We start from the raw sequence: 121,896 nt of genomic DNA, 5'->3' as shown, positions 1-121,896 counted from the left end.
CCTCCGTCAGGCCCTCTCTGCCTGGTGTTTTCCTCCTGCGATTTTCTCTCTCAAGCACCTTTCCACCTGCCAGTGCTGCTGGGCTGGTCTGACCCTATCTGAATCCCAGGTTCAGACACCTGGACATGTGTCAGTTCTTTTCCATGAAGCCCGTGGATCCCATGCAGACTGGGGGGGGGCATATTCCTGGCCATATTCCAGGAGGTGTCATGCCCACCCCCTCCCACCTCATGTTCCATACCTATTTGGGAACCAGTCTATTTCTAGCCCATGGGGCCCCTCTGAAGGGTACTGTGGCCTGATTGCTCTGCCCTGGCTCAGCCAAAACATCCCTACCCAGGAACCCAGCCACCGAGAAGCTGGGGGAAGAGAAGGCACATTTCCTGAGCACCCACTATAAGCCAAGCCGTCTGCTGGGCCCTTTCGAACATAAGATCTCAGAATCCGCTAACTCTTCCATAAACTTTTCATGAACACCTACTCTGTGTCATGTTTGATCAGCCTCATCTTTTTTACACTGTTGTGCACAATTTCTGTTTCAGAGTTGAGGAGACTGAGGGTCCGAGAGGTGAAGGGACCTTTCCAGGGTTACACAGCTAGTAACTGATGCTGGAGTCCGGGCTCATCTCAGCCTGCCACGTCGTATCCCCAGTTGTGGCCTCAAGAGGCATGCTCAAGGAAAACAAGGCACGAGCCACAACATTCTACTCACCTAAACAAGGGGTGCAAACTCAAGTGCCTCCTGGACCCAATAGATCATTTACAAGAGTGAAGCGGTCCAGGCGTAAGACGACAGGGAGGGGTGGGGACTGTGGGTAACTGGAGAAGTCACACCCCATCTAAAGCCAGTAGGTGCTACTCATCTCCAACAAAATGTGACCGTGTGGGACTATGGGTCAGTGTGGCCAGGTCTGATTTTTCAAAGAAAATCTGGAAATCTGAAACTTTTATGTGAAATTTACAAACAAAACATTTCTACTTGCTGGCTGTATCCGGATGACAATTTGGTCCTCTGAACTAGAAGATGCTCCACAATCTTGGAAAAGATCCCATGTCTACAGACCAGCTGTTCTGAGTTTTGCACTGTTTGGTCCTCCAGATGCCCCGCTATCTGGGGAGAGAAGACAGAAGATACAAACATCCAAAAGGTATGCCACACTTGAAGAAAGACACATAGTTAAAAAAAAGACACAGGACCACTTGAAGGTCTGAGCTCCTCAGCTGCCAACAACAGAACCCAATTCTAGGTAACTTAGGCAGATAGGAATTTGCTGGAAGGACATGTGGAAGCTTAGAGAAGCAGTGAGAGAAATAGAAGCAGAAAATTGGCAGACACCCAGACCGCTGGAGGCCGGATGAAGTCCAGATCATCTCTCCTCGTGTCCTTCCAGAGGTTCCAGCCAAATGATCCAGCTTGGTGAGAAGGAATATTTGATACTTTCGTTCCATACAAAATCTGATATTTGATCCAGAAGGTGGAGCCGCCCCCAAACACAGGTGGGAGGTTCAGATGCTGGGAAGCTACACACACACACTCCTGCCGTCCAGCTCACAGTGTAAGCTGGAAGGGCTCTTGAAGAGCCTCCTGTCTTTCATTTTCAGAATGGAGAAACTGAGGCACTGAGCAGGCCAATGATTTGCTCAAGCCACACATAGAGGGGTGCGCCTGGGCAGCTCAGTTGGTTAAGCATCTGCCTTCGGCTCAGGTCGTGATCCCAGGACCCCAGGATCGAGCCCCATGTTGGACTCCCTGCTCAGCAGGGAGTCTGCTTCTCCCTCTCCCTCCCTGCCTGCTGCTCCCCTGCTTCTGCTCGCGCTCTCTCTCTCTAATAAAATCTTTGAAAAGAAAAAAAAAGCCACACATAGAGCTCGTGGTCAAGCCACATATTGACCTCCTGATTAAGGGTTTTCTAACTGAGCTGCAAAGGGCTTCAGAAGTCATGAGAGGGGCACCTGGGTGGCTCAGTCGGTTAAGCATCTGCTTTCGACTCAGGTCATGATCCCAGGGTCCCGGGATGGAGCCGTACATCAGGGTTCCCTGCTCAGCAGGGAGCCTGCTTCTCCCTGTCCCTCTGCCTCTCCCCCTGCTTGTGCTCTCTCTCTCTGTCAAATAAATAAATAAAATCTTAAAAAACAATAACAATGATAAAACAAAAAAACATAGCTTCAGGAATGGTCATATTCTAGCTCACAGGGAGTGGGTTCACAGACAATGTGTATTTTGTGATTAAGTTTTATAACATATTTCAGGGTTTTGCTCAGAAGTTACCTTCTCAATGAAGCTTTTATAGTTGCACTGTTCAAAATTATACCCACTCTGTGCTCCCTTACCTCTTTCCTGCTTATTTTCCAGAATGCGTATTACCATCCGAGAGATGAAAAGAGTCAGCTTTTTTGTGTGTCAGGTCTCTCTCTATATATATATAAGGTACAAAAGCAGCACCTGGGTCTGTTTTAGTCCCCACCATACCCCCAGCATCCACAACAGGGCCTAGTACCCAGTAGGGTATATGGTATATATATTACATAACAAAATGGCTTTGGAAATTTAAAGACCATACTTAACAATTATTGGGCATTACTATGCGTCAGGTCCTGGGTTGAACACTTTATGCGCCATAAGATCTCACTGAATCTTCATTATACAGATGAAGACACTGAGGCTCAGGGAGCCTGTCGCTTGCCCAAGGTCAGAGCTAGGATGTGGCAGGAGCAGATTTTGAACTTAGTGGAGACGAGAGGCTGGAATGATCTGGGAGGTGAACTGGGGACAAGGTTGGGCTCGAGAAGCAGAGGCTCGGAGGTGAGGTCTCAGAGGAGAATGCTCTTCTAAGGCAGGGCCCTGTTGTTTAAGAGCTGGGCTTGGCCGGGTGGGGCTGGGAGTTTACCTGGGGACTCGAAGCCACGCGGAGAGGGCGGCTGGTGGACTCTGGCGGTTGTCAGTGGAGCGTGGAACTTGTGACCATACACTCAGATTACAATGAGCTGAGAAACTCTGGGAAGGCAGCTCAGAGCCTTATAGACTCACCTCCCCAGTCCATCCAGGGGCCCAGGAGGGCAAGCTAATTGCAGAAGGACAGGCAGCCAAGAAGCCATGGAGTGGAGGCTTCACCATCAGACTTTCTGAATCCCTGTACTGCATGGTCTCCTCTCTCGGAGCAGCTCAGCCTGGGGAGCCGGCCAGTCCCTGCTGGCGGCTTCTTTCCTCCCAGGACTACGTTTGAGGGAAGCAGGGACTCCTACAGAGCCACTCTCTGCCCCAATCTGTCCCCTGAAGTGACCCATCTTCAAAATACATCCCAGGACTGCCTGGGTGGCTTGGTCGGTTAAGCATCTGCCTTTCGCTCAGGTCATGATCCCAGGGTCCTGGGATCGAGCCCCGCATTAGGCTCCCTGCTCAGTGGGGAATCTGCTTCTCCCTCTCCCTCTCCCTCTGCCTCTGCTGTTACCACTGCTTGTGCTTTCTTTTTCTCAAATAAATGAAGTCTTTTTAAAAAATTCACCTTTTTAAAGTGTAAAATTCAGTGGATTTCAGTATAGTCATCAACTTGTGCCATATTACCACACTTCAATTTTCAAATTATTTTCATCACCCCCAAAAAGAACCCCTTATCCATTAGCAGTCACCCCCCCACACCATTTCCTACTCCCAGCCCTGGTTAACCTCTCATCTAAATTCTGCCTCTAGGATTTGCCTATTCTGGATATTTCATATAAATGGAGTCACGCCATACATGGTCTTTTCATGTCTTGCTTCTCTCAGTATAATGTTTTCAAGGTTCATTCACGTCTTACCATGTATCAGTACCTCATTGTTTTCTTTTTTTTAAGATTTTATTTATTTGTTTGAGAGAGAGAGCACGTGCTCGTGTGCTTGAGTGCGGGGAGGGGCAGAGGCAGGGGGAGAAGCAGACTCCCCACTGAGCAGGGAGACCCACACGGGACTCGATCCCAGGACCCTGAGATCATGACCTGAACCGAAGGCAGATGCTTAACCAACTGAGCTGCCCAGGCGCCCCAGTACTTCATTGTTTTCAATGGCCAAATATTCCATCGTATGGTTAGAACACATTTCCTTTATCCATTCACCAATGGATGGACATGTGTGTTATTTCCAGTTTGGGACCATTATGAACAATGCTACAATGAACATTTGTGTGGTTTTTGTGTGGACACCATTACATTTCTAAATTAATTAATTTATTTATTAGAGAGTGAGGGCTAGGGCAGAGGGAGAGGGAGAGAGAGAATCTTAAGCAGACTCCAGGCCCAGTGCAGAGTCCAATCTCACAACCCTGAGATCATGATCTGAACTGAAATCAAGGGTCGGACGCTTAACCGACTGCGCTCCCCAGGTGCCCCCCGACACCAATACTTCTTGCCTGAACCAGACCACTGACCTCCTCACTAGGGTCCACACTTCTGCCCTTGGCCCCCAGGGGTCTGTTCTCACTGCAGCCAGACGGGTCCTTCGAAAATGGAAGTCAGGTCCTGTCATTCCTTTGTTCTAAACCCCCAGTGGCTCCCCCTTACCCTGAGCATAAAGTTGAAGAGCCAGCACTCTCCCTGCCCCGCCTCCAGCCCCACGGCTACCCTGGTCAACCGCAGTGATGCGCACTTCCGCTTCACCGCTGTGTCTCAGTTCCTCAAATGAGCTACACTCCTTCCCAGCTCCAAGCCTTTGCAAGTGCTGGCCCTTTGCTGGGAGCCTTCTTCCCTCTCCTTCCACCCTCTGGTCTGCAAACTCCTCACCATCCCTCAGGTCTCCAGGGAAGATCATTCATACTTGCAGAGAAGCCTTCTGTAACCTTCCCACTAGCCGGTGGGGCGATTGGGTTTAGAAGGGCAAGGCTGGGGGGGTTTGTCTTGAAGCTGCATTTTGGCAGCTGTAGGAGATGCTCCTGGTACTCTGGCCAGATCCTCTTTCCCAGCATCCACTGTCGAGCCCCCAGGAGTGGCGCTGCTTCTTTCTCCAGAGAATTGCCTTCCTCTAAGGGGTCCTGCCTCACCTAGGAGGTTCTGACACCCCCTAGTGTTCCCCCACCCAGCAGCCTGCAGGCAATGGCTGATATAGAGACACAGAAGACTGGTCCTCTTGCCTCGGTGGGGGACAGATCTGTGGTGCCATTTGGACTCCAAAGCCCCTTGCTCTTTGCCCCCGCTACGGTAGACCCCAGGCCGAGGCTAGACTTGATCTAGCCCCTCGCCTGCCCTAGCCTGCTTTGCTCACTTCTTCACTGGATGCCACGCACCCGAGCCAGACTCAGCCTCAGATAATCGCATTTCACACGAGATTAAGAAATTATCCATGTCAATATCAGATACAACCCCTCCCTGCTTCTGCTGGTGGAAACGATGGGGAAGAAGGCGATGCCCTTGGCACTGACCCTGTGACTAGGCACCCCATCTGTACCCCCGAGGCCTCACGCACTTCCCTTTGTGGCCTTACATCCTTCGCTTGTTCGTTGACTGTCAACTGTCTCTTCCTCACTTGATCTTAAGTTCTCCAAGGGCACAAACCACATCTGTCTCATTTCTACCTTATCCTCATTACCCACCGGGCACCCCAGGAGAGTTTAACAAAGATTTGGTAAAACCCTTTCCTTGCTGCAGTGTTTGCGATACCAGACGATGGGAAACAACCCAAATGTCCAGGAAAGGGGAACACCTGTTCATTGGTACCTGTAGCAGAAACCCTGGTCGGCTGGGCTTGCTTACCTAGCAGGCTTCTTCCTTGCTCGGTTTGACAGACTCATATGCAGCCAGCAGCTCTGGACCTGGCTGGCTGGCTTGCTTTCTTTCTTTAAAAGATTTTATTTATTTATTTGACAGAGAGAGTGAGAAAGCACGAGGAGGGGGAGCAGCAAAGGGAGAGGGAGAAGCAGGCTCCCCATTGAGCAGAGAGCCTGACGTGGGGCTCGATCCCAGGACCCTGGGATCATGACCCAAGCCGAAGGCAGATGCTTAACCGACTGAGCCACCCAGGCGCCCCTGGACCCGGCTTTCTTGATGCCTTACATTGAGGTCACAGAACCCAGAGAAATCTCAAGGCACCATCCAATCATCAGCCACCCACTTGGGAGCCAGCAGAGGGCAGAATAAAGGGCGTGGCCCTTATCTGGCTACCAAATTCGGCTTTCCAAAATGTGTACACAGACACACACACACACACACACACACTATGACCTAGAAATTCCATCACTAATAATTTATCCTAAAGGAGCAATCAAGGACTATGCTAAAGGTTTAGCTGGAAGCATATTCACTGAAGGCTTACCTAGGACAGGTGGGGGGGATGGCAACACCCCTCACTCATGGAGACCTCATAAGTGAATTAGGCTGCAATCGCACAAAACACTGCGTGCATTCTTCATGCAGTTTCTAAGCAGTTGTTTGAAAAGAGAAAGGAACAAGTAAATGAGAGCAAGGTCAAGTGTCAGGCAGAGCTTGATTCAAATTCTTGCTGTACTCTTTCCGAGGAGCGTGACCTGAATTCACTTAATTCGCTTCCCTGGACCTCTGTTTCCTCATCCACGCAACGAGAACACAATCAGACACCTCATAGCAATCAGGAGCGCCTCGCTGCCAGAACAAGCCACTGCGGGAGCTCCCTGGCCGAACCCACAAAGGCTTATTTCTCTCTCGTGCTAAGTCTGATACGGATGTGCCTGGGTAGGTGGACAGCCTTCTGCCAACCGTAGACTCTGGGATCAGGTTCCTTTCCATCCTAAGGCTCCCCTTCTTAAACTCCCCTGTTCCCTTCCAGGTGGACCGGAGGGAGAACTGAAAGACTGGACGGGAAGCTTCGTGACCAGGCGTGGGGGAGGGTACGACCCTCCTGCCCACACTCCATTGGCTGCACAAGGCACGTGGCCCTCCCTCGATGCAAGGGCGCTTGGGAATGTGGTCTAGTCGGTGCCTGGGAAGGGGAAATGGACTCGGTGAACTCTTGGCTTTGTTTCTGATCCACGCCTCATGGGGGCTCCTCTGAATGAATGAGGTGGCACATAGTAGGCACTCAAATATGCCAGGCTTTTCCTCATTCCCTTTATGTGACTGTCCTGACTTTTTAAAAACTGATGTCCCCCCCAAAAAAAATAAATAAATAAATAAATAAAATAAAATAAAAACTGATGTCCTCCTGAAAAGTTCTGTGTAAATTGAGGCAAGATGTTTATGTCCGGGGGTGGGGAGCAGAAGAGAGAGGGGTAAACTGGGGGGAAGGGTGTCCATCTAAAGGAGCCCTAGAGGGCACCTCGGTGGCTCAGTTGGTCAGGCATCTGCCTTCGGCTCAGGTTGTGATCCCAGGGCCTTGGGATCGAGTTCCCCGCCGGGCTCCCTGCTCCATGGGGAGCCTGCCTCTCCCGCCCCCTCTGCCTCTCTCTCTCTGTCTCTCGTGAATAAATAAAATCTTTAAAAATAAATAAAGGAGCCTAGAGAAGAGGTCATCCCATCCACCACTTCACCCTCATCCCACTCAGATTATTCTCCAAAAAAAATGAGTCCCACGATGTTTCTCTTTCTCCTAAAGCCGTCAGTGGCTCCCCATTGGTTTAAGGACCGAGTCTAAACCCCCTCCCCTCCTCGTGGAGTCTAGCCCCAGCTCATCTCTCCAGCCTCTGCACCTTTTGTGGCTTTCTTCATCCTGTCCACACTTCTTTAATTTCTAGAATGTGCCTTGTTTCACACCGCTTTCCATGCCACAAAGAGGCCCACCCAGCACTTCCTCAGGAAAGTCCAACTCCTCGGTCTAGACAAGGTGCCACTGCTGTACCCTCATGTAACTCTCTCTGCTTTTCCTCCATAGTGATGAGCTCATTTTGTAATTTAATACTGGTCTCTCCCACCGGACTGTAAGCTCAGGAGAGTAGGAGTAGCATTCATTTACATATACTGTATGTACCTAGCCCTTTATTATCCTCATCTGTAAAATGGGGATGATAACTGCTAAGGACTGGATGTAGCCCCTCCTCGCCCCTCATTGAAATCCACAAATTCACATGTTGAAGACCTAATCCCCAATGAACGGTATTTGCAGACAGGGAACCTTTACAGAAGTAAAGAAGTTTAAATGACGTCATAAGGGTGGGGCTCTGATCCAATAGGATTAGTGTCCTCATGGAAGAGACACCAGAGGGGTGCCTGGGTGGCGCAGTCATTAAGCATCTGCCTTCGGCTCAGGGCGTGATCCCGGCGTTATGGGATCGAGCCCCGCGTCAGGCTCTTCTGCTGTGAGCCTGCTTCTTCCTCTCCCACTCCCCTTGCTTGTGTTCCCTCTCTCGCTGGCTGTCTCTCTCTGTCAAATAAATAAAATTAAAAAAAAAAAAAAAAGACACCAGAGAGCTCACTCTCTCTCTCCAAAAAGGACATGTGAACACTTGGTGAGAAAGTAGCCACCTGGGACTCCTGGGTGGCTCAGCCGGTTAAGCATCTGCCTTTGAGTAGGTCATGATCCCAGCGTCCTGGGATCGAGCTCTGCGTCGGGCTCCCTGTTCCGCGGAGAACCTACTTCTCCTCCCTCTGCCGCTCTCCCCCTCCCCACCTGTTGTGTTCTCTCACTCTCACTCTCAAATAAATAAATAAAAATTTAAAAAAAGAAACCTACCTTCCTGGCCCCTTGATCATGGACTTCCAGCCTTCAAAACTGTGAGAAGTAACATTTTTGTTGCTTAAGTCACTCAGTTACGGCAGCTCAGATGGACCAAGATGTAACAGAACCCACCTATGTTGTTGTTTGTTCAGGACTAATTGTTAATACCTGTAAAGCACTTAAAACTGCTTGGCATCTAGTTAGTCCTATTAACTGTTAAGGGGTCACATACCAGATGAAAGTATTTGTGGAATGAATAAACAAATCCATTTTGCAAGTTTAAGTTCTTATGCAATGGTTTCCTTGAAGTGACCTTAATTGCATTATTACCCCAAGATATTCAGACACAGACGAACTCCTTAAGAAGAGAATTTATAAACAAAAATATGGAGTTGTAAGAAGCTGTTTGTGTCTCCAACTCTTTTTTCCCTAGAATGCCCACCAGAGAGCCCCCTGACGTCTTTCTCCTTCCAAATCTGGGCTGGCCCCGGGAAGTGACCGACGCAGGAAAGAAGAGAAAGCTGAATCTTCTTGGGTTTAATCCACCGGGGTAAACAAAGCTAATACAATCGTAGGTGTAGCCAGGTGGGGAAAAAACCCAGGTGGGTTTGAAAAGAAGCAAGGTGGAGTCTTGGTTTCACTGGCCCTGGGCTAGTCTTAGGGACACCTCTGAACCTCAGTCTCCTCTTTTAGAAAACCGTGATAATCTTATCTAGTGCACAGAATTGTAGGGAGGACCAAATAAAAAGCCTCTTGTAAAAATGTCAGCTGTTGCTATTGAATCACTACGTTGCAAGGACCTCTTTAAGACGCAGTTATCCAGTCAGGGTGAGAGAGCAGTGGTCCCTGCTCCCCACGCCTGGAGATGTGCCCAACACAGTCAACCAATGTCTGCTGTTCAGCACTCAGAATTTGAATTCAGCCCGGAAGTAAATTCTTTTTGCCATAGTCTCTGCCATTACCTATCATAGATGCTTGTCTTATTTTGTTTTATTTTACCGACCTGGCCCATAACGGCCTCTTTGTGGAGTATGCAACGTCTGATCTAGATAGAAAGTTCTGTGCCAGTCAGGTGATATCTGGAATGCAGCATTATTAATCCCAATCACTGCTGTATATTGAGGCGGCCCGAGCTGTATACGTAATGTATGTAAGCCAAACATAGCCGAGCTTCTGCGCGCCCAGTCTCTGCATGGGGACTGACTTGGCAGGAAAAATGTGATTGGAAGTAATTCCAATCTTCTCCCGATCCCTTGAAAAAATGCAAAGGGGTGAATAGACTTGGAAAAAGAGCTTTCTTGCGGTATAATTGACTTACAATAAACTGCACATGTTTCGGGTGTGTAATTTGCTAAGTGTGGGCGGTGAGTATCCACCTGTGAAACCAGAACCGCAATCAAGATAATGGATACACCTAGAACCCGGGCAAGTTTCCTCGTGCTCGTTGTAATCCCCGCCCCTCCTCCCCGGCCTGCCCTCCCTCCAGACCCGAGGAACCACCAGTCAGCTTTCCATCGCTGGAGATGACTTCGCATTTTCTAGACTTTCCTATAAGCGAAATCGGACAGTATGTTCCGAGGTTCGCCGGGCTTCCATCGCTCAGCATAACTACTCCGAGATCCAGTCGTGTAGTCGCGTGGGCGCGAATCACTCGCTCTGTTGTCGCCGAGCTCACATCCGATTGCACGGAGAGGACAAGCTTTGTTTGTGCGTTGACTGGCTGATGGTCATCTGGTTTGCGTCCAGTTTTCGGCGACTACGGACAGAGCTGCTGTCCCTGTGTGTGACGCACGGTTACTTGTGGGCAGCTGTTTTCACTGGTCATCAGTAAATACCGAGAAGTGGAATGGCTGGATCATATGTTAGTTGTATATTTAACTTTTTAAGAACTACTAGCTATTTTCCAAAGCGGTTGTACCACTTTACATTTCTAACAGCAGGGCGTGAGGCGGCCAGTGCTGGTTACGGGCGGTCTTTTCCATTTCAGCCGTTCAGATAGGTGCGGTTTGGGGGCACCTGGGTGGCTCACTCCATTAAGCGTCTGCCTTCAGCTCAGGTCATGATCCCAGGGTCCTAGGATCAAGCCCCACATCGGGCTCCTTGCTTGGTAGGGGAACCTGCTTCTCCCTCTCCCTCTGCCTCTCCCTTCCGGCCACCCCCCACCCCTGCACTCATGCTCTCTCTCTCAAATAAATAAATAAAATCTTTTAAAAATAATAATAAATTAGCTCATCTAATCCTAACATAAACCACAAAAGATTAAAAAGATCTTTAACCAAATTGTAGTGATATGGAAACAGGCTCAGAAAGAAAATGACTTGCCCCAGATCACACAGCCAGATGGAGGATTTGAATCCAGGCCCACCTGGTTCAAAATCTTGTGCTGCCCTTCTGTTCTGCAGACCCTGCAGTTCCGGAAGCCACGATCGTAAAAGATTCCCACCAGGCTCTAGTAGGAAGAGAAGTAAGAAAAAAAATTTTTTAGGGCCATTTAGCCAGAAAGAGAGAACTAGCAGTGGTGACGTGCAAATAGTCTTCAGACACTTGAAGGACTGTATTTGACCCAGAACACATCATTTCTTAACCCTCCCTTCCCCTAGAGGATAAAAATGTTTTTCAGTGTTAATCATGTGATAACCAATACAGATCATTATTTTCTCCATTCATTGTTTCATTTTATTTTTTAAATATTTTTATTTATTTGAGAGAGAGAAAGAGCGAGCACCAGAGGGTGAGGGGCAGGAGAGGGAGAAGCAGACTCCCCGCTGAGCTGGGAGCGGTTGGGGGGGGAGGTAGGGCTCAATCCCATGACCCCCAAGATCATGACCGGAGCCAAAGTCAGACGCTTAATCGACTGAGCCACCCGGGCTCCCCCATTCTTTCATTTTAAAACAATTACCAGGAAGTAGGAATGCATTTCAATTTTAAACGTATTAGTGAATTCAGTAAAAATATCATGTGTGAACTAAAATTAGCAGTAACCAAACAAAAGTATTACATCTTGCCGTTCACACTGTGTTTCACAGTTTTCAATTTTAAACACAAATAAAAATTCCAAGTGGCCTTATAAAATGACCGAGTTAGAGGTAGGCTAAGTTCTATTTCTTCATCGTTATAATCGCTGTAGTATCGTTGTTGTTGTTGTTCTTGTTGTTGTTTAATCTACTGTTTAAAAGAGGACTATACAGTGCCATAGGGGCTGGAGTCATGACCATCCCCAGTGATTTTATACCGTTAAAAACTTACTCTTGAAACCAGATGGCTGAGACCAGCTGTGCCAGGGACCAGCCGTATCACTGGGAATTCTCCGAATTAACTTCCCTACAAGTAGATGACAATGTTTATTAAAACATAAACAAAACCAAAACCAAAAACCCAAAGGTAAGTTATTAAAAAGTGCTAGTTTTACATTTATATTATTGTGTTCTATTTTAATTTATATTATATGCCTATTATATAATCATTTATATTACTAAAACCCAACAGTACAGCAATTCTTTTAGAATTTAAATCAACTGGGGAGTGTAGGGGGGAGATTATGTTATACCTGACATTGGTGAGAACTGCTATTGCATTTTGAAAAAACTAACTTTTAGCTCGATTTATCATTACATTAAAATTCTCTACATGAAATGTTCCCCCTTCAGAGCTGGCTGGACTAATGGGTGTAAGCAGTTCCTCCCTTTGCTTCTTCCTCCAGGAGGGCAAGATGTCTCAGTGAGTGGTGGCAGCCACTTTGTGACCATGAGGGGAGTCACGACTCAGTGAAGCTGATGCTATGGACTGCTGAGAAGGAAGATGGAGAGAATCTGGGCTCCTAATGATGCCACAGAGTTGTCCTTAGCTGCCCTGGGGAAGGCTGTGGGTGAATAAGGTTTCTGGGGAGAAGATGGGAGAATTTTAATCAAGGTTAAAAAATTACCCCTTCTTTATAGCTTTCACTTTGTTTCCCTTATTTCAAGAACTACACTTTTGATGGGTCTTGACCTGTTCTTTTTTTCCATTCCCCTACTTGTTCCCAAAATATAAAAAGGGCAAAGTGAGGGTGGCCTGGGGACCACCCTTAAACTTGCAACTGGTGTCTGAGGTGAGGGTAGTCTTGTGAAAGGTTATGTCTCTCTCCTTGAGTTTCGCCGACTCATTGCAGAAGTGTCTGGCCATCTGCCTAAAATAACACCCCCATTTCCTTGCAGTTTGGGGGGTATGAATTTCCACCACAGCTGCTAGGGAACTGCACTTTATTGATCTGAAATCCAATTATTCCTGAGCCAAGGCTTCCGCGTGTTCAGGCAAGGTGGAATTCACGCTCGGTCATAACTCGGCTTCCTATTTTTAGTCTTGTACAAAGGTCATGGGACTCCTCTACAGGCAAACATGTTTGAGGGGGGCCTTCTGGCCTTTCGTCTACACTGGTTACGCTGATATGCCCTGGGTCCAAGCCTGTGGACCCCCCACCAAGGCTGGTAAGACCACTATTTCTGTGCCAAGCTTTGGTGCAGGCGTCTTGGTTCAGACCAGCTGCTCCAGACCCAGGATCCAGCCTCTGCGAGTTTTGCCTGCATCGCTGATCCTCGGGAACCCCAAACCATGTCTCCAGTCTTGGGATAGCTTCCACTTCCCAGAGGATAGGGGCTGCTGCAAGCCTCTCCAAGCTCCTTCCTCCACCAGCTCCCCCAGACGGTCCAGGGTTATCTCCTTGCTACCGGCCTTTAGAAACTGGGCTGGCCTCTCTTCTCTGTAGGTGGGCGTGACCCTGGAGTTGTGCAAAATGGCAGCCCTCTGATCTTCCCTTCCTCTCCGCACCGCCTACTTCTCTCTCCTACCTTTGCACCACTCACGCCCTCCCTTCCTCCTGCCGCTCCAGCCATCACCCATCTCTGTAAAAATGTCAGAGTCCCTACCGAAGCCCCTTTTTGTAAATTGCTAAGTACACAGTTCCCGGAGTCTGCTGACTATCAAAAGCCTTTCTTCTCCGGAGTTTCTGCTGACTCGCAGAGGGGAACAGAGGGACTTTGGTCTCACCATTTGTTGACTCCTCTGGGGGCAGGAGCGGGGAGGACGGGGTTGGCTGGAACAGTGGGGGTTTCCATGCCAGACAGTGGCTGGTCTCGTCTCAGTGTATGTAAAATCAAACATATCTCCAACCACCAAGATTAATTTCCTTCTGAAAACATTCCCTCCTATCTGCATGGAAAATTAATATTTCTCCAAGTCACCGCGTTTTGATTGAATTTCGTGAGAACCAGTAACCCTGACCTTATTATGCTAAGGGAACATTACCCCTCCCTGCTTGGGGTCACATTACAAAGACTTCTCATAGGAGCAGCTCACAGTGAAAGGGCCATGCCCAAATGGCTCAAGTGTGTGTGTGTGTGTGTGTGTCTCTCCCCAGCTACAGAAGGGGCAGATGTCAATCTTGTTTGACCAGGGCCACACTTACTAAGCGCTTCCACTGTGTCTGGCATACAGTAAGTGCTGAATGACTGGACGGCTATTATCATTTCTAGCTAGTTATACATCTAATAGACATTCTTCCCATTTTTCCTTAGTAACAGAATCCCGATCCTCGAATAAAGATATTTCCCTGCTTCTCTTGCAACTAGGCATGGCCATGTGACTGGCCATGGCCATTTTGGTCCATGAACGGTAGGTAGAAATACCCTATAAACCTCTAGGAGTCTGGGGTGCCTGGATCAGGTAAGCATCCCACTCTTGATTTCGGATCAGGTCCTCATCTCAGAGTCCCAGGACCAAGCCACGCGTTGGGGAGTTTGGTCATCTCTCACACTCTCTTGCTCGCTCTCTCTCAAATAAATAAATAAATCTTAAAAAAAAAAAAAAAGACTCTAAGAGCCTCAGCTTTTAATTCAGTTCTGACACTCACTACCCAGGCTTAGTGCAGACCCCACAGGTTAAGGGCTTAGTCCCTCAAGACTGCCTCCATCTCAGATGCTGGTCACAGGTATTGGGCTCCCAGGGTACCCACACTTTTGTCCGACTTGGCATCACATCAGAAGCTCCCATGCATGACCCCATCCTCAGTTTCGATCATCTGTTATAATGGCTCACAGGACTCAGGGACACACTTGACTATTATTGGCTTATTAGAAAGGACATGATAAAGGGTACAAATACCAGCCAGAGGAAGAGGTACCTAGGGCGGGATTTGAAAGGGTCCGCAGCACAGGAGCTTCTGTCCCGGTGGAGTTGGGGAGGGGGTGCGCCACCTTCCCAGCACAGGACATGCTCACCGACCTGCAAGCTTTCCCAACTCTCTCATTGAGGATTTTGACGGAGGCTTCGTTATACCGCTATGGTTGATCAAATCACTGGCCATTGACGATTAACTCCGTCGGCAGCCCCTCCCCCGTCCTTAGAGGTCAGGGGTGGGTGGGAGGGGCTGAAATTTCTAATCCTCTATTAGGGTTCTGGTCTCTCCGGTTTTGAGCCCCCACAGCGCCCCCGCCCACCAGCCGTCAGTCATCTCATTAACATACAAAAAGACAGTTTTATCCTCTTGAGATTCCCAGGATCTTGGAAGGTCTTAAATCTAGAACGGGGACTAAGGTCAAATAGTGTAACAAAACGTGCTCCTACCGCCCCTGTCACTCCAGTTTACACGGGTTTAGGGGCTCGGTGCCAAGATCCAGGGACGAAGTCCAAATACATCTTTCTTAGCTCATCAGTATCACGGTAACCTCCGTTGTGTGGTGGTCTGGTCTGCACCCTGCCCGGTGCCCCGGGAGTCTCTCTGTGTCCGATGGTTACCTTTGGCAAGTGGAAAGACCAGCCGGAAATTGCGGGGCAGGTCAGTGCGCTGGAGATGGAGGTAATTACTCCCTCCCACCTCCTGGCTTGGAGTCACGTGGTTCTGGCCCCTCAGGACAGCCCTTTTCCAAAGCCCTGGAGGCCATTCCCACCCTCACCTGTGCGGGCCCCAGCCCCCATCCCGGATACTCCAGCCCTTGGGTTTTCCTACACCTGCTCCCACTTTGCTACAGAGCCCCTTTACGGAAAGCCTCCCCACATCATCTCATCTGAGCGTGCCGGCTGTATCCTGCCAGGACCCTGTAAAAATGAAGCAGCACAAAAGACAAGCCTTCATCCCACTCCGTCCGTCCTCCGGTCTTTGGGTTTCCCTCCCTTGAAACAACCAACGTTCCCAGGCTCCTTTGTATCTATCCATCCATCCAGAAACACGATCACCTGGTTCTTGTTTGCCGGTTTGTTTTGGATTGTCAATTACCTGTGAATCTCGAGGCCCACGGAGGCATGTGAATGGATGTGACTCCGTGCCAGGTCCTGAGGACCCCCGCCCGGTTCAGCTCGATATCCCTCTTGTCCCTTCGTATCCTCGCAAGGGCCCTGTTTTCGGGGGGAGGGGGGGTGAAGTCCAGAGGCTGGGCGTGTAGTATGTGCTCAAAACAGTAGCTATTTTTATCAGGCTGAAAACTAACATTCCATCGATGCCCGCTGGCTGCAGAGACTCAACCGCGGTTTCTCTCGTTGCATTATCACAACCACCCCGTGAGGCCCACATTACCCGACTTTGCAGATGAGGGAAGGGAGGCTCGATATGCTTCTGGGACTCGGTTAGCCACGGGGCTAGTACGCAGCAGAGCTGGCAAGTTTGGTGTCTGGGCAGCAGCACTGCCTAGCTCTGGGGCTGACGCGTGGACTCCGGCTAACTCACTGCTTCACTTCGATTCCTGGTCCGTGCATTATAGGAAGTCTCTCTGGGAAGTCTCTCTTTTGCTTCTAAACGCACGGAGGGCAGAAGCCACAACGGAGACACCCACGGAGCTGTGTGAGACAGAGTTTCTGCAACTTGCCTTATCCTGAGAAAATTGCCCACGGTCTTGGTCAAAGAAGAGATTCTCTGTCAATTTCTGCCAGAGTCTGATTCAGGAACAATGAGGGCGGGGCCTTGGAATAGGAAACTTTTTCACGCTGCGGCGGGGAGTTTTTAAGGCGGCAGTGACGGAAACTTTTGCTGCGTGGAAGTAGAGCGCCCTCTGCTGTCAACGCGGAGGATGACATCAAGGCGGAGGAAGGCACTGCGGGGGCGCAGGTCCCTCTCTTCCACCTGTGTTTTTCTGTCTCTTGTCTTTGTTCTACCCTTGAGGGTCACTATGTGCCCATATCAGAACTGGGCAGGGGTTAGGGAAATAAAAAGGCAGGGTTCTCCTGCTCTCACGGAGTTTACAGTCTAATTGTACTGACAGGACACCTTCAGAAGAAACAGGTTCAGAAAGCGTGGATTGGCTCCATCCCACAAGTATTTCCTGGGCATGTGCTGTGTGTATAGACTCCAGGAGTGTAGGATCAGCATTTATGAACTCTGTGTGCCCAGGAATAGACATACCGTGGGTTTCACCACCAGGTAGGGGTCCAGAGAGGAACACCTGAGATGGGGAACAGAGTTGTGAGCGCCAACATAGCCTGGAGGAGCCTGGTTCTTGGGGGGGGGGGGGGGGGCGGGGCAGAGAGCAGTCACCACTCAAATAAAAATAACTTTATCTTAGGGCGCCTGGCTGGCTCAGTCTGCAGAGCATGCGGCTCTGGACCTGGGGTGTCATGGTTCGAGCCCCATGTTGGGTGTAGAGGTTACTTTAAAAAAAAAACTTTTTTTGACATAAAAATTTAAGTATTCATGTTAAAGTAGTCAAATTATTTAGAAAATAATAAGCATGAACATGAAAATTACCTGAAATCCCACTATTTCGAGATAACTACAGATTATTTCTCTGGAGACCATCTTTCCATACGGCTCACTGTGGTTTATCCTGACACACACACACCAAATCCTTTCACTAACATGCAGTGTCTTTCGGACACTCCTTTTCTTTCTTTTTAAAATTTTTAAAAAGACTTATTGGGGCACCTGAGTGGCTGAGTCGGTTAAGTATCTGCCTTCAGCTCAGGGCATGGTCCCAGGGTCCTGGGATGGAGCCCCACATCGGGCTCTCTGCTCAGCGGGGAGTCTCCTTCTCCCTCTGATTCTTTCCCCCTCTGGTGTTGTCAAATAAATAAATAAAATTATTATTAAATATTTGAGAGAGAGCGTGCAGAAGTGAGAGAGCACAAGCAGGGCAAGTGGCAGACGGAGAGGGAGAAGCAGGCTTCCCACTGAGCAGGGAGTCTGATGTGGGCTTGATCCCAGGACCCCGGGATCATGACCTGAGCTGGAGGCAGACACTTAACTGACTCAGCCACTCAGGGGTCCCACTTTCTTTCTCCTTTCCTTTCCTTTTCCTTCCTCCCTCCTTCCCTCCCTTCCTTCCTTCACCATATAACTCACCCATTTAAAGTATCAGTTTAATGGTCTTAGGATATTGCAACAAAGTTGTGCAACTATCACTACAATCTAATCCCCACCCCCAGTTTTGTAGCACTGTAACTGATATAAAACATTGTATTCGTTGAAGGCGCACAACATGATTTGGTGTATGTATATGTTGCAAAATGATCACCACAATATTTTAGCTAACATCCATCACCTCACATAGTTATTTTTGAGGTTTCTTTTCTTTCTTTCCCCAACCCTGCTGTTGTTTTGTTTGTACGTACCTTCCCACCCCAGGTAACTGATGTTGACAGCTTAGAGCACGTCCTTCCACATCTTTCGCAAACACTCGTATACAGAGAACAATACGCAGTTCTTTGCCCCTTGATGCAAAGAGCTTGTATATTTGGGGCTTACTCGGGATCTACAAAATCAAACCCTCTGAGTGCGGAGCCACGAATCTGTATTTTTAACCCTCAGTCTGGGGCTTCCTGGTGCTGCGGTCCTGCTCCAGGGAGGTAGGGAATGCTGGCTCGTGAAGGCTCCGGTGGCCGTTGGCAATAGAAGGGGTCAGAAGGAGACCCAGGAGGACCTTCAGGACAGGTTAACAGGGGTAGGCGTCCAAGGAGAAAAGAACTTGTGCAAAAGCATAGATGTGGGAGAGAGTTCCAGGTGTGCCCTGGAGACGGCAGATAGTGTGGCTGGGGAGAGGTTGGAGCTTGAGGTGTCCATGGCCTTGAATGCCAGAATCAGGGCATATGAGTCAAATGGGATGAGGGCAAGGACTCTTATGGGAAAAACTTTTGCAAAAGAAGAGAACTCAGCCTGGCCAAGAGGAGTGGGGCACTCACATTAATAGCCGCGTAATGACAATCACTCCGTATTGGGGTGTGGTTACAGTAAGCCAGGCACAGCGTTTCGTGTATGTTACCTCATTAATCCTCCTAACAACTCACGGGGCAGATAGTATTTTCAGGCCCGGTCCAGTGAAGAGGAAACCGAGGCACAGAGATGTTAAGCTAGTTGCCCAAGGTCACACAGCTGGTAAGTGGCAGAGCCAGGCTCAAATTCAGGCAGTCATGGCCAGAGTCTGTGCTCTTGACCATTGTTTTTTGTTCCTTGGCACCTTAATCTCTTAATCTGCAAAACCAGCTCGAAAGTGACAAGGCCGATAGGCAGAATTACCCAGAACCACCACCGCCACCAAAGTGATAGTAACAACTATTTAGTGAGAGCAAGCTGCCTCAAAAAAAAAAAAAAAAAAAAAAAAAAAAAAAAAGGTAGCATGGAATAGTGGTCAGGGCTTGGATTCTGCCATCAGAGGGATTTGGGTTCAAATCCTAGCGTTGCTATGCATCAGCTGGACAGGTTATATATCCTCTTAGAGCCTCAGTTTTCTCAGCTGTAAAATGGGATAAAAGTACCTACCTCGGGGCGCCTGGGTAGCTTCTTCGGTTATGCCTCTGCCTTCGGCTTGGTCATGATCCCAGGGTCCTGGGATTGAGCCCCGAGTCGGGCTCCCTGCTCAGCGGTGAGTCTGCTTCTCCCTCTCCCCCTGCCACTCCCCCTGCTTGTGCTCTCTGTCTCTCAAATGAATAAATAAAATCTTAAAAAAGGATAAAATACCTGCCTCATGGGACTGTTGAGTTAAATGAGAAAACGAGTTAACAGTGCGTATACCAGCCACTGTTTGGTAAGGCTGAAAGGGTAGTGGGGCTGGGAGGAAGAGTGGCCCGAGTTGGAATACAGGTGGGCCCTGAGTTGGGATCAGGGTTGGTAGGTGAATTCCAAGAGAACTCTGAGACTGGCTGGAAGGGCACCCCTCTTGTGCTACCTCCTACAGCCAAGGGGGAAGGCTTTTGCCTTACCTGAACTCGGCCTTTGCAAATCGCTGCTCGCCCAGGAGGAGAGAATGGCGATGAAGCTCACAGCTTCCACTTACTGAGTATCTACCGTGTCCCTGTTGCTCCATTATTAGGTCTGTAGCTCTCAGACCGTGGGCAGGTGCCTCAGGGTACTGCCGACTATTTAGAGGATTTTTGAGAGGTCCACAGCGACACCTGCTGGACACCGTGCAAACTGCTAGCTCAAGGTCCTTTGCAGTTTCAATGTTGGAGCTTTGTTCCTTTGGAGGATGTGGTAACTTGGTAAAGCTGCGTTTACGGCAGTTCCGATAAAAAGCAAGTATCACACAAAAATTACTGTGGATCAGGAAATGAGGGTGGAAATGCCCAATCTAATTCCAAGGGTTGAGTTGCGTAGAGCCCAACAAGCTCTCATTCCATTAGTATGTACTTAGGATTATTCAAGAAGGAACTAAAATATTTTTTCTTTCAATTTATGTGAATTTTTCAAGTGGCTTCTAAGTTGTTAGGACATAAATATTTAAGAGTTGTTTTGACCTAAATACTTACTAACCCTGTTAGTTTTTACTGTGGGGTGTTGTTTGTTGAGCGGGTGGGAGTAGGAGGTAACCTGAAAAAATTTCGGAGACACTGGGTGCCTTGAACCCATAAAGTTTGGGATCTCTGCAGCATGCTCTTTACAAAAAGTTATCTTGAGCAACCCTACCTCTGTTTTACAGATGAGTCAAGAAAGGCTAACTCACGTGCCTGAGGCCCCCCAGGGGTGGGGCTGGTATGTGGGGACAGCGACATTCAAACTAGGTCTGTGTCGTTCTCCAGAAGGCAAACAGCTTCTCAATTTAGATTTGTCTCAACTGTGGTGAAGGGCAGCCCTTGTTTGCGGAGAAGCAGGGTCACGTTCCTGACGCGTCCCTTCTTATTCACCCCAGGAAGCCCTACTCAGGGGACCCAGGACAGCAGCCTCTGTTGTAGTGGGAGCAGAAGCCTCCGGGAGGCTCTGCCACTCCCATCTCCCCCGCCAAGCAAATCCACCTTCAGTCTGGAGTCACAGGCCAGCCACCAGGCTGCAGGAGGATGGGAGGACAGGAGGACTCAGCCGTTAGAATTCAAACACCCAGGCGGGCGAAGAATCGAGGCCCCGCCCTTGTCCCTCCCTTCGGTCCCTTTTCTAGGTGAAAAGTCACCACGGGGCAGCTGTGGCGAGCAGGCAGCCTCCTGGCAGGTAGGAGAAAAAGGAGACCGTGAAGGGACAGCACACAGCATCCTCCCTGTCCTTCAGCTTGGATTTGAGAATCCTGCCCCCAGCAGTGAGCTGTCTGCTCCCCAGAGCAACCTGCATGGGAGGAAAAGCACTGGGGAAGAGGTGGGGTTCCCCCCTTCCCAAGGGCAACTGTCAGCAGCACCCTGAGCAAGTCATCGAAACCCTCAGAGCCTGTTCCCTCCCCTCTGCAGATGGGAATAGCAGTACCTACTAGGTGGCGTTGTTCTGAGAATTTAATACACGACTAAAGCTTATACTTAGTGCACGGCAAGTACACAGGGTCTGTTTGCAGTGACATTTAGCTATTCATTGTCAACAAGTAATTACTGAGTACCTACCTGTACATACGAGGCAATATTCTAACCACTGGGAATACAGCAATGAATGAGACGCATGAAAAAGCCCTGCCCTCAAGGGGCTTACATTGTAGCAGAGGGAGACAGACCGTAAATAACAAACCTAGAGCATAAGTCAATTACAGAGCAGCCGCTGTCCATAGAAATAGAAAAATACAAGGAGCTACATATGTAATTTACAATTTTCCAGTAGTGCTGATACAAAAAAAAAAACAAACCGGAGGGGGGCGTATTAACTTTTCTAATTTTTAATTTAGAAATTTTTTTTTAAAGATTTTATTTATTTATTTAACACGGATAGAGACAGCCAGCGAGAGAGGGAACACAAGCAGGGGGAGTGGGAGAGGAAGAAGCAGGCTCATAGCGGAGGAGCCTGATGCGGGGCTCGATCCCATAACGCTGGGATCACGCCCTGAGCCGAAGGCAGACGCTTAACCGCTGTGCCACCCAGGCGCCCCTAATTTAGAAAATTTTAAATTCTGTTTTAAAAACATGTTAACTCTCTTGCAATACATCCAAAATATTATCATTTCAACCAGAGGCATTAGCCACATTTCAAGCATTGACTAGCCACATGTCGCGGACTGTGTTAGGAGGTGAAGGGAAGGGGCCCCTGGGTGGCTCAGTCGGTTGAGCAACTGACTCTGGGTTTTAGCTGAGGTCATGATCTTGGGGTCCTGGGATCCGGCCCCATGTAGGGCTCCGCGCTCAGCAGGGAGTTGGCTTGAGATTCTCTCCCTCTGCCCCCACCCCTAAAATAAATAATCTTTAAAAAAAAAAAAAAAGGTCAGTGGAACAATAAAGACATAATACAGGGAAAGGGGGACAGGAGCCCCTGATAAGGGGGGAGGACAAGACAGGGAAAGTGAATTTGTGCTGACAGAGAGCTTAGTACACCAGTGAACCAGCTTCCCTTGCTCTGTGCTGGCCTGGCCCCGCGGGGACGGTTTTCTGGCCAAGGGTGCGTTTTCATCTCTTCTGCTGTGGAGCTTGACCTGAGTTCTGCAGAGCCCTGAGATGCAGGCCTTCTGGAAATGCCCGCCTGGGGGGAAGCCCCTCACCACCACCCTGCTCACTCCAGGACAGGGCACTGCGTATTCCTTCTCCTGGGAGCTGAGGGCCACCCCAGGGGACACACTTCAGGAATTTTGTCAAGGATCTGACTGTAACAGGGAAAGAGGGAAAGAGGGAGGGAGGGAGGGAGGGAGGGAGGGAGGGAGGGAGGGAGGTGTGTGTGTGTGTGTGTGTGTGTGTGTGTGTGTGTGTGTGTGTCTGGCGGTGGGGGGTGTGTGAGGGAGGAGTTCTTGCCCAGGGCTGGGATTAGGGGGAGGCAAGTGAGGGTTGCAGCCTGTCTTTATTTAAAATTGTGGTATTTTAGGGGCGCCTGGCTGACTCAGTCAGTGGAGCATGGGACTCCTGATCTCAGGGAGTCAGGAGTTCAAGCCCTGTGTCAGGCGTAGAGCTTACTTAAAAAAATAAATAAAATAAAATTGTAGTTTTTTCTTCCTCACAGATATTTTTGCCTGGACTTAAAAAACATATTACATTGACTATTATATCATAAAATTCACCCTTTCTGAAGTGCTCAACTCAGCAGTTTTTAGTATTTTCAGAGTTGTGTGACATCACCTAGCTATTTTAGAACGCTTTCATCATCCTGGAAGAAATCCCTAGACCCATTAAGTAGTCCCCCCCTCCCCCGCAACGCTCCAGCCTCCCCCCCCCCGCCCCCCATCTACTTTCTGTCTGTATGGATTCGCCTCTTCTGGACATTTCCTAGAAACGGAATTACGTGTGGCCTTCTGTGACTGGTTTCCTTCACTTCGCACAGTACCTTCAAGGGTCACTGCATTTCCTTCCTTTTTAGGCCCAATAACATACCACTGCACGGGTATACTACTTTTTACTTGTCCCTTTGTCCACTGATGGATATTTACGTTTTCTCCCCTTTTTGGTTATTGTGAATAATGCTATTTACATTCACATGCAAGCTTTTGTGTGGACATGTTTTCAATTCCTTTAGGGTTTGCATTAATTCGGGTTTTTAATATATTGTATAAAAATATAGTTTTTCTCGATTACTGAGTTTTTTGATGCCCCCTTTAAAATTTATACGTGAGTTAAGTGCCTGCTTGGCCTCACCTTGTTCCCACCTTACAAGTTTGGTCCCTTGCTACCTGTGTGGCTTTGGGCAAGTTGTTTCACCTCTCGGAGCCTTTGGTTTTCTGGTCTGTAAAATGGGGATAATCCCTGTACCTACCCACAGCTCTTAGGTGGGTACAATGAGGCAATGCCACAGTTTACAGACCAGCACACAGCAGACTTAAGTCAAGGCTTCTTTCCTACGGGGAGGCCTGGTGTTGGGTCACACACCCAACATGGATGTGACCTAGCCCCGGCCTTAAGGACAGCTGGCCCACCTGCCTAGAACCCCTTCCTGCTTCAGTTCCCAAGGGAAACCTGCTCTTTTCGGTCTCCTGTCTCAGCCTGAGCCCCCTACAAAGTCCTCAGGGGCGAGATCCAAAGCTGTTCACCAAAAGCCCTCCGTGGCCCCCCAGCCTCTTCCATTCTGGCTGCCCTCAACCCCCCTGCCTCCCCCACCCTCCCCTCTGCCCATTCCCATTGAAGGCCTCGGCTCCCCAGTCCCTGTGCGCTGCCATGAGGCCTGCACTTTGCAGGGCTAAGTCCAAAGTTCAGTCCCTTCGCTAAGCACACGGATAAATATGAACCTTGGAGAATTTCCCCAGCTCCAATGTAAACAGAGCGGGCAGGGGCCCTGATTCACTGGCCGCTGGGGCCAGGGTTGGGGGTTGGGGGTGCCCACAGGGCTCGGTTCGTGGGGTTTGGGGGGGCAATAGGTGCAAGGAGCCTGGTTTGTGGCTGCCTGCTGGTCGCCCAGCAAGTAGACAGCCCGCTCGGTGGGGGGAGGTAGCCGGTTTGGTGGCCCCAGGCCTCGTGGCCCAGTGGTAGCAGAGCCATGGTTTCTAAACTGAGCCAGCTGCAGACGGAGCTCCTGGCGGCCCTGCTCGAGTCGGGCCTGAGCAAAGAGGCACTGATCCAGGCACTGGGTGAGCCGGGGCCCTACCTGCTGGCTGGAGATGGCCCCCTGGACAAGGGGGAGTCCTGCGGCGGCGGTCGAGGGGAGCTGGCCGAGCTGCCCAATGGGCTGGGGGAGGCGAGGGGCTCCGAGGACGAGACGGACGACGATGGGGAAGACTTCACACCGCCCATCCTCAAAGAGCTGGAGAACCTCAGCCCCGAGGAGGCGGCCCACCAGAAAGCCGTGGTGGAGACCTTGCTGCAGTAAGGACCCCTCCCCTGTCCCCAGCATCCAAGGAGCCCAGGGAGGCCCACCCTCAGCCCCTGACTAGCCCTAGTCCAGAGTTCCCTGAGCTGTAACTTTTAGCCTGGCTGTCGGGAAGGGGGACTGGGCCCACGAGAGCTCCGGGGCGTCCTTGCTGGAGGCTCCCAGGCTCTCACCTGGCCCTCTGCAAAGTCCTGACTCCCCATGAGCCAAGGCTTTCAGCCCAGGGCTTGGGAAGTAAGGGTATGACCCAGGGGAGATCTGAGTTGGGGAAAAAGCAGGCATGTCCATAATTCATGTGCCTGGAGAAACGGGGGCGTGGGATGGGGTGGTGGGAATTGTTAGCCACCGCCGCCCTTTGTACTCCCCAAACCCTAACCTCCCTGCTAAGCATTCAGATTGAGGCTCTGGGTCCAGGAAGCACTGTTAGTGAAAGGGGGGCTGGGGTTTTAGGGGCTCCCTCAGCCACCCAGGGACTCAAGCATTAAGCCAGGAAAGCCCGGGTTTTACCTGAGGGAGATGGAGCCTTGGGGCAGGACCTGTTCCCCTTTCCTGCACAGCCTTAGGCCCCCCCGCCCCCACCTCACCCGCAGGCACCTTGAGAGGTCTCCCCGCTGTGCACCCCCATCCACTGGCTGGCTCCCCAACTCCGGGAGAACTGGGTGGGTCTGAGTCCGATGCCTCCCCTCTCCTCAGCAGAGCTGACCTGGTTACTAATTACCCATGAGCTTTATTATTTCTTTTGTTTTATAAATTTATAAATGGTAAAAGGCTCTGATAAGGCCTGTGATCATTAACTTGTAAAGATGGTGGCCTGGGGAGGCCTGGGCCAACCAACCTCCTACCCAGCAGGGGCGGGGGAAAGGGGTCTTGGGGCTGCAGGGACCGCCCTCCCCAAAGGCTCCTAAGCTCCAATCCTAACAGCCAGGCCCTGTGCTGAGGCTTCAGGGGCATACGGTCCAATAATATTGAGATGAACACTGGAAGGAAGCTAGGAATAACTCTGCTTCACAGATGAGGAAACTGAGGCCCCGGGAGGGGAAGTAGCTTGACTAAGGCCACCCGGCTGGGACTCCACAGCCACTCTGTTTGGTGCTCTCAATTGCCATGACCGGGCAGTGGGAGGAAGAGACCCAAAGAGGCTCTCTATGGGACCATCTCTTTTCTGTCCAAGGTCCTGATCCCAGCTTGGGGTGGGGGGAGCCCTCAGGGTCTGCCCAGCCTTGTGAGGGCCGGGGCAGGGGGCAGGGGAGCAGCCAGGGCCCCCTGACTTGGCAGGAAGGAGAGGGCAAAGGGCCCTGCTGTGCTGCAGGGGAGGGGCAAAGAGTCAGGCCTTGCCAGACCCAGGGCGAGGGTGACCGGGACAGGGTGGGGCTGGGCTAGACCTGCTCCTCGCCCCAGATGGGACTGGGGGCTTTCCGGTGGGAGTGGGGGCTGGGGGTACCAAGGGCCTTTCTTACCTGGCTGGGTGGGGCCTCTGGATCAGCAGCCCCTTTGGTGGAATGGTAGGTGGGGGGGAGGCTTCATCCACAGCACTTGAGGGGGGAGCAGAGGTCAAAGTGCTCCCTGGGGACCAGCAGAGAGACCTGGAAGCTGAGGGAGAGCGAGGAGCCGTGGAGGAAGAGAGAGAGGGCGTGGGGGGAGATGGAGAGCCCTGCAGAAGCACAGGAGAGCAGGAGAGCCCCGACGGCAGAGGGGCTCCCTCCCAGCTGGGAGAAGGGGCTGCGGAGAGAGTGAGACACCCCAAGCTGCAGAGAAGGCTGGAGTGCTTCCCGCCTGCCCCGATTGGGTTTTCTTTAATGCTAACAGCATGCTATTTACTTTCCATTTAAATTTGAGATGTTGCTATAAATTATCAACCAGCTCCTTGTTCCTGCAGAGTTTATAACTAACTACCTGGGTTACTTATTGTTCAGGTAACAAAAGGGATGTGAAAACGCCCGGAGGGGAAAAAGTGGGGCCTCTACCCTCAGGGCACAGGAGGGAGTGGGGTGGGCACCCCTGATGAAGGCCTGGACAGCCGGGGTGGGGGAGGTTAAGGCTGGAAAGGCTGGTGCACGAGGAAGGGTTTCCCTGTGGACGCCATTTCTTTGAAGACAGTGTGTGGGAAGAGGCAGGGTGGATCCTGGCGGCCTCCCCGCTGGGGTGCCTCTGCCTGAGGCCACGGCAGGACCCTGAGCTCTTCCCTCAGACCTCCACCCTTAGCTCACTGTGTGACCTTGGGCAAGGCTCCTCTCCTGACTCAGTTTCCCTAGCTGGCCAATGAATGAAATTCAAATCCCCTGCCCTGGTTCCCTGACCTCTTCTTGAGGGACCTCTGTCCCTCCCTCACTTTCCTCCAGTTACGCTGAATTTGCGGATTCCCACCTCAGGGCCTTTGCGTGTACTGCTCCTTCTTCCTGGACATTTCTTTCTAGTTCTTCCCGTGACCTATTCCCTCTTTTTTTTTTTTTTTTTTTTTTTAAGATTTTATTTATTTGACAGAGAGAGAGAGAGAACAAGCAGGGGAAGCAGCAGGCAGAGGGAGAGGGAGAAGCAGGCTCCTCACTGAATAGGGAGCCCGATAAGGGGCTCAATCCCAGGATCCTGGGATCATGACCCAAGCCGAAGGCAGATGCTTAACCGACTGAACCACCCAGGTGCCCCATCTTTCTCCTCCTTTTGCTCAACTGTCACCTCCTCAGGGAGGCCCTCCCTCACTGCCCCCATCTGAATGTAGTTCCCACCAGAGTCACTCTCTCTTCCACTACCTTCTGTTACTTTCTCTTCTCCCTTAACTTTACTTACGATTATCTGTTTCTGTTTTCTATCTCCTGCCATGAAAACATAAGCTTTTCCAAGGCAGGGCCAGCGTGGCCTTGTCTACCACTCGTACCCCTGATATCCAGCCCAGGGGCTCAAACACAGCATGAATGAATGAGTGGCTAGGATTCCCTGAAGCCCTGGGGACATCTGCTGTTAGGGCCAAGGGAGGAACCTGTACCCGGGGCTCCTCCCTGGGTGTCCTCCTGGGTCCTCCCTGTCCCCAGCAGCTCAAACCTCAACCTGAGGGTCTCTGATCCTCTCCGTCGGGCCGCACCAGGGCATTGAGACCCAGGAAGACAGTGGGCAAGGTGAGACGATCTAACATACCTGACTGAGGCCAACCCGCCCGGGTTCAAATCCCAACTCAGCCCCACCCTAACTCGGGCAGGTGATTCCATGTCTCTGAGCCCTCGTTCTGTTTGCAAGGCAGAGATGATGATAACACTTCCCAAAAGGGTCAAATAGCATGTAAATGCAATGAACGGTTGCTATGAGTAATAGTCCCATTTTACAGATTTACAAAGTAGTAAGGCCGGGACTTGGACCCAGGTCCTCCTAATCCCACACTCTGCACGGTGTCCTTGGGCCTGTGTGCCGTCCTTAATATGTTTATTTCCCTTTTTATCCCTCCCGAGTCATTCTTGCTGTTAACCTCACATCCACTTACTTCCATGCAGGAAGTGAAAAGCTCACAAGACCGCTTAGAAATGCGTTAAACTTGTTTTCTCCTCCTGGCAACCTATGACATTTTTTTTAGCTCTGTATCACAGTTGGGGAAACTGAGGCACACAGAGGTTAAGTGATTTCCCGAGGCCACCTGGATAGTGAGTGGCAGAGCTGGGATTCAACCTGAGATGGGAAGCTTCTCCACTTACCCACCCCCCTCCCCGCCGGGCCATGCGCTGAGAACTTCACTCCCCCTCCAGACGTGTGGCCCTTCTGGCTGGTCTCTGAGCTCCATAGCCTTGGACCTCTGAAACCGCAGAGGCCAGCGAGCCAATGGCCCAAAGTCTTGAATCTCTGACCGACCCCTCCCAGAACCCGTAGGAGGTGGGAGGAGGCGATGTGGGCAGCTCTTCACCTCTCCCGGGCCCTTTGACCTCTGCTGCTGGGCTGGGGGTCCTGTGGCCACATCATCCATGACGATGATGATGACGGTGACCAAGTGTTGTACTTGCTGAACACGTACCATGTCCCAGGCCCTGCGCTATGCGGTTCACCCCCATCTGGAACTCAGTCCTGCCAAGGGCCCTGCGAGGCCGGCGTGGGCTTACTGCTGAGGCACAGAAGGGCATGGGGCGTGCAGGAGGTGGAAGGCGCCATGCTGGGATGTGAACCCAGGTTGGCTTGCCTCTTAAACCCATTAGCGGGAAAGCAGGAGATACCTGGAGACGTGGCCTGTTAGTTCTGGGTTGGGGAAACTGTTCTGGAAAGAGTCAGGTCCCTGGAGACTGAGGGTGAGTGAGTGAGTGTGGTGGGGCGTGGGCGGGAGAAAGAGACAGAGTGAACAACAGACACACACACACACAGGCAGAAGGAGAGACAGAGAGTAGAGAGAGAGAGGAAGAGAACCAGGCAGAGAGAAACTAAGACAGAAAGAGAGACAGATATGGAGTCAAACACGCAGACAGTGATGGGGCAGTAAATCTTCGGTGAGAGCCGGGGAGGCTGGGCTGAGAGAAAGACTGAGCTCATTCTCTCTGGGGAAGGGAGGAGGTGATGCCTGCAGCTGGGGGGAGGAGGGAGGCCATCGGCAGCTCGGCTCCAGAATCAGATAAACATGTTTGCCTCCAAGCACAACGCTGGACTTTGTACTGCCCTTCCCTCCAGGCTCTGACTGGCACCGGGGGAGCCGGGGAGGGGTGGAGGAGGAGGGTCCTAGGAGCCCCTCAGTGCAGGGAGGAAGAAGAGCTCGGGGAGAGCTCTGGGGGATCTGGGCAAAGCAAAATATTCTGGAGTCCAGCTAGGTCACTTTGGACAAGTGCTTTACCTTTCTGAGGCTCAGTTTTCCCATCTGTGAAATGGGCATATGGAGTAGCACCTACTTTCTAGGGTTATGGTAAGATTTACATGACCAGCCCTTAGCACAGTGCCTGGTTCACGGTCAATACTCAAGAAACATGAATTCTCACATCTATCATTTTTACACAACTCGGATTTGCCGTACCGACTGCTGACCAATTCAAATCGAACTGTCCCCGCCTCCCTTTCCTCCCTACGTGTATGGAAACTGCTGCTAAGAAAGGAGGGAGTCATGGGGCTCCAGCTGCTGAAAGGCTCTGTGCCCTCACACCCGAGAAGGGCATTGTCAAGGGGGCAACGCCAGGCTGGCTCCTTGGGAAGGAGAGAAGGGGAGAAGGCAGTACGGGGCGCGCTTCCAAGTGCTGGGGGTTATTTGCTTTTTGTTCTTTCACAGCTGAGTTTCCAGTGTTCTATATGCATGTATAGCATATTATCTACCATTACATTACATTATTTGGAAAGCACAGAAAAGCAAGAGAGGACGCTGTCCCTCTCCCCAGCACCCCATTCCCGTCTTGAGACAACCAGTGTCGCTAGTCTTGTCTGTATCTTGTCTGGTATTTCATGCGAACACAAGCAAATATGCAGGACTCTTTTGTGCCATTTCAGATTTTAAACAAACAGCACAGCAGACCCTCCAGAATGTTCCGTGTGGGTGCAGGCAGAGCTTCCTCGGTGCGTTTTTACGGGTGCCATCTACTGGAGGCACCGCCAACAGTCCCCTTCTGCCTGACACTCAGGTCGTTTCCGGTAATTTGCTGTGGCAAGCCACACGGCGACAAGTGGCCTCCTACACATGCCATCTGTCACGTGTGCAAATGTTGGAAAGCTCAAATTCTAGAAGCAAATTGGTCAAGGGGGTGAGGACCTCAGGCTTTGGAACCACACAGAGCTGGGGTCAAACCCCGGCTCCGTCTGTTCTCAGCACTGTTGTATGGAGCTGCTTTTATCTGCTGCCGTATTTGTAATTCAAGCTCAGGAGAGGAGAGCTGAGACAGAACAGGAGAGGGAGGGAGAGAATTTGTGTGGTACAGGCCGTCACAGCCCCCCGTTCCCCACCGGGGGCAGAGGATGGGGACACGAATCGCAGATGGCTACAGGTCCCCTGAGTCTCTCCGGTAAGAGTCTCAGCCCACAGAGTGAGATTCGGGGGCTCAAACACGCACCTCTGAATACCAGCCCATAACTCCTTCTCCTGAACCGGCCCGCCCCCACCCCGTGCTGTAGGCAAACTGGCCAGGCCACAGCCTAGGGTTTAGTGCAGGTTATCAGGAGCTGTTTTGACTCCGTGTGGGTTTTACCTGATAGGCTGACTTAGATGGAATCCCTTCAGGTGAGATGGGACTCTGCTGGGCTGGCTCTGTGACCTTGGGCAAAAGATACGATGCAAGCACTTAGCCTCAGTGGCCCTGGCTGTAAAGTGAGAGAATCATGTTTCTCCCCTTGTTTTCAGACCCATTTTCCCCCCCAGTAGGTCTCCTTCATCCATCCATCCATCCATCCATCCACCATCTACCATCTATTTATCCTTCTATCCATCCGTCTATCCACCTATCCACCATCCCATTTCCCCATCCCTCTAACAACCTCCCCTCCCCTCTATTCATCCAACCATCCATCCATCCATCCATCCATCCATCCACCATCTACCATCTATTTATCCTTCTATCCATCCGTCTATCCACCTATCCACCATCCCATTTCCCCATCCCTCTAACAACCTCCCCTCCCCTCTATTCATCCAACCATCCATCCATCCATCCATCCATCCATCCATCCATCCACCATCTACCATCTATTTATCCTTCTATCCATCCGTCTATCCACCTATCCACCATCCCATTTCCCCATCCCTCTAACAACCTCCCCTCCCCTCTATTCATCCAACCATCCATCCATCCATCCATCCATCCATCCATCCACCATCTACCATCTATTTATCCATCTATCCATCCATCCATCCACCATCTACCATCTATTTATCCTTCTATCCATCCGTCTATCCACCTATCCACCATCCCATTTCCCCATCCCTCTAACAACCTACCCTCCCCTCTATTCATCCAACCATCCATCCATCCATCCATCCATCCATCCATCCATCCACCATCTACCATCTATTTATCCATCTATCCATCCATCCACCCACCCACCCACCCACCCACCCATCCACTATCCCACTTACCCAGGTGTCCACCCATCCACCCACCTATTCATTCCTCTATCCACCTACCTATCTACCCTCTCATTCATTCATCCAACCACCCGGCCACCATCCCATTTACCCATCCATCTATCCACCCATCCACCATCCCATTTATCCATCCATCCATCTGCCCACCCATCCATCCATCCACTCATTCATTCATGTATTCACCATGGCATACATTATGTCAGGCCTATTTTGGGTGCTGAGAACCTTCACAGTGTTTATAGTCTCTCACAGTGACTAAGACATAGCCACAAACAACATTTCCAAGTAGGATGAGGGGAGGACTTTCCCTATCTGGCTTGTACAGCTTTCGGCAGGAGTCTGTTCATGTCTTCATCTCTGTCCATATGTCCTGGCATGAGTGCCCTTACGTTGCTGTCCTGGAGTCTGAGTGTAAGTCCCGGGCTCCACACCTGCTTCCACCCACGATCCCCACTCTCAGGGCTGACAGGACCCCCAGCCCTACCTGCACCCCCCTGCACCCCCCGTGCTGAGCAGGCTCTGTCCTTGCCCTCCTACCAGGGAGGACCCATGGCGCGTGGCCAAGATGGTCAAGTCCTACCTGCAGCAGCACAACATCCCGCAGAGGGAGGTGGTTGACACCACTGGCCTCAACCAGTCGCACCTGTCCCAGCACCTCAACAAGGGCACCCCCATGAAGACGCAGAAGCGAGCCGCCCTGTACACCTGGTACGTCCGCAAGCAGCGAGAGGTGGCGCAGCGTAAGTAATGAGCACGGCCCCGTCTTCCCTGGCAGGGCCCTGGAACTCTCTGCAGGTCGGGGGTGGGGGCTGGAAGCTTCTCCACCACGTTACCGGGACAGGTTGCCTGAGAGGAAGTCAGCAGGAGTCAGTGGGCACGTGCTACCTATTCTGCACAAGGCCCGCGGGGGAGGGGAGCAGGCCGGTCCTGGGCATCTGAAGCTGGATGAACTGGGTCCCTGCCTTCTAGAAGCTCTGTGTGGAAACACAGATCGTTACGATGCAGCGAGACGTGTATTATAATACAACAAAAACAAGAGTAACAGCTAGTGTTTATGGAGCCATCACCATATGCCGGGCCCAGGGCCGTGCCGCACTACGTAAACTATTTCAAAATATTCAGCTGGCAGAGGACCAGACAGTAATCGATTCTTCCACAGGGAGGCAAGGGCATCAGGAAGGGCCACACCAGAAGCAGAACTTTCAGACGAAGTCTTAAAGTCTGAGTGGAATTTTGGCCCACGGAGACACAGGGAAGGGTGTTTTGGGCAGAAGGAGTGGCCTGAGTAAAGGCTCAGAGGCAAGGTGTACGCTCAGGGGATCCTTCACTGCAAACCCAGGGAGACCTGGCCAAACTATTGTTCAGGGAATGGTGGGCTTCCTTGCTTAGAACTCACGCCCCAGAGGGGCGCCTGGATGGCACAGCGGTTAAGCGTCTGCCTTCGGCTCAGGGCGTGATCCGGGCGTTATGGGATCAAGCCCCACATCAGGCTCCTCCGCTATGAGCCTGTTTCTTCCTCTCCCACTCCCCCTTCTTGTGTTCCCTCTTGCTGGCTGTCTATCTCTCTGTCGAATAAATAAATAAAATCTTTAAAAAAAAAAAAAAAAAAAGAACTCACACCCCAGAAAATTCCAAGTGCATACTCACACTTTTGAAACTATGTGTAAAAAAAAATTTTTTTTAAGATTTTATTTATTTATTCGTCAGAGAGAGAGAGAGCATGAATGAGCACAAGCTATGCAGGACTCGATCCCAGGACCCCGGGATCATGACCTGAGCCGAAGGCAGACGCTTAACTGACCAAGCCACCCAGGCATTCCTAAAAAAAATTTTATTATTTTCTTTTCTTAATTATCCATGTTTTTTTTAAAAAGATACTATATTTTAGTTTTAAAAAATAGGGGAAAATAAAAAGCTTACAATAAAAATTAGGTGTCCTCCTAAAGAACGTTCCTAGTCTCATGCATCCTTCCAGAGAGATTTTATGCATATACTAGCAATATATAATAGAGATATATTTTCCTCTGCTATTTGAAGGGCGGCTGAATATTCTGTTATTTCGTGGTACCACTGTTTGCTTAACGGGCTCCCTACCAAAGGACTTTTAGGGTTTTTCCAATGTGCTGTTATAACCAACTGCTTCGAAGAACATCGTTCTTTGTATATGTGTTCCCACGAGACTATGTCTGTAAAGTAATTCCTAGAAGTGCAATTCTGGGCCAGAGAGTAGGTACTTGAAAATCTTTGATAGATATTCCTGTAGCTCCTTATGAAGACACGGTGACAACTGGCGTGTCTGGTAATTTACAAAATAAACTTTTCCCCCCATGGTTCCTAAACATTAAAATGTTAAAGTGCTCAAAGTCATGTATTGATCTGCTCACCCATTTAATATTCACTTACGTATTTACTTATTCATCGATTTTTACAAGCTGAAAAGTTGCTTTTTTTTTCCAAGCTGGAAAGTTTATTAAAGTGAAAAGTACATTCTCGAGAGATGAGAGCAGGTGAGCTCGAGAGAGAGCAGGCTACACCTCATTTAATATTAATTAATTAATTATTTTAAAAAATATTTTATTTCTAAGTCCTCTCCACACCCAACGTGGGGCTTGAACTCACAGCCCTGAGATCAAGAGTCGCACGGTCCACTGACTGAGCCAGCCAGGCGCCCACCTCATTTTACATTTATTGAGCATCTACTATTTACCATTTTCTGTTGAACACACAAAAAAGCAACTTTTAAAAGCTGTGATTATCATTTCTATAACTTATTTTTTTAACTATGATATTAGTAGGGGCACGTGGGTAGTTCAGGCAGTTAAGCATCTGACTCTTGATTTTGGCTCAGGTCATGATCTCGGGGTCATGAGATCAAGCCCCGCCTCAGGCTCTGTGATGGACGTGGAACCTGCTTAACATTCTTTCTCTCTCTCCCCCTTCCCAACCCCCCCCCAACTATGATATTAGTTTTATCAAGGGACTGATTAAAACATTAAATTAATTGGGGCGCCTGCGAGGCCTAGTCGGTTAAGTGTCCGACTCATGTTTTCAGCTCAGGTCCTGATCTCAGGGTCCTGGGATCGAGCCCTGCATTGGGCTCCATGCTCGGCACGGAGTCCGTTTGGGATTCCCTCTGCCCCTCCCCCTGCTTGCGTGTGCTCTCTCCCTCTCGCTCTAAAATAAATAAATGAATAAAATCTTTTAAAAAAATACCAAAAAAACCCATTAGGTTAATTAACATTTACTGAGCAACCCACTATGGTAAAGTTTTGTAAGAAAATATTTTCTTACAAAGATGATTGCTGATTGCTTATTCGTGCAGACGTAGCAACACGTACCGATGCCCCAGGAGCCATGTCCCTGCCCCCTGTACCCGACACGGGCATCCTTTGGGTCTCAGGTGGCTGGGACTATATATGACGTAATTTGGCACTATCACGAAGTGTTTTTAGAAAACTAGCAATTTACCCTTCTTAGCAGGTAAAACTTAAATAACACATAACAAACTCTTAATTTTAGAGTAAGTGTAGACTTTCAGAACTTCTGGGCAGGTGGTACAGAGAAATCCAGTTTCCCCCAGACCCAGTTTTCCCTATTACTAGCACGAGTATGGGACATTTGTCACGATTAACAAACCAACACTGTCACACTATTATTAAGTCCAACACTTACTTTGCTATTCAGATTTCCTCAGTATTTCCCTCCTGTCCTTTTTCTGGTCCAGGATCCAGGTGTGGACGTACTGCATCTCGTTGCCGTGTTGTCTTAGGTTCCTCTGGCTTGTGACAGTTTCTCAGATTTTCCTTGCTTTCGATAGCCTTGACGGGGTGGTTTCACATTTTAGTGTTGCTGGGCCACGTCACAGTGTCTGTACTCTAGACCTTGGTCCAGCCTGCTGCCAGGCGAGATGGCTGAGTCAGTGTGAGCGGCCGCCCAAGCCTCAGCTGCGGAGAATGCTGGACTCGGGAGTCAGGTGGCCTTCTAGTGGCTTCTAGAGTTGGCTTTCGGGGGGTCTAAGCCCGCCTCTCCCCAGACCACTGGTGCTGGCTTCTGCCTCTTGGCACTCGGGCAGTGAAGGCATAGCCTCTGCACTCTCCCTGACTCGCGCTCCCTGCCTCCCCTCCCATAAAGATGGCTTTGCATTGATCTGTTCTAGTCTCTCGGTTGCTTGCTCGGGGAGAATCTAAGAGTTTCCCCTAAAGTGGAACCCGCTGACAAGGGCTAAGCTGGGTCTCTGCTCTCCTGACTAACACTTGCAATTTAAGTGTGATTTACAGGTCTGAAAAGTTTAAAATAGCTCTGAATCTACTCAGGAGATGTGGCTCAAGTTTCTGTTCTACTGTGCAGCCCTGGAAAGATATTCAGCCTCTCTGAGCCTCAGCATCTTCGTCTAAAATAAGATAGCCAATGTGTTAAATCTGAACGAACGCTAATGCTTTTCTGGAGCCTTGTATTGAGAAGGATTACGAGTGTCCATCTGGGCCTGTAGAAAACTGTGCAGGGGTTGATTAGCAATGTCTGCCTGGGGCACGGGTTAAGACAAGGGTGGCACGTGTGCTGTGTTTGTCATCACTGGATTGGATGATTTCTAAGTTCTAGCTGTAAGCTCCTTTGGCTCAACACCTTGGGAATGAGAAAGAATCAGGGGCATGGTCACAGGAACTGAGGTGGGAGGGTAGGAGTGGCCGGTGCCCTGCTTACGGCTCTCTGTGCCTACAGAGTTCACCCACGCAGGGCAGGGTGGGCTGATTGAAGAGCCCACAGGTGATGAGCTGCCAACCAAGAAAGGGCGGAGAAACCGTTTCAAGTGGGGCCCAGCCTCCCAGCAGATCCTGTTCCAGGCCTATGAGAGGCAGAAGAACCCCAGCAAGGAGGAGCGAGAGGCATTGGTGGAGGAGTGCAATCGGTAGGATGGTCGGTGGGTCAGCAGGGCTGGTTCGGTCTGGGCTGGGGCAAGGCTGGGGGAGGGTGGCTCTGGGGTCTAAGGGAGGCTCCCCAGTCCTTGCGTGCTCCTGCTGTTGGCCCAGGAGCACTCAAATCCTGCTCAGTGTCTGGAACTTAGCTCCACTCCTAGCACCCACTCCCCACCCATCCAAGCAATCCTTGAGCGGCTGCTCATCTCATTCACCCTCATTAGGACCCTACGGCTGTTTTGCCCACTTTATGAATGGAGAGACTAAGAGAGGTTAAGACACTTGCTCAAGGTCACACAGCAGCACTGGGATTGGAACCCAGATCTGCCAGCTTTAAACGCTAGGGGAGAAGCCTACCTCTCAGGACTCTCTCACCTACCTCCAGCCCCAGGACAGGCTTCCTCTGAGCCTGGCCTGGAGGCTCATGAGTGGCCATTTCTGCAGGGCGGAGTGCATCCAGAGGGGGGTGTCACCGTCACAGGCACAGGGGCTGGGCTCCAACCTCGTCACGGAGGTGCGTGTCTACAACTGGTTTGCCAATCGGCGCAAGGAAGAAGCTTTTCGTCACAAGCTGGCCATGGACACATACAGTGGGCCGCCACCAGGGCCAGGCCCGGGCCCCACACTGCCTGCCCACAGCTCCCCAGGCTTGCCCCCACCCGCCCTCTCCCCCAGTAAGGTCCATGGTGAGTGCTATGTGTGTGGCGGGGATTGAAATAGTGGGTAGAGGGGACATGAGGGTAGGCTGGTGAGCTGGGGAGCACAACGCCAGTGACAATAACCACCCAAACCTCTTCGCACTTCAGCTTGGTTCCTTATCGTTCCCCTCTACTCGTCACCCTCCTCTATCCAGTCCTCTCCTCTCCACCCCAGTGACCCCTCCATGCCATTCGATCCAGCCTACCTTGACTCGGGTCACTTCCATTCAATTCATTCATTAAAGATCAACTCAACACAATTCATTTCAGTTCAATTCAATTCAATTCAATTCCATCCTGTTCAACTCACTACAATCCAATTGAGTTCCTTTCAATTCCGCTCAGTCCAACTAAATATAATCCAAGGAAATTAAGTTAATTTTGTACGGCTCAGTTCAGTTCAATCCAATTAAATTTGATCTGATTCGGGTCAACTCCATCATGCTCAATCTACTTCATTTTGGGTTCAATTCAACTAGATTCCAGTTCATTTAACTAATTCCGGATCCTTCTATTCAACTCCATTCACTGCAGTTTCATTTCATCAGTTTTAGTTCACTCTGAGCCAGATGTCTTTCATTGCACACCTACTGTCTATCACGTATAGCCCTGGCCAGTGGGGGCCACGGAGCTAATAAAATGCAGGTCTTGCCTTCAGGGAGTTGGAAGCAGCCAGCCCAGGATCTGGCAGGATATGCAAATGAAGTCTGAGGGCTGCACACACAGAGATGGGGCAAGTGAGCAAACTGAGGCAGTTTGGAGTGATGGGGGCCACGGAGGGCAGGAAGTGGGGTGTTGAGGCTGGACGCGGCTCCCCTTCCAGGTGTGCGCTACGGACAGCCAGCAACCAGCGAGGGGGCGGAAGTGCCCTCCAGCAGCGGTGGCCCCTTGGTGACAGTGTCTGCTCCCCTGCACCAAGTGTCCCCCACGGGCCTGGAGCCCAGTCACAGCCTGCTGAGCACCGAAGCCAAGCTGGTGAGTGTCCCCACACCTCACGGGGGGACATCCGTCCAACCCCATCTTCCACCTTCCCTTGGCTGGGAGATTCTGGAGTCGTCCCCTGGGAGACAGTGTGGGCCCCAGGCTCAGCTTGGTTTTCCCTCCAAGGTCTCAGCAACGGGGGGCCCCTTGCCCCCTGTCAGCACCCTGACAGCGCTGCACAGCTTGGAGCAGACCTCCCCGGGCCTCAACCAACAGCCCCAGAATCTCATCATGGCGTCGCTTCCCGGGGTCATGGCCATTGGGCCTGGTGAGCCTGCCTCCCTGGGCCCCACGTTCACCAACACGGGCGCTTCCACCCTGGTTATTGGTAAGTTGGTGGGCATGAGGGGGCACCTGGGTGGGACGGCTCATGGGGCTCCCGCAGAATCCAGAAGCTAGAGGAGCCATTGGGACTCATGCCTTCACTCAGAGACTGAGTGTGAGCGCTGTGCCAGGCACTGGGCTACCTCAGTGACACACAGGTGAGCCAGACAGAACAATGACTCAATGGCTCCAACAGGAAGGCAGACAGCAAACACAATACAGATGTCACGTCGTGTCTTGGAAGGCAAAATGTCTGTGGGAAAACTGAGCAGGGGAAAGGAGATCACAGTCTTGTAGGTTTTTTTTTTTTTTAAGCCCAGACATACTTTATTTGTGGGAACCATTATGCAGAGGCTGACTATATATGACAGATAGGGAGCTCCTGGGAGAGGGCAACAAAGTTAAGCCACAGGGCCTATGCACTGCTCTGGAACCCCAGGCCTCCAGGGAACCTAACTGGACACACCCCCTGCCTATAGAATGAGTTAGAGGCTCAGAGAGGGGGAGTGACTTGCCCAGACCATGTAAGTTAGTGACAGGTCCTAGTGCGAAGGTGTCTCCTAGTCGCCTCTCCCCTTCCTCCCACCCACTGGCTCTGGGAGGGCCGGGCAGTGCCCCAGGGTCAGTGCTGGGCCAGGGGAGGCAGTGCAGGTGGCAGGAGGACGGGCTGACTCCTGTTCCTCCCACTCCAGGCCTGGCCTCCACTCAGGCACAGAGCGTGCCGGTCATCAACAGCATGGGCAGCAGCCTGACGACCCTGCAGCCCGTCCAGTTCTCCCAGCCGCTGCACCCCTCCTACCAGCAGCCGCTCATGCCCCCCATGCAGAGCCATGTGGCCCAGAGCCCCTTCATGGCCACCATGGCCCAGCTGCAGAGCCCCCACGGTGAGCACGCCTAGCCCCACGCTGGGGGAGGGGGTGGGAGAGGCCGGGGGTCCCTGAGCAGACGAGGCGGTCTGCGGGGGCTCGGATGCCCGCCTGCGGGCCAGACCGTGTCAGCGTGTGAATACACGTGGTCGTGTGCGCACACGAGTTCTGTGAGCGGATGTGCGTGTGAGTGTTCATCGGTGTTTGCGGGTGCACACCCGCATGTGCGAGGAAGGTCACAGTCCTTTCTCTGAAATGTGTGGGCCCACGTGTATCTCAGAATTCACTACTTCTCCGACTTTAGAAAGGTGATGGGGAGTATCCACCGTACGCTCTGTCGCACTCCCAGCAGGGCTCGGGGTGACGTCTGGTCATCTAGCCCCGCGGTTTCTGCAGCAGGAGGGGCTAACAGAGACTTACATAAGCTCATATGAGGTTCGGGTCGGAGTTTGCCCCCAGATGAGCTCTAGTGCTGACTTTACGGAAATCTGTTGGTTTTCAGGCCTTTGTGGAATTTGGAACTGGGGATAAGGGCCTGTGGGCCCGTACTTGTGTGTGTATGGGTTTATCCGAGTTCATGTGAGAATATGTGGTGTGTGTGCTTTTCCGCTGGCGTCTGTGTGCGCTGTGGGGCTGGGCTGTAGGTGAAACTTTGGGTTCCACTTGGGGAGGTGTCCTGGAGGTGGAGCTATGCTGCCCCCTGCTCTGTTCACCCCCTAATGGCAGCTGCCAGCCTTTCCCTCCACGGCCTGTACTTAGTACAGCAGTGCTGTGCCTCCCACTGCCCTTCACACTTGTCCCTGGGGCTCCCCAGCCTTCCCTCCGCCCAGCCAGCCTGGGCAGGCTCTTGTAGTTGGGGAAAGGGTCCAGCCCCTCTACCTGGAGCTCCCAGTTTTGGAAGTCTGTCTGGAGTCCTCCACCACTGCTCCACTGGGCCATTACCAGGCCCCAGGCCCCATTTCCCCCAGAGCTCCCAGCTTTGAGGCCCTCCAGGGAGGGGATCAGCTTGGCCCAGGGTGCCATGTCTTCATACCCCTCTCTCTCCTCCCCCCCGGCCAGCCCTCTACAGCCACAAGCCTGAGGTGGCCCAGTACACCCACACGGGCCTGCTTCCGCAGACCATGCTCATCACCGACACCACCAACCTGAGTGCCCTGGCCAGCCTCACGCCCACCAAGCAGGTAAGGCCCGGCCCGCCCGGCCCCTTGCTCAGGCCCCTCCCCAGAGCGCACCCATGCGGGGCTCAGAAGGCTCCTGTGTTCCCCCAGGTCTTCACCGCAGACACTGAAGCCTCCAGTGAGTCCGGGCTTCACACGCCGGCGTCTCAGACCACCACTATCCACATCCCCAGCCAGGACCCCGCTGGCATCCAGCACCTGCAGCCTGCCCACCGGCTCAGCGCCAGCCCCACGGGTGAGCAGCCCTTCCCTGCTCCCTCGGCTGGGGAGGAAGGTGTGTGCGGCAAACGGGAGGGCGCCCTGTGCTCCCCTGAAGTGAGCCGGGAGGGGTACGAAAGCGCAGGAAGATGGGTCTATCTTCCGGGAATATCTCACTGACTCGGTTGAGGGAAAAGGTTAAGTAACTGCAAGAGAGAGTAGAGAGTACTAATGAGGAGTATGCTGGGCTTGCCATGGGCCAGGAGCGCCTCACGGGCCTGTTGGTGTGGCTCAGGGCCCGGCACTGTTTGAGTATGCTGCCCACATTTAAAACTCAGCTTTCACAATGAAATCACGTTTCTGGCTTTTCTTGGAAAATTGGAGACTCATGTTCCCACGTAGCAACAACAGAGCGTGGGCTCTCCAGGTCACCACATCCCACCTGACCCATTCATTTCCATCCCCCGATGCCTTAAGTCTGCAGTAATGAAGAGCGGGCACTTGGGAGTCAGGCTGCTGGGCTCTGAGGCCGCGGGCAATCACTTGCTAAGTGCGTGACTTCGGGCAGCTGCTCCCCCTCTGGGGGCCTCAGGTTCCTCCGTCCAGTCCTGATGGCTGTGGTGACAGTTACCGAGGGCTCCGTGGGCCAGGCTCCATGCTTTATTTACTGGGCACGTGTCATCATCCCCATTTTATAAATGAGAAAGCAGACACTCAGGAGGTGAGGGACTTGGCCTTGCCTCCGACAGTGATTAGGTGGCAGGGCCAGGATTAGAACCCAGGTCCACAATCAAAGCCCATTCTCTTAGCCACCAGAATCAGTCAGGGTTCTGGTGAGACACAGAACCAACAGGAATACAGCTGACCCCTGAACAACACGGGGTTTGAATGGCACGGGTCCACTCATACGCCGATTCTTTTCCATATAGCACAGGACCGGAAATGTACTTTCTCTTCCTTACGACGTTCTCGATAACTCTTTCTTTTCTCTAACTTGGTTGTAAGAATACAGCGTATAATACCTAGAACCGACAAAATATGTGCTGACCGTTTGGGTTATTGGTACAGCTTTGGGCCAACAGTAGGCTGTTAGTAGTTAAGTTTTGGGGAGTCAAAAGTTATATGCAGATTTGTGACTGTGCAGGGGGCCAGTGCCCTTGGCCCCCTGCCCTGTTCAAGGGTCAACTATATATATACGCGTATATTTAAGGAACTGGCTCACACGCCTGTGGGGCTGCTAAGTCCGAAAGCTGTAGGGCAGGCCAGCAGGCTGGCAACAGAGGAAGGAGTCAATGCTGCGGCCTTGAGGTAGGATTCCTTTTTCTCTAGGAAACCTCAGCTTTTGCTCCTAAAGCCTTCCACTGATTAGATGAGACCCACTCACGTCATCAGGAGAAATCTCCATCACTTCCAGTCAACCGATTATAGGTGTTAACCACATCTACAAAACACCTCCTGCAACACTTAAATGCTTGCCTCAGTGACTGCACCACAGCCTAGCAACACCCATGCGTAAAACCAACCACACCATCTCACAGGGCTTCTCGAATGTTTCCACCCAAATGTCCTGAGGCGGCCACTCGCTGGGTGGCTCTGGGGCCTGGCTGGGGGTTGATGAGACCCAAGCATAGAGGTTTGGTTTTGGGGTCTGGTTATCTGCTGCAGTTCAGGAGGTGGTGAGGCCCCCTGTCCCCTATGCTAAGTAACCCCCGGGATGGGTGGGCGAGGTGGGGTCAGGAAGTGCTGGGCCGGCAGCCAGCTGTCTCACTTGCCCCTGCAGTGTCCTCCAGCAGCCTGGTGTTGTACCAGAGCTCCGACTCCAACAATGGCCACAGCCACCTGCTGCCATCCAACCACAGTGTCATCGAGACCTTCATTTCCACGCAGATGGCTTCATCCTCCCAGTAACTATGGCAGCCGCCTCCCAGGGGCTGGGCCCTGCCTGGAGCCTGCATGGCCTGCTTGGGGGGTGACTGGGACATCTGAGCCTGTGAAACTTTCACTGCCACTGGACAGCGGCCTTCCCTGGAAAACTGTGCCTTGGTCCCCACCCTGCTCTGTCAGCATCAGAAAGGACTCCAAGGCTCCCTGACCTCAGGAGGGCTGATTCAGTGCACAAGAGGGGATCGTGGAGAGCTGGGAAGCAGAGCAAGTCACAGGAGGGACTGTTCCTGATTCTCAGGGCCAATCCTGTCACTTGGAACAGAAGGGAGCAGTCTTTGGACTCTGGTGCCTTCAGCCCGTGCCTGTGGAGAGCCCCGGAACAACCAAGGGAACCGCATTTCTCAGGACGGCTGTGTAGCTGTGACTCACTGAGCTCCGAGAGGCCCAGGGTCAACATGGCCCCATTCTGTGCCCTGTGTCCCAATCAGGCCCCTCCCCCCTGCTCCCCTTCCAGTTGTAGACCCACATGCCCATTTGTACCAACCCCTGTCCCCCAATCACATGAGCTTTCCCCAAGTGGGTACTCTGTGCCAGGGCCTGGAGCTCAGTTGCCCGCCCCCTGGGAGGGCTCAAGCTAGAAGGGAAGGCATACAGGGCTCTCCAGCTTCCCTAGTCCTGGGCTGCCCCTCTCCCTGGCCTCCTAGATGGCCGGTTTTCTTGGCTGTTCATTCCCCTGGGTATCACACCTTCTCATGCCAGCCTGGCATCTTGCCTCTATGGGAAAGCCCCCTTCAGGGCTAGGAAGTCATCCCTGCCCTGTGGGAGCCTTGAGACTGCGCCTGGTGCTGTCAGGATTCTGGGCAACAGCGCCTCTGGCCTGTGGGGCCCTGCAGCCCCTCCCTGGTTTGGGGGAGAAGCTGCTGAGTTCAGAAGGCACCAAGGCCTGAGCAGCTGGCAGAGCTGAGGTGCCCAGAGGGAGGAGGGAAAGGTCCAGGCAGTTCACAGCCACACCCAGGAGCCGGAGGTCCCGAGTGCCACCAGGAGAGACAAGGCAGCTGTGTAAACCCAGGGCTCCACGACCTCCTCTCCCTGGGGCTGCTGCACATCACCTGGCCTTGAAGACCGCTCCCACCCTGGGATTGAGGAAGGGGCCGGGGAAGAACTAGCGCCCCCTGCAGCTTGCAGCCAGCTAAGGGCGAACCTGTACGTTTATTTAACTTTTAGTAAAGGAAATGAGCAACGGAGTAGTGGAAATGAGTACTGGAAACTTCTTGCTTGTCCACACATTGCCCAGATGGGGTTGGGTGGCCAGAGGGAGGTGGTGGGCCAGGGGCCTGAGGGGCGACGGCTCAGCACACACACTCACGCACCACCTCTTTCTTGCTCTGCCGGACCTCGGAGGCAAGGCCACGGAGCCAGAATTTCACCTTAGCCCTGAGCTTCTCCTCTTCCCTGCAGAACACTCCTGGTGTGTGAAACCCCGTCCACAAGTGCTGTGATACTTGCCCAAGTCTCAAGGCTGGGGGGCGGGAACACACCTTAGGGTGTAGGCAGGAGGACACCCTACGTACGTGATATTTATCTAAACTGTCTCATCAAGAGTCAGCATTGGTAAGGAGGCAGTACCCCAACCACTTTAAGTCTGGGGTCTCTCGACAATTTAATTTCAATAATCGGGTTGGCTCAGAGACATGATTGTGCACGGTATATTCACAAATGTGGAGAAAAAAATTCTGGAAACCTGGGGTGGGGATAGAATCTCTCTCCTTTTTCAGACAATGTTACATCAAGTCTGCATGGCCTGGGGGCAGAAGTACAGAACTCTTTCTGGGCCGACCCCTTCCCTCAGTTTCTTAAGGTTGTCTCCCATACCAGGTTGAGAAGGTGGAGGGGAAAGAAAAGCTCTCCCTTCACTCGCTCTCCTCAGACAGTCCTGGGAAGATAGAAGGTTTACCACTTGATCAACAGTCTTGAATAACTGGACAGCTCCTTTTTCCTGAGGCCATGGAATGTTCTGGTACAACAGGTCTGCCCCAGCTCCCAATGGGAGCACGGATGGGTAGGCCTTGATTAGGCTTCTCATCCTACAGCCGTCTTTGTCCCGACCCTTGGGCAAGACCCAATCATGGGCCAAGTATGGACTTGCCAGCCAAGCCCTTGAACTTGGAGAGGGAGGTGGGGCTTGGACATGCCTTGCCCCCCCGTGGGCGCCTTGTCCTCGGGGCTAGCTGAGCCCTGTGCCCGTGGGCGGGGATCAGTTTGCAGGTGTGGCCACTGCACTCTTTGTTGGTGGGAATGGGGAAGCCTCACTGGTCTTCTTGGCTTTTTTCTTCCTTCTCTTCTTTTTGGTCCCAAGTGATGCCTGGTCTCCATTGAGCTTGGGTGACTGCTTTTCCTGCTTCCCAACTGCGGTCCCACTTGTGGTGGTGGTGGTGGCGGCAGCGACCAAGTCGGCACTGGCCTCCTTCTTGGCTTTCTTTTTCAACTTCTTTTTCTTCTTCTTTGCCTCTCCATCTACTCTGATAGGGCCGTGGATGGCAGATTCCTGGAAGATGTCGGAGGCCGACACAGCTGCCTCCTGGCATCGCTGCCTCTCCTCCTCACTGTCCCCGCTGCTGCAAGGGGAGGGCACAGAGTGGGCATGGGGCCCGGAGCCGCCTCTCACTGCCCTCGGTCACAGCCACCGGGAAGAGGCCACAGCGGGAGGCGGCCAGAGAGCTCCGGCTTGGGAGTGAGGCTGGCCTTGGTTCCAACCCTGGCTTCTTTGCTTCCCAGCTGTGCGACCTCATTAAGTGACATTCACCTCTCTGACCGTCAGTGTCTTCATCTAAGACCTGGGGATCTTAGCAGAGCGCAGGCCTCATAGGGATGCCCCAAGAATGAGGTGTCTGCCACAAGATGTGCTCAAGATGCAGCAACAATCCAAAGCCAGCGCCCGACAGAACCTCTTCCCCTTCCCACCGAGGGCACCATTTCTCGAGCTACCTGACAGGGCTCCTTCTTGGCCTGGGTCTGATCAGATTCTGCTTGGCTATTCCAGGGGACTGGCAAACACAGACAACGGGCAAAAAGGAGGGAACACGAGGAGAGGATGTGAGAGCTCACCTGGAGCTGGAAGGTAATCGCTTTCGGGCAGGCTGGGGGGCAGCTTTATTCTCGGAGCCTCCAGGGATGGATGTGAAGAAGAGGCGGAAGCCTGAAACCCAAAGCGGTGGAGTCAGCACTGCCAGGGGCCGGCCCCTCCTCCCAGGTGCCGAGGCTGTCCTGCCCCTGCCCTCAAGGAGCTCTGCGTCCAGAGGCGAGGACCCACGAATCACCGTTGGCTGACTACAAAAAGATGCCTTGTGTGTTGAGAGGCAGGCACGATGCCTGCTGGAGCCAGGGGACAGGGGCCTGCGGGGACACCAGCTGCCCCATCAGGTCAGCAAGCCCGAGGGGGAACTGAAAGCCAGCAGGTGAACCTTCTGCCTAAGGCAGCTTCCACAGTGGCAAGTGGGCTGGGCACGGGATAGACAGACTCAGCCGGGGGCGGCTGGCGGGTGGGGCGGTAAGACGCCCCCGCTAGGGCTTCGACATACAAAGGTGCTTCAGGCAAGAGACTTAATTTCTCAGAGCCTCAGCTTCCCCTACGGCTCCCCCTGTAAGCGGGGGTATCATCATCGTGCCTGCCTCCGAGAGGGCTGTGTGGATCAGCGAGTGTACTGAAACTGTGTGTGCCGGCCCCAGACACACATCAGGTGCGTAATGAAACAACCCTGGGCATTAACAGTGGGACTGCTCACCATCATCCTCTGCGGGGACTTTCTGCACCTCAGCCTTCGCTGGCTCCTTCACGACTTCGGAGATGGTAATTGAGCTACGGAAGGAGGAAATGGTTGATTTAGGATGAGATGTGGGGTAACAAGAAAAAAATTTTTAAAAAGTTAAAACAATTTTTTTTAAGTGGAGGGGACAGGGGCATATGATGTTAAATGCTAAAGCAGCAAGCACACCCGCCCGATTAAGGATGGTAACACCTAGAGCCATAACAAGCCGAACAGCCCCTCCCAGCGCAAATGGTAGTGCTGCCTTTGTTTGAATCCCACTTTATTCCAGAAAGTGTTGAAGAAGTTTTAAAGATACCTGCAGTACAACAAAATGAATGCAATTTCAAATAGAACAAAGAGAAGATAGGCTACGAGGGACAGAAATTGCTGGAGAGAGGGTGCATGGTTTGCATTGAGCTTCCTGGCAGCAAGCATGAAGAGGGAAATAAAACCAATCTGGAGAGCTGGTTCAGAGGTCAGCTTCTAGAGCAGCGCAGACCCGTTTTTTGTTTCTTTTCTTAAATTTTTTTAAAAAAGATTTTGTTTATTTATTTGACAGAGAGAGAGACAGCCAGCGAGAGAGGGAACACAAGCAGGGGGAGTGGGAGAGGAAGAAGCAGGCTCCCAGAGGAGGAGCCTGATGTGGGGCTCAATCCCAGGACTTTGGGATCACGCCCTGAGTCGAAGGCAAATGCTTAACAACTGAGCCACCCAGGCACCCCTCTTTTCTTAATTTTTAAAAAAATTTGAGATAATTATGGGTTGACATGCAGCTGTAAGAAATAAAAGAGATCCCATATGCCCTTCCCTTTCCTTCCTATGGTAACATGTGCATAACTAGAGTCCAGGATCACAACCAGGAAACGGACATTAATACAACCCACTGACTTTATTCACACTCCAGAGACCCGGCTTTGAATCCTGGGTTCATCACTTCCTTGCAATGTCCCCTCTGGCAAGTGACTTCATCTCTCTGAGCCTCTTACTCACCTGCACACTGAGAACAGTAACCCTACATCTTAGAGTTGTCACGGGATGACATGACATAGTGGTTACCAAGCACTTAGCATAGAGCTTGGCCACGGCAGGTGCTGAGTAAACAGTAGCTGTGATGATGATGGAGACGGTTACTGCCATCGAGATGAGCAGGGAGAGGTACCGAGATCAGGAAGCATCTCTCTGGTGAATGCTGATGAAGTCACCATGCACTGCAGAGAACAACGCTCTCACAAGATCCTGGCAGCAAACACAGCAACGCACTGGCTGCATTCTCCTAACGGCCTTCCCTATATGCCAAAGGCATTCCCCAGAGCGCCGTGCAGGAAAGCAGGGAGAGGGCACAGAGCCGCCGCTGCCCAGGTGCCTAACTCCGACCCGAGTATCTGACACAGTGGTTCAATGTCAGTCTGCGGGGGACATTAGGCAATATCTGGAGACATTTTTGGTTGTCATGACTGGTGGTGGTGGGTGGCTGGGGGGGGGATGCTATGAGGATGTCGTGGGTAGAGGCCAGGGATGGTGCTCACTGTTCCACAATGCACAGGGTGGCTCCCCACAAGCAAGAAAGATCCAGTCCAAAATGTCCGGAGTGCCAAGGCTGAGAAACCTCCATCTAACACAAGGAACCAACTGGGGTATCATTTACGTCTCTTTTCAGAGAAGCACAGAAACACCGCAGGGGACATGCTGACCGTGGTTGACCTGTGCCCTGCGGGGTCTCCACCTGGGGAAGCGTCCGATGTGGATCACTGCAGTGCCGGCCAGGCCTTGTTCAGCCTGAAGCCAAAGGGTCATGAAGAAAAACGGCTCCCGCGTGTTGAAATGCCACTAGACCTTCCAAAGCATGTTCGCCACATTCTCGAGTTGGGGACTGGTACTGAGGCTGTGGTGGCTCATTCTGTCTGTCTCAGAAGAGCGGCTGGTGTACACTTCGGGAGGACATGTTTGTCTTTTTGATAAACTGAAGGACTATGGCCTGAACATCTTCATCCTCCTTTCAAAATCCGGTGGGGCTCCGCCAGTCAGGAATGGATGTAGACCACTGTTTCCTGAAATGTGTTCCATGCTACACTGAGCGGTCTTCCCTGAAACAAAGCCACTGTGGCCAACTGAGTTTGGAAACTGCCGCGCCAAGCAAAACCACACAGGTCTCTTGACTGCAGGATTCTCAAAGCCTTGAATATACTATTAGGAATCTAAGTCTAAGGGCACAAGGGGGTGTATAAATTGCAGTGTTTCCCAACTTCCTTGCTGTTGGACCCCTTCTTTTGAGAGCCACGCTTTGGACTTGGCGGCTACTTGAGGAATGCCGACCGGGATCTGTACAGATTATACTCTCAAATGCAAGAAAGAGAACTAGCACGGCACAGGGCATGAAGAAAGCATCCCCAGAATAGTTCCGGCTGTCTCTAGCCCTCTCATAGTGAGAATGAGCTCTTGCTTCTTGGGTTCCTCTTACTTTCGTGGTAGCAAGATAATGCAGATAATGCAGTGGTTAAGAGTGTGGTCTTTAGGGCCAAACACACTTGGGTTTGAGTCCCAGCCCTGCTCCTTACACCCTGTGCCTTCCAGCAAACACTCCTTCTCCCAGAGAGCCTGTTTCCTCATCTCCAGAATAAGGACAACGATAGGACCTATATGGTAGGCTGGTTACCAATGCCATGAGGGGACATATGCCATGTGCTTGCCCAGTGCCTGCCTGCACACCCTGAGCTCCCAGCCGATGTTAGCCATCCCTGTTCGTATTAAAGGAGTCAGGAGAAGAGAAGGTACATCTTTGGTTACCTGTCCAGCAGGGCTCCCAGTTTCTTGGCTACGTGGGCTCGGAATTCAGGGGTGGTCTGAAGTTCATTGCCATCTTGTTCATGTTCGTCCACTCTACGCCTACAACACACATGAAAGGACCTCACTGCCTGCCAGCTCAGCACCTGCTCGCTCAGAGCGCAGGGACTCCACGGGTCTCGTTCACCCTGGCATCCCAGGGTCTAACCTCGTGTCTGGCACACAGCAGGGGATCACTATTTGTCAAAAGGGTGAATTAATCTTGAACCCAACGTGCACAGTACCTGAGGCTCGGCTGGGTGGCTGGCCACTGATTATTTCCGGCATCTGTAGAAATAAGGAATATTGAGGCATTTATAGAGGAAATGACAACAATGTCTGTTCGGTGTCGGACACGAGTTACACGTATAACACACTGAATGCCCCCAACAACCCTGTTAAAGGAGTTATTATCCATTTTGCAGAAGAGGAAGCTGAGGCAAGGAGATGTAAACTAACTTGGCCAGAGTCACGCAGCTAGTAAGCGACAGAGTTGGGGTGAGACCCAGGTCATGTGGTTCCAGAGCCCCCTCTTAACCACTACACTGAACAAGAAAGTCTAAGTGTATTTGATTCCAGTGTTTATTGCACACCTACTATGTGCCTGGCTGTGTGCTAAGTGCTGTGGAGGAGAGAGAAGGTGGCTCAGTTACATAGGATGCTGGGGACGCCTGGCCTGGTGGTCATTCACTCAACCAAATCCTGAGGCTCTACTATTAGCCAGGTGGTGTTCCAGTTGCGAACAACTCAGACATAGATCCCAGCCCTCACAGAGCTTCCATTCTAGTTGGTGGATACGGATGACAAAAACCACACAACTAAAATATAAAATTAGATAAATATAGGGGGGAAGAAAACAAAGCAGGGGAAGGATGTGGGGGAGGGTCTAGGCGGGGGATCATTTTATAAAGGTGGGCAGGGAGGACTTTACTGATAGGTGACATGCGAACAGAGATCTCAGAGAGGCAAGGGAGTAAGTCAAGTGTATACCTGGGTAAGAATCTTCCAGGTAGAGGGAAGAGCACCTGCAAAGGCCCTGAGGCAGAAGTTTAGAACCAGCCAGGAGGCTGGTGTGGGTGCAGCCCAGTGAGTTGGGGGAGCAGCAGAGATGGGGACCTCATAGGGGTCAGATCAGGAAGGGCCTGGAGGGCCAATGTGAGGACCTGGGCCTTGAGGGAGGTGAGGAGCCACTGGAGGATTCTGCACGGAGGAGGGACATAAACGGACTTGAGATTTTCCAGCATGTCTCTGGCTGTGCTGTGGACACAGACCACAGCGGGGCGAGGGCAGAAGGAGGGGGCCACGGCAATCATGGAGGAGTGGCAGGGCTCTGGATGTGTGTATTCTGAAGGAGTCAGCAGGATTTTGCTGATGGACTAGATGGACGGTGTGAGAGATGAATGAAAAGATGGTTCTCAGGTCTTTGAATTGAGTAACGGGACAAAGTGTGCTTGTGTATTTAGGGAGCCAACTGGACAACATGATCACTTGGTAGCTCTGGACCCCAAGGTCTTGAACGACTCCAGAGCACGCAGTTCACATTGTGGTCTGTGTCAAATGTGCTCTGCAGCACAGCACAGAGTGCAGAGTGCCCGGTGCTCCTGGAGTTGGGGAGCCTGGAAGCCTGGGATGGACCCAATGCTTCCTTCCGAGCACACAATCACAAGCAGGAAGAGTATTTCCTCCATCATGACTACAGAGCAAGGGCAGTGACCGGTAAAGTCATGGAGCGCAAACAGTTATCAGGCCCCAGGCCCCAGATAACAGGGTTCAGTTAAGTTCCAGTTCTTCCACTGTGACTCTGGGCAAGTCACTCTACCTCCCCGAGCCTTTGTTTTTGTCATCTATAAAATGGGGATAAGACCAGCAACTTCCCAGAGTTAGTGCGAGGACACAGTGAAGTTTTACAATGTTTTGGACACTTGGTTTGCACATCTATCTCCTCCCTGGATTTGTAAGCTGCCGGAGCACGTGGTCCGCCTCTTGTTATCTTTACATCTCCAGCTCTTGGCGTATTGCCTTGGTGTGAAAGAAATGTTGCATGAAGTAGTCAAAGTGTATGCTGCCCAAAATAAGTGGTTTGAGGTGTGGGTGATCAGTTCCTTATTACTGGATTAAAGAGCTGTATGAGGGGTTACGTTAATAGTACAGTCACCTATGGGGTGCCTGGGTGGCTCAGTCGGTTAAGTGTCCAACTCAATTTCAGCTCAAGTCACAATCTCAGGGTTGTGAGATTGAGCCCGGCGTCAGGCTCTGCACTGGACATAGAGCCTACTTAAGATTCTCTCTCTCCCTCTGCCCCCCACAACTTCGATGTGCACACTCTCTCTCTTTCTCCAAAAAAAAAAAAAAAAAAATCTTAATAATACAGTGACCTACATTTCCACATGGTCACGGATCAAAGGGTGGGAGTTTTGCCCACAATAGGCACTTGTCTGTGGTGGGGAGTGGCAGAACAGCAGTTGATAGCATGGCCTTAGAGTCAGAAAGACTTGGATTTATGTCTGGCTCTGCTACCTACAAGCTAGACGACCTTTCTGAGCGTCCACTTTCTCATCTGTAAAATGGGGCTAATAAGTGCTGGAATGGTACTGCTGGAAAAATTAAACCAGACAACAAATACAAAGTGTTTAGAACAGGGCACACAGGGGAGCCTGGGTGGCTCAGTCAGTTAAGCTCCAACTCTTGATTTTGGCTCAGGTCATGATCTCAGGGTCGTGAGATCGAGCCCTGTGTTGGCTCAGTGTGGAATCCGCTTGAGTTTCTCTCTCCCTCTACTCCCCCGCCCCCACTCCCTCCTTCCCTCTCTCTCAAATAAATAAAATCTTAAAAAAAAGAAAAAGAAAAAAGAACAGGGCACACACTAAACGCTCAACTCGTGGTGGCTATTATCATTAGAATGGCCCAAGAATGTATGTCAAGTGTTCAGTATTTTTCCTGGCACACAGAAGGTGCTCAATAAGTAACAGCTTGTTATCGGCAGCTACATCTACTTTGATCAGCAGGTTTACGATTTCACAAAAACAATGAGTTGCAAAGCTGATATCTTGGATGCCACTTCCCCGTGCGCATCTCTTCATTTGTTGGTCAAAGCTGTTCATGGTTGACACTCGCAACAATCCTAGGACTCAGGGGAAACTGTGGCTCTCAGAAATTATTTTACTTGTCTGGGGCCAGCTTCGGAGCTGGCACTTCATACCAAGTACTCCCTTTACTGCCACGGAGAAACCCATTCCGTCCATCAAGGCAGAAACAACTGGACTGCAAATCTGTTTGAAGTCTCAGTCCCTCATTCATCAGAGAAGTGCCTTTCTGGCAAGTTCTGTCATATAAGAGCTATTTTCCTAAGCGCCGTGCTAGGCCCTTGGGATACCACGGTGGAGGGACAGGCCAGATCCCAGCCTTTGTTAAGTTCACATCACAGAACCTCTCACTTAAATAATTTGTGGAGCAAGTCAGGCCAGGGTTAACTCACCCACAAGGACTAGAGGTGCAGGGATGAAAGGAAAAAAGACAAGCGGTAGTTGTAGGGGAAAAGGAAGCACCATCTGTGAAGGGAATTGCACAAGGTACGATGGTGACACTGTGAAGACGCGTAACCAGCTTTTCTGAAGAGGCGGTATCTCAGCTGTACCAAAGGGTAAGCAGGGGTTAAGCAGGAGAGAGAAAGCAGCCCAAGTAGAGACACCAGTCACATAACTACTGCCATTTATTGGGCCTTTGATAAGCACCAAGCATTGTAAATGTATCATCTAAGTTATTTCTCAACCTTGGGGAGGGGAGGGGGGACTACCATGACTCTTGCTTTACAAGTGCCTTATCCAAATTCTCTTTGCTAGTGAGTGGTGGAGTTGGAAAGGCAGAGCTGTATGTAGAACCTGAAGAGAAAAGTGCTGAGTTACGGTGTCCAGAGGTGAGAGGATATAATATGGTTTGGAGTCTACCTGTGGGAAATGCAATGTGGCAGGACAGCAAGAAGGGAGAGGCAGGCAGGGAACGGATTACCAAAGGGCTTGTAAGACCTTTTAAACAAAAGTGGGGGTTCTTAACCTTGCTTTGCTATGGCCTGCTTTGGCAGTCTGGTAAAGCCTGGATCCCTCCTCAGAATAATGTTTGAAATGAGTAAAACACAACACATACGATTACAAAGAAAACCAATGATACAGAAATCCAGTTATCATTAATAGTAAAAAGCAAGCAAGCAAGCAAGCAGGCATATTACCAAGTAAGGGACAGGTGAGGCTAGGTAGGGAGAGACACATGGGGGGCTATGTGACCAGGCTCATGCAGGGGGCTACGTAACCGGGCTCACAGAAATCCCAGAGGTGGAGAAATGTTATAAAGATATTAACCAGAGAACAGGGAACAAAACAAACCCATCTTGTTTGTTCTAAATATAGATAAGATATTTTCATAATATTTACAAATCCATCTTGTTTGTCCTAAATGTTATAGACAAGATATTTACCAATAAAAGCCCTCAGTGGCAACAAAATCCTGAGGCCTCTCACTCTAGAGGCTTTCCTTTCCCTTCTCACCTTCCCTTAATAAACCTTCACTTTGTTTCACCATTTGTCTGCCAGATTCGTTCTTTGACTCTGTGAGACAAGAACCCTGCAACATTACTATATGTGCTTCTTCATTAATACGTTAAGTGAGATCTACCCATGACTGCAATTTTAAAGCAGGGATGAGTGTCAATTATTTTTTCCCAACATTTTATTGTGAATAAAATGATATTTTGATACATATGCAAAGACTGTAATGGGATATGAAAATCTGCGATTTTGTTAGGGCAAAGTAACAGGTATGCCCAAACGACTGTAGTTTGTTGCGCAGATGCATGAGAGAAAGGGATGCTAAATTTCAAGTGCAGGTTAATGAAAGTAAAGATGAAATATTTTTCCGATTCCAAATTCACGGATCCTCTGGATTCTACCCATGACTAGGAATCCCTGTGTTGAAGGGCTTTGGATTTATTCTCAGGGTAGCAGAGTCACGGTCAGACACGTGTAGGACTCAGCTCGCTGGCAACCCCAAGGTCTGAGAATGAGCTGGACGCGGGGTACGGCTGGAGACTGGTATCCAGTTAAGGGGGGCCGTCGCAGTCATCTCGGAGAGGTGGCGGGCTGCCAGAGTGCGCAGTGACGATGGACCAAAGGAAGCAGAGTCAAGAGACATTCAGGTGCCTCAGTTTCCCTGACTGGGATAATGGAACAACGCTCTCTTGCACCTGACCGCTCTTTGAATCTGAGTCCACCCAGTCCCTGGAGCTTTCTCAGGGGGAGAAGTCGAGCCCCCGTCACACCCTCCATTCTCTGAGATCCCAGGGGAAGATCCCACGCCTTTCCGCCAGACTCCCAGAACACAGCCACCTACCGGCTCTTGGCTTCTCCGGCCCTCTCTGGCGCTGCTCCAAGCCCCAGGCCGGCATCGCCGCCTCCCGGCACCGTGCCAGCTCCTCCGCATCGCTGCTGCTGCTGCTCTCCAAATCACTCAGGGCGCTATTGGGCGCCGCCATCTTGAACTACCGCAAAGGATTGTGGGGAGCGCGTCTACTAGCGAACCTTCTCCACAACCGCAGGAGGGCGGAGAAGCGCAAGGTATTGTGGGGACTGTAGTTCTCAGACTCCGGCCGTCGTCGGTTGCGAACTACCCTGAAAGGTGAGAGCTAGAAAGAAAGGGCTAAGACGTGAACTTCTCCATCCTTTTCTTGATGAGGAAAATGAGATCTACAGAGGAGAAGGAATTGCCTAAGGTCATACAGGGAGTTAATGACAGAACCAGCATTGGTTCCTAGGCGTTGATCCAGTGTAGTTTAAATATTATCTATTTATTCCAGTAATTTCCAAATTCTTCTAGGCATCAGAAACACCACAGGGAACTTGTTAAAACTCGGATTGTTGTGTCCAACAAAAATTAACCAAAGGAGGGCACCTGGGTGGCTCAGTCTGTTAAGCATCTGCTTTGGCTCAGGTCATGATCCCAGGGTCCTGGGATTGCAGGCATCCGATCCGGCTCCCTGCCCCTGGGGGAACCTGCTTCTCCCTCTCCCTCTGCTCTTCCGCCTTTCGTGCGGGGTGCTCTCTCTTTCTCCCTCTCAAATAAAATAAAATCTTTAAAAAAAAAAAAAAAAAAAGGAACCAGGGGCGCCTGGGTGGCGCAGTCGTTAAGCGTCTGCCTTCGGCTCAGGGCATGATCCCGGCATTCTGCGATCGAGCCCCACATCAGGCTCCTCTGCTAGGAGCCTGCTTCTTCCTCTCCCACTCCCCCTGCTTGTCTCTCTCTCACTGGCTGTCTGTCAAATAAATAAAATCTTAAAAAAAAAAAAAAAAAAGAACCAGGGCAAAGGGGAGGGGGGGGAAATGATACTCTTATTGGGTGATTGGAGTTTGAACCTGATCACATGAAGTCCTCTGATGATAGAGATACTGTTCTTTTCCTAAAGTCCTTGGACCATTATGTACTATTTGTGTGTGTGCATCAGGAGTTGAGAGAATTTACACTTTGTCATCCTCACTGTCCTGGACTTTGCCTCCCTCCATCTCAGTTTCCCTGCAATCCTCACCTCCCAGAGTTAGGAGGCTCAAAAGATTCAGAAAGAATCACCAGGACAGCATTAGCACGTGTGGAAAGACATGAAGACCATCCAAAAGAGAATAAACAAAGGTTATTTATTCCCAGCTTCCTATTGCAAGGGAGTCAGCCACTGTCCCCTGCAAACTGGCAGAGACTCCAAGACAGCGAAAGCTTTACAGTGGAAAAAAGAGAAGGCTTCAGGTACATCCTGAGGGAAGCTGTTGGCATGGGGAAGCAGTAGGTGGCTAACTAGAAGCAGGGTGTCCTCTGTGCTTGGCTAGGGAGCTTCTTCGGCTTTTTCTGGTTGGTTCTAAGTTGGGAGTGAGATGGAATTAGGGAAGCTGGCAGTTAGTGACCAAGTCCTGATGACTGGGGGTTGATTGCTGTGGAGGTGGTGGTTTGGCTTCCCGGGCTGGGGACTGCAGAGGCTGTGTGGGTCAGAAACCTATCGTCATATGTGGTCCAGTCATTGTCCATTGTATATCAAGTGTCTCCCATCCCTCCTCATTCCCCCGCTGGCAGGGCTAGGCTAACTATTTACAAAGCTAGTGAAGACATGGCAAGAGCTGTAAGAAGTGGTTGATATGCCGGGTCCCAGCTTAGCTGGGAGGAAAAGGAAACCTTTCAGCTTTCTTCTTGGAGAGGATAAGGGTGTCTCTGTCCTGGATCCCATAGCTGCACAAAGACAACCAATCCTGCAGGACTTGACCTTGGAACTCCAGCTGCTGCTGCTTTCTGGGCAACCCTTGCTTGTCTTCAATCTGCTGCTTCAGGCCCAGGATGAAGCTTTTGGGGTCAAGGGCATAGGTGTGGCTCCCCCCATCGGGATTCTTCACAAAGACCTGGATCTCGCTGGAGAAGGTCTCCATCAGACAGAGGCGAATGTTGGAGAAGATGCTGTAAGAGGCCAGGGAGCATTGGGTATTGAGGAACTGTCGCTTGCCACCAGGCTCCTGGAAGGACAGTTGCTGCAGGCTCAAGGAACTCCGGCTCTGCCAGATCTTCTCTTGAACCTTCTTTATGGGCTCATAAGGGTTCACCCTAAAGATCAAGTCTGAGTGACCCCACTGTTCCACTGTCACTTGGATGTCTCGTGCCCTCTGGAAGGGAGAGAAGAGGGAGAGGGGGTTAATTCCACACTCCGCTGCCTGACGTGGAAAAGTTCCCCTTACCGGTCCCAGTTTCCAACAGCATCAACAGCACCAACACATTTGGGTTGCACCAACCACCTTCCAGGCCCTCTGCTGGGAGCCGGCTCCACTCTTCTTAATGAATCTTATTCTCACAGCAGCCCCATGAGGTTGGTTCCTATCATCCCCTTGTACAGATGAGGAAATCGTGGCTGAGCAGGGTTAAGTGACTTATTGACCGTCACACGGGTAGTGAGACGCATAGCCGGTATTTGAACCAAGGTCGGTCAGACTCCAAAGTCTGTTCTTCGCCACCACCCGAGGTCATGCTCAAGGGTCTGGGAGCCCCTGGTGGCTGAAGAACAGCACCTGGAAGGTGCTGGGGAGGCCTGGACCGTAGGTGATCTTTTCCAGAAGGAATATAGGCCCAGAATTCCCACATCTGCTGATTTTTCAAGACATTGCACAATGGTTTTTATATTCAGGAAAAATCCAGAGGCATATACTTTTCAGTCTGTCCGTGGGCCTCACTTGGTTGGTGGGCCCCACAAAGACCTGGCCTGGGTGTAAATCCTGGCTCTGCTCTTAGCTGTGTGATCTTGGTTAATTCACTTAACCTCTCTGAGCCTCGGTTTCTTCATCTGTAAAATGGGGGTGACAACGTTCAAGACAGTGATAATAAAAATACTGGACCTCTCTATTTTACAGACTTGTTCCAGGACAAGTGCTTGGTAAGTTATTAAGTATATAGGAATAGAATAAAATTGATTATTGTGATCTTTGCCTGTACGGTAGGTTTGCCATTACATAATAATATTATTTAGCATTTTTTTGTTCCCTGAATAACTTCCCTGGCAATTCTTTTCTTTCTAGCAGCTTTGTGCACGTTTGTTTCACGGGCTTGCTTCCTACCAAAATCCAGTGAGTTCTTTGAGAGTAGGAGACACGTTTCATGTCTGCACCACTGTTGTCCCCACCACCCCAAGTGCTGGCACAAAACAGCGGCTGAATTCACTTATCTGGCCTCAGCTCATGCACACAGTGATCGGGAGCATGACTGATTCTCCAGTAGGTTATGGGAAAGAGAAAGAAAAAGGAGAACATGAGTATGAAAGGAAGCCATCTGAGGCTCAGAGGGTTGAAAAATGTCCGCCAAGTTCCCAGAGCTACTGGGTGCTGCAGCCCGGCCTCTCTGGCTCTAAAGCCTTGTTGGCTCCATCGACACAGAAGCTAAGTAAGTAAATTCCACGCAGTAAGCTCCTTTTGAGCTTCAAAGCCCTGAGAGCCCCACAGAGGAGCCATTACCTTCACGTTCCAGCTGGGGACTGGATTCTCCTTGTTGTCATAGCAACAGTTCTGTTTCAGGCACTGGCTGGCCCTCTGAGCGACTATGTCCCATCTGTACCCTTCCGCCACATTGTGGGTGGGGTCAGCTGGATCCAGGATGATGGGCCTGCAACACAGGGAGAGGGTTTCCAGGCCCTTTCCGGGCCGGAGGCCGGCAAGCCAGAAAGCAGCCTGCTCAAGCAGTCATCTAATCAAACCACTAAGCATGTGCTGGGTCCAGAGCCTCCGGGGCCATTGGTCCAGGAAGGCTCGAGAACACTGCTGGAGAGGAACAGAATGGGGATGATTATATTCCCAAGAATTCCTTTTCGGGGTGTGGAGTGTTGAGATCCCCAAAGGCACGCAGTAGCCATAACAGGGCCTGGCTCAGGCAGGTGGGCCTCTTAAGTTCAGAGCTTTTGTTTTGCTAAGCAGGCTACATCCTAAGTCTGAGGCTAGGGCTGCTGAGTTGCTTTGGGTAATAGAAACACCACCACCACCAACTACTGACAATTATTGAGGCACTGGGTCAAGCCCTTTGTGAATTAAACTATTTTATTTTATTTTTTCATTTATTTTTTCATTTTTAAAATTACGTTATGTTAGTCAGCATACAGTACATCATTAGTTTTTGCTGTAGTGTTCCATGATTCATTGTTTGTGTATAACACCCAGTGCTCCACGCAATACGTGCCCTCCTTACTACCCATCACCGGGCTAACCCTATAACAATTCTAAGAGAGAGAGACTATTGATTTCTTTCTTTCTTCTTCTTTTTTAAAAAATATTTATTTATTTATTTATTTATTTATTTATTTATTTATTATTTATTTATTTGAGAGAGAGAGAGTGTGCCCGAGCAGGGGGGAGGGGCAGAGGGAGAGGGAGAGAATCTGGAGCAGATTCCCTGCTGAACATGCAACCGGACGCAGGGCTCAATCTCACGCCCCTGAGGTCATGACCTGAACTGAAATCAAGAGTCGGATGCTTAACCGACCGAGCCACCCAGGTGCCCTGGGAGAGACTGTTGTTATTGCTGTTGTTGTTGTCCTGGTTTCACAGATGAGGAAACTGAGGCACAGACTTCTCTGACTTCTTATAGCCAGTGAACGGGTGTTCTTACCCTCTGCTCTGCTTCCACAGAGAAGTTGGGCTGCCACCAGGTGTCTCTCTTCTATATAAATGGTGAATGAATACTTAAAGAATATTGGCTTGAAGGGGGTCTAACAGCGTCCTTAGGTTGCTTGGGGTGACCATATGTGTTGGAAGCCAAGCCCATGATTAAGACCTGGCTCTTGCCCTCCAGGAACTTCTGGCTTAGGAGGGAGCTGTGACTTTATCTAGGACAGAATGTGACAGTATGCTATGGGAGTGTGCTGGACACTGTAGGCTCTATGCCTACTACTCCCAACATCCCTCCATCCCTGAAATAGTCCTGCCTGAAACAGGGAGCAGTGCCAGGCTGTCCTTCGGGTAAGATCACCTGACCCAAAGTGACACACCTGGTGACCCGACATGTAGGGCCTGAGTCCAATGAGTAGATTGGTTCCCTCTGGAGTTTGGACCAAGGATGATGGAGGTCCCTCATCAAGTGGAAGTCGGAGGAGGGCAGGGCAGGTGTTGGGAGAGAAGCAGAGGCCGTCAGAAGAAAGAGGGACCGTGAGAGCAAGTGGCAGAGAAAGGGGGTGTCTACAGGTTTGCCTCAGGTCCTGATGGTTTTCTAACCTCAAATTTCTGGGTATCCTTATAATAAATCCTCTTTTCATCAGGAGACTGTGTTTTTCTTCTTTGTTTAAAAAAAAAAAAAAAGGCCCAACATTCATAAAAGGGAACAATAGACATTCTTGGGATATTGCTTGCCCTGACCTAGCGCTTCTAATATAAAGAGTTGTCTCAGGCTGGGTTTCCCCAGAAGTGGATCCCAAGAGAAGGATTTGAGTGCCAGTGGTTGATTTGGAAGGACAGGCCAGGAAGCACCAGTAAGGCAGTGGGAGAGTGAGACCGGAAGGGATGGACACCGCTGAAGGGTCTGTATTGAGGTGATTACCACTGCGGGCAACTGGAGGTTAGTCTCACCATCGGGACTCTGGGAAACAATGTAGCACACATGACCCAGAGAGCGTCCTTCCACTTGAGACGGGAGGGAGCTGGGGTATTTATCCACCAGCTTCCACTGGCCGCTGGGGGAGGCTGAAAGCCCTCAGGCAAAGGGACGCAAGTGCTGACTGCTGGAGGCTGAGCCAGCCTTCACATAAATGGTGACGATCCAGGGCCGGGGATGGGTGCTGGTGCTACACAGAGCTGTGTGCACTACAACAGTGAACATTTCTCCGGCATCTGCCACAGACCAGATACCGTAGGCCCTTTACCTACTTCCCCGACCCTTACAGCAGCCTGCATTGTGCGTACCACTGACTCCCGCTTTACAGATGAGTTGCTGGGGCTCACAGAGAAAAAGGCAGAGCTGGGATGGAACCTGGCTCTCTGATTCTTTCCACGTTTCCATGCTGTTGCTAGAATGCACCAAAAGTCTTTTGGAAGCAAGAGTGCTCAGTAGGGTGGGGTTCCTTGAGGTACAAGGAGACGGCTTACAGCCCCTCAGCCCACCCGGCGATTCTGAAAGGCGGCCAACCTGAGATGGGTCCCGTGTTGGTTTGAGATGCCAGTGCGGTTTTACTATTGATAAAGCCCACCTTTGCCTCTGTTCTTTCTGTTCTCTGAGATGTGGCCGACACGCGGGGGCCCAGTACCTGTCTCTTTTGAGCTGTTTTCTGACGAAATCCTTGATGACTGGGTTCTGGAACGTGTAGTACTTGGTCCAATAGACGCAGAGGAACTTATACTCCCGGAGCAGTTCCATCACAGTGGTGAAGCCTTCGTCCAGCCCGAAACTCTTGTCCTCCTGGGTACCCATTTCCCAGGCGTAGATGGTCAGCAGCTCGAGGGCATAGTCAGGGGGCAGCGCGGCCCTGGGGCACCTGGCTTTCACGTACTGTTGAAAGAGACAGGAGAGACCCCAAGATCGCTCTGGATGGACCAGAAACTGGAAAATCCAACTTCTTGTCTCAGCTCTGCCACCTACTGGCTGTGTAATCTTGGCCAGTCGCTTTCCCTCTGGCCCTACGTGGTTTCCCTGTTTAAGAATTAAGGGGCTCAGTTGGTCCCGTGGGTTTCAAACTATTCCTTTTTTTTTTTTTCTAAGATTTTATTTTTAAGCAATCCCTGCACCCAATGTGGGGCTCCAACCCACAACCCTGAGATCAAGAGTTGCACCCTCCACCAACTGAGCCAGCAGGTGCCCCACAAAGCATGCCTGACGTAACTCCTGGAATGGCCTTATGAAGAAGTGTCCCAAAGAGCGAGCACGCTGGGCTCTGCCACTACATCCCAGCCTAAGCAGCTCGTTTCTCTTTTACTGTACTGGGCTTCTGAAAGGTTTCCTTTAAAGACAAGTCTTCTTAGCTGATAGAAAAAAAGAGGGGTGGGAGGTTCCTACAGATCTCGGCAATAGCTGAGATTCTGTGGGGAACACAGAATGCTCTAGGAAGCATTTCTTTCTTCTCCCTTGTGCAGTAGCCAGTGCTGTTTGGATGGGATTACCACGCCCCTCAACTCCAGGGTGGGGATCCTGACCCAACAGGGTCCTCGGCATAAACCTGTTCTCCTTGCTAAGTGATTGTTTCAAGAGAAGCTCATGATGTAAGCTGTCTCGGTGTGAGTGAAGCCCAGTTCTTCGGTTTGGTGGCTGAAAGAGAAATCGCCTGTGTGTGGATGTGAGGGCAGGAATAGCTGTGGCCATTTTGCCATCATGAGGTTAAACCAGACTGAAGTCCAAGGTGCCAGAGAGACAGAGAACCTGAGGGTATTATAGAGAAGCAGGCCTGGAGACTCTACGAAACAGTGCCTGAAGCTCCCTTCCCACTGCTACGGGTTTTCACACATGAGCAGATAAGTATCCTTATGGTTTAAGTCAGTTTGAGTTGGTTTTTCTCTTACTTGCAAAAGGAAGTATCTTAACTGATACCAGTCACTTCTTGTCTAAAGAATCTTTCTAGGGGCGCCTGTGTAGGTCAGTCGGTTAAGTGGCTGACTCTTGATTTTGGCTCAGGTCGTGATCTCAGGGTCGTGAGACTGAGCTCCACAGAGGGCTCCACGCTCAATGGGGAATCGGCTTGAGATTCTTTCCCTCTGCCCCTCCACCGCGTGCACGTGCTATCTCTAACAAATAAATCTTTTTTAAAAAAAGAAAAAAGAGAGAAAACATATGTGATCAAATCCTTGTTTTAAGGAGGAGGCTTGAACAAAAACAGAAGGGAGGATTCTAGAAGCAAAGCTGATATACTGTCCTGTGGACGTTACAAAAAAAAAAAAAAAAAACCGCGCATAGGTAGGAAGAAAACACTTTGTGCTCTTAGAGCAAGCAAAGGGATCATTCCGTGGACTTCTAGTTCTCCAAAGCCACAAAACCTCGCATCATTTCCTGTAAGTGACTGACTTATCAACAAAACCGGTTTTATTCTTGGCTTTGGCAATACTGATGTCTGAAGATATATCACAACCTCGGTTGATACGATAATCGTGGAAGAAAAGGGCTGCTTTCCCCACCATAAACACAGTAACTGTAAACTTACTAACCTTGGACATTTTCTGATTTTGTTTTTTAAAGATTTATTTATTTTAGAGAGAGAGAGACAGAGAGACAGAGGTGGGGGGAGTAGTTGAGGGAGAGCAAGAGAGAATCCTCGAGCAGATTCCCCACTGAGTGCGGGGCTCCATGCGGGGCTAAACCCCAGGACCCCGAGATCATGACCTGAGCTGAAATCAAGAGTTGGGCGCTTAACCGATTGAGCCATCCAGGTACCCCTGCTTTTTTTTTTTTTTTTTAAATATATAAGAAAGCATCTTTTTTCACCCCCTTTCTAACTTTCGGGTTTGTTTCAGAATCTTCCTTTCATAAGTTTAGATGACTTTGTTCACTGGGATATTTTGAAATATACTTGGTACCATGCAAGCCATCACATGTGAAATCGAAAAATTAGCTGTTACGGATATATTCACTTGGTAATGATTGTGATAGGAACACAGCAATTTGTGGGGGAAACCGGTGTGGGTGCAATTAATGGAACCTTTCTTCATGTTAGTCCTTAACCAGCTGACATTAACTACGCTGGGAGAACTCAATGAACTCGACGCTAGCCAGTATAGACCGAAACTGCGGTGTTCCAAGCACTTGTGTCCTGGGACCTATTGTATATTCCTTCCTTCTCTTCCTCCTCCTCCACTTTCTCCACTATTTCACCTTACAGTTTAAAAGATTAGCATTTCCGCCCCTCCCCCACTACCATCCCCCTGGATGCAGGTCCCTGGAATGGCAAAATCAGCCCCCCCCCCCCCCCCCCCGCCTTCTCTTCCCCGCTTTCTGCCAGCGCCGCCTCGTGCCCCCATCCCGGCGACCCCCTCACCTCAAGGTACCAGTGCTTTACTAGCCGGAGGAGGCTTTTCAGCTTGGTTGGCCGATGTTTCACGAAGTTTCTCTGCAGCTCGCTGAAGGATGGGGAGAAATTTCCAGGGTAACCGTGGGCCTCAATCAGACTCACATAGACCTCAGGATGTGGCTGAGTGTTGGAAACAGAAGGCCCTGGGATGGGAGGGAGCAAAGGTAGAGAGCGGGGATTTAGGAAGCCCCAGGTTGATAAGTAGTCAGGCGGCGGGGGGGGGGGGGGGGGGGGGCGGACAGACACCTCACTGCCTAGAGAATCAAGGTTTGCCTTGCTTGCTTGTCCTCTGGAGAACCAAAAGTGGGCTTGCCATTCCCCAGGCCACTCGAGGACTGTTGTCCTCGCTCAAGGTCCCCAACACCACAGTTGCCCTTAATGTCTGTTTGGGATTTCTTTCTCAGTGATTGAGTCCAACCTCCTGACACGGGAAACGAGAACTAGGTCCAGATAAGAGAGCTGGACTCCTCAAGTGCATTTGCTGAAGGGTGTGCTTCCGTGGCAAGCTTCTCCACCAGGCGATCCTGGCAGCCCCTCTAGGTAAGAGGAGCTGGCAGAAGATGAAACCTGGTTGTCTGGGGTTGTAGCTGATACTGTTTACTCCAAACACTGAGCACTCTGCCTGAGGACAGACCAGAAGTGCTGGGGAGTTCGTGGTCCCAGGAAGCAGCCCTCAGCCAAGGGTGATGGGAAGTTGGGGAATAAACATCCCATTCCAACTCCGGGCTGTCACCTAGAGTTCTCCAGGGGCACGAACTTGTGACGCTTCCTCCCTTCCCTGTCCCACTCCCCTGCTTCCCTCTCAGCATTTCCTGGGACTGCTTATCCTCACACCCTTGTCTCAGGGTCTGCTTCTGGAAAAGCTCAAACAATGACAGGCCCCGGCACCCCTGATAAATGCTACCGAAGCACCCCAGTTTCCACTACTAACACCTTCCCCTCTGCTGGTCTCATCTCCTCTTGCAATCATATATGTATCCACGCGACTCTTTGATAAGGGTTTCCCATGTTGAGTGACACAACGGCCCGAGTTGGGCCAGTCCCGTGTCCTGTGGTTGCCAAGCCCCTGGCTCTGGACGTAGGTTGAACGGATGAATGCAGGTGTCTGCATGTGGCCGTAAACGAGAGGTGAGGGGGTTCATGTCTCCCTGGGATGGCAAGTGTGTGAGTCTGATGGGCTTCCCCTTCCCTTACCCAGGGCCCTGTAGGCAGGCACGATGGTGACAGTGATGGGCTCTGCAGTCCGCCTGGTCTGGATGGTGAAGACGACAGCATCGGGGACTCCCTGGACGATTTCCACGTCCTCGAGCCTAAGGGCCAGCAGATCCCGGCAATACCACAACTTTTTCCATATCAGACTCAGAATGGCCTGGTGGTGCTTGGCCTCTTGCTGGAAACTGTGGAAACAGCTCAGGAACACCACCAGTTCCACCTCCAAGGTGTTCCTGAGCGCTGTGCCGTTCCCGAAGGAGCCTACCTGCAGAACACGGAGCCCAGTCACCTGCCACGGCCTGTACCAGGCAATCCCTGATGCTCTTTACATGAATTGTCCCATCCGATGCTCCCCACAACCCAGGAGGGGGGGTGGTACCAATATCTTCTCTTTACAGGGGAGAACACTGAGATTTCAAGAGAAGAAGTCACTCCCCCAGGGTCACACACTGTACACAGCAGAGCCTGGGTTTGAACCCAGACAGCCTGACTCCAGCGCCCAAGCTGCATATTTATGACATTGTATTGCTTCTGAGACGGGGTGTTCTCACTTGCACAGTGATGCCTCCTCCAAGAGGCCACCAAGATACCTACTCCACAGGGTATTCTGAGCATTCCAGGCATCTGAGTCATTTCATGACATTAAAAAGTGGGGAGCAGGATTGCCTGGTGGATAACAGCCATGGGGCAGCCTGACTCTGACCCTGACCCCTGCCCTTGTTTCTCAGCTGTGGTCCCTAACTGTGAATCCTAATTCCTCATCTGCAAAATGACAGTAGCCATGGAATGTGCGTCACTAAGTTCTTAACTGCCTGGCATGCAGGCAGTCAACCACGTATCTCTCGTCCTCTTCTTTGTCTCGTTGACTTAGATCAACCCTTCTCTGCCTGGGATTCAGTTTCCCCATCGGGATGGACGGAGCTTGAGCTGGATGATTTGGAAGTGGCCTATCTGATGCTCTTGAGAGTCCAGACCTGCTCTCCAGCCCCTCCTGTCTCTGGTACAAAAAGCCCTGCAACTCTCTGGGCTCCTGTCTTTCTCAGCCCAGGCTGGGAGATGGAATTGCTAGCGATGCCTCAGACCTCGGGGGTGGGACGGCTGCCTCTCCTGGCAGGTGGAATCGCTACGGATTGATTATAATCCAACCGTCACGGGTTGAACACTCACGGTGTCTGGCACCATGGAAGGCCCTTTTTATAATCCTAACACCCACTGACTGAGGTGGGGACTACTGTTATTGTCCCCAGTGTACAGATGAGAAAGCTGAGGCAGTGTATTCATAGCCAGGAGTCCTAGTCATAGTCAGATAAAGGGTCTTTCCCGTGCCCCAAGTCTCTGAGCCAGGCCCTAGTTCTGTGGAGGAGAAGTCCGCCATCTTTTCTTCCCTCTTCCTTTTGCATTCTCTTTCTGAACCTTCATTGAGACCCAACATTTGTGCCCCATTTGGCAGGGCTGGGGATGGAACCCTGTGCGTGGACAAAGGGCACACTGAAAGCTGTGCCTAGACTTCCTGCCTCTTTCACTGAAGACTCAGGCAAAGAAGAAAGAACATTCTAGAATAAGCTTCATGACTTGCTCCAGCCCAGATCTATTTAAACCCAACTCATTCAAGGATAAGCATTCATTCATGTGAACCAGCCCAGCTCACCGGGTTTTTACAGGGGTGGGAAGAGGGTTTAGAGCCTGAATAAAGCATTATTTCTCCTCTACCATTGCTTTGGGGGTTATCTCTCTCTCTCTCTCTCTCTCTCTCTTTTTTTTTTTATGGTTTTGGCAAGGGGGGAAGTGGCTATGGTCTGCAGGCAGAATTTGAGGGCTGGGTAAATACCACTTCCTGTCATCGAAACTCATTCTGTTGGTAGCATCCTCCTGTCTCCAGACTTCCCCTTTTTTTATCCACTTTACCCTCAGCATTGTCAGGGGTGGGGTGGGCTGGGAGGGTCTGCTGGACTCAGAGCAAGAATTTATAACTAGGCTTTTGCTTTGGTGCATTTACCCCGTGCCAATCTTTTAGCCTACATTGACAAGGCTTTTGCGGGACGAGGAAACGATGATGATGATGATGACACAGACGGTCTGAGAGGTTAAGAGCAATCTAAGATCACATGACCGGGCAGGAAAGAAGCCAAGAGTCAAACCCTAGTCTGCCTAGATTCTATGGCCTCAGGCTCTGGCTGCTGGGAATGGGTATTAAGCAAGGGCTGGGCACCTGAGATTTCTAAATCCTTCCCTGAGTTAGCTGCCCCTGGAGAGAGAACTAGAGCCCTGGGCTAGGAGTCAGGCACCCTAATTCTAGTCCTGCCTTTGCCACTAGCTTGATGTGAACTTGGGACATCTCTCACCCTCTCTGTGCTTCAGTTTCCTTAATGTTTAAACAAAGGGTTGGCTGAGACTGTCTGATTCTCCAGGGCCTTCTAGCTTTGACCCCCTTGAATTTTGACTCTAGCTAGGACAAGAAGCGGCTAAAGGAAGGGCATGGGGGAAAAATCAGTGGGGGCGGCCTAGAGCACTGGCTGCGGAATAGATAGAGCCTGGTTCAAATCCCAGCTCCACCACTAGCTGTGTGACCTTGGGCAAGTCACCTTATCTCTCTGAGCTTCCATTAAAGAAAACTTCTTCTAACCAAAAACTTAAAACATAGAGGGGCGCCTGGGTGGCACAGCGGTTAAGCGTCTGCTTTTGGCTCAGGGCGTGATCCTGGCGTTATGGGATCGAGCCCCACATCAGGCTCCTCTGCTATGAGCCTGCTTCTTCCTCTCCCACTCCCCCTGCTTGTGTTCCCTCTCTCGCTGGCTGTCTCTCTCTGTCAGATAAATAAATAAAATCTTTAAAAAAAACACTTAAAACATAGAAAAATAGGAAGAGAATCCAATGAGCACTCGTGTACCCAGCCAGTTAGATTCAACAAGTTGAAACTCCTCGTCACGTCTGCTTCATCAAAACCACGTTCGAGTAATTCCAGATACCAAGGGACTTTGTCTCCGAATATGTTAGTATTTGTTTCCAACCAAAGAGAGCATCTTCCCCCATAACCACAACACGATTACCCTAGCAAAATCAACAATGACTGCCCTCTAATCTAATATCCAGGCCATATTAAAATTTCCCTACTTGTCCCCAGACTGTATTTTATGGATGGTCTATTCACACCAGGATCCAATCAGAGACCTTGCAATGCATCTGGTCATTATGAATCTTAAGGCTCTGAACCTCCACTTTGCTCATCTGTAAAATAGGAAAAGAATAGTGCCTACCTCACAGGGTGCATGAATTAGAGCTAGGGTATGTTAAGGGGTTGGGCTAGTGCATCCCAGAAAAGTAAACTATTATGATATCATGAGTTTCCTTGCCAGACTTGTTCGGGCTCAGGGCAGCACTAGCGTAGGGCGCAGGCAGCTAGGTGGGGTGCCCTGACGTATCAGCTGCACGGGTTAAAGATAACGGGGCAAGAGGTCCCCAGCATCCTCTGGGACGAGGACTCTCGTGCTGCCTGTTGCCCAGCCCTGCTCTGTGGACGGAGGGGACCAATCTCACCTTGAGCACCCTTAGAGCCCGCACCTCCTGGTCCAGTCCACAATCCCCTTCAAAGCACTCTTCCCTCAGGAATTGTTGCACGGTCCACACAGCCTCCAGGACCTCTTCTTTCTGCTCGCGGCAGGGCTGCAGCCACTGAGCCACGAAGGAGTCCAGCCTGGAGGCAGGGGTGGCATACAGCTCCATGGTCAGGGCCATCTCTGAGCCAGAGGACCCCTGCTGCACAGATATATAGCCCACCCAGCCTACCTAGCTCCCTGCACACCCACTTCTTTAAGGGGGCTCCTCCTCAGCTGACCTCCGGCACCCTGCGGGGGAAAGGGGCCAGAGTGGAGAGGAACCCAGGAAGTGACTGGGCTGACCTGGGTTCCTCCTCTTGGAGACCCTTTGCCGCGGTAGGAGCACTGAGGGACACTGAGTCCAGCTGGGAGTTCCGGAGCCACCTTAACAAACTTGGCTCCCAGCCTAATCTTTTTGCTATCAGTTTCGATTCTCAGCTCTTAGTTTCCCTTTGACTTTTGGAAACTGAACTTGGCTTGAGTTTGGCCCTAGAGGAGGCAACACTCCCAGCAGGTCAGAGTGGGATGGTATCCATCAATCCAGTCACCCGACTTTGTCATATGAAACTCAGGCTCAGAAAGATATGGGACTTGCTCCTGGGGGGGCCGGAGGGAGCGGGGGGAAGCTGAGAGTCCAGAGTCCCGGAGAACAGAGTTTCAATTCCCGTCTGCCCTTTGCCACACTTTTAACTTCCCTGACCCTCCCATAATTTGTCCATAAAAAATGGGGTTAGTAATGATACTCTACCATAGGTTGTTGTGCAGAGGAAACATGAGAACACTGAGCACAGAAAGCACTCAGTAAGTGCAAATATTATTATTCACTCATTAAATACCTATTGAGCACCTGCTAGGTGCCAATGTGTTAAAAAGACAAAATAGGGGCACCTGGGTGGCTCAGCCGCTAAGCGTCTGCCTTCAGCTCAGGTCATGATCTCAGGGTCCTGGGATCGAGCCCCAGCATCGGGCTCCCTGCTCAGCAGAGGGCCTGCTTCTCCCTCTCGCACTCCCCTTGCTTGTGTTCCCTCTCTCGCTGTCTCTGTCAAATAAAAAATAAAATCTTAAAAAAAAAAAGACAAAATAACACACTTCCTGTCCAAAGGGGCTCTCAGAGCAGTAGTGGAGACAGACAAGAGACTCTGGGAGTTCAGTGTGAGCCTTAAAAGACTGGGGATCTGGCCAGGAGGAAGAGGAGAGCAGACCACAGGCAAAGTGGAAGTCTGAACGACCCAGGTGTCAAATATGCATTGGCACAGAAGGTAAGGAGGAGAGAGGTGAGAGATGTGCCTCGACAGGTAGGCAGGGGTTGAATACTGGAGTGCCGTCATTCATTCATTCAACGACTATTTATTGAGTAGCTACTATGTGCCCAGCAGGTGCTGAGGATACAGCAGCAAATAGACAAAAATCCCTTCCTGCAGAGGGCTTACATTCTGATGGTGGAAACAGACCCTAAGTAGGACAAATACATCCAATTGTAGTAAATAAGATGGTGAGAAGTGCTAAGCAGAAAAAATAAATCAGGGCAAGAGGTTAAGATACACGGTGTGTGTGTGTGTGCGTGTGTGCACGCGCGTGTGTGCACGTGTGTGTGTGTAGGACTGTTTAGATGTTCAGTCTCAAATAAGGGGCTTGGAAACGCCTGAAAAGGAGATATTTGAGCAAAGACATGAAGGAGGTGAAGTGAGTCATGTAAGCCACAGGGAAGAGGATCATTCACGGGCCAAAGGAGCAAGTGCCAAGGTCCTGTGGCGTCAGTGTGCCTGGTAGGTTTGAGGAATAACAGCATTCAATTTAGGTTGATGAAAGGATATGGGGGAATTTGATTTTTTAAGAAGCAGGCAGGTCGAACAGCACCCTGCAGCGCGTCTCCCTGGGGCTGTGTGAGTGCTTCTGATTCTCTCTTGCCATGCGTGGCTCCATTCTGTGTGTGGAGGGTGGTCTTTTTACTCATCTGTAGACGGGCTTGGGCTGCTCCATTCCGACTGTGTTTCTGCTTAGACATTTACCCTCATTTAACTATACCAGGAACTGCTGTACTCGGCCCCCCCCCCCCCCAGGGCTCAAAATCTGATTGGCTAAGTAAAAACAATAGGGGGCGTCTATGCTAGGTCAGCTGATCGCTCTCGCTCCAATTATATTTGGACAGAGCAGCGAAGCTATTGGGTCGGAGCTTGGCATGGGGCGCCTATGGGTGAGTGGGCGATTTCAAAGAATGAGACATAGCGGGGGGTCATCCCAAACCGTGTGGTCTCCAAAATAGCATTGCACTGAGCCCCTCATGAAGATAACAGGGAAGAATTCAAAGTCATTTCTTTGGTTCATTCGTTTCTTCAGCAAGCACATGCTGAACACGTGAACTAGGCCGGTGGCGTTCTAGACCACGTCCCCCAGGAATAAGGCACTTGTCAAGTCTCATTAGCTCAGGGAGACCGATGATCCAACAAAGGAACACAGTGAGGGTCCCAAGGGCTTTCACGGAAGTCTGAATCGGGTGTAGGGGCAGGAAATGACGCGGCTGGCCGTATGGGGTTTCTAGCAAGGGTTCTCAAACTTGAGCATGCACCAGAATTACTTGGAAGTCTTGTTAAGACACGGATTGCCGAGCCCCACCGCCAGAGAACCTGGCTCAGGCAAATCTGGGATAGCTGCTGAAATTTTTCATTTCTAAGATGTTCCCAGGTGATATGCTGATTCTGCTGGGCTGGGGTTCATACTTGGGAGAATGATGACTTAGAGCTTTGAGTGCTGACAGATGGAAGCACGAGGGAGAAGGGATCGTTGATTCGGTCACAGTGTCATGATCCGGCATTCGGTGCTCTGGAGCTGCAAGAGTTGGGACACATCTTGGTGTGTTTTGAGGGTGAGGAGGAGAGATTGAGAAGTAAGGAAAGGCTCAATTGTCAAAGACCTGGAATGCCAAGCAAAAGAACGTGAACTTTGTTCTATAGGTAATAGGAGCCAGTGGAAGATTTCAGGCAGGGAAGGGTTCATTCCTATTTATGCTTCCGAAAATCACAGTGGTCTGGGTGGAAAGGGGCGGGTGAGGGAACAGAGCCGTAGAAGTCTACATCACGTGCAACCTGACCAGGGGCACTCCTGGGGACCTGTGGCTTTGACTCAGGGAGCTAAGCTTTTATCTCAAGGAGTTAGAGAATGAGTCTCGTCGACAAAGGTGGGTGAGGAAAGCAATAGTTTTATTAAGCAAGGGTACAGAAAAAGCTCTCAGGAGTGAGAGGGGTCCCCATGGGGTTGCCACTAAGGGCTTGCAGGCTGCTCTTTTATTGAGAACTGACCGGGAAACGTATGGCCTTGAGTTCCTTGTGCCGTCCTGGTTTGAGCATGGACTATGGATAATACCCTTAATGACTTACTTCTTTGAGGTTTGGTCATTTTCTGTGATACATTGTAGTCGCCGAAGAAAAATACGGTGGACCGGGTGGTCTGTTCCCGTATCTCTTGTTCACTCTGTCTTAGTGCTTCTGCCCGCCAGGAATAGTCTCAGAGCCTAGCCAGGGACCACCCCCATCTCTCCCTGCCTATACCTTTTAACCCTTTCCTTACTCAGCTTCTAGTGAGTATGATGGTGTCACAGTCTTTGATCTGCAGGTCTGAGAGTCTGTGGTAATTCCATAGTTCCCGATTCTGGAACGTTAGTATCTGGTCCTCAACGTAAGGTCCTCCCGCTTCCTCAATCTTCTCTTTTAAGACGTAGATGAAGTCCTCAGGGTACATGGCATAAGGTTTGCTCTGGCCGCCTGAGTCCTTCACGAACACCTGGATCTCGGGAGGGAAGGTCTCCAGTACCCGGATGCTCACCTTGGAGAAGACCCCATAATATGCTAGTGTCTGCTGGCTGCCGAGCAGTCGCCGCTCCCCTCCCGGCTCCTGGAAGGAGAGACGCTGCTGCCCGCTGAAGCCCCATGTCCTCCTGATTTCTGCTTTCATCTTCCAGATGGGACTGTAGGGGTTCACGGAGAGTGTCCAGGGCTCCTCTCCTGTCTTCTTCACTGTCACCTGGACATCCCTTGCTGGCTGGATGGGAAGGAGGAGCAGTAAGGGCATCTCATGGTCGTGGCTGTTGTCTCCAAAGCCTCCCCTTTCTGCCTACTGACGATATAATTTTATTGCCTACCGAGACACTTATGGTAGAAAAAGGTGCTATCGGTAATTATCTCAGCCGACAGGTAGAAACTGGAACTGTCCCAGGCAGAGCAGAACATGTGGTCATCCCAGGCTTACAGACCGTTGGGTCACCCTCTGCCTTGCCCTGATCAGAGTAACATCTGGCAGTTGTTCGTAAGTAACCGCTCCTCCTGTGTGGAACTATTCAGAGTCCCTATCTGTCACATGGGGATAGCATCAGCACCTAATTCGTAAGCACATCATAGGGCTGTTCTAGGTTCAGTCATTTAACAGATGTCAGGCACTGGGCCGTATGGTCAAGGATATTCACTGTAACAGCAAAAGACTGGAAGCAGCCGAAAAATCTTCCGGTGGGGGCAGGGGTCATAAAAGAGAAGGTACTTTCCTCCATCGGATCATGACAGAGCTGTTAATCCAGGGTGACTCGAGGTCTAGGGCAGTCCAAGTGTGTGGCCCTTGCTCTGGCATAATTAGCATCACCCCATTTCAGGCTCAAAAATATCCTGGTTTGGACTTTATGTTATGTGGTCACACCCCTTTAGGTCTGTAAGTGTGGATATGGAATTGTCTTTCTGATAATTTAATCGAGTAACCCAAATAGCCTCATCACTTAAGTAAAAGTAAAAAGGCCAAAAAGTTAGATTACAGTCAGACAGGAATGTGCTAGCGTGTGGGTGGCGTTATCTATCCACAGAAGGTGATGCAGGACATCGAGAAGGTGGTACTGAGAGCCTGGGAATCGGGATGGGAGGGCAACTCATTTAGTTGTGTGTTCTTTTCAACAGTCTGATTTTTTTTATTCTTTGCTAAACACGCATGTTACTTTTTCACAAAACAGTAATATTTAAAAAGGTGGTGGGGAGGGTTCTTAGCAGGAGTTGGAAGACTGTTCCACGAATCTTGCCTCGTGGGAGACTCCCGGTCTGCTGGACATGCCAGTGAACGGGCCAGGGCTGGGTGGCGGGTCCTTCTCACACGTGAGCCATCCGCCCTACTGGAGCTCCTGCGGGTCCGCCCTTGAGGCCAGCCTCAGGATCTCCCTGCAGGCTCTGAGATGTGGCACTGGCCACGAGATTTCTCTGGGAGTAGCAGGTTAGGGAAATGAGATCCCTCTCCGTTGAGCTGATAGCAGCGTTCTGGTCTTTGAACCCTGGATTCCTATGTAGTGTAGACCCAGGACTGCCATGGTCGTGGGGGGAAAAGCCGGGCACAGGGGGGCCACACAAGTGGCGTTGCTGTCTGCAGTGGAATCCAGTGCTCCTTACTGATGGTTTCTGATACATCTGTTAAATCTCTCTTTCTAAATAAAGCTTATTTAAAATTTTTTTAGTAATCTCTATACCCAGCATGGAGCTCGAACCCACAACCCCGAGATCAAGAGTCTCATGCTCTTTGACGGAGCCAGCTAGGTGCCCCTTAAATCTTTTTTTTTTGACAGCAAGAAGTTGAGCTTTCAACCCATAATAGGGAAAATGTTACCCCACAGGGTGTATGTATGTGATAAATTCTTTGATTATCTCTCTCCAATGGCTACAGAGCAGGGCAGAAACTGACTGCCCATTCTACAGATGAAAGAACTGAGGCCCAGATACTTAGAGCAGAAGGGGAAGACTTGCACACTTGGTTGGCTGGGACATCTCCATGCGGGGGGGTGTTACCTGTCCTGGGGTCTTAGAAGTGCTGTGGCCAGAAGCTGAGGGGCTTCACCGGGGGGAGGGTGCTGAAGTGAGGTCAGCACTGAGTCAGGACTGAGGGGTGGAGGACATCGTACCTGTACGTTCCAGCCCTGGCTGGAGTCTTCAGTCCTGCAGCAGGCCTGCCTCAGGCAGCGAACAGCCTCTCTGGCCACCAGGTCCCATCTCTTTTTACTTCCCAGGTTGTTGGTAGGATCAGCTGGGTCCAGGATAACTGGCCTGGGAAAGAGAAAGGGAGTGGATCTCCATCACATTTAGACTCTGGCCTCTGTCATTCAAGTCTGTGGGACTGTGCATGCCTCTTTGCAGGCCCTTTCCTGCAAGCTAAACCTCCTGGTTCGTGATAAGACGTATAACGTAAGTTGGCCCAGTTAGAGTGAATCTCGGGGATTCTGCTCAGAATGCTAGGGCAAAGGTACTCACCCTCTTGTAGTGGAAGGGATGAGTACAGATGAGAAGACTGGAACTGATGCAGTCATGTTAGCCTGAATTCAAAGGCAAAACCCAGGGAAGGGCAGGCCTGAGCGATTTCACGGAATGGGACCCTGATGAAACAGGGAACATCTGGATCACACCATACCTGAAGCTTCATTTATCCTTGGACTTCTCAGTTACAAAAGCCAATAAATTCCCCTTATTTAAAAACCTGTACAAGTGGGGTTCTCTGTTCCTTGCAGCTGAAAATAATGCCACCAGGACACTCACCTGCATTCCTTCAACTGCTGTTTGATATAGATTCTGACGGTCTCATTTTGGAAATCATAGTACTTGGTCCAATATACGCAGATGTCTTCATATTCTATGAGGAGTTCCATCACAGCTCTAAACCCTTCATCCAGGTTGAAGTTGTCGCTTTTGTCTGTCCCTATTTCCCACGCGTAGATGGTCAGTAGCTCCAGTGCATATTTTGGGGGCAATGCTGCGTTTTGATATTTAGGTTTCAAGTGCTGTGGGGTTGGGGGGAAAGAAGGGAGAGCGCATGAGAGAGAGAGAGAGAGAATAAATACGAGATGCTACCCTGGGAATTGAGAATTTCCAGGTCGCTCTGTCTCTAGATCCCAGTAACACTTACTCAACTTTGGAAATGCCTGGCTGGCTCAATTGACAGAACATGGGACTCTCGATCTCAGGGTTGTGAGTTCAAGACCCCCGTTAGGTGTAGAGCTTGCTTAAAAATAAAAATAATAAAGCACTACCTTCTCAGTTCCCTTTTACATCTCAATTACATAGCACATCCATGAAATTTGAAATGGGTCTAGCAGTCTGGTCTCTAGATGGATGACATCCTGCGGCCATCAAAATTTCAGTGAAAGAGTAAATTGAAGCCTCTCATGGACCTCCTGGGCCTCATCAATCTACATTTTGAGTTGGAATGGGGGAGGTAATGCAGTATGGTAACTATAGGATTTAATTAAAGAAAACAAAAGCACACAGATGCACTGAAAATATGACACAAAATCAGAACAAATGGAAAGATGGGGAAGGAGTAATAGTGTGAAATTTTCAGTTCTTCAAAAATTAATTTGGAAATGTACTGCAATTACACTTTGAATCCCACCAATTTTTTAGTGGGAGAAAAATGACCTTAAGATTCAAATACAGGAATAAAAGCTTAGGAAATCCAAGAAAATTGTGAGAAAGAAAAATAGGTTGGTATTTGTTTTCTCAGATATGTCTTCTAAAGCAGTTGTCACAAAAACAGTCATGTTTTTGTTGTCAGAATAAACAACAGCCAAGTGTAACGGAATGGAAAGCCCAGAATTAGTTCCCAATAGATATGGAAACGTAACAAAGACTGGCAAGGGTGACGGGGGAAAAATGCATAATCCAACAAAGGACCCTGGCACAATTTGTCCACCATCTGGGAGAAAATAAAGATGACCCCACTGTCTACCACATACCAAAATAGTTTACAAATGGAGCGAAAAGATATGAAACACAGAAGAAAATTAAAAGACCACCTACACACTGTGGGCAAGATGGAAAAGCTACAACCTAGACAAGTCAGACCTATTTGTGTGTGTGTTTTTAAGTAAGCTCTACACCCAACATGGGGTTTGAATCCATGACCCCAAGATCGAGAGTCCCACACTCCTCCAACTGAGCCAGGCAGGTGTTCCTCTTTGTGTATTTTATTTTACTTAAAGATTTATTTACTAATTTTAGACACAGAGAGAGAGAGATCACGTTGACTATGGGGAGGGGCAGAGGGAGAGGGAGAGAGAGAGAGAGAGAATCCTCCAGCACACTCCCCGATGAGCACGGAGCCCAATTGGGGGCTCGATCCCAGGATCCCAAGACCATGACCTGAGCTGAAATCAGGAGTCTGCCCCTCAACTGACTGAGCCACCAAAGTGCCCCCCAGTTTGTGTATTTTAAACATTAGAAATAATTATATTGTTAGAGATACTATAATTAAGGTCCATAGAGGTGTGATCCATTGGTGAAACTATTTGTAACACATGAGAAATAACCGTAAATATCTACATAATTTACAAAAAGGTCTTACACCTGGTAGGAAGACAAAAGACCCAGCGGAAGAAGACGCAAAATACATTAACAGATTAACTCCCAAGGTTCAAGTCCAAAGGTCAGTAAGCAAACGCATTTTTGTAAAGAGTGGACTACAGAAAGAGTACGCGTAATAGAATCCCACCTAAGCTCTGGGCATGAGCGGTGTGAGCACAAAGAGTAACGAAGGCCCAGTCTCCAAAAATGTTTTTGGAGTCATTTCAGGCATTTCATGTGGATTTTACCTTCTTTCTTGTACTTTTTTTTTTGCATTATTTGAATTTTTCACAAGCCCCGCACCTAGTCGCGCTCCGAGCCCCGCACCCAGCCTCGCTCCAAGCCCCACACCCAGCCGCTCTCCCAGCCCCGCACAAAGCCGTGGGCCCCGCACCCAGCCCCGCTCCGAGCCCCACACCCAGCCGCTCTCCCAGCCTCGCTCCCAGCCGCGCTCCCAGCCCCGCACCCAGCCCCGCTCCCAGCCTCGCCCCCAGCCGCGCTCCCAGCCCGGCTCCAAGCCCCGCACCCAGCCGCGCTCCCAGCCGCGCACCCAGCCCCGCTCCCAGCCTCGCCCCCAGCTCCGCTCCCAGCCGCGCTCCCAGCCCGGCTCCAAGCCCCGCACCCAGCCCCGCTCCCAGGCCCGCACCCAGCCGCGCTCCCAGCCGCGCACCCAGCCCCGCTCCCAGGCCCGCACCCAGCCCCGCTCCCAGGCCCGCACCCAGCCCCGCTCCCAGGCCCGCACCCAGCCCCGCTCCCAGCCTCACCCCCAGCTCCGCTCCCAGCCGCGCTCCCAGCCGCGCTCCCAGCCCCGCTCCCAGCTCCGCTCCCAGCCGCGCTCCCAGCCGCGCACCCAGCCCCGCTCCCAGGCCCGCACCCAGCCCCGCTCCCAGGCCCGCACCCAGCCCCGCTCCCAGCCCCGCACCCAGCCCCGCTCCCAGCCTCGCTCCCAGCCTCGCTCCCAGCCCCGCACCCAGCCGCGCTCCCAGCCCCGCACCCAGCCGCGCTCCCAGCCGCGCTCCCAGCCCCGCACCCAGCCGCGCTCCCAGCCCCGCTCCCAGCCCCGCTCCCAGGCCCGCACCCAGCCCCGCTCCCAGGCCCGCACCCAGCCGCGCACCCAGCCCCGCACCCAGCCCCGCACCGAGCCCCATCCCCAGCCCCGCACCTTGAGGTACCAGTACTTCACCAGCCGCAGGAGGTTCTTTAGCTTAACAGGGCGACTTTTCACAAAATGCCTCTGCAGCTCCGTGAAGCTCGGTGAGAACTCCCCAGGGGGGGCACCACTCGTTATTAAATCTTCATAGATTTCCGGTGATGGTTTAGAGTCGGGGCAAAAATGTCCTGGGTCAGAAAAGGACCTGGTTCAAGAAGATCTACCCTTTGAGGAGAGGGAGATGGGAAAAAACTGCGAAGCACAGAGGGCTCGTAAATTATCTCCCGCAGTCCTCACCGCTGCGTTCTTCTTTCCATTTTACATCAAAACAGGCGGAAGCTGACAGGGTTTGGTAGCCCCCTCAAAAGTCACAGAGATTTTAAATAACTCGCACTGGCCAAAGACTTGCCATGTGTCAGGTACTGGGCTAAGCGCATGGAATCCTTAGAACAGCTCCATGAAGTAGGGAAAATTAAGTGGAACTGTAAGGAATGCCATTTTTGTGGATCGAACATGGTCAAATATTATCAATCTCCCGTGCTTCAACCTGGTATTGTCCCATTTAACAGGATGGTACATTGAGTCTTAGGGGTGTTAGATCCCTTGCCCAATATCACAGTTAGTAAATCTTAGAGCCAAAATTAAAAGACATTAAGAGCCCTGTTTTTAAAATGATTCCAATCTAATGCTAACTCCAAAGGCCCTGAAGTTGCTTGCTTGCCCTGGTGTTTCCCAGAGGGTGAGAGAAGAGTCTCCTCCTTGGGGTGGGTGGGAATCCAGAAGTCCCCGATCTCCCCAACATGGGACATGACGGCACATGCGTTCATGGAAGGACTTAACTTCAATCCGTCCATCGAACTCTGCTCAAGTTGCAGCCCCCCCAAAAAAGCAAACTCCACTCTCTCTCCCCTAGTTTCCACTTTCCTAAACCTCCCCCTGGTGAAGAGCCCCTGACTAGTTTCTCTGGCCCCAAACCACCCTTGTCTTTACTCAGAGCATCGTAGGCTGGGAGCACATCCACTCCGATGGCTTCACTGTTCCTCGTGGGCTGGACCTCGAAGGACAGGGAGCGGGGGACCCTGGTCGTCTCTCTCTGCGGGATCACGGTGATGCTGTAGGCCAGGCTGCTACTGCACTCAGTCAGTCTCTTCTCGATGAAGCTGATGACCGATCCGCGGTGCTCTGCCTGGTCTTGGAAGCTGGGGAAGCAGCTCAGGAACAAGACCAAGTCCACATCGGAGCGGTAGTTCAAGGTCGTCCCCTTCCCGGACGAGCCTCCCTGGGGAGGAAAGGAATGTCGAAGCTTCAACTCCCTCGGAGCCTGAAGCTTTGGGGTCAGGCTGAAGCCAGAGGCACCCATGTTAGTCTGTTCACACAGGTGCCAAAAGGAGCCCTTGGCACTGATTTAGACAAATTAAGTACGTGATTAACTCTTCAAAGGGTATAAATGAAATGTAAAACTGCACTGCGCCTCAGGCCCTGAGCTCCTCCTGCAGACGCGTCCAGAGTCACCAGCTTCTTCTGTGCCACTCCAGGGATGCCTGATGCCGTAACCCACAGGAAACCAACACTGAAACTGGGGGGGGGGGGGGGGGGAGAATATAATCGGGTGAACAGAAAAGAGCAATATACTGGATCCTGTGTGTATTTTGGTTAGAAAACTAGATCCCAAAACTGTAAAAAAAGAAAAACATATATGTACAAAAATAAAATTAAATGCAATGAAAGAACAGAATGTAACTGTAAAAATGAAAATGAAAAGACAAGAAAGAAAAAAGAAAAACAAAAAAGGAGGAATATAAACAGACAGGTGGACAGAACACAGCAATACACTCTATCCTGAGTGTATTTTGGTCAGTTTGTTAGGAGAAACTACATCTCAAAATTGTAAAGAAAGAAAGATATATATATATATATATATATATATATACACACACACATACACACAAAAATAAAATTAAATACAGTGGAAGGGTAGACTGTAACCGGAAAGATGAAAATTAAAAAAGATTTTAAAAAAAGAGTCGAGGGGCGCCTGGGTGGCTCAGTCGTTAAGCGTCTGCCTTCGGCTTGGGTCATGATACCAGGGTCCGTCCCGGGATCAAGCCCCGCATCAGGCTCCATGCTCGGTGGGAAGCCTGCTTCTCCCTCTCCCACTCCCCTTGCTTGTGTTCCCTCTCTCGTTGTCTCTCTCTCAAATAAATAAAATCTTTAAAAAAAATTTAAAAAAATTAAAAAAGAGTTGATAAAATATGAAATGGGTTGAAAATGGAAAGAGAAGAAAATTTTAACAAGTGAAAGACTAAAGAATCATGGGTAAAAAAGCCATGAATTCTGTGTGCTGTATTCCCCTAGTGCAGGGGTTTTGTAGTTCTCTTTGATCAGTAAACTGGTCTTGGCAGGATGTTCTTGCTGATCTTCTGGGGGAGGGGCCTGCTGCACGGATTCTCAGTGTCTTCGCCCCAGGCGGAACTGCACCACCCTAGCCAGGGCTCCAGACTGAGCAATCTCCGGTTTGCCTTCTGTGGCTTTTGTTCCCTGAAGGCTTTCTGCGCCACTTCAGAGGATGAGAATGAAAGTGGCGGCCTCCCAATCTGGGGCCCTAGAGCCTAAAGCTTGGGGCCCCACTCCTCATGCGTCCTCCAAGAAAAGTAGTCAGTCCCTCCTGTCTCTCGGGTCTCCGGCCGCACTTCGTGCTCACCCGGCCCGCGACCGAGGGTTTCGATCTCAGGCACACGACCCCGTTTGGAATCTCCAAACCCTGCAGTTCAGGACCTGAGCTGAGACCTAGAGTCAGATACTCGACTGCCTGAGCCAGCCAGGCGCCCTGAGCACAGAGCTTCTGACATCCATGCAGGTTGTTCCATATATTTATTACTGGTTTGCTCCACTATCTTCACCGTTGTTATAGGCGGTTCCTCGAGTTTTGACTTCAGTCCCCAATCTGTCTGCTTATTGTTTACTTTTCAGAGTTCTCAAATATTTGCTATTTGATGTCTGTCGAGTGTTTTCACTGTAATTTGTGAGAGAGTTTTTAAGAACCTTACTTCCTCTTGGCTGGCACCAGAAATTTGGCTGGCACTAGTGTCATTTTTAAAAATCAGAGGGCAATTTTGGCCCCAGATTCCTGTGTAACCTTAATTTGGGTACCAGGTTCCTTGACCTGAGGAAACAGAACAGCAGAAAAAGGAAGAATATGGATGTCAGTGGGGGGCCAGAGAGGTCTTTGCAAAAGTTACTTCTGGTCCTAGAAGACTCTCCAGGCCACTCATGGCAGGAGAGCCAATGAAATCCGTCCATCGAACTCAGGAAAATTACAGCACTCTCCCCACAAGAGAGATAAATAAAACCAGGAAAGCTAAATGCAACTTAGAAAATCTAGCACTTAGGGACACCTGGGTGGCTCAGTTGGTTAAGTGTCTGCCTGCAGCTCAGGTCATGATCCCAGGGTCCTAGGGATCGAGTCCCACATCGGGCCTCCTTGCTCAGTGGGGAGCTTGCTTCTCCCTCTGCCTGCCACTTCCCCTGCTTCTGCTCTCTCTCTCCCCTCTCTGGCAAATAAATAAATAAAAATCTTTAAAACAAACTAAAAAAAAAAAAGAAAAAAGAAAATCTAGCACTTAACAAGTTCCAGAAAGGCAGAGAGAAAGAACTGCTGAGTCATGTATAATGCATTGCGTAATCTCTTTCTTCCTCCTCATACACAAACAGAAACAATTCATTACAAATGTATTTTGCTATTGCTGGTTTCCAATGTTTATCCAAATAGGGTATTTAACTCATAAATACTGGGCTCTAGGCATTTTTTGATTTTGCTCATAACAGTTGGAGATAGCTATTGCAGGAGTGTTCAAGCTTCTAGAAACAAAGATCATTGAGAGAACAAGAGGAAAGGGAAAGTGATTTTTTTTCTTCTTCTTCTTCTCCAAATAGTCTCCACTTGACACATACCCATAAAGGTGAGAATGGGAACTTCAAGGCATGGGTATTTGAAGTAACATAAATGGCAGGTCTCCAATGGAAACAAAGCACTTTCAAATCCATAGAATAAATTTAACATACATTCCTTTTTTGGTTTTAGGTCCTGAACGCAAATACGCTCAGGGAGCTCTAGAGCAGAAAGCATTACATTGCAACCACTCCAGGAAGTTCAGATAATGTGGAAGAGTTAGAGCCCAGAAGCACAAAGTTTGTATCTTTTTTAAGCAACTACAGTAGCCTGTATTTCTTGAAATTCCATTTGGAAGCTCATGCTTTGCTGATGACATTCCTGAATCTTTGGTTTCAACCCCTTTATTTAAAGATTCTTTGGGGGCGCTGGGCGGCTCAGTTGGGCAACCGACTGTTGATTTTGGCTCAGGTCATGATCTCAGGGTCATGGGATCAAGCCCTGCCCCTCTCTCTCTTAAAAAAAAAAAAATCTATAAAGATCTCTAAGGCTTGCACATCCTTCCTTTGGCAACTGCAATGTTACAGGATTTTTGTCCCCTTAGTGCTCATGGTTCTTGGTCCTGCCACTTGGAAGAATGAAGAGGTACACCAAAGAGTCACGGGCAGCAAAGCAAAGTTTATCGAGTGATAGAATAAAGCTCTTGGAGAGGGAGGGGACCCGAGAGGGTTGCCAATTCGGCGTGCCAATCCAGGGGTTTATATAAACTCTTTTGCAGAACTATCCTGAGCATCCTAAGTGTGGGCCCCCTGGGACTGGCTACTAAGGTGTGCCAATCAGGGCTTTGATCATGCACCCGTCTACCTATCAGGTTTTGGGCCCATGTTGATGGTCTTTTTGGGCTGACATTTGGAGACCAACTGTCTCAACCTGTGATAGTAACCCATGTTTTGTGGTTAACTGTTTTGTTTCAGGATATTTTTTAAGAGTCACTCCTACAGAGGCGCTAGACAGGATGCTGTTGTGGTCTCGTCTAAGCTGTAAAAACAGGATGCTAGTGTGATTTGTCTTAGCTGTCCTGGCTCCCTGTTTTCTTGTTGGGGACCCTGGCCCTGACTACCTAAGTGTCCAATTAGCTACTAACAATACCACCCCCAGGTAAAGCTTGATTTACTTAAGTAACTAGATATATGAAAATTAATGGAAGCCTCGCCAAATGGAGTCCGAGGCCAGAGGGGGAGGCCGGCGGGGGGGGGGGGGGTGGTAACAACGCCAATTATAGGAATTGTCTTTTACAGACCCCAAATGAATTGTAAACAGGAAAGAAGCATGCAATTACAGGCCCCAACAGGGAAACCATGTACATTGCATTTTCGGTAAGAAATTTACCCAGCAACTCAGCCAATGAGAAAGTCTCACCACTCTGAATGGACTTCCCTTCAAAACAACCCTGCACCTTCCTCTTCCCTCTCCCTAAATTCCTCTTTTCTGTGTGTTGGACTTGCCTATGGTCTTGCCATAGCTGGCCTGTGCTGAGTTGCATTCTTTGTTATAAAATAACTGTTCAGTTACATTTTTTAAGGTTAACAGGTATCTTTCATCTAGCAAAAATAACAAAACCCTAGACCGATGATCAAGACACTTTTGATTTAGGGTGATTACGTTGAAAGTTCAAGTACATGGTCAGCTCCTCAAAATCCGTTTAACCCATGAAGTACTCGTAACTGCTAGGTAGATTCTAATTCAACTATATGAATATAGTGCCATTTTAGGAGAAAAATACAGATTATGACTTTGAGGGTGCAGTAGGTTTTCTTTCTTTCTTTCTTTCTTTCTTTCTTTCTTTCTTTCTTTCTCTCTCTCTCTCTTTCTTTTTTTTTTTTTTTAAGATTTTATTTTAGAGCAAGACCGAGAGAGCACGAGAGAGAAAGCACGAGCAGGCGGTGGGGCAGAGAGGCAGGGAGAGGGAGGACTCCCATGTTGAGAGTGGAGCCCCAGTGGGGCTCTACCTCCCCATCTCCCCACCCTGAGACCATGACCTGAGCAGAAACCAAGAGTCCCACGCTTAACCAACTGAGCCACCCAGGCGCCCCTACAGGTTTTCTTAAACAAGAAACAAAAGCATTGATTTTAAAAGAGACCTGTTACTCATATTCTACCTGCCACCCTGGCCATCAGCTGGATCCCATATAATCGTCCTCATCCTGATCGTATCCTCCTCCTTCGGATCTGCAGGGTAATTCAGAGTTTTAAAAGCACTTTCCCACCGTTTAACTCATCTCTTCCTTATAACAAATCTGGATTAAGAGGGGCAGTCCAGAGATGACCTGCCCCCCCCCCCCCCCCCCCCCGGGTTCCATAGTCTCCAAGCAACAGGGCTGGGCTTCAAACTCAAGATTAAGTCCGCAGGTGCTCACCTTCACCCACCTTCAGCACCCGGACTTCCTGGTCCAGCACCAGCTCATCGCGGAAGCACTGTTCCCGGAAGAAACGCTCAACTCTCTGCCACGCGTCCTTCACTTCCTCCTTCCAGTCGCCCTCGGGCTGAAGGCGCTCCTCCACGAAGGCGGACAGCCTGTCCGCAGGGGTGTCATACAGCGTCCCCAAGAGCGCCATCGCTGCCAGCCTCGGGATGGATTCTCTGGGCTTCCGCCTTGCCCTGTAGGGCGGGCTAGCCTTTCCCCAGAGGCTGAAGGGCTGGGGAGCGCATTCTATCCCTCCTCGGGCTGCCTTCGGCCGCCCCCAGTTCTGATCCTTCGGAGTCCTTCCTGCTCACGTCTTCGGGAAACCGAAAGCGAACTGGCGGAACTGAATTTTCTTTCCGCTCAATGTGGAGCTAAGCGCCCTCTGCAGATCACTCACAGACTCTCAGATTGGGCATTTCCCCCCCCCCACGCCCCCATTTCCTGCGACTTGTAGAGGAGACCCCTTTAACCCCACCCTACAGGAGCTGGGTTGTGTCGACCCCTGGGGGTAAGGAGGTGCTGATGCCTCGGCGAGAAAGTCGGGGGATGGCGGGGGGGTGAGGGGGGGGGGTCGGGCCGAGCCTGAGAAGTCCTGGAGACAGACCCAGAATGAACTGAGCTCTTTTCTAAGAGCAAAGGGAAACAGACCCTTGATTTGGGGCTTTGTTCCTTAGATTCAGGTGAAGTTCCCCTTAGCCCAGGATGTGCAAAAAATTAGCTGAGCTCCGTGTTAGGAATTCAAAGCTGCCCTCCCATCCCAACTCCCTCAACAAGATGCCAGAGATTTTTCTCCTCTTTTTGGTTAATGGCAAAATTAAAGAGCTTGCCACTCCTTGAAATCATAGGTATGGAGCACGTTTGGGAACCCGTGACTGGGTTTTGGAAACATGGACATATAAGGTGTGCTAGGGGGCAGGACCAGCTGCTGTCTGGCTGTACATGCCAACCCAAGTTTGGTAGGGAGGGATAAAATCAGAAGATGCCCATAAAATGCCAAGTCCAGAGGCCACAACATAGGGTCTGACATGGGGCGCCTGGGTGACTCAGTCGGTTAAGCGTCTGCCTTTGGCGCAGGTCATCATCCCAGGTGCTGGGATCGAGTCCCCCGTCAGGCTGTCCGCTCAGCGGAGAGTCTGCTTCTCCTGATCCCTCTACCCCTCTCCCGCTGCTCGTGCTCCCTTTCCAGCTCTCTCAAATTCATAAAATCTTTAAAACAAAAACAAAACATAGGGTCTGATGTGTCGAGGATACTGTGGGTTTGTTTGTTTGTTTGTTTGTTTGGTTTTGTTTGTTTGCTTTGCCATTCTTATTCCATCTTGTTCAGGGGAAGTATTTTTTCATTCGTACAAATTTCAGTTTAATTAAAAAAAAATAAGGCATCTCATCTGTAGCAGGATCCATCGTTTACTACTTTCCCAGCCTCCTATTTTGCAGAAAGAAGCAATGTAATGCAGTGAGAATCAAGATTTAGTCTTGGGAATTGATTTTACTATTCCCTGAAATTTGTTCTCTTCTATTACTCACTCTGCCAACTCAGATTACTATAAGGGCTTGCTTCCAGTCCCGTCTTTGTATTACTACTGGTTTTATTATTTAAGACTTCCAAAGGACTAATTCACTGAGTTTCCAGGTTCCAGGGTGGTTGGGAGAATTTCAGGTGATGGTGCATATAAAGCCCTCAGCGAGGTACCTGGCATATATAAGCAATACATTCATGTTAGTAATCATTGGACTCATGGGGCGCCTGGGTGGCACAGCCGTTAAGCACCTGCCTTCGGCTCAGGGCGCGATCCTGGCATTATGGGATCAAGCCCCACATCAGGCTCTTCCGCTATGAGCCTGCTTCTTCCTCTCCCACTCCCCCTGCTTGTGTTCCCTCTCTCGCTGGCTGTCTCTATCTCTGTCGAATAAATAAATAAAATTTAAAAAAAAAAAATCATTGGACTCAGAAGAGTAAGCCAACTTGGCGCCCAATTCAGTCTCAAAGCACTTTATTTGCCCTACTTTCCCCCCAAACCACTTAGAACGCCCTGCTGTCAATGCCCATGTTTAATTAGAGATAAGAAACGTAACAACAGCGAAGGGTGTTAGCGCAACCCCCTCTGCCTGGTACCGCGCTAAGCGCTTCAGCTTCTTTGATACTTTTCAATGAAGCTAGCGACAGTCTCTGCAGAAAAGGGTGCAGGGTTCCCTCTGGGACACAGCCTTCCTTCTGCAACATCTGCCTCCCCTCCGGAACACCAGAGGGGGCGCTAGAGGAGCAGGTCAGCATCCCTCCCAGAGGCTGGCGGGCGCTGGGTGCCTGTTGCTGAGGGGCGCACATTTGGATATAGGTTTTCATTTTTTTTTCTTACGTTTTCATTTCTTTCGAACGTATATCGGGAATGGGATTGCTGGGTCACACGGTAACACTGTTTCACTACTGGACCACCTCCCTGCCCGACTGTTTTCCAAAGGGGCTGCACCATTTTCTTGAGGATCGCACTGCAGTGGATGAGGGCTCCGATTGCTCCCTGACGTCGCCAAAGCTTGTCGTCATCCTCGGTCTTTTCGATTATAAGTCACCCCCTAGTGGTTGTGAACTGATATCTCCTTGTGGTTCTCGTTTGTCTTTTCCTGATGGCTAACCACGTTGGACAGATTTCATGAGCTTGATGTCTATTTCTGTGTCCTCTTTGAGGAAATTGCTCATGTGCCCATTTAGAAAAATTGGGTTTCGTTTTACAATGATGTCTTTTATACACAGCTCCTCCCACTTCCCTTCTTTCTCCTCTTCAATCCTCTTACCCACTCTTGTACATTGCATGTTTTATCATTCGGATCTGAACTTGAAATGTCTTTCTTATTTACAGGTCACTTTGTTATCATAACCCTTTACTAGCTTGGACTGATTTTTTTTGTTTAGTCATTTTTTAATTGAGTTGTAGTTCTTTATATATTCTAGATACAAGTTTCCTAAAAGATACATGATTTTCAAATTTTTCTCTATATATATTTTTAAAGATTTTATTTATTTGACAGAGAGAGAGACAGCCAGCGAGAGAGGGAACACAAGCAGGGGGAGTGGGAGCAGAAGAAGCAGGCTCTCAGCGGAGCAGGGAGCCTGGTGCGGGGCTCGATCCCTGAGAGGAAGGCAGACCTTTAACAATTGAGCCACCCAGGCCCCCTAAATTTTTCTCTATGTTGTGGGTTGTCTTTTTCACTTTTTAAATCATGCCTTTGAATCACAAAAGTTTTTAATTTTGCAAATGTCTGATTTATGCATAATGGAGGCTTACTAGTTAAAAATTATTTAGACCTTAAGTCACATCCTCATCAATATTTTGATTCTATAAATTAAAAGCCAGCTGTGAAAGGGTTAGGGAAAGATTTAAATTAGTTCTAGATCGGAAAAAGTACATCACGGGGCACCTGGCTGTCTCCGTCCGTAGGGCACGAGACTCTTGATCTCGGGGTTGTTTGAGCCCCACATTGGATGTAGAGATTACTTAGAAATGAAATCTTTTTTTTAAAAAAAGTTCATCACAGACAAGTCATTCTCCTTTTGAAACCCTCTGCTGGCTTCCCACCTCCTGTCTGTGGTTAAACTTCAGGCTTCTTCACGTGGTTGTGGATCAAGGTGTCTCTGATTTCAGCTTGCCTCATCTCTCACTACTCTCCTTCCTATGTTTTCATCGCTGTTGCCACTTCCTGAAACTTCCTTGCCTTCAGATCTTCTTAGGATGAACTTACTAGTTACCCCCCCCCCCCCAATCTGCTGAATCCCACTTGTCCTTTGGAATCCTCCATGAAACCTTCCTCAACCCTGCAGGCCGACATGGTCCCTGTCTTCACACCTCAGACATTCATCACTACTGTCTGCTACAGGGAACTGGACCCGAACTTGAGCTTACTGTCTGAAAGGGCCTTCCATAGAAGGCAGAATGTGAGAGCGAAGTTCCTATGGGAGGCAGACACAGCGTGGTCTCGAGCGCCTTTTGGGTTATTTGCTGAATGAAGGGTTATCGAAGTTAACTGGAAAGGTCTTGAGGTCAGTGGGTTTCTCTGATGATTATTGACATCTTTGTTGCCTGTGTGAAAGTAACAGGAAGTACAGGGTTATCCCCCTCTGTCTTTCTGGCACCTAAGTCCAGCTCTTGCCAAAAATTGTTCAGATGTAAAACCGAGCATTTGAAACATTTTCCTGAGGGCAGAACCTTCTCATCCAGGTTCTTTCCCCCTAATGAACAGTGATGACTGGTGCACAGCCTTCTCAGTAGGACAGACGGCCAGGGAACGGTTTTAGTTTGGTGTGAACGCAGCAAGCCAGCCCTGATGGTCCTGAGTCGGTCAGTACTGGAACCAGCCCTCCGTACACCGGATGACGGGTGTAAACTGGGTTTTCAGGGCACACGCCTTCTTGCCTTTCATTCTTTGGTTCATGCTCTCTTGCTTCTCTCAGAGCACCTGAACATTCCTTAGTTATTTTTTTCTTATGTTCGTTTTTTGTTTTCATGGTACATCTTTTTCTCATCCCTGAATTTTTAAAAAAGATTTTATGTATTTGAGAGAGAGAGAGAGAGAAATAGAGGGAGAGAGAGAGAAAGAGCACAAGCTGGGGGGAGAGGCAGAGGGAGAGAGAGCAGCAGACTCCCGGCTGAGCAGGGAGCCTGATGATGGATGGTGCCAATTCAGGGCTCAATCCCAGGACCCCTGAGATCACGACCTGGGCTGAAGGCAGCTGCTTAACTGATTGAGCCGCCCAGGCGCCCTTCATCCTTGATTTTTTTTTTTTAATGAATAGACTTTAAGAGCTGTTTAGGCTTATAGAAAAATTGTTAAACAGCGTTCCCATTTACCTCATCTTCCTCACTCCCCACACACAGTCACACCTGTAATTAGTATGTTCCATCTGTGTGGCACATTTGTTATAATTGATGAATTGGTATTGATACATTACTGTCATCTAAGGTCCACAGTTTACATTAGGGTTCACTCAATGTGCTGTACGGTCTATGGGTTTTGAGGAGTGCACGGTGACATGTATCCGCCGTTATAGTATCAGACAGGATAGCCTCTCTGCCTTAAAAACCAGTGCTCCACCTGTTCATCCCTTCCTCCCTCCCCCTAAACCCCTGGCAACCCCGGATCCTTATGCTGTCTCCATAAGTTTGCCTGTTCCAGAACGACCCCTAGGTGGAATCATACAATATGTTACCTATTCAGACTGGCTTCTCTCACTTAGCAATATGCATTCAAGCTTCCCCATGTCTTTTCATGGCTTCGTATCTTCCTGAATAGTATTCCATTTATGGGTGTACCGGGGTTTCTTTATCCATTCACCGATTGAAGGACATCTTGTTGCTTCCAAGTTTTGGCAGCTGTGAATAAAGCTGCCGTAAACATTCCTGTACAGGTTTGGGGTGGACATAAGTTTTCAGCTCACTTGAATAAATACAGAGGAGCACGACTGCTGAACCATGCGGTAAGAGTATGTTTAGTTTTGGAACAAACTGCCAAACTGTCTTCCAGAGTGTACCATTTTGTATTCCCACCAGGATATGATGTTGAGCCTCTCTTCATATGCTTATATTAAAAAAATATTTGAGACACAGAGAGCGAGCGAGTGCACAAGCAGGGAGGAGGGTCAGAGGGGGAGGGAGAAGCAGACTCCCCGCTGAGCAGGAGCCTGATGCAGGGCTCGATCCCAGAACCCTGGGATCATGACCTGAGCCGAAGGTAGATGCTTAACCATCTGAGCCACCCAGGTGCCCCTTCATATGCTTTTTTGCCACTTGTATATATTTTCTTTGGGAGGTGTCTTCAGGTCTACCTTCTTTTTCTTCCTCTTCTTCTTCTTCTTCTTCTTCTTCTTCTTCTTCTTCTTCTTCTTCTAGCTTTATTAAAATATAATTGACATATAACAGTGCATAAGTTTAAGGTTTACAAAGCGACGATTTGATATACCTATTTGTTGTGCAATGATTACCATAGTAAGGTTAGATAACATAGCCATCATCTCACAGTTATCTTTTCTTGTACCTGGTGAGAACTTTTAAGATTTACTCTCTTGGGGCGCCTGGGTGGCGCAGTTGTTAAGCATCTGCCTTCCGGCTCAGGGTGTGATCCCGGCGTTATGGGATCGAGCCCCACATCAGGCTTCTCCGCTAGGAGCCTGCTTCTTCCTCTCCCACTCCCCCTGCTTGTGTTCCCTCTCTCGCTGGCTGTCTCTCTCTGTCAAAATAAACAAATAAAATCTTTAAAAAAAAAAGATTTACTCTCTTAGCAACTTTAAAGTATACAACACAGTAGACCTTGAACAATGTGGGGGTTGGGATGATGCATAGTCGAAAATCTGCGTATAACTTTTGACTCCAAAAACCGCTAACAACCCCCCGCTGACCAGAAGCCTTACTGATAACAAACTGTCAACCAAACATGTATTTTGTATGTTATATGTATTACATACTGTATTCTTACAATGAAGTAAGCCAGAGAAAAGAAAATGTTACTAAGAAAATCATAAGGAAGAGAGGGATGCCTGGATGGCTCAGTCGGTTAAGCGTCTGCCTTCTGCTCGAGTCCTGGGATCGAATCCCACCGATTCGGGCTCCTTGCTCAGCGGGGAGTCTGCTTCTCCCTCTGCCTGCCTCTCCCTGCTTGTGCTCTGACAAATAAAATCTTTAAAAAAGGAGAAAATACACTTACAGTACTGTACTGTATTTATAAAAAAAATCTGCATATAGGTCGACCCTCACAGGCCAGACCCATGTTGTTCGAGGGTCAGCTGTATTGATGGCGATCTCACCATGTTGTAGTTCAGATTCCCAGAATTCATTCCTCTTATCACCAAAAGTTTGTGCTCTTTGATTACCTTCACCCATTCCCTTTCCCCCACCTCCACTAACCCTGGCAACCACCAGTCTACTGTTTCTAGGAGCTCTTTTCTTTTAAGTTTCATTTATTTATGATTCCACATGGAAGTGCATACAGTATTCGTCTTTGCCTGTCTTATTTCACCTTGCATAATGGCTTCAAGCTTGATTTACGTTGTCGCAAATGTCAGGATTTCCTTTGATCATATGGCTGAGTAATACTCCATTTTATTTTTTTTAAAGACTTATTTATTTGAGAAAGACAAAAAGAGAGACGGCAGGAATGGGGGGGAGGGACAGAAGGACAATCAGACGCCTCCCTGAGGGCAGAGCCCGACATGGGGCTCGATCCCAGAACCCTGAGATCATGACCTGAGCCAAAGTCAGACGCTTAACCGACTGAGCCACCCAGGCACTCCGGATTTTTTTTCGATACAGTACAGTACTGTAAATATATGTTCTCCCCTTTATGATTTTTCTCAATAACATCCTCTTTTCTCTAGCTTCCTTTATTGTAAGAATACAGTATTTAATACAAATAACATACAAAATATGTGTTAGTTGAATGTTTATGTTAACGATAAGGTTTCTGGTCCCCAGTAGGCTAATAGTAGGTAAGTTTTTGGGGAGCCAAAATTATACTTGGATTTTCACCTGCACAGGAGGTCGGCATCCCTAACCCTAATGGTCAACAGCCAACTGTACGATAACTTCTCTTGAGTCAACTTAATGGTGGAATTCCCACAGCGAGGTCAGCGGAGTAGCTTGTAGGGGACCCTGTGTGGCCAGAGCCCATCTTGCCTACAGGGGCCACCAGGTATATTTTCTTCACCGAAGATCTCTCCCCACGTGTATCTTTTGTTTGCATTCATTATCTTTTTGTATTCCTGAGGCAAGGTACAGGGAAATGCATACACGGCAGGGATGGTTATTTATGTCTTCCTGGCAAAAGTATTAATAACATACTCCCAGATCAAACTTCGGCTCTCCTTATCACTAGCTGCCCGGGGAGCCACCTGAATCCAAGTAGGTCTCAGGAAGATGGATCTTGCCATCTGACGTGAACCTAAAATACCCCGAAGACTGATTATATATGGGAATAATAACTTTCTTTAGATGAGGCAAGTAGAAAGTCAGCACAACACAGGGGCTGAGAGCATGGGCGCTAGAGCCTGATATCCTGACGTCAGATCCCATTTGAAAGGCACATGTACCTGGGGAGGTTAATAGCCTTTTTTTGTTTCTCAGTTTCCTGCTCTAGAATGTGGAAATGTCCACAGGATCTGCTTATTTGTATTATGGTACAAAGGTAAAAATAAGTAAGTACAAAGCCTGGAGAAAAAGGATTGATGCTTTATAAGTTCTTCCTGCATAGGTTCACATAGGAGATGTCTGGAAGAATAAGCAAGAAAGGGAGTACCGGTCGTCTGTAGAGAGGGCACGCGGAGGCTGCAAGACACAGCATGGACACAACGTGCACACGTTTTAGAGCTCATGGAAAAAAAGCTGTCCCTTCTTGTGATGCTCACATCTGCACTGTGGGGTGGGCAGGTAGGGGCTGTGATCTATATTTTATGACTCAGGGCACTGACATTTAGAGAGATTAAGTGACTCACTCAGAGTCACAGCCCTGATGAGCGATGGCTCTGAGGCAGGGGATACAGGTGTCTCCCTGGGGATAGAGATCCCTGACCACGGGGGTATGAGATCGTGCCCCAGCCCTTTCCCTCCTCCCTTGCCCACATCCTCCTGCCCCAAGGTTGCTGGGAGGAGACAGCTGGCACCCTAAGGAGGTGTTGGCCCGAGAGAATGGCTCAAAACCCGACCCAATTCCTGGCTCTAAGTTTCAATCCCTGACCCAAAACATAATGCCTTTTCCCCCATGATGGACGGGGGTGGGGGGTGAGCCAAACACGTCTCCCTCTCCCCCTCCCCCTTTGCCCCCCAGCACTTGATGCTACTGGCTGCCTTGCTGGTGGTCAGGTGACCCCCCGGAATGACCACTGGTCTGCTGGACTCCCAACTGTCTCAGAACCCAGAACATTCTAAACCAACTGCCCACGTGACAGTTGCCCAAAGAATTAGCTTCATAGTCAACTGACCAAAGCTGGGTGATGAGCAGTTAACGTCAGCTAGGAGAGGGGTCTGTGGGGCTGGTGCTCTGGTGGCTAAATGAAGTCTACAAACCCCCAGGGCTCGCTGACCAAGGATCTGACTCAAACTCTGAGCAGCCAGAACGAAGGCATGGCTGAGAGCAGGCAGGGGCTCCCTGGCTCTGAGTGTGCACAGTCCCTGCTCCTTCCTTCCTCCCCGACATCCAGTCTCTGCTGTACAAACTACAGTCCCTCCCCTGCAATCTCCCTACTGAATTTATTCCCGCAGCGCCTTCAGTGGACTAGTCAGTGGGGTGATAGTTGTGGCTCTACCCTGTTGTTTGGCCAGAAGCCCATTGTGATGAGGCTGGGGCAGTGCTGGGGACAGCCACTAGATTTTCTTGACCACAGATGATTTTCTTGTGGGTCCTGTGCTTGAATCCCTCAAGATCTTCTCTTTTGTAACCATGGCTCTTTGTGAGCCATGATCCTGGAAAGTGCACCACCATGGAGAGAACGTTGATACGCCACTGGGAGAAGACCCTGGGAGTGCATTCATTCATTCCCAGGTCACACTCCCGTTTTTGTTCACCCGTGCCTGGGAAGCCAGCTGAGTCCGAGCTGGGCTCAGAAGAGGGGTGCTGCGATGTGGTGTGCGCTTACCACCCCCAGCAGACTGGTGTGTGGGGACGCGACTTCACTGAGATGGGACAGTACAGAAAAGATAATATAGGGGACAGTGACCGGGAGCGTGGGAGCCGCTGTCGGCTGCCTGGTATCCGATCATACTAGAAGCCACATGCACTTGGGAAAGTTACCTAACCCCTCTGTCCTCGGTTCCCTGTTCTGTGATATGGGGCCTGCTTCCTAGAATCACGCTAGAAAGCTTACTCTAAGAAAATCCAGATAATGCCGGAGGAATGACTGGGCCCTCCGAAGTGCTACAGAAGTGATCCTACAGGACACGTCTGGAAGAATAAGCAAGAAACGCAGGAGCGGCTGCCTCCAGAGAGGAAACGGGATGGCTGAGGGGCAGGGGGGGTGGAAGGTGACCTTCCAGCCTAAACATGCACGGCGCTTTCCCGCTCAGGCAGAGTATCTGCCACCAGCCGCCCGCGGGATGCACGGGGCAGGGGCAGTCACCCGATTCCCTAGTTCATGGCACTGAAGTTCAGAGATTTTAAGTGACTTGTCCAGAGTCATAACACTGATGACAGATGGATCTGGGACAGGCATGCAGGTGGTTCCCTGGGGACAGAGATCCCTGAATGTCCAGAGTCCTCTAGATCGTGTTCTGGACTCCAGACCAAGGGCTACCCTCCCTCTGTCCCCTAAACTTTCCTTGTTGGGACAGGGGAGGTGCCTGCGACAAAGAAGGGCACATGCCTGACTTGACCTCCACCCACAGGTTTCAATCCCTGACCCAGAAGCTGTGACGTTTTCCTTAAAGGAGCCCCTTGAAGGGTCAGGGGGTCCAATCTCTGTCCCTCCTCCCTCAGCATCTGCCCGACGTGAGCTCCTGGGGATCTGACCAATGGTCTGCTTGGCCCCCACGTGGCTCAGAGTCCAGGCATTTCCAAGCCAACTGCCCACATGACAGGTCTCCAGTGAATTAGCTTGGCCGTCACCCGCCAACCCCGGACGAATGGTTAATACTGATTAATGAGGACAGTGACCTGCTGAGCTGGTATTTGGTGGTTTAATGGGTGAAGCTGGCATGTCCCCTGCTGTCTACTGACCACTGATCTAAACAGCTGTCTGGGGCGCCTGGGTGGCGCAGCGGTTAAGCGTCTGCCTTCGGCTCAGGGCGTGATCCCGGCGTTCTGGGATCGAGCCCCACGTCAGGCTCCTCCGCTATGAGCCTGTTTCTTCCTCTCCCACTCCCCCTGCTTGTGTTCCCTCTCTCGCTGGCTGTCTCTATCTCTGTAAAATAAATAAATAAAATCTTTAAAAAAAAATAAATAAACAGCTGTCTGAGCCCGGCCTACGGCCTGGCTGAGGGAGGACAGGGGATGCACTGTCTCTGAGGAGCACCTTTCCTACCCCACAACATGACAAAGTCTTTACAGACTCCTCGTCCTTCCCTAGACCTGCCGTGGCAGGGGAGAGGGTCCCCTCCATAGCCATAGCCTGTGGACACCCACCCCAGGACTCTCCCTGAGAGTCACCCAGACCCTCCTTCCCTCTGTCACCAAATGTTCATTTCACCAACCCGATGGCAATGTCCCTTCCCAGCACTCCTCCAGGTAACACCCAAATGGCCAGTGACCCTGTCCATATCCATCCATGGAAATCCCACCATGAGATCCCAGTGTTGCTTCTAAATCTCCCAACTTTACACGGCTCATGTTTAGTTTTGGATTTTGCCATCGAAATCCAGAAGAGTTGACCCGTGATCTCCCCTCTCCTGCCACGTCCATGCTGGGGTGGCACCGAGAGTCTCCTGATAACAGTGAAAGCCGTGTGGGCTTGTCCCCTCTGTGTCTCTTCTCTGGAAGAGCGTGGAGGAGACTGTCATCATTTCTATCTTCAATATCTGAAGATTGAAATCAGAGGAAGCCACATGTGCTTGAAGTTTGCTTCCTGTGAAAATTTATATTTTACATTGTTTTTAATTGCTGCTTACTCCCCATATTGTGCAGTGCACGTGTCTTAAGTGTACGGCTGTACAGTTTCTTACACACATGACTGCTGCCAACCCCCAGTCCCCCATGCAGATCGGCTCCAGTCCCCTGATAGCCTCTTCTAGAAGGACGTCACAGTTGTCCCGGATTTATTAGGCTACAGGCATGAAATCAGCTACTCCATGAATATTCCAAGCACAACGATTATACATAATTGGCACAAAAATATTTGTGGCAGCAGCCTGGGATGGTGGTGGAGCAGCGGGAGAGCTGGGAGAATCCCATTTCCACGATGGAGTGTGGGGGCAGGGCAAGGAAGCCGAGAGAAGCTTCTCAGAAGCATTTGGGCTTTCACAGAGTGAGCAGAGGGCGGTGCCCACACGAAGTCAGCGACTGCTACCTTTGCTTCAAGGGCTGTCCTGTTTTTGTGTTTCATTTTACACAAAAATGTTTTAAAGATAAAACTAGCAGGAGATAAAATTCGGCTTCATGTGAAAACCTCCAGCATTAACTATAAAACGTATCCCTGCACCGTGTTAGCTGCTGGGACCAGAGGAGCCGCAGCGGGGCAGATCTGGGTCCTTGGCCTCCTGTCCTGGTAAACTCCCAGACACTTTGCAAGTCCAGGTGCTCTGAGGCCCCAGCTGACACCTACAGGGCACTCCCTTCCCAGGTGTCTAAGTGGCACCTGCAGCACGAACACAGGTGCTGGGCTCCCCGGGGAAGCGCAGAGGCCGAGGGAGGAGGGCAGCCTGGGGTGGGTGTGCAGGACCCAGAAGGCTCCTCGGGTCTTGGAGGGTGACCTTAGGCCCCCAGGTCCTCAGCGGTCAGACCCACAGGGCACTGGGCCTGTTTGCGGCTCTTAGGCTGAGGCTGTCTGTCTGCTGAGAGTGTCTGTAAGCGGCCTCCAGGAGACAGTCAACCCCGGGCCTGTGGCTGGGCGGCCCTCAAGCCACTGGTCCCCTGGACAGTGACCTGGAGCAGCGAACAGGGGAGGCTCTAGACTCCAAGATGAAGAGCCTGAGTCCCACCCCTGGGCCTGTGAGGAGGAGGAGGAGGAGGAGGTCTGGTGACACAGGGTGGGAGAGCTGACGCTGCCCCCCACCCCACTCGTGGAAGGGCCCGGTGTGACCTCTGCACTGTCAGGGTGGACAGTTACCTGGAGGGCTTCGCTTTTTGTCATAATTATCTTTTTTTTGGTTACACCCCTACCAAACTTGCCAGTGCTTGTTAATTAAAAAAAATTTTTTTCATTATACTGTCATAGTAAAAAAACAAATTTTATAGTGATGCCGCATTCCAACATGAAAAATGTACAGAAGACACTGTTTTTCAGTGTAATGAAATGAGATATACTTACCCTATTTAATTATAATACTAGAATAACAATTAGAACATAAGTAACTTGCAACCCTGCCTCTTTAACTCACCCTAACGCACCCTAAATTAGCTTTGCTTTGAATTTCCTTCAGTTTCTGTTTCGTGTTCAATTTTTACCCCTACGTGAAAAGTCTATAGAAAGTCAGCCTGAGAAACGGTGCCATGAGGTGACCCAGGCCCTCTTCGGGTCTCCGCAGGGGCTGAGGGGCCAGGGGCTGGAGGAGCCGCTCTGCTGGCATGAGTGTAACCCCATGAGCCCTGGGGTCCCTGTCCTTCTCACTTTTCCAGGGAACCTGAACTGCAGAAGGTCAGGCCTCCCCCTCCCCCCAGTGATTAGCTGTTGGACACTCCCTATTGACTTTGGGGAATTGGGAGGGCGGAGTGGGTCCTGCGGAGTGAGATGTGAGCACGTCCAGAGGCGCTCTTAGCAAAGAACGCAGTGTGACCCACACCTTCCGGGGCCCAGCGCACGGTGGCCCTGTGGGCACCGAGGGGACTCCCCTCCCAATAAGGGGCCACTGGAGGCTGCCGCCTAGCCACTCCGGGGCCTCTATGAAAGGGGGGTACCCGTTCCCTGGGAAGATGTGCTCAGGGCATCCTTCAGTTCCCTGCACGGATTTTTACCGCCGTTTCGTTTCCACTTTGGTGTCACGTACAACAGCGGCCACCCCAGGGCGCAGCTCTGGGCTGTTTTTATCCTGAAGTGCCAAAGAGAAAGTTAGGGAAGCAATGGAGAACATGGGCACCGGTTTGCCTTCTGCTTTTCCTCTGTCCCCTCCATACTCACATTTCCTCTTGTTCTTCCCCTTTTATCACCTTTTCCGTCCTTCGGCCCCTCTCTTGAGCCCAGGACAAGAGAATTTCTGACACCAGACTTCTGTGGGACCAGTCCTGACAGCTGGTGGGAAGAGAAGAACGGGGCATGTTCAGAGCCCCCTCCCCCCACCCGGGGCAGGAGAGCACGAAGTGGTGGTGGGGGTGGGGGTGCCCGGGGCAGAGCCAGGCTTCTGGAGCCCCTCTAGCGGGGTAGGGGGTCAGTCCTCCTCACCACACCCCCCTGCTCCCTGCCCACCGCTCAGGGCTGCTCAGCACCATTCAGCGGAGCAGACCCGGGTCAGGAACCCCGGAGATGTTGGAGAGCAGTGAGGGGGGCTCTGGCAGGGGATTTTATAGACACTGGAGATGCGAGGACCTCCGGGGCCTGGATGGGACCGGGTCCCTCAGGATGGCAATCCTATCCAAACGGGAAACGGGGAAGAGCCGCAGAGGGAGCTCATGGGTAGGGAAGCGAGAAAATGAAAAGGTGATGACAGAGGCGTAAATGACATGCTCGGGTCTGCTCCCTCTGTCCCGTCTTCGACATCTGCAAAGTAACCCTCTGCATGGACCACGGCAGGAGTGGCCCAGGAGGGGGTGGCCTTGGGAAAGGACAGGGGACAGGGCTGAGGGGAGCACTCAGGCTCACTGCTCCAGGGATGACGTCCCTGACCCCAGAACTCAATTCTGTCCTCAGCTCTGCAGTCCTCCCGGGACCGTGATCACATCCCCTTTGTGATGAGGAGGGGAGTCTTGGGTCTCTGGGCCCTTCCCAGCCCTCACATTTCATACCTGGGACCAGGAGGCAGCCCCTGTTATCCCATTCCTGCAAGGTGCAGTCACTGTCCCCATGACTCTTTGGGCGTGACATTGCCCCTCCTCCCCATTTCTCTCCCTTCACAGCTTCCCTGATTGCTTTGTCTCTTGAATAAATTCTCCTTGTTCATCTCCAGCAATCTGATTGTCCAATATGGGAATATTGGAGGCATGATCACAGGTGCACGGCCCCCCTCCAGTGAACCACACGATCCTTCTCAGGAGGCACCGGCCCTGGGCTCAAGGTTGTGCTGGGCCCATAGAGTGACAACCAGCTTCACATATTGAGTGACTGTTCTATGTCTGGGGTAACCCCAGCTTCTAGGGAGACATTTGAATTTCACAACAACCCCATAAGCTTTCTAAAGATGAACACGAGCTTAAAGGTTATCTGACTTCTCCTTTGCATACAGAAGAGAAGAATGTGGCTTCACATTTTGATGGTTTTCTCTTAAATATGGGACACTGAATAAAGTAGCATCATTCTTCTTGAATGAACCTGATGAGTCCCTTCCCACAGTACCTTCGCTGGGTCATTCATAGGGTGCCCCCTGTTGTTTGGCCAGAGGCGGAGTTTTCAGAATCACTGCTTGGGGTCAGGTGATATTCTTGACCTCAGGCGAACATTTCTTCATCCTTGAAGCAAGATCCCGGGAAATGCATTCTAATAGAGAAGAACTTGGACATCCAGCTTGAAGCAAGATCCCAGTGCATGCATTCCGATAGAGAACAACTGTGGACATCTCGCTGGCAGAAGGACGCAGGGAGATGGGTGATCATCTACTCATAGTTCAATCCTTTCATCCCATTATTCACCTGCTGCCCGCCCAGCAGAGCCTCCTGAATCCCACTTGGACTCCTGGAGCTGTTGCCGTCGGGTGCGCACTTACAACACCACCAGCTCCTGTGAGCAAATACCTTGGTGTGGCTGAGGCATCACAGAAACAAAGCAAACTGCAGTGCCCATACTGACGGCCTGGATTCACACTCCATGTAGGAGCCGCGAGCTCCTGAGAAAGTTGCGTAGACCCCTCTGTGTCTCATTTGCCTGTTCTGAGATGTTGAAATGGGACTGTGGCCTACCTATTAGTATAATGTTATGAGGCTAAAAGTAATTAAACACAAGGAAAGCCTTAAGAAGAATAAAATAAATGACTGGTGTTTCATAATCGCCCTAAGTGTTCAATCGCTGAGCGACTGCAAGAAAAAGGTAGACACTTTGTGGTGGTGGAATCCGGAGAGCGGACGTGGATGGCTCCACAGCAAGAGAGGATGGACGCTTACTCTTAGCTTTACATGGGAAGGATGCTTTACCGCTCGTGGACAACACCTGTTAACCATCTCCTGTAATCCTCAGGTCAGCCCTATTGAGGTGTGCGGGGGCAGAGCAGGGGCTGTAAGCCATATTCTAGCGGGAGGCACTGAAACGTAGAGAGATTAAGTGACATGCCAAGAGTTACCAGTCACTTTTCTTAAATAATGAACTGTGTTCCAGCAAAATTGTAATTTCTTGTGAAACTCTATATTTCTTTTTGGCCAAGGTTGAGAGCAAGTAAAGAGAATCCTTTTTAGAGGCTTTTTTGTTCTCTGGACAAAGTCGGAGATCATTCCCACGTTGTATAAGAACTGAATTATAAGGGAAACTTAGATTTCCTTTTTCAGTCTTGGTTGAGCACATGGGAAAAGGACAGGGGCCTTTAGTGAACTCCCGGGCCATGCCTGTCCAGGTATGCCACTGTTCTGTCCAGGAGAGAACAAAAAGGATAAAAACTTTGGGTTTTATCCTCTTTGTTTGCATAGACCTGTCATGTACCTAGTATTTCTCAACCCTCTACAAGGATGTGGCCTACAGCATAATACAAATATGAATATGAATATGAATATAAATATAAGTAAATGACTCTTGGCCCGGAACTTCTGATATCTGAGATGCTATTTAGGATAAATGGTGCAATTGGTCATTCAGCTTTGACCTGAGCTGGTGAAATGAACCAGATCTGGGGCGTCCGCTATCGTAGCCACCAACTACCCGTGGCCTTCGAGCACCTGGAATTCAGCTCCCCTGAATTGAGATGTGCTCTGAGTGTAAAATGCACCCTGGAGGCTGAAACCGGAGTAAGAAAGAGAACTTCAGTTATTTTATTGAGATTTTTAAAACACTGTCTCACTGACGTAAATGCATGTTGGACTGATACCATTTTTCCAATTACAATTCTTTTGACTTTTCTCCTTTTACTGTGTGTAATATGGCTACTAGAAAATTTATGATTGACGCAGGTGGGTCCCGTTAGATGTCTGCCAGACGCTGCCAGACTCGGCTCAGAGAGCCTCCAGCTCGGGGAGCTGGTCCCACCTGGCCGCCACTCAGACCCGCAGCAGCAGCTGAGGGGTGGAAGCAGTCAATGGGGAGCTCAGTTCAGCATCTCGTGGGACAGTCCAAGCTACGATCTGGTTAAGGAAAAGGAAGACTTGGTCATCTCTCCAGCGTGGGTATTGAAAATCTAGTCCTGCCCACAGCTCCGGGAGCAGAGAGCCCGAGTGCCCCCAGTGTCTCTAGGTGCACACGCTGTGCTTGGAATTGAGTTGGGCTCAGAAACACCTGCTGTATTAGTAAAATAATTGTACAGCTCTCTTGTATTTGCCTTTTGTAGAACCCTGAGAAGTTAAAAACAAAATTGCACAAGATTGGGTGTGTCCTCTGTGAGAAGCTTCTTGGGCTCCCACTCCCTCCAAAGGTGACTCAGTTCTGGAATCAGAATGATCCACAAGGGGCACCATCTGTGAAAGGGTTCTCTTTCCACCCTACCATACCAGCATTCACCTCTTGAATCTGATTCATTTTAATTTAATTCTAGGAGAAAAGCAATTTACTGATGACAGAAAGGTCGTGCCACAAATGGTTTTATTGAGCATTGACCAAAATTTCAAAGGGAGATACACGTTCAGAAATTTGAGTATTTACAAATCTTAAGAATTGCCTGTGGCCAATAATTATAATTTTTTTTCTTGTCTTCTGGACAAAATCGGACATGTATTTAATTTCATCAACATTACTCTGTATATATTACTCCATATATATATTTGTAAAAATTCATGCTTCATCTTTAAACCACACCATGGAAGGTAAAATTCCCATTTCAACTCGACTCATATTTTCTGAAGATTAAAGCCTTCAGCTTTACTAATTGTCACCCGTCACTAATATCGGTACAATTTCTCTTTCACTTTAGCTCAGCTATTTAGAACATGCAGGTCCAGACTGATGGACACACAACCTATTTGCTAAGGAGCCATGGGGAACCAAGCCAAGGGGGATGGCGTTTGGCTCTGCTTCGTTCCCATCCTATGAGATAGGTTCCTCACTTTGATTTTATTGCCACTCAGTGACTAGAAAAAGAAATATCTTATTGCTCCCATGTTTTATTGCACAGTGAAATATAAAAATACAGGTGTATCAAAACCATGAAGCCAATTTTAATGTATTTAACATTCAAAATATGGGGAGGTCATAACAACAATTCATAAATTATACATATTTTAAATATCATTATTGGCAAACCCTCAGTAAAATTTGAGGGGTTTTTGTTGTTGTGCCTCACTTATTTTGTGTTTTTCTCTTCAAACAGAGAAAGCCCTGGTGGATTTTCGGGCTTGAGTGACCGCTGAACTTTTGGTGAGTGCAGTGGTCATAAACACAGCCGGCCGCTAGGTGGGGCTGTGTCAAAGACTATGCCAGCTGTTCCCTCTTCCCTGTCCCTACCCGGGCTTACCCCCTCCTCCATTCTACTATCTGAAAATGCCCAGCAGAGGGCAAGGACCCATCTGATTCCACAACTGCTCAGTTCAGTAAACATTTCTGTCTCTTGATAACTAGGGATATCGTCACCACCTGCTCCTCACAAGACTACTAAAAATTAGAGCAGTTTAAACTCATAGGTAAATGTTCAGCCTGCCTTCTTTCTGGAAATCTTTATCCTTTTTTGGGGGAGGAGAGCGGCAGAGGACGAGGGAGAGAGAGAATCTTAAGCAGACTCCAGCCCAAGGAGGAGCTCCATGCGGGGGCTCCATCTCATGACCCTGAGATCATGACCTGAGTCAAAATCGAGAGTCGGACATTGAAGTGACCATTAATCCTTAATGACATGGCAAAACTCGGCTAAATCTAATCTCCCCTCAGTTATTCCTACCTGTAGGAACCTAAATGCTGCTGCTTCTTCTTTCTCTTTTCTCTTTTTAAAAAGATTTTATTTATTTATTTTAGAGCGAGAGCACGCGCAAGCAGGGAGCAGAGCAGAGAGAGAGAGAGAGAGAGGAGCAGACTCCTTCCTGAGTGTGGAGCCAACACAGGGCTGGATCCCAGGACCCTGAGATCATGACCTGAGCTGAAACCAAGAACCCAACGCCCATCTGACTGAAGCACCCAGGTACCCAACTTATAAACACTTCTAATAGAATCGGTTACTGTTCTTTTCTTTTTGGATGGGTGCGGTCTTAATTCTTTTTGAATGAGACAAATTTAATAGCTGGGTCTGTGGTCTTGATTTTGGATGTGAACTACAAGGAGTATCCAGCAAAAAGTAGACAACAAATAGTTATTACTGGATTGATGTAGAATTTAATTTTATAACTTGAAATCAATCTGATTTCCCTTATATTATCTCTTGATTTTCATGCTCCCTACACTTTCCTGCTTATCTAGGATAATGTAAAACAATATGGCATAATTGAAGGGAGAAAACTTGATTGGACATTATGCAAAGAATAAACCAAAGGCCATTTACCTAAGTTGTGGTACGATGTCAAGAAGGGAAATGTGAAGATGTTACAAAAATTATTTGTAATTTCCCATCTCAGAAGTAAAGTCTACAATTCTCATTATTCTTGGACATTTTCAAATGTTTCCAAACTTGTGGTGAACAAAAGAAAGCAAATATGAAACTCATGAGTCGCAATATTTAGAAATGGCGGTTGGATTTGACTGTGAGGCACACAGCCTTCTAACAGGCTATACATGCTGTGGGGTCACACTTTGGTCAGCCACCCACAGGTTCAAAACTCATACACTCTATTAGCATTAACAAGGGGTGAAAAATGGTGTGAAATGGCTGATCAGTAGTAATTGTTCTGTGAATATGAATTTTAGTTTGGATAAAAGACACGATATGATTTACTGCAACTTTGGATGTCTCGTTTCTATTCTCTCTTGCAAAATTTTCAAAAAGGAAAGGCTGTTGTCCAATTTTGGGGGTCTGGGGCCCGTTCCAGTTTGTCTAACAATGCTTGAACATACATATTTGCAATCATGGAGAAAAACACTTGGGGAGAAATGACTGGGTCCAGAGAGTGAGCTTTGAGAGAACACTTCCCAAAACACTTTCACTACTTTGAAAAAATTGAAATATGAGAATAGGTGTATTCCTTTTTACATCAGTGGGGTCTGTGACTAATTCCATAGACATAGATATTGACCGTTTAATATTGGGTTAAAAGAGATCAGGAGGAATCCCCATTTCTCATTCTTTTTTTAAAAAAATGATTTATTTGTATATTTGAGAGAGAGAGAGAGAGAGACAGCATGAGTTGGAGGAGCAGAGGGAGAGGGAGAATCTCAAGCAGACTCCATGTTGAATGCAGAGCCCAATGCGGGGCTCCCCTAGGAACCCCCATTTTTCTTAAAGAGGGTTAGCAGACATGGCTTAAGACAGGGCTTCTCAACCTTGGCTCTGTTGACATCTGCGGCAAGGGAACTCTTGTGGGAGCTGCAGGGAGCCTGGTAGCGTGTGGAGCGGCATCCCCGGCCTCTACCCACCAAATGCCAGTAGCACCCGCCCCACAGTTGGCAACCTTCGATGTACCCAGACATTGCCGAGTGTTCCCTGGGGGCCAAAGCACTCCCTGCCTGGGGACCACTGGAAGCCAATATAATGCATCCAGAGAACTGGGAAGATACACCCTCTGGGTACAATATTCTATTATGTACCCCTTAATGGAGTAAAAGTAATCTCAGACTGAAGAGACATTGATGGGATGTGAATACAGGGAGAGCGAGAACTCCAATGGAAGCCTCATCACCGTGTAAACGCCTGGAGGCCAGGATTCAAGGCGAGTAGAGAGGAGCCCTACATTAATTTATTTTCATTCATTGAAGTGATTGATAATTGTTCATTCCATTCATGGGTTTCTCACATTCTACAGAGGGTGGCTAAGGAGAGAGCAAGATGGAGAGTTTAGATGAAGTTGATTAAACCGTTACTGAGCCACTACCACCCATGCCTGGCAACATGTACGTAATTTTGTCCCACACTGACTCTGGGTTTGAGAATCCCAGTCACAGATGTGAGTCTCAGTACTCAGTCTGAAGAAGTGGATTATTTCAGGATGTTCATAAATCAAAGTGCAGTATAGCCTGAGGGAGCCTGAACAGCACTGGCCAATAGGATTCCGTGATGTAAACGATCTCTGTCTGCCCTGTCCAATATGGTAGCACCAGCTCTGAGTGCCTCTTGAGCCCTTGAAATGTGGCCACCTTTCTTGTGTCACATGTGGAAATGTGAACATTTGGGGGATAGTGAATTAAAAATACATCGTTTAGTGTGCCTGGGTGGCTCAGATGGTTAAAAGACCATCTCTTGATCTCAGCTCAGTCCTGATGGTTGTGCGTTCAATCTCTGCCTTGGGCTCCACACTGGGCAGGAGCCTCCTTAAAAAACAAAACCAAACCCAAAACATCATTTACATTTACTTCTCCATTTTCATTGCTCTTGTTTCCAGTGTGCTTATTAGAAAACATGAAACCATGTCTGTGTCTTGCATTAGGTTTTTATCAGAGAACCCTGATCTAGAAGGTGGAGAACTCTGCCCTGTCAGGACACCTTAAACTCAACCCTGCTCTGGGTTAGTGTCTGGGCCAGGCAGGACCTGCAGGCAGAGCTGGGGATCCGCCTAAGTTCGGATCCTTCTCCCGTCTCAGCTCAAAGCCCAGTGAGGATTCTAGACTTGGTTTCCAATCGGCATTTCAGATCTCTCTCGGTTTGGACCATGTGCCCTTGATTTTGTGTGTTCATTCGTTAGCACTAGAAAGGACATTTAGTTAGGACCCATTAGGTATTTCCACTCTAAGGATGAAAGGATTTCAGGAAACAATAGCATTTAAATCACAGATGATCCTGCCATTCAGCTGTCCAGGTGATCTCCCTCTGGGAAGCCACCATGAAATAGTCTGAAGAGGCAAGCCAATGTCCTGTCTGCCTAGCCTTTCTGGAGAAGTGCTTTGTGGAAAATTTAAAAATAAATAAATAAATGTTTCTTTCTGGTTCCTGGCACAGGACTCCTAAAATCCTTGCAGTTTCCTGAGGGATAGGAGAGCCTTTTGTTAGTCATAAAATCTCCAACAGACCTCTCCAGAGTTTAGGCTAAAGAGCTGACATAGGGCGGGGCCCAGAAATGGCATCACAGTGGGGCTGGTCACCAGAAGGACCAAACTGGGAGTCAAGGATTGGAAATTTCAGCCCCAGCCACTGGCCATCTGTGAGGGGAGGGGGCTGAAGATTGGGTTATAAAAAGTCTTGAACAAGAGGTGTTAATATTAACGCATTAATATTCTGGAAAAGTGATTTTCCCCCAGAGAGGGCGTGGAAGCTCTCCACCACTCCCCACCCCCTTTAGATCTTCCTTGCTATACCTTCTCTTCCATTGGGCGTTTCCTGAGTTGTATTCTTTATAATAAACTGGTCGATGTAAGTAAAGTGCTTTCCTGACTTCTGAGTCGATCTTTTTTTCCCCTTCATTCACATAACTTTTATTACAGTATATTTATAATTGTTTTTTCCTTTTTTAAAATTTAAATTCAATTCGGCAGCATACAGTACATCTTTAGTTTCATATGTAGTGTTCAATAATTTATCGTTTGCGTATACCCCCCAGTGCTCATCGCATCACGTTCCCCTCTTAATGCCCATCACCCAATTACCCCATCCCCCCACCCACCTCGCCTCCAGCAACCCTCAGTTTGTTTCATATACTTAAATGTCTCTCATGGTTTTTCTCCCTCTCTGATGACCTCCCGTTCAGTTTTCACTCCCTTCCCCTATGATCCTCTGCACTGTTTCTTAGAGTCTACCTATGAGTTAAACCATATACTTGTCTTTCTCTGACTGCTGTGTTTCACTCAGTATAATACACTCCAGTTCCGTCCAGGTCGATGTAAGTGGTAAGAATTCGTCCTTTCGAATGGCTGAGTCATATTCCATTGTATACATAGAGCCCATCTTCTTTATCCATCCACCTGTGGATGTGAGTCATTCTAGTGAAATTATCAACCCTAAGGAGGGGGTCTGAGGGAATACCTGACCTTGTAGTTGGGCAGAAGTGTGGATAGCTTGAACACCCCATTTGTGACTGGCCTCTGCAGTGGGGACAGACTTGTGGGACTGAGCCCTGAAATCCGGGGAGTATGAATTGAATTGTTGGAGAACTTGGCGAGTTGGTTGTGGTTGGTGTCAGGAAATAGAGCACACGGGTGTACTTGAAACATGAACACATCTCCTCCCTCCACTGCACCAATTGACTGCATAAAGACCCGCCCATGGGGGTCCTCTGTGCTCTGTGGTCTCTTGGAAGAATGGAGTCAGGTTCAACTGGCAGTAGGGGAAGTTGGTTTCCAGGATCAAAGATCTGGAGCCTAGCTGAGAGCTATTCCCTAGGTGAAACCATGGATGCTGAAATGACCCCACTGCCCCCTTCCCCACTAAGGACTCAGAGATCGTGATATCACAGTTGGTTCCCCATGAAAGGTGGGAATTATCTGACTTTGGGCATTTTATGGGCCTGTGCCCCTCAGTCCCGAGTGCACAGTAGAGTGACCTGGTAGGTCTCTGATAAAGACTGATGGTTGAGTCCTGCTCTGGACACAAGTGAGCCACCCGGCAGAGTCCATTATCAGGACAGACTGGTTTCTTGTGAGACATCTATTCTTTGGAGGAGCGATCGCCTCATACACTCTTCCTTTCCCGTTGCTTCCCCACCTCCTTTGGGCTCTTGATTGGTGCCCTTGTGGAAGGTCTACCTGCCATGCCAAACGTCAGGTGGAATCTATTCCCTATGGAAAGCACCTGTCTCGACTCTTGATTTCCCTCGCAAGACATGTAGCGCAGTCTCGTCCTTTTTCTTGGCTTTGTGGGGGGAAAATGACACTACTAATGTGTGTCTTAACCTTTTGATATGGAAAAGGATGTGGCTACCCCAGAGTGCAAAAAAAAAAGCAAAGGCTTCAAAAATCATACTGCCCCCTATGTCTGGTCTTATTTCCCTCCTTACAACATTTTTACCGATTCACTGCTTAATGATCGTGAGACAACGTCTCTCTTATAGGCATCATTAATTGAGTCCTGAGTTCGATGTTCAGGAAAGATTTCTGTGGGAAGGTTTATTGACTGTGGAAAGAGCAGAGAGAAGCCACTGAAATGCAAAAGGAATATGTGGGCCTCTTCTATGTCCAGGCTCTGCATTCTGACCAGTGGCTGAATTTGTTTTTTCTCTCCAATGGGTATGACCTCAGATGTAGATACACCCAATGACAACCTCATGATTTCTGCTACCCTGAGGAGTGTCCAAAGTGGGCATTCGGTTCAGATAGAATCCGAAAGAGGTGCTGAGAGGTTCAGCTACACAATTGGCATCATGGACTCCCCTTGGTTGCCCTCTGGCCACCCTACTAGGAAGTAGATGTGGGGAACAGGCAAAGAATAGATGTGGGCATTTGCAAAGAATCTGTTCACCAACACAGGAAGTTCCAACTGCCTGCAAAACTTGGATTCTGGATTGTGGATTTGAGAAATAGAAAGCCCTCATTTACTTATTGGCACTGGGCCTAGGGCTGCTCTTTTCATGGACCCCAAGTTCTACCTAGTGGGGATCATCCTGGGTGTGCATATTTGAAACCTTTCATTTTCTAACGTCAGCATTGTGTCCTGGATGAATTCCTAACCTTGTCACCAGGCTTACCAAAGTAGTACTTTACCAAAGTAAAGGGGTTGTTTTATGCCATTATTTTCTGGGGCTTGATCTCACGAATCTGAGATCACGACCTGAGCCAAAATTCAGAGTCCGAGGATTCACCAGGTTCCCCGACTACATACACTTTTTTTTTTTTTACCATGTATTGTAGTTGCTTGGTTAAGTCCATGGCACTTGGTTTTGTTCTAAAAGTTTTCCTTCTTTATGTATATTTGGAGCTGGTTCCTTCCGTTTCCATTGCTACTTTTCATGAACAGATCAAAATCCTGTGTCTCTTGAGTGCCCATCCATGAGCCAGAACACACACTGAACCCTGCATTTTGGGGAGTATTTAAAATACTTCATTTAGGAAAGTACTAGTTGTATGTGTTGCCCTCAACCCGTTCACTATTACAGAAACGCGGTGGTGAAAATAGTGATATTTCCCCCCTCATTATGCAGTGAAGAGTCTGCTTTACATACACATACTGACCAAGAAATTCACAAAGGTTGAGAGGTAACTAAGTACGTCCTCTCAGCTACACACAGAGAAAAATCAGGTAGTATGCATAGACAGTGAGAGAATGACAGAATTTCATTAGTATATGCTTAGAGAAATAGGATTTGAAGAATGGAATTTCTGTGAACACTGCTCTTCATTTCATCTGGGACCCATTTTAAACTTTGTTCTAGAAATGGCTGGTGACTCCGGAGGGTAGAATGGGTGGGGATGGTGTTTTAAATCAAGAGTGGGACCTCTATTTATTCTCAATCTGTTTTTCTTTTCCCTCTTCACCCTGAAGTTTGGCTAGTGACTCTGTTTGGGGGGGGCAGGTCATCCCCCCTCATGTTGTTTATTTTCAAAAAAAAGAGTGAGAATGTGTGAGACTGGGGTTCAACTTTCGAAACAAAGCGTTTACTCTCCCATGCCCCCTTTTCTGTGAACACAGGCCCCTGTCGACACCAGAAGTTGGCCGCTGTGCAGCTGCATTGACTCTGAAAGGTCTAGGATGACACCGTCGCCATGGTGACTTGAGCCGCACGTCTGCTGTCCTTTCCAGTTGTGACTCTTTGAGCTGACCCATTCCTACCAATTGGTGTTTGCTCTGCTGCTCCAACTCGGAATGGGAAATTGCTGTGGTTCCTGCTGTGGTGGTATGTTCGTAACGATCTTCTGAATGCTGTTTGCCACGACTCAGTTCACTCTGAGAACTGTTTTCCTCATCGTTGAAAATTTCCTCTCTCCCAATTTCATCTACATATGTTTTATAGTTTTGTTTTATCCCTTGATTTCTACTGTTGGTGGTTCTACTGAGCTAGCAGCCTTGGTTTTTGTCCTCCGTGGAGAGCAATGGGCTACTTCCTATGATCTCCTGCATCCCTCACTTGTCCCCCCTAGGTTCTCATGCGGGGAAAATACGGCAGTGTCTATGTTCGTTTAAGTTTTTTTAAGCATCCTCAATTCTATATTCACATTATGCATTTCTGAAATTTAGAGTGAACCCAGAAAGGTTGATATGGAGGACATTTATCATTGTTTTCTCAGTGTCTTACAATGTCTGCCCTGTACCGTTCATCCCCAAAGGGGTATGGATTTCAGGATTTGGGGGACATGTGGGTTCGTTCCTATCAGTAGTTGCCCCAAAGAAATCCTCAGAATATGAGAGTCTATGTTTCAATTTATGACCCCCAACCACACATTTCCAGTTCTAAGAACTTTGGGTGTTATCCAAAATGACATTTTCTAGAGATTTCCGTGATATGCTACCACCCATCCCATTCAGTGTCCCAGACGTAAGTATGGTGACAATAGCATGACCTTTTTTTCTCAGTGACGCAATGAATAGCCGGGCTTTAACGTATGGTGAGAGATGGGTAACTGGTTAATGGATCGAGTTAATGAGTGATTGATAACCAAGTACACAGATTGTTAGTGATGCACAAAGAAAAATAGGTGATGTAGACTCAAGAGCAGAGACACACACATTATATATATAAGTATATATGTATATAGAGATGATTGCATACGTTTGCACATAGGATTGTAGCTTGAAAACAGAACGTGTCTACATTAAAGTGGTTTTGATGTAATGTGTTTCTTAGTTCTCCTGAACTTTCCTCCAGATCTCTTCCCAAAAGCTAAGGTATGGGTTTTTTTTCTATGAGTTGACAAGGGTCTCAGGAACTCCTAGTTTGTTTGGAGGCACTTCTATTTGTGTGAGGAATAAATAATGCAAGATGGCATTGTTTCACATGTTTGAAAACACAAGATTTTGTAACAGTGACCCTCCCTTCCTTTACACTGGGATTCATCTCATTTGATCTGCTGACCTTAAGACAGGCAACTGGAACATTCTAGAGAACAGTCATGGATATTTGTGGACAAGGGCCCCAGAGAGTGGATTCAGGGAGACAGCAATAGGTTTGCTCGTTTGCTTTTTGTTGTTGTTTTTGTTGTTTGCCTCTGATTCTGTCCAAAGGAAATCGTGTTGGGGTAAAATGCTTGTATTTAGGCAAAGCAGCTGTGTGTCACAGAGCAATGGTCTGGGAACTCAGACTTCCAGATTTGAATCCAGCTCTGGAACTTGTGAAATTGTGAGATCTCAGACAAGACCTAGACCCTCTAATTCACCTTTCTGACCACGTGACAGGTGTTCATTCATTCAATGCTCATCACACACTTATGCGATGATTTGTTTCCTCTCCCTATTCCTCAGGTGGAGGAACGGAGGCACAGAGATGAATGTGACCAGGTTCATGAACTCCTCTAAGAAAAGGAGCCAGGAGGTGAACCCAGGCCTGCAGTCCAGTGCTTGTGCTCTAACTACTGAACCGAACTGCGCTTATGACTCAGCCATGGGATCAGTAGTTACTGTGCAAAGAAGCTTTAGCATCTGCGTGGATGTCAGGAATTCCCTGAGCCAAGGGGAATCCCAAACACTGTTTGTCATTATGAGGTCATCTCAGGGGTCACATAGCCCAGGGAAGCTCTTGAGCCATAGAAGTCCAGATCTTGCCATAGTCATTCATCTGAAATGGACATAGAAAGCCTGGTCCGTTTGAAGCCGTGATTGTGTTCAGTTCAAAGATTCTGAGGGTTTGGAGGCACTGTGTAGGACAAGCCAGTCAAACTCTGTTTGAACGCTGGGCTACTCCTCAGCACCTGACCTCAATCCGGTCAGAATGGAGGAGACCCTTTCGTGGTATTTGATGGCATTGTCAGTATGAGTAAGCCCTAGTCGTGCCGAAATCCTGTGAGCTTGGGGACACTCACGGGACAAGGAAAAATAAGACTCAAAGAACCAGTTCATGATTAACCTTCTGTCCAGAGCTGGTCAGTGCCTGGCCAATCAGTGTCATGGCATGGTCACTCTTCAGGGCATGGCACAAATAGAATAAGAATAGGGAGCATGCTGGGCGGTGCCTGGCTGGCTCCGCCAGTGGAGCATTTGACTCTTGATCTCAGGGTCGTGAGTTCAGTCCCCATGTTGGGCATGGAGCCTATTTAAAAAACAGAGAGAAAAGAATCGGGGACATAGTGTTGTAGATTTGATAACATTCTCCCCATAAGCCCTAAAAAAATGCTTGAATGCCATGAACTACACACTTTAGGGACAGTGACCAACAAGAACTCAAACACTCGTAACAGCCTGCTGTCCATCATCCTTGTTTGGACGCACTTGTCCAGCTGGGCCAGGGAGTGTCCACGCTCCAGTGGGGGCCTTTGCTCCTTCTGGAGCTCTCCCATTGTTGGCTAGTAAGTGCAAGCATGGAGAGAGGCCATGCTTCATGACCATATACACATAGCCTTGCAAAGCAAGACTAGAAGTCAAACAGCATCAAATGAATAATGGTGCTTGGTTTTCAATGACAGAACTTCATTATTGACAAATCGTCAACAATTGATGAGCTTCCTCACAAAGGATGTGAGATGAAATGCAACAGAAAGTCGTGCTTAGATCTGAATCTAAGTCTCTCAATAAAAGGTTGCTTATTATCATGTGCAAAATAGTATACAGCAGATGATAGATTTAAATGCAAAAGCAGGTCTGGGTGATCCTTACGGAGAGTCGTGACGGGGGAGCTTCTCCAGGGTATGGGTATGGAAGGGTCCCTCTCTATGTGTCCTTTGTATATTCCCCGATTTTTTAAAAAAAAGATTTTATTTGAGAGAGAACGAGAGAGCAGGAGCGGTGAGTAAGGGGGATGTGGGGGTGCGGAGAAGAGGGACAAGCAGGCACCAAGCTGAGTGCAGAAACAGAGTCCCGGCTCGATCCCAGGACCCTGAGATCATGACCTGAGCCAGGTCAGACACGTGACCCACTGAGCCACACAGGCGCCCGTGAGGGGTCCCTCTCAAAGGAAGTGGGGCTTGGTCCCCTGCCACCGCAGGGTCTAGAGAAGGATGAGGAGTCTATAAAGACTGGATCTGGGGGAGGAAGGAAGGAACAGGATAGGTGCCCATTCAGAGCCAGTGCAGTCCCGGTTCACTCTTAGCCAGGCCTTAGCCCAGGCAGTTTGGAGACTTACTCAGATCAATACCAGTGAGATACTAGAGGTCATAGGCTTATTAAACCAGCAAAGCACTAGCCCAGGTGGCCATTTTCCCAGTTAACTCACAGCAACTGCTCAGCCAGGGTTGGTCAGCTGAAGGGAAGCTAATTCTTGGTAGAGCTGTCATGTGACAATTAGTTTGGAATGTCCTGGGTTCTGAATCAGCTTGGGAGCCCCGCAGACCACTGGTCCCTGAGGGTGCTCAACTGGCCCCCAGGAAAGCTCCACGTCAGACAGCTAGTAGGGTGAGTGCTGTGGGAGGATGGCCACAGTTGGGCTTCCCCTGGCCCTTCAGAGGGGCTTCTCATGGGGCATCTGCACTGAGTTCTGGGTCAGGGGTTGAAACCTAGAGGTGCGAAGCTGAGTTAGGATTTGGAGTTTGCTGTTGGCTCAGGCGCCTCCCCCAGGGCATCCACTGTCTCCCACAGACAACTTGGGGCTGGAGGATATGAGAAAGAGACGAGCGAGCCCTGGTTTGGGGCTGCAGGGCTTCATCTCAGGTGTCTGGGCAGGTGTCAGGTGTTCAGGGACCTCTCTCCCCAAGGAACCAACTCCATTCCTGTCCCGGCTCCCCCACTCAACATTAAGTTGTCTCTATAGCTTGGCTTTGGTAAATAGTGCTGCTGAACATGGGCAGATATTTCTCTGAAATCTAGACTTGAATTCAAATGGATTTCTTATCCAAGAGTGGGATTGCTGGGTGTAATGGTAGTTCTTTTGTGAATTTTTTTGATGAAGTCCCATATTGTGTTTTCATAGTGACTGCATCCGTTTACATTCTCTGTGGGGTATTTGAAGGCTATATGAACCCTAAGACCTTCCTAAAGCCCTCTCTGACTCAGGTGGCTTTGCTAGGCAAATGATGAACCATGGGATCAAAAGTTTGAACTCAGATGAACTTATCACTCCTTTTTGATGTCAACAGCTCTTTCTGTTGTCACGCATTTCCCACGGTCTCTGAGAAAACAAAAAACAAAAGTGAAAAAAAATCCATATTTTCTCTAGGTCTCCAGAAGCTGGCCAGGAGAATAAAGACGAAGTTTCACACCGCTTCTGACCCTGTTGAAGGTACTGTGGAAATTCATTCATTAAGTTGATTCAAGAATAATTATTCTAGGGGCACCTGGGTGGTGTCCAACTCTTGATTTTGGCTCAGGTCATGATGTCAGGGTCATGAGATCAAGCCCCGTGTTGAGCTCCATGCTGGGTATGGAGCCTGCTTCAGATTCTCTCTCCCTTTCCCTATGCCCCTCCCCTGCTCACACTCTCTCTTTGTCTCTAAAAAAAAGAAAGAAGAAGAAGAATCATTACACTAGTTTTCAGTGTCCCATACTTAAGACAAAAATGCCAAGCCATATTATTTTTGTTTCACGTGTGAAAATTTTAATTTAGCTGGTCACTCAGTTTATAACTGCAGTAGTCAAATGGCATTTGCAACTCAAGTCTGGTCACATTTCACGGTAGGTATAGTGAAGCTAACGAATGGATGTTAGTCTGTTATTAAACATTAGGAAAAATAGATCTTTTATTATTTTTAATGAATAGATGTTATTACTTCAAATAGTTTAGATTAAGATAATAATTGAGCAGATAATATAAAAAGTTTCCCTATCACCCTTATCCCTTGGCGCACAATTTCCACAATCCTTAAAAGCTTCATCAATCACAAACCAGTGTAGCAATATTAATACTCATTGAAGGCCAGCATTGCTAGGAAGGTCTGCTCTGTGTTGTGCAGGAGTATGGGTTTTGACAAATGCGTAAAGTCGTGTATCCACCATGTACAGAGTAACTTCACTGCCTTAAAAATCCTGTGTTTAACCTCTTCATGCCTTCGCACTTTCTCTAGAAATCTTAACAACCATTGACCTTTTGTCATCTCTATAGCTTTCCTTTCTCCAGAATGTCATCTAGTTGGAACCGTAAAGCACGTTCCTTTTCCAGACTGACTTCTTTCACTTTTATCTATACAGTTCACATCCGTCGATGTCTTTTTGTGACTTGATAGCTCAATTATTTTTTTTTAATTTCCTTTTTATTATTGTTTGAGAGAGAGAGTGAAAGTGTGTGGGGAGGGGCAGAGGAAGAGGGAGAGAGAATCTTCAGCAGGCTCCATGCTCAGCAGGGAACCCATCTGACGTGGGGCTGGATATCATGCCCCTGAGATCATGACCTGAGCCCAAATCAAGAGTTGGATGCTTAACTGAGAGAGCCCGCTCTGCGCTCCAGTAGCTCAGCTCTGTTTATCACCGAATTGTATCGCATCGTAAGGGTGTATTGCCGGTTGTTTCTCTGTTCACCTAGTGAAGGACAGCTTAGTCGCCTCTAGATTTGGTGTTCGTAAATCAAGCCGATAGAAGCACTCCTGGGCCGGTTTTCATGTGGACACATTTTTCAACTCAACTAGGTAAATACCTAGGAGCGAGATGGCTGGACGACACAGCAAGACTGTGTTTTGCTTTGTAAGACTTGATAGAATTCACCAGTCAAACCATCTGGGGCCGGCTCTTCCTTTCTGGGAAATAAGTATTAACTATTGGTTAAATGTCTTTGATACATGCCTGTTCACATCATCTATTTCCTTTCAGTGGGTTTTGGTAGTTTTGTGTCTTTGAAGGAATTGGCCTCTTTCCTTTCAGGAATCCTAGAATTTTTCCATGTATTCTTTAGAATCCTTTCAACGTGATGTCTCCTCCTTCATCTGATGTTAATGTGTGTCTTCCCTCTTTCTTCTTGGTTAGTCAGGCTAGAGCTTTATCCATTTTACTGATATTTACAAAGAACCAGCTTTTGTCTTGGTTTGGTTGATTTTGTCTGAGAGTTGTTTGTGTTCCATTTCATTGGTATCTGCAATCATATATATATTTTTCTCTTACTTGCTTTATATTACATGGCTCTTATTTGCCTTGTTTTCTAAGGAGGAAGCCTATTCACTTTGAATCTTTCTTACTTTCCAACACGATGACATTCAGTAGTATAAATTCTCCCAAGCACTGCCTTTGCATATATTTCCGTCAACGTATATTTTCATTTCGTTTAGTTCAAAATCTTTTCAAGCTTCTCTTGAAACTTCCTCTTTGACCATTTTTTAAATCTCCAGCTATTTGGGGATTTCCCAAGATTTCTTGCTGTGGTTGAGCTCTAGTTTAATTTCATAGAGGTCTGAGAGCAGCTGTTGTATTGCTTCTACTCTGTGAGATGTGTTGGGGAGTGTTTTATGGCCCAGCATGTGGTCTCTTGCTGAATGTTCCAGGTGAGCTGGAGAAACAGTATATTCTGCTAGAGAGTCTGTGCTCCAGGAAACCTGGATTCCCTGTGTTCCCTTTCCTGTCTCCTCAGGGCCACGGTTTGTCCTGTGTCCTCCCCTCTCCATGGATCCCAGAGAGTGGTTGATTTTTCAGTGTCTTCAGGCTTTTTCTTGTTCGTAGGGTGGACAGTGATCGCCTCGATCCTTGCATGTGGAGCCCTCTGCTTTTGTCTTCATGTGCCTTCAACTCCCTTCTCCTGAAATGTGTCTTGACTTCAAGATATTTGGGCACACGCTGCTTCCATTCATATAACCAGGTCTCCAAAAACAGCCGAGAAGCCTGTGTCTAGATGTCAGCTTACGTAGCAAAACACACGTTTTCTTTGACATTTCACCTTTTACATAGGCTGTTATCCTAAGTTAGAGGTTTACAGAAATATCAGCCATATGCTTTCACTCAACGTGTTACCCTCCCAGAGGTATGGACTAGTGAAAATAGAGAATATATGTGTTTTTATATATATCCATTGAGTATCCAGCCTTTCACACACAATGACAGGCCAAGAAACCCATTGACAGAGATGGATAGATACGCATGTACATAGGGAGTTAGTAACATAGAGAAAAGAAAAGGTAACGTTTTGGGATGAAAAGAGACATATGAATTTCTGTATGTAGACAATTGCATCCTTGTGCACATGGAGCTCCAGCTTTAGAAAAGCACGAGCCTCTATTCATGTGGTTGTGAGGTAATGCACAGGCCAGGTCCCCTGAGTCTGCATCCAGCGCGCTGTGCAAAGGCGAAGCTCTGGTCGTTCGCATGACTGGGCAGCAGGTCTTAGCTCGAGGTGCTCACATGTAGGAGGAGGAACTCACACAAGGTGATAGAGTTTCACACGTTGTAGAACACGAGTATGTTATGTACATAAGCTCTCTCTCCCACCAGTAAACTGGTGTTCGTCGTGTTGGACCAGATAGCTGCCAGGTCAGGCAACTAATTCATTCTGGAAGCATCATGCACGTTATTTTGGGAAATGGCCACTTAGTGTGTCCTCAGGCAGTCAGCAAAAGCATTTCTGAGACCTTTATGTGACTCCTTAAACACCGGCTCTGGCTTAAGATAAAGGGGTCCTTTTTAGACAAAGCAGGTGTGTGTCATGGAAAAAGCACTGGCCTGGGAGCTTGGCCAGCAGAGTTTGACTGCAGCTCTGAGTTTTGTGAAGTTATGGCATCTCAGACGAGACATTTCACCTCCAAGGAACCTTCCTGAGCATTTCCACGGCATGCTTTACTTACACTAACCATTCAACCCTCACCACCAATGCAGTACTTTGCTTGCTAAGGGCACTCTTCAGATGGAGAAACTGAGGCACAGCGCTGAATGCGCCCAAGCACACAATCTCTTAAGTAGAAATGCCAAAATGTGAACCCAGATGGCTGGGCCCATGCTGCTACTCTGAGATACCGAACCGCACTTACCACACTGATGAGCGTAGCTCTGAGCCATGGGTTCAACAGAAACCATGCAGGATCTTTCCAAGGCCTGTGTATATATCTGAACTGCATGAGTCTACAGAGATCCCAAGTACGGTCTACCATTATGAGGTGGCCTCAGTGGTCACATGGAGGGCAGACTTGGGCACAGCCCTTAGTGTGAAAAGCACACAGAAGGTCCAAAATGTCTGTCCAGCTCACAGATTTTGAGATTGGGAGGCACGACATTGAAAAACCTGGGAAATCTCTCTCAGTGTTGGGTCACTTGTCAGCGGCTGGCCCCAAACGGGAATCAAGAGATAGTTTAGTGCTCTTTGATTGCGTGATCCCCCTGAGCCCCAGAAAGCCTCCAGTGCTGGCAATGACACACCCAAGCAACAAGGACAAATAAGAACTCAAAGTAACATTTGGTTACTAACCTAGAGCCCACTCTTTTTCCTGCACCTCTCTTACAGAGCTGGGGTAGAGGACGTCGGGAGGAAGCCAGGCCTCCCACTGTAAAGGGCCATCCCATTAGTGGACGACTACTGCTAGCAGGGAGAGCCACCTGACTCAGTGAACACATACATGAGACACACACTGGATGGGAAAATACCATAAGATTAATGGTGTTATTTTTATTTCATATTTTTAAGTTTTTGGACTATCTTCTGTCTTTAGGGTATCTTTATTTTTCATTATTATTATTTTTTAATGGAAGTTGAGTCGACACACCATATTCCATTAGTTTCAGGTGTACCTTTGCCTTCAATGGCAAAGCCAGGGCTCTGTTTCTCCCTTCTTTGCTGCTTCTCTTCTCTGCATCTCCTTCCATGAAGAAGGGGGCTCACCAATAGCCAACAGCAGGCTTTTCTTTTTTAAATTCAAATTAGGTAACATATACTGTATTAGTAGTTTCAGGGGTAGAACTTAGTGGTTCATCTGTTGAGATAACAGCCAGTTGTCATTCCATCAAGTGCCCTCCTTAAGGCCCATCACCCAATTACCCCATCCCCCCACTTCAGCAGCCCTCAGTGTGTTCTCTAGATATACGGGAATATTACTCAACTGTTGAAGGACTCAAATCTTGCCAGTGGCAAGTGCATGCTGTTAAACCAACCACATCCCTCACCAACCCCCCTTCACCAGCCCTCAGTTTGTAATATACACTGCAAATTACTCAACCATCAGAAGGAATCAAATCTTGCCATTGGCAACTGCATGCTGTTTAACCAACCACATCCATCTCCACTGTTCTGTCGTTCAAGTCAAGCAGAGCTCTCTGAGTCATTCATGAGATAGAGCACCAAGGGCGGGAAGGTACTCTGTGTCCTCTAGTCTGTCTCCCATTCGGCTGGCCAGTTGGAGGAGCTTTGTCCTGGCAGAACAAATGAAGAGACGTCGCTACGGGCAGAGGGAGGGGTGGGGCTCCCTCATGACACCACAGTGTGCAACCAGGTGACCTATTTGTAGACTAACTGACTCACATCGACCAGGTTGCCTTAAGCTAGAAAGGCAAAGGTCTGTTTCTCCTGTTTCCTCATCCTCTTGTTTGCTTTTCCTCACCCATCAAGGAGGATGGCCCAGCAGCAGCTCAGCCCATGCTTCTTAACCAGTCACTCCCATACAGTCTTGTCCCGTGTCCGTATCAACGGTGATCACACAGTAATTCCCGAGCAGGACCAACAATGGACTGACACTTACTCTGTGTCCTCTGGAGTCTACCAAGGGTGTAGTGGAGGAGCTTGGCAAGAAAGCCCTGCAGTCCAACACTTCCAGGGTAAGCTTGGCTGTCTTTGCCTGAGAAAGAAATGTTTCTTACTTGAGTGTCCTCTTTTCGAAGGGAGTTCAGCTATGACAACACGCCAGTGTAGTTTTAGATGTGACGTACCATTTTCTTGGGGCGTTGGGAGGGGAGGTTGTAAACTGTGTGGTAGGGGACCTTTTACTCCGAAGCGGTTTTTCCTCCCTGAATTAAGAGTTTTGTAATTGTGCTTCAGGGAATTTGAGAGATCCATCCCCCAGGAAAAGCTCATGCCTTTTCCACGGGCGCACTCTGTGCTTCCTTTCGGGGCCTTTGTCTTTCCTACTGTTTCTCATTCGGTTTCCAATAGTCACCAAGAGAACCAGTGATGACACAGTACACATGTGACCTGACCCTCATCGTGTGTTCTTTTCTGTAAATGCAGGTGGCCCCAGCACCATGTGGAAGTGGTACGTATTCTGGAATCAGTCTCTTGCTGAGGAAAAACTCTAGATGGTTAGGCAGGTGGGGGGATGTCCTCACTGTCCTCAGTCTGGAGAGCCGCCTGATTCCAGGTTCCTGGTAGCACTGAGGCTCGGGGGTGTGGGTAAAAGCAGCCTTCCAGGTGAGAAACTATGTCCATGTGTCTCCAGTCCTAGGAAGCCAATGCATTCCCCGTGGGTGGTGTGGGTGTGTGTGCATGAGGCTTGGGGGTTAGGTGTCTTGTGTAGTGTGACTGTGTGTGTGTGTGTGAGAGAGAGAGCAAGACAAAGACAAAGACAGAGACAAAGAGAGACAGAGACAGAGAGACAAAGACAGAGACAAAGGCCGAGAAAGAGAGAGAGAGAGACAGAGAGAGGGACAGAGAGAGAGAGAGAGAAATGTGTTTCTCCAGGAGATATGTCAGACAGATACTGCACGATATCACCCTTCTCCAAAGCCGTGTTATCACACTGCGCACTTTAGAGCCTTACTGCGGTGGGTGGCCCGGCAGGGGCACTTCAGTCCATGCGTGGTAACCAGCTGGCTCCATACACCCCAGCCTCGTGTCCATATCAAGCAACATTCCATGAATATTCTTGAGCAACAACAGGAATGTGCTGACGGGTACTCTGTGTCCTAGAGGCCTTGGAGGATGTGTTAGAACTCCTCAAGGAAGACAGTGGAGAAGGCACACCTCTCGCCATGGTGAGCTAGACGTTCTTTGTCTGAGGAACGGGTGTTGCTTTCTTGGTTTCCTTCCAGTCAAATTCAGATGAAAATCAGACAATGTACATTTGAGATTATACATATATCTCATACAATTTTCCTTTTAGGGAGAGCGTTGAGTGCCAACCGTTAGCTGATTCGAGAGAACATTTACCATTGGCGACACCAAACCTGGTTCTAAACGCTGTGGTAGGATCCTGTCCCTCAGCAGTAGTCACCGTCCTGAATGCACTGGACAGACACGTCCACCAGGATAAACAACTTCCTAAGGCATCCAGTTCACTTACTTTGGGGGCGTTGGGCTCAACCACTGTGTTCCATCTGGGTTCCTAAAGTCATTGAGGGAACTAAAGCTCAGGCAGACAGACAGTGTGTAGCAGGACCTGAGCCTCACGGTGTCCTCTTTTCCGTACCTGCAGGTGACCCCGGGAACCAGTGAAAGTGATACGTATTCCGAAATCAGCCTCTTCCTGAGACAAAACTCTAGATGGTAATGCAGGTGGGCATCCTTGCAATCCTCAGTCTGGCGAGCTGCCCTGATTGCGTTGTGGTGGT

General features: G+C 49.5%; 4 protein-coding genes and 2 long non-coding RNA genes across 11 annotated transcripts in view; 2 read left to right on the top strand and 4 right to left on the bottom strand.

Annotated features, from left to right (window-relative positions):
- Positions 1 to 931: 931 nt before the first annotated feature.
- On the bottom strand, positions 932 to 27,093 carry LOC130542451 (uncharacterized). Of its 2 annotated transcripts, none has more exons than XR_008957013.1 (4): positions 24,444 to 27,093; positions 11,837 to 11,911; positions 10,956 to 11,039; positions 932 to 1,111 (listed from the first exon to the last, which is right to left on the bottom strand). It is a non-coding gene; the product is annotated as an uncharacterized LOC130542451 (long non-coding RNA). The 2 variants fall into 2 exon arrangements; XR_008957012.1 differs by lacking the exon at positions 932 to 1,111 and adding an exon at positions 8,944 to 10,367.
- HNF1A (HNF1 homeobox A) lies at positions 24,104 to 43,969 on the top strand. Of its 4 annotated transcripts, none has more exons than XM_026515029.4 (10): positions 24,104 to 24,661; positions 32,224 to 32,423; positions 36,403 to 36,589; positions 37,041 to 37,282; positions 38,118 to 38,269; positions 38,402 to 38,603; positions 39,292 to 39,483; positions 40,525 to 40,646; positions 40,734 to 40,878; positions 42,622 to 43,969. In XM_026515029.4, the coding sequence occupies exons 1-10, from the start codon at positions 24,336 to 24,338 to the stop codon at positions 42,747 to 42,749; spliced, it is 1,896 nt and encodes a 631-aa protein (XP_026370814.1). In that variant the 5' UTR covers positions 24,104 to 24,335; the 3' UTR covers positions 42,750 to 43,969. The 4 variants fall into 4 exon arrangements, with proteins under 4 accessions (XP_026370814.1, XP_044245839.1, XP_026370813.1 ...); XM_044389904.3 differs by having other exon boundaries at positions 40,734 to 40,917; XM_026515028.4 differs by having other exon boundaries at positions 24,216 to 24,661; positions 40,525 to 40,878.
- CUNH12orf43 (chromosome unknown C12orf43 homolog) lies at positions 38,898 to 54,896 on the bottom strand. 2 transcript variants are annotated; one of them, XM_026515030.4, is made up of 6 exons: positions 54,731 to 54,896; positions 49,597 to 49,639; positions 49,316 to 49,414; positions 46,508 to 46,581; positions 45,831 to 45,921; positions 38,898 to 45,340 (listed from the first exon to the last, which is right to left on the bottom strand). In XM_026515030.4, exons 1-6 carry the CDS (start codon positions 54,870 to 54,872, stop codon positions 44,980 to 44,982), a joined length of 810 nt encoding a protein of 269 aa, XP_026370815.2. In that variant the 5' UTR covers positions 54,873 to 54,896; the 3' UTR covers positions 38,898 to 44,979. The 2 variants fall into 2 exon arrangements, with proteins under 2 accessions (XP_026370815.2, XP_026370816.2); XM_026515031.4 differs by having other exon boundaries at positions 44,367 to 45,337; positions 54,731 to 54,895.
- Positions 54,897 to 56,006: 1,110 nt separating this feature from the next.
- Positions 56,007 to 68,840, bottom strand: OASL (2'-5'-oligoadenylate synthetase like). The gene is made up of 6 exons (XM_026515033.4): positions 68,628 to 68,840; positions 65,076 to 65,358; positions 63,849 to 64,024; positions 61,137 to 61,378; positions 58,366 to 58,513; positions 56,007 to 57,030 (listed from the first exon to the last, which is right to left on the bottom strand). The coding sequence occupies exons 1-6, from the start codon at positions 68,823 to 68,825 to the stop codon at positions 56,530 to 56,532; spliced, it is 1,548 nt and encodes a 515-aa protein (XP_026370818.3). The 5' UTR covers positions 68,826 to 68,840; the 3' UTR covers positions 56,007 to 56,529.
- A 3,026-nt stretch (positions 68,841 to 71,866) lies between these two features.
- LOC130542428 (2'-5'-oligoadenylate synthase-like protein 2) lies at positions 71,867 to 84,892 on the bottom strand. The gene is made up of 7 exons (XM_057305725.1): positions 84,481 to 84,892; positions 79,697 to 79,760; positions 79,175 to 79,463; positions 78,197 to 78,372; positions 75,232 to 75,473; positions 74,604 to 74,745; positions 71,867 to 72,721 (listed from the first exon to the last, which is right to left on the bottom strand). Exons 1-7 carry the CDS (start codon positions 84,687 to 84,689, stop codon positions 72,251 to 72,253), a joined length of 1,593 nt encoding a protein of 530 aa, XP_057161708.1. The 5' UTR covers positions 84,690 to 84,892; the 3' UTR covers positions 71,867 to 72,250.
- Positions 84,893 to 119,898: 35,006 nt separating this feature from the next.
- LOC125283035 (uncharacterized) overlaps positions 119,899 to 121,896 on the top strand; it is a 6,861-nt gene continuing 4,863 nt past the window's right edge. Inside the window, exons 1-3 of the long non-coding RNA XR_007190563.2 lie at positions 119,899 to 120,168; positions 120,578 to 120,602; positions 121,449 to 121,896. The exon at positions 121,449 to 121,896 is cut by the window's right edge and continues 855 nt beyond it. This is a non-coding gene — a long non-coding RNA (uncharacterized LOC125283035). The remainder of the gene's footprint in view (positions 120,169 to 120,577; positions 120,603 to 121,448) is intronic.

This window comes from Ursus arctos, unplaced genomic scaffold (genome assembly GCF_023065955.2).
Source record: "Ursus arctos isolate Adak ecotype North America unplaced genomic scaffold, UrsArc2.0 scaffold_34, whole genome shotgun sequence".
Taxonomy (NCBI): Eukaryota; Metazoa; Chordata; class Mammalia; order Carnivora; family Ursidae; genus Ursus; species Ursus arctos.
This window is presented reverse-complemented; position numbering and strand designations above follow the sequence as displayed.

What these genes read in the sequence shown, in the direction of transcription:
- HNF1A (XM_057305957.1), top strand. Translation starts at nt 24,336, where the DNA reads ATGGTTTCTAAACTGAGCCAGCTGCAGACGGAGCTCCTGGCGGCCCTG. An exon ending in GTGGTGGAGACCTTGCTGCA is followed by an intron (nt 24,662 to 32,223) that starts GTAAGGACCCCT and finishes CCCTCCTACCAG; the next exon opens with GGAGGACCCATGGCGCGTGG. An exon ending in CTCCCCCAGTAAGGTCCATG is followed by an intron (nt 37,283 to 38,117) that starts GTGAGTGCTATG and finishes CTCCCCTTCCAG; the next exon opens with GTGTGCGCTACGGACAGCCA.
- CUNH12orf43 (XM_026515030.4), bottom strand. Translation starts at nt 54,872, where the DNA reads ATGGCGGCGCCCAATAGCGCCCTGAGTGATTTGGAGAGCAGCAGCAGC. An exon ending in GCCACCCAGCCGAGCCTCAG is followed by an intron (nt 49,415 to 49,596) that starts GTACTGTGCACG and finishes TGTGTGTTGTAG; the next exon opens with GCGTAGAGTGGACGAACATG. An exon ending in CTGGGAGCCCTGCTGGACAG is followed by an intron (nt 46,582 to 49,315) that starts GTAACCAAAGAT and finishes CTCCTTCCGTAG; the next exon opens with CTCAATTACCATCTCCGAAG.
- OASL (XM_026515033.4), bottom strand. Translation starts at nt 68,825, where the DNA reads ATGGCCCTGACCATGGAGCTGTATGCCACCCCTGCCTCCAGGCTGGAC. An exon ending in GGGCTCTAAGGGTGCTCAAG is followed by an intron (nt 65,359 to 68,627) that starts GTGAGATTGGTC and finishes CGTGTTCTGCAG; the next exon opens with GTAGGCTCCTTCGGGAACGG. An exon ending in GCCTGCCTACAGGGCCCTGG is followed by an intron (nt 64,025 to 65,075) that starts GTAAGGGAAGGG and finishes CTCCCATCCCAG; the next exon opens with GGCCTTCTGTTTCCAACACT.
- LOC130542428 (XM_057305725.1), bottom strand. Translation starts at nt 84,689, where the DNA reads ATGGCGCTCTTGGGGACGCTGTATGACACCCCTGCGGACAGGCTGTCC. An exon ending in GTGGGTGAAGGTGAGCACCT is followed by an intron (nt 79,761 to 84,480) that starts GCGGACTTAATC and finishes CCCCCCCCCCAG; the next exon opens with TTTCAGTGTTGGTTTCCTGT. An exon ending in GAGTGGCACAGAAGAAGCTG is followed by an intron (nt 79,464 to 79,696) that starts GTGACTCTGGAC and finishes TTTCCTCCCCAG; the next exon opens with GGAGGCTCGTCCGGGAAGGG.